Consider the following 134,530-nt stretch of genomic DNA (forward strand, 5'->3'; position numbering starts at 1 on the left):
GAACAGCCACTTACAATAGTGCATCTAAATCTTTTAGGGGGGGTGAGAAGGATTACTTACCCTATCCTAGGTATTCCTTGAAGAGGTGGGAATAGCAGATTTTGTTTATAGGCAGCTAAATGTTGATGTGCTTTCATAAAGTTAGTCTTGGCCAACAGCCTGTTGACCTAAGTGACTTGGCACTTAGTGACTTGGCACAATGAAATATGCATCATCTGCAAAATATGCATCAAAGCCAAAGAAAGGGTGGCATTTGCTTTCCGGTGGTTTTAACATGGCTGGTATTCAAAGGAGTGAAAGGACACCTGAGATCTTGGAAATGTGCTGTTTCCTGCTGAAACCTAATTACAGCCTATCTGGTGAAACTACACAGAGACAGGAACAATCACCCACGAAATACAAAGCGAAACCAGGCTACCTAAATACGGTTCCCAATCAGAGACAACGAGAATCACCTGACTCTGATTGAGAACCGCCTCAGGCAGCCAAGCCCATACAACACACCTACTCAGCCGCAATCCCAATAATACAAAAACCCCAATAAATACAACAACATAAACCCATGTCACACCTGGCCTAACCAAATATATAACGAAAACACAACATACAATGACCAAGGCGTGACAGGACCCCCCCCCCTAAGGTGCGGACTCCCGGACGCACCTCAAAACCATAGAGGGTCCAGGTGGGCGTCTGTCCATGGTGGCGGTTCCGGTTCCGGCTCGGGACGTGGACCCCACTCCCATTAATGTTCTAGTTCCTCCCCTTCGTGTCCTGGGATAATCCACCCTCGCCGCCGACCATGGCCTAATAGTCCTCACCCAGAACCCCACAGAACTGAGGAGCAGCTTGTGACTGAGGGCATCTCGGGACTGAGGGACAGCTCGGGACTGAGGGCAGCTCGGACCTGAGGCAGCTCGGGACTGAGGGGCAGCTCGGGACTGAGGGGCAGCTCGGGACTGATGGGGCAGCTCGGGAACTGAGGGGCAGCCGGAACTGAGGGGTAGCCCGGAACTGAGAGAAAGCCCAGTACTGAGAGAAAGCCCAGTACTGAGAGGAAGCCCAGTACTGAGATGAAGCTCAGGCAGGTAGTAGGCTCCGGTAGATCCTGGCTGGCTGGCGGAACTGGAAGATTCTGGTTGACTGGCAGATCTGGAAGAGACTGGTTGACTGGCAGATCTGGAAGAATCTGGTTGACTGGCAGATCTAGAAGATCATTGGTGACTGGCGGATCTAGCTGCTCTATGCAGACTGACAGCTCCTTGCAGACTGACAGCTCTGGCTGCGTCATGCAGATTGACAGATCCTGGCCGACTGGCAGATCCTGGCCGACTGGCAGATCCTGGCCGACTGGCAGATCCTGGCCAACTGGCACTTCTGGCGGATCCTGGCTGACTGGCACTTCTGGCGGATCCTGGCTGACTGGCACTTCTGGCGGATCCTGGCAGACTGGTGGATCCAGGCTGACTGGTGGATCTAACTGATCCTGACAGACTGGCGGCGCTGGGCAGACTGGCGGCGCTGGGCAGACTGGCGACGCTGGGCAGACTGGCGACGCTGGGCAGACTGGCGGCACTGGGCAGACTGGCGGCGCTGGGCAGACTGGCTGCGCTGGGCAGACTGGCGGCGCTGGGCAGACTGGGAGCACTGGCGGCGCTGGGCAGACGGGAGACTCCGGCAGCGCAGTAGAGGAGAAAGGCGCTGGCTGCGCTGAACAGGCGAGGCGCACTGAAGGCCTGGTGCGTGGTGCTGGAACTGGTGGTACTGGATCGAGGACACGCACAGGCAGCCTGGTGCGTGGAGCTGCTACCGGAGGACTGGAGTGTAGAGGTGGCACAGGATGGGCTAGACCGTGAAGGCGTACTGGAGATCTTGAGAGCAGTGTTGGCACAGGACGTGCAAGGCTAGGGATGTGCACAGGAGGCTTAGTGCGTGAGGCTGGCACATTTTTCACACAACACAACACGCCCCTCAGTCCCGAGCCGGAACCGCCACCATGGACAGACGCCCACCCGGACCGTCCCTATGGTTTTGAGGTGCGTCCGGGAGTCCGCACCTTAGGGGGGGGTTCTGTCACGCCTTGGTCATTGTATTTTGTGTTTTTGTTATATATTTGGTCAGGCCAGGGTGTGACATGGGTTTATGTTATTGTATTTTCGTATTGGGGTTTGTAGTATTTGGGATCGCGGCTGATTAGGGGTGTTGTATAGGCTTGGCTGCCTGAGGCGGTTCTCAATCAGAGTCAGGTGATTCTCGTTGTCTCTGATTGGGAACCGTATTTAGGTAGCCTGGTTTCGCTTTGTATTTTGTGGGTGATTGTTCCTATCTCTGTGTCGTTTCACCAGATAGGCTGTAATAGGTTTCACGTTCCGTTTGTTGTTTTTCGTTTTTGTATCGTTATTTCATGTGTCACTTTTTTCTATTAAAGTCATGAGTAACCACTACGCTGCATTTCAGTCCGACTCTCTTTCTACAAACGAAGAACGCCGTTACAGATACCTGTGTGGTTGTGTCTTCAATATGCAGGTCACCACAACAACATCCACTGTCTGGCTACAGCAGTCAATCAGCTGATTAATTGATTAAATTAATTTGTTGATTGATTGCAAGGCACCCCTGATTGTAAGTCGTTATGGACAATAGTCTCTGCTAAATTACCAAAATGCGGTCTTGTTTGGGATTAGAGCTCATTAGAATAATAACCACCAGTGTGTTTGCAAATGTTCATTTTTAACATTTATATGTTGGTCATTTAGCAGACGCTCTTGTCCAGAGCGACTTACAGTCAGTGGAATCATCTAAGGTTGATAAAAAAATTTAAAAAACATCACAGTCATAGAAAGTAAAAGGTATCTGTAACCGTGACTGGGAATCTTGTTGTAGTTGAGGATACATTGGTCTTGAAAACCTCATCGTTATGTAACAAGATATCTTTTGGTTGAATCTTGGCCCTGCTCTTTGGGGTCCGGGCCACGTAGCTTGTCTCTGTACCTGTAAAAGCACAACGACTGAAGGGTTTGATAAATAACACAAATTGATTGATTTGATTGGTAATTGATTTGGTACTATGCATCGCTAACAGAAGATAGTGGATCTAACTCTGTAACCTTTCAGAAATGACCTGTGCTTTAACGTTGTAACCTTTCAGAAATGACCTGTGCTTTAACGTTGTAACCTTTCAGAAATGACCTGTGCTTTAACGTTGTAACCTTTCAGAAATGACCTGTGCTTTAACGTTGTAACCTTTCAGAAATGACCTGTGCTTTAACGTTGTAACCTTTCAGAAATGACCTGTGCTTTAACGTTGTAACCTTTCAGAAATGACCTGTGCTTTAACGTTGTAACCTTTCAGAAATGACCTGTGCTTTATTTAACCTTCAAAGGGAAACAAAATTAAGACGTTTTTGGAGAGGATTTGACCAAATGTAGACTAATAATTCATACTTCCATTTTCTATAAATAAAGATGACTAACATTTATTAAATGACATGTTTACAGTAAAGGAGAACAACAACATGTAAATGAATGGTAATTTGAGTGTATTTCCAGCCCACCGGAACCTTACTGTCCTATATCAACAGTCCCCTGTCTTCACCATGGGGTCTGTTGTTAGGCTGGGGGGAAGGTGGATGATCACATTCTGCTGTGTGTGTGTTTGTACTGTGTCCCAATGGTCTAGATTAAAAGTTCTAGGTAGGAACTCTCTGTACAGTACTCAGTGGAAGGACACAGTCTACTGGCTGGAGAGTTGGTGGGCCAAATGTAGCCTCAAACCAAGACACCCCACATCCCAGTGGACAGGAACACCCCACAGATTTCAGAACATCACTATTTATAACAAATTTACTCCCCATACTACTAGCATGCTCCCTTTGTCACAATGCATACACAGTGAATGGTTAAGAAACTGTGTAGACATGACTAACCTTGATCAGATAGGGATTGGATCATATTGAAACTCACATGTTAGCGCAACAAGGCTTCTTTGTCTGTGTGTGTATGGGTGGAGAGGGAGGGGAGGGTAGAGGCGGAGGGTGGAGTGGAAGGGGAGGGAGGGACGGGAGGGTGATATTGACAAAATAAGAATAGTTGTGGGTCCTGACAAAGGAAACTACTACAAAGCAGATATCTGGGTTTAGCTCTGATAGTCCATTTATTTTTTTATACCTGGTGCTAACATGCATAATTTGTCCTGATCTTTGCCACATTCTGATTAAGCCCACATTTTTTGACAGGTGTAGATAATTAAAATACACATTGTCATCTGATATTTCTGACCATTAGTCAGGCACACATTGTTTCTGGATATCAAGTGTAAACAGAACTGGATGGTCAAAGCATTTTAATCATCATTAACCCGACCTCTATAATCATTGACAGGTGGCACCATTGACTTATGGCATCGGTAAATAAATGAATCCATATTATTTTGAAAGAATATCTGTCCAAAATATTTGCATACAGAGAGGAACCAACTAATCTACTCACAATGCAGACACAGTGGACAGATAAGAGACATTTTAATACAGTGTTTGGATCATATTGATCATATCACAGAACTCAAATGTTAGCGCAAGGCTTTTGATCAAGTTGGTGAATGACCTTGCTTGAACCCTCTTATCACAGTGTATCCTCCCTGCCGGACCTTGTCCCTAGCTTCCTGTCGGAACTTGTCCCTAGCTTCCTGTGAGGCCTTGTTCCTAGGTCCATGTGAGGCCTTGTCCCTAGTGCCCTGTCGGGCCGTATCCCTAGCTTCCTGTCAGACCTTGTCCCTGGCTTCCTGTCAGACCTTGCCCCTATCTCTCTGTTGGGCCTTGTTCCTAGCACCATGTGAGGCCTAGCTCCATGTGAGGCCTTGTCCCTAGTGCCCTGTCGGGGCGTGTCTCTAGCTTCCTGTCAAACCTTGTCCCTAGCTTCCTGTCGAAACTTGTCGTTTGCTCCCTGTGAGGCCTTGTCCCTAGAGCCCTGTCGGTCCGTGTCCCTATAGCACAATTTGAGGCCTTGTCCCTATCTTCCTGTCGGTCCTTGTCCCTAGCTTCCTGTCGGACCTTGCCCCTATCTCTCTGTCGGGCCTTGTTCCTAGCACCATGTGAGGCCTTGTTCCTAGCTCCATGTGAGGCCTTGTTCCTAGCTCCCTGTGAACCCTAGTTCCTAGCTCCATTGATAGTGAGAACAAACACAGCCTACCTCTCTCCATCCATACTGAGTCCACAAGATGACGCCGACAGAGAGGGCTGCCTCGCTTTTTGTCCTTAGGAAACTTTGCAGTATTTTGTTTTTATATGTATTATATTTGCTAGCCCAGAAAATCTTAAATGTTATTACATACAACCTGGAAGAACAATTAGACATCAGTGCAGCATCAACTTTCCCGAAGCTGATCCTTTGTCAGAACTATCCAGGGCATTTGAACTGATTCCAGAGGCTGACCCAAAATAACGCTGCCAGAGAAGAGGTAGAGAGAGCGGTCTTCTGGTCAAACTTTGGGGGGGGGGGGGCACACACCACCCACAGCTTCCAAGTATATTACTCGCTAATAACAAGTCTCTAAATTAGAGCAAGGGTTCCTTATCAGAGAGACATCAGGGATTGTAACATACTCTGTTTCACAGAAACATGGCTCTCTCGGGATATGCTTTCAGAGTCGGTACAGCCACCTGGGTTCTCTGTTCTCTAAACATCTCTCTGGGAAGAAAGGCAGGGGTGTATGTATCATGATTAATAACTCATGGTGTAATTGTAACATCACACAAGAAATCAAGTCCTTTTGTTCGCCTGACCTAGAATTCCTCACAATCAAATGCCAACAGTGTAGTTATTCCCTCCACAAGGCAATCAAACAAGCGAAATGTCAGTATAGAGACAAAGTGGAGTTGCAATTCAACGGCTCAGACACGAGGCGTATGTGGCAGGGTCTACAGACAATCACGGAATACAAAAGAAAAACCAGCCACGTCACGAACATCGACGTCTTGCTTCCAGACAAACTAAACACCTTCTTTCCCTGCTTTGAGGACAATACAGTTCCACCAATGCGACCCATTAACAAGGACTTGTGCTCTCCTTCTCCGTGGCCGACGTGAGTAAGACATTTGAACGTGTTAACCCTCGCAAGGCTGCTGGCCCAGACGGCATCCCTAGCCGTGTCCTCAGAGCATGCGCAGACCAGTTGGCTGGTGTGTTTTCGGACATGTTCAATCTCTCCCTATTCCAGTCTGCTGTCCCCACATGCTTCAAGATGGCCACCATTGTTCCTGTACCCAAGAAGGAAAAGGAAACTGAACTAAATGACTATCGCCCCGTAGCACTCACTTCTGTCATCATGAAATTCTTTGAGAGGCTAGTCAAGGATCATATTACCTTCACCTTACCTGTCACCCTAGACCCACTTCAATTGCTTACCGCCACAATAGGTCCACAGACGATGCAATTGCCATAACACTGCACACTGCCCTAACCCATCTGGGCAAGAGGAATACCTATGTAAGAATGCTGTTCATGGATTAAAGCTCAGCATTCAACACCATAGTACCCTCCAAGCTCATCATTAAGCTTTAGGCCCTGGGTCTCAACCCACCCTGTGCAATTGGGTCCTGGACTTCCTGAGGGGCTGCCCCCAGGTGGTGAACGTAGGACTTCGCTGATCCTCAACACCCACAAGTGTGCGTTCTGAGCCCCCTCCTGTACTCCCTGTTCACCCATGAGTGTATGGCCATGCACGCCTCCAACTCAATCTTCAAGTTTGCAGATGACACAACAGTAGTAGGTTTGATTACCAACAACGATGAGACAGCCTACAAGGAGGAGGTGAGGTCACTCAGAGTGTGGTGTCAGCAAAACAACCTCTCACTCAACATCAACAAAACAAAGGAGGTGATCGTGGACTTCGGGAAACAACAGGGCGAGCACCCCCCTATCCACATCGACGGGACAGCAGTGGAGAAGGTGGCAAGTTTTACATTCCTCGGTGTACACATCACGGACAAACTGAAATGGTCCATCCACACAAACAGTGTGGTGAAGAAAGCGCTACAGCGCCTCTTCAACCTCAGGAGGCTGAAGAAGTTTGTATTGTCACCTAATATCCTCACAAACATTTACAGATGCACAATTGAGAGCATACTGTTGGGCTGTATCACCACCTGGTATGGCAACTGCACCGCCCACAACCGCAAGGCTATTCAGAGGGTGGGGCAGTCTGCACAACGCATCACAGGGGGCAAACTACCTGCCCTCTAGGACACCAACACCACCCGATGTCACAGGAACGCCAAAAAGATCATCAAGGGCAACAACCACACAAGCCACTGCCTGTTCACCCTGCTATCATCTAGAAGGCAAGGTCAGTACAGGTGCATCAAAGCTGGGACCGAGAGACTGAAAAACAGCTTCTATCTGAAGGCCATCAGATTGTTAAACAGCCATCACTAACACAGAGCGATGTACTAGGTATTTGTTGTGGAATTGTTAGATTACATGTTAGATATTGTTGCACTGTCAGAACTAGAAGCACAAGACATCTGCTAATGCAATAACATCTGCTAACCATGTGTATGTGACTAACATCAGTTGATTTGATTTGATGTGGGGCCTTGTTCCTACCTCCTTGTGAGGCCTTGATCCTAGCTCCTTGTGAGGCCTTGATCCTAGCTCCTTGTGAGGCCTTGATCCTAGCTCCTTGTGAGGCCATGTTCCTACCTCCTTGTGAGGCCATGTTCCTAGCTCCTTGTGAGGCCATGTTCCTAGCTCCTTGTGAGGCCATGTTCCTAGCTCCTTGTGAGGCCATGTTCCTAGCTCCTTGTGAGGCCATGTTCCTAGCTCCTTGTGAGGCCATGTTCCTACCTCCTTGTGAGGCCTTGATCCTAGCTCCTTGTGAGGCCATGTTCCTACCTCCTTGTGAGGCCTTGATCCTAGCTCCTTGTGAGGCCATGTTCCTACCTCCTTGTGAGGCCTTGTTCCTACCTCCTTGTGAGGCCATGTTCCTAGCTCCTTGTGAGGCCATGTTCCTACCTCCTTGTGAGGCCATGTTCCTACCTCCTTGTGAGGCCTTGTTCCTAGCTCCTTGTGAGGCCATGTTCCTAGCTCCTTGTGAGGCCTTGATCCGAGCTCCTTGTGAGGCCATGTTCCTTCCTTGTGAGGCCTTGATCCGAGCTCCTTGTGAGGCCATGTTCCTACCTCCTTGTGAGGCCTTGTTCCTAGCTCCTTGTGAGGCCATGTTCCTACCTCCTTGTGAGGCCATGTTCCTAGCTCCTTGTGAGGCCATGTTCCTAGCTCCTTGTGAGGCCATGTTCCTAGCTCCTTGTGAGGCCATGTTCCTAGCTCCTTGTGAGGCCTTGTTCCTAGCTCCTTGTGAGGCCTTGTTCCTAGCTCCTTGTGAGGCCTTGTTCCTAGCTCCATGTGAGGCCTTGTTCCTAGCTCCTTGTGAGGCCTTGTTCCTAGCTCCATGTGAGGCCTTGATCCTAGCTCCTTGTGAGGCCTTGATCCTAGCTCCTTGTGAGGCCTTGTTCCTAGCTCCATGTGAGGCCTTGTTCCTAGCTCCATGTGAGGCCTTGTTCCTAGCTCCTTGTGAGGCCTTGATCCTAGCTCCATGTGAGGCCTTGATCCTAGCTCCATGTGAGGCCTTGATCCTAGCACCATGTGAGGCCTAGTTGAGGAAACATCCTCCTCCTACTGAACTCCACAGTGGCTGCTCTGCTATGTCCCGAGGCACTGCTGACGGTCACTGATGGAAAAATGGGCTTACATAAAGACTCACAGCTTGTAGTGTTGGTGACACAGTTGGTAGAGATGCTCACCTGCTGAGAGCTGGGGAGCTAGAGATCTCTAAGGCACAGGACCTCTGACACACATACTCACACACGTCACATACACTCTGGCACACACCTTCCAGATATACATTTACCCGCACAATCTCACACACACTACAACCTCTGCAGCACCAACCAACAGCCAGGAATCACGCTATGCAGGCTAGAATATCGAACTCTGACATCCGCCTGGAGACATGGAGGACAAATTTCAAACAGTAAGAACCAAAGCCGTGATAGAACTATGCTATAGTTTCATAATGGTAGACAAAGTGGCAGGTAGTGGTTCCTAAAGGGATAATGTTAGATAAGAGAATGTTAAATTACAAATGTATGATCTGTTGGTGATTCATGTTTAAATATAAGATAAGACAATGTATTGTCTGTTTACAGTTTGCACGTAAAAGTTACTTTGAATCTTCAAACTGCTCCTGATAATGCTGAATCCTCACAATATTTTTAAACGGAGACTAAAGGTTCCCGTGTCTCTGGGATTTATAGAGATACTGTACGAATTCAAGTCTCTGCAATAAAAGTAAATAGACAGTGAATTACATCTGCTCTGAGGTCAGTTCCGAGGCAGAGAGAGACCAGAGGTGGTGGTTGATATAGTTAATGGGAATAGAGAGAGGAGTGGAGAAGGAGAGAGAGATAGAGGGGGAGAGACAGGAGAGAGGGAGAGAGATATTCAGTGGGAGGAGAGGAGTGGACAGGACCAGACTAGCACGTTTAATCTACACAAGATGAAGAGGTTTAATCTAGACTAGATGAAGAGGATGTCCAGCAGTCATAATTAAATCAGATCAATCCTTCTAAATGCAATCAAAAGACACTGAGAATCCTTGGCTAATGAACACTGGAAGACTCCTCCCCCTCTGCAGTTTGATTGGTTCTCGACTTTTGATTCTCCCACTGGGCACAGGTCAGTTCAACTTCTAGTTTTGATTTACATTTGGTTGAAATTTCAACTAATGTGAAATCAACAAAAAATGTAACTATGTCATTGAATTTAGGTTAAACATTGGCTGTAAAAAAATACAACATACCCTTACGTTGATTACTATTTTCAAATCCTGTAATTTTTCCACATTGATTCAGCATCATCATCACATATATTTTTGTTGTTGCTGTTGAAATGATATGGAAACATCTATGATTCAACCAGTGTTTGGCCAGTGGGCTAATCCTTCTACTAAGTCATTATATCCGGTTAAAGATTCATTATCTTTTTTTAGCCTTTTTTTCCCTTGCAAAGGTGAAGATTTTCCCCAACCACCCTGATGCCAAAGTGTAAACACAACACATCAAACATTTAACAACCAACTAATTAAAATTGCCTTTGAATGTAACAAAAACAAATGGAAATTGAAACCTCTGAATTGACTTAATCGTTAAGAGTCTATTGATGCACACGTGCGTCAATCTCAGAGTCATAATAAAATAAAATAAAAAATCCCTATCAAAATCCGTATATAATGGCCTTCCACATCCTCAGTGGAAGGTGGCCGAGCTACAGCGACGTTTGTCAGACCATGAGACATCCCGAAAATGTCTTCTCACCAAAAATGACCATTTGGCGTTTTGCTCACCACAAGTGTCACGAAACTCATCTGAAGGTAACCCATACCAATGAATGGAAGTATGGCGATATATACAGTGCCTTGCGAAAGTATTCGGCCCCCTTGAACTTTGTGACCTTTTGCCACATTTCAGGCTTCAAACATAAAGATATAAAACTGTATTTTTTTGTGAAGAATCAACAACACGTGGGACACAATCATGAAGTGGAACAACATTTATTGGATATTTCAAACTTTTTTAACAAATCAAAAACTGAAAAATTGGGCGTGCAAAATTATTCAGCCCCTTTACTCCAAATCGCTAAATGATCCATGGTATGAGCATCTTAAAACAATTATATTTGTTCTCTTAGTAGAACCCACCCCCATTTTTTACAATTCTCAGAATGAAATGCAGTCATACGCTCTGAATTGAAGAGGCAAGTCAAAGAGCATGGGAGCATGGGAGTGACCCAGTCACCAAAAGCAAGACAAGCAACCAGGGAAAGTCACTCTGCTGCATTTCCCCAGTGACGTCGCCAGAGCCCTCTCCCAGCCTCACAGTTATAAAACGATGCTTAATGAATTGAAACTATACATGATGTGTGTATGCCCCAGCACTGCTCCAAGTTCAAAAATCAATTGAATGTCATCTCTGATCTTGTACTGTAAGTGACTAGAATCGCTTAGATTTATTTTGCATGAAAGCTATGAAAGAGAAGGAGATGAAGTTTCAGCCTCCACATCTGACATGTTATTGTTGTTTTGATAAATGTTTAGGATTCAAACAAACTGCCACACTGTGTTGTAATGTGTTGGAGAAATGCCATTTTTTGAACATAACCCCTGGTTATTGACTCATTTTACGGTTGTGTTTTCATTTGACGTGGCCTGTAAGGTTGTTGTATTTCTGGGTAGCCGAGTACGAGTTAGCCTCCGGAGAATTGTTGTGGGTGACTTTCCAGGACAGTTTTTATTGGTTTATTTTGGTTTGGTCATTCTATCACCCAGGCTCTGTAGTGAACAAGACTTTGGTCTGTGCTTTGCCGGTGCAGTGGAAAATTCTCATTGGGGTTTAGAGTACACACACACATTGCCTTGAAAGCATAGCAGTCAACACCCCACCAGTGAGGTTGCCTCGGCCACCCCCCCCTCTCTCTCTATTTCTATCTCTTTCTTCAGCCCAGCCCTGCTTCCTTTCACAGCATTGACAGAACTGACACACTTTGGCCTGGACCAATCACAGTTCAGCTAGGTCCCCTCAGATGTGGGTGCAGGCTACGCAGGCTGGGGTCTACCAGAAGTCTTTCTCGGGACAGAGAACTGTGGGTGGTTCAGTTGAACAGTAGGCTATCTGAGAGAACTTTGGGTGGTTCAGTTGAACAGTAGGCTATCTGAGATAACTTTTTGCTTTCTAGTATTTTCTGGGGAGTCTCTCTCAGTTCTCTGTGTCACTGTGCCTGAGCTCTGAGCTTAGGGCTGCAAGAGACAGTACCTCTGGGCTGTGCAGGCAGTGTCTAACTGTGGGCTATAAGGGGTTGTAAAGGTTTTGCCTTACTGTGGGCTGAATGGCTGAGCTGGTGAGAGTGAGGAAGAAACATCTCCAGACACCTATCTCCAGGTAAGAGAAGGGGGAGGAAAAGTGATTAGCAATGAATTTCTGAGCCTTATTAACCTTTCCTGTCTGTGATAAGGTAGGAAGTAAGGTGTTATACTGTACATGCTGAGGTAACTGTAACATCCTGAGGTTACTGTACATACAGTAACCTGTACTTGCTCTACTGAGGTTACTGTAAAATCCTGAGGTTACTGTAAAATCCTGAGGTTACTGTAACATCCTGAGGTTACTGTAACATCCTGAGGTTACTGTAACATCCTGAGGTTACTGTACATACTGAGGTTACTGTAACATCCTGAGGTTACTATACATACTGAGGTTACTGTACTTACGGAGTTACTTTAACATCCTGAGGTTACTGTAAATACTCTTCTGAGGTTTCTGTAACATCCTGAGGTTACTGTACATACTGAGGTTACTGTAACATCCTGAGGTTACTGTACATCCTGAGGTTACTATACATACTGAGGTTACTGTACTTATGGAGTTACTTTAACATCCTGAGGTTACTGTAAATACTCTTCTGAGGTTTCTGTAACATCCTGAGGTTACTGTACATACTCAGGTTACTGTAACATCCTGAGGTTACTGTACATACTGAGGTTACTGTACTTCCTCTATTGAGGCTACTGTAACATCCTGAGGTTACTGTAACATCCTGTGGTTACTGTACATACTGAGGTTACTGTATATGCTAACGTTACTGTAACATGATGAGGTTACTGTACATACTCAGGTAACTGTAACATCCTGAGGTTACTGTGACATCCTGAGGTTACTGTAACATACTGAGGTTACTGTAACATCCTGAGGTTACTGTACATACTGAGGTTACTGTATATGCTAACGTTACTGTAACATGATGAGGTTACTGTACATACTCAGGTTACTGTAACATCCTGAGGTTACTGTAACATCCTGAGGTTACTGTCAAATCCTGAGGTTACTGTAACATACTGAGGTTACTGTAACATCCTGAGGTTACTGTACATACTGAGGTTACTGTACTTGCTCTACTGAGGTTACTGTAAAATCCTGAGGTTACTGTACATACTGAGGTTACTGTACTTGCTCTACTGAGGTTACTGTACATACTCAGGTAACTATAACATCCTGAGGTTACTGTACATACTCAGGTTACTGTAACATCCTGAGGTTACTGTGACATCCTGAGGTTACTGTACATACTCAGGTTACTGTAACATCCTGAGGTTACTGTGACATCCTGAGGTTACTGTAACATACTGAGGTTACTGTAACATCCTGAGGTTACTGTACATACTGAGGTTACTGTACTTGCTCTACTGAGGTTACTGTAAAATCCTGAGGTTACTGTACATAAATGGCATATATTACATACTGAGGTTACTGTACTTGCTCTACTGAGGTTACTGTACATACTCAGGTAACTATAACATCCTGAGGTTACTGTACATACTCAGGTTACTGTAACATCCTGAGGTTACTGTACATACTGAGGTTACTGTACTTGCTCTACTGAGGTTACTGTAAAATCCTGAGGCTACTGTAACATCCTGAGGTTACTGTAACATCCTGAGGCTACTGTACATACTGAGGTTACTGTATATACTAACGTTACTGTAACATGATGAGGTTACTGTGCATACAGAGGTTCCTGTACATACTGAGGTTACTCTATATACTGTACTCAGGTTACTGTACATACTGAGCTTACTGTAAAATCCTGAGGTTACTGTACATACTGTACTGAGATTACTGTACATACTCTAACATATGTGCTGCGTCAAGGTCTGAGGACACATCTCTCTCTGTATGGCATGCGGACTGAAACTACTGCTTTTGTTTCATGAATCTGTCTGATTGTTGGTTTCTTTGTCGGTCCGTCCCTCAATAGGCTGTTCTCCGCTTTGTAATGTGGTTTTGAGACCTTTTAACAATTGATATGCATAACCTTGATGTGTTTAGTTTGGAGTTTAGAGTGATAGGACGTGCCACACTTCTTTGTACAACTCCTCACTGCTCCTCATGGCTCTTCGTTGCTCCTTATTGCTCCTCACTGCTCCTCACTACTCCTCACGGCTCCTTATTGCTCCTCACTGCTACTCACTGCTCATTACTGCTCCTCACGGCTCCTCATTGCTCCTTATTGCTCCATACTACTACTCACTGCTCCTCACTGCTCCTCACTGCTCCTCACTGCTCCTCGCTGCTCCTTACTGCTCCTCGCGGCTCCTCACTGCTCCTCACTGCTCCTCATTGCTCCTCACTGCTCCTCGCTGCTCCTTACTGCTCCTCACGGCTCCTCACTGCTCCTCATTGCTCCTCACTGCTCCTTATTGCTCCTCACTGCTCCTTATTGCTCCTCACTGCTCCTTATTGCTCCTCACTGCTCCTCACTGCTCCTTACTACTCCTCACTGCTCCTTACTGCTCCTCACGGCTCCTCATCGCTCCTTATTGCTCCATACTACTACTCACTGCTCCTCACTGCTCCTCGCTGCTCCTTATTGCTCCTCACTGCTCCTTATTGCTCCTCACTGCTTCTTACTGATCCTCACAGCTCCTCACTGCTCCTCGCTGCTCCTCACTGATCCTCACTGCTCCTCACTGATCCTCACTGCCCCTCACTGCTCCTTACTACTCCTCACTGCTCCTTACTGCTCCTCACGGCTCCTCATTGCTCCTTATTGCTCCATACTACTCCTCACTGCTCCTCATTGCTCCTCACTGCTCCTTACTGCTCCTTATTGCTCCTCACTGATCCTCACTGCTCCTCACTGATCCTCACTGCTCCTCACTGCTCCTTACTACTCCTCACTGCTCCTTACTGCTCCTCACGGCTCCTCATTTCTCCTTATTGCTCCGTACTACGACTCACTGCTCCTCACTGCTCCTCGCTGCTCCTCGCTGCTCCTTACTGCTCCTCATGGCTCCTCATTGCTCCTTATTGCTCCATACTACTACTCACTGCTCATCACTGTTCCTCACTGCTCCTCGCTGCTCCTCACGGCTCCTCACTGCTCCTCATTGCTCCTCACTGCTCCTTATTGCTCCTCACTGCTTCTTACTGATCCTCACTGCTCCTCACTGCTCCTCACGGCTCCTCACTGCTCCTCACTGCTCCTCTCTGCTCCTCATTGCTCCTCACTGCTCCTCTCTGCTCCTCATTGCTCCTCACTGCTCCTCGCTGCTCCTCACTGCTCCTCACGGCTCCTCACTGCTCCTCATTGCTCCTCACTGCTCCTTATTGCTCCTCACTGCTCCTTACTGCTCCTTATTGCTCCTCACTGATCCTCACTGCTCCTCACTGATCCTCACTGCTCCTCACTGCTCCTTACTACTCCTCACTGCTCCTTATTGCTCCTCACTGCTCCTTACTGTTCCTCATTGCTCCTAACTGCTCCTAACTGCTCCTCGCTGCTCCTCACTGCTCCTCATTGCTCCTCACAGGTCCTCACTGATCCTCACAGCTCCACACTGCTCCTCACTGCTCCTTACTACTCCTCACTGCTCCTTACTGCTCCTCACGGCTCCTCATTGCTCCTTATTGCTCCATACTACTACTCACTGCTCCTCACTGCTCCTCACTGCTCCTTATTGCTCCTCACTGCTCCTTATTGCTCCTCACTGCTTCTTACTGATCCTCACGGCTCCTCACTGCTCCTCGCTGCTCCTCACTGATCCTCACTCCTCCTCAGTGATCCTCACTGCTCCTCACTGCTCCTTACTGCTCCTCACGGCTCCTCATTGCTCCTTATTGCTCCATACTACTCCTCATTGCTCCTCACAGCTCCTCGCTGCTCCTCACAGCTCCTCACTGCTCCTCACTGCTCCTTACTACTCCTCACTGCTCCTTACTGCTCCTCACGGCTCCTCATTGCTCCTTATTGCTCCATACTACTCCTCACTGGTCCTCATTGCTCCTCACTGCTCCTTACTGCTCCTTATTGCTCCTCACTGCTCCTCACTGCTCCTCACTGCTCCTCACTGCTCCTTACTACTCCTCACTGCTCCTTACTGCTCCTCACGGCTCCTCATTGCTCCTTATTGCTCCATACTACTACTCACTGCTCCTCACTGTTCCTCACTGCTCCTCGCTGCTCCTCACGGCTCCTCACTGCTCCTCATTGCTCCTCACTGCTCCTTATTGCTCCTCACTGCTTCTTACTGATCCTCACTGCTGCTCACTGCTCCTCACGGCTCCTCACTGCTCCTCACTGCTCCTCTCTGCTCCTCATTGCTCCTCACTGCTCCTCTCTGCTCCTCATTGCTCCTCACTGCTCCTCGCTGCTCCTCACTGCTCCTCACGGCTCCTCACTGCTCCTCATTGCTCCTCACTGCTCCTTATTGCTCCTCACTGCTCCTTACTGCTCCTTATTGCTCCTCACTGATCCTCACTGCTCCTCACTGCTCCTTACTACTCCTCACTGCTCCTTATTGCTCCTCACTGCTCCTTACTGCTCCTCATTGCTCCTAACTGCTCCTCGCTGCTCCTCACTGCTCCTCATTGCTCCTCACTGCTCCTCGCTGCTCCTCACAGCTCCTCACTGCTCCTCGCTGCTCCTCGCTGCTCCTCACTGCTCCTCGCTGCTCCTTACAGCTCCTCACTGCTCCTCGCTGCTCCTCGGTGCTCCTCATTGCTCCTCGCTGCTCCTCGCTGCTCCTCACTGCTCCTCATTGCTCCTCACTGCTCAGCGCTGCTCCTCGCTGCTCCTCACTGACCCTTATTCCAAGATGGCATAGCCATAGTAGGTCTGTTTGTCTTGTCCCGTCAAGTCCCATGTATATATTTTTCTTGGTATATATTTCCTATATATATATATATTTTTTTTTAAATCTCAATTTCCATCATCGGACTGAACATACTCTCCTGCAACCGCCTCACCCAATGTGGTATGGATCTGCTATTTATTACACTTTAGAACCGGAACTCCGCATCAGCAGCTAGCCAGCTAACTAGCTACTAGCTAGTAGTCAGTTAGTCACTGCTAGCGGTCATCACCGTTAACTCGGACATCAGCCAGCTTCAGCCGGGTCAATTTCTGCCAGTCTGCACAGCGCGATATCAACCCATAGCATATCGACTGCTTTTTCTCTACCTCATCTCCGGATTCCTTTCACAAGCTCTGAACCTTTACACCGGATCATCATAGCTAGCTAGCTGCTATCCGAGTGGCTACTCCTGGCTAACGTCTCTGTCCCGAAGCAAGCACCAGTTAGCCTGGAGCTAACCTCGAGCTAGGCCTGTCTCCCGGCTAGCTGAAGAGGTCCATCAGCCAATTCTTGGGCTACAATACTATTTTGACAATTGGCCTGGACACTTACACAGTCAACACGGAGCCCCACCCGATCCATCACGCCTGGTCGGCCAACGTAACCGTCCAAGGAGGTTTCAACAGGCTTTTCCGTTGTGACGTCCCCCGAAGGCCCATCTATTAGCCTGCTAACTGTCTGAATCGCCGTGACTCCAGCTCGCCTAGCTATTCACTCGACCCAATGATCACTTGGCTACACATGCCTCTCCCTAATGTCAATATGCCCTGTCTATTGCAGTTTTGGTCTGTGATTATTGTCTTATTTCACTGTAGAGCCTCCAGACCTGCTCAATAAGCCTTAGTTAGCCCTTTTGTTCCACCCCCCATACATGCAGTGACCTCATCTGGCTTAAATGGTGCCTTTAGAAACAAAACCTCTCTCATCGTCACTCAACGGTTAGGTTTACCTCCACTGTATTCACATCCTACCATACCCTTGTCTGTATATTATGCCTTGAATCGATTCTTCCGCACTCAGAAATCTGCTCCTTTAACTCTCTGTTTCCGAACACACTAGGCGACCAGTTCTTTTAGCCTTTATCCGTACCCTTATCCTACTCCTCTTCTGTTCCTCTGGTGATGCAGAGGTTAACCCAGGCCCTGAAGCCCCCAGCTCCACTCCCATTCCCCAGGCGCTCTCATTTGTTCATTTCTATAACCGTTAAATCCTTGGTTTCATGCATGTTAACATCAGAAGCCTCCTCCCTAAGTTTGTTTTACTCACTGCTTTAGCACACTCCAACAACCCTGATGTCCTAGCCATGTCTGAAATTCGGCTTAGGAAGGCCACCAAAAATCCTGAAATTTCCATCCCTAACTAATAACATTTTCCGACAAGATAGAACTGCCAAAGGGGGTGGAGTTGCAATCTACTGCAGAGATAGCCTGCAGAGTTCTGTCATACTATTCAGGTCTGTGCCCAAACAATTCGAGCTTCTAATTTAAAATATCCACCTTTCCAGAACTAGTCTCTCACCATTGCCGCTTGCGAGAGACCCCCTTCAGCCCCCAGCTGTGTCCTGGACACCATATGTAAATTGATTGCCCCCATCTATCTTCAGAGTTCGTACCCTTAGGTGACCTAAAATGGGACATATTAACACCCCGGACGTCCTACAATCTAAGCTAGATGCCCTCAATCTCACACAAATGATCAAGGAACCTACCAGGTACAACCCTCAATCCGTAATCATGGGCACCATCTTAGATATCATCCTGACCAACTTGCCCTTCAAATACACCTCTGCTGTCTTCAACCAGAATCTCAGCGATCATTGCCTCATTGCCTGCGTGTGTAATGGGTCCGCGGTCAAACGACCACCACTCATCACTGTCAAACGCTCCCTAAAACACTTCAGCGAGCAGGCCTTTCTAATCGACCTGCCTCGGGTGTCCTGGGAGGATATTGACTTCATCCCTTCAGTAGAGGATGCCTGGTTGCTCTTTAAAAGTGCTTTCCTCACTGTCTTAACAAAGCATGCCCCATTCCAAAAATGTGGAGCTAAGAACAGATATAGTCCTTGGTTCGCCACAGACTTGACTGCCCTTGACCAGCACAAAAACATCCTGTGGCGTTCAGCATTAGCATCAAATAGCCCCCATAATATGCAACTTTTCAGGGAAGTCAGGAACCAATATATTCAGTCAGTTAGGAAAGTTAGGAAATGTGCATCCTATAGCACTAATTCCAAAAAGTTTTTGGACACTGTAAAGTCCATGGAGAATAAGAGCACCTCCTCCCTGCTGCCCACTGCACTGAGGATAGGAAACATTGTCACCACCGATAAATCTACGATAATCAATCATTTCAATGAGCATTTTCCTACGGCTGGCCATGGTTTCCACCTGGCTACCCCTACCCTGGCCAACATCTCAGCACCCCCTGCAGCAACTTTCATTTTTTTATTTTTTTATTATAGCTTTATTTAAACCAGGTAGGCCATTTGAGAACAGGTTCTCGTTTACAACTGCGACCTGGCCAAGATAAAGCAAAGCAGTGCGACAAAAACAACACAGAGTTACACATAAACAAACGTACAGTCAATAACACAGAGAAATGTATGTACAGTGTGTGCAAATGTAGAAGAGTAGGGAGGTAGGCAATAAATAGGCCCTAGATGCGAAAATAATTACAATTTAGCATTAATACTGGAGTGATAGATGTGCAGATGATGATGTGCAAGTAGAGATACTGGGGTACAAAAGAGCAAGAGGGTAAGTAATAATATAGGGATGAGGCAGTCGGTGTGCTGTTTTCAGATTGGCTGTGCACAGGTACAGTAATCAGTCAGTAAGCTGCTCTGACAGCTGATGCTTAAAGTTAGAGAGGGAAATACTCAGCAAACTGGATGTAGTCTATCACAGTGCCATCCGTTTAGTCACCAAAGCCCAATTTACTACCCACCACCGCGACCTGTATGCTCTCGTTGGCTGGCCCTCACTCCATATTCGTTGCCAAACCCACTGGCTCCAGCAGGTATATTGCACTGGTCATCCCCAAAGCCAACACTTCCTTTGGCTGCCTTTCCTTCCAGTTCTCTGCTGCCAATGACTGGAATGAATTGCAGAAATCTCTGAAGCTGGATTCTTATATCTCCCTCTCTAACTTTAAACATCAGCTGTTTGAGCAGCTTACCAATCACTGTACCTGTACACAGCCAATCTGTAAATAGCACACCCAACTACCTCTTCCCCATTTTGTTATTTATCATCTTGCTCTTTTGCACCCCGGTATCTCTACATCTGCAAATCTATCACGCCAGTGTTATTGCTAAATTGTAATTATTTTGCCTCTCTGGTCTATTTATTGCCTTACCCTCCCTACTCTTCTACATTTACGCACACTGTACAAAGATTTTCTATTGTGTTATTGACTGTAGGTTTGTTTACGTGTAACTCTTTGTTGTTGTTTTTGTCGCACTCCATTGCTTTATCTTGGCCAGGTCGCAGCTGTAAATGAGAACTTGGCCGACCCGGTTAAATAAAGGTGAAATGAAAACAAAAATAAAAAATAGCACCTCACTGCTCCTGACTGCTCCTCACTGATCCTCACTGCTCCTCACTACTACTTACTGCTCCTCACTGACTCCTCACTGCTCCTCACTACTCCTGCTCCTCACTGCTCCTCACTGATCCTTACTGATCCTCACTGCTCCTCACTGATCCTCACTGCTCCTCACTACTCCTCACTGCTCCTCACTGCTCCTGACTGCTCCTCACTGATCCTCACTACTCCTCACTAATCCTCACTACTCCTCACTAATCCTCACTGCTCCTCACTGATCCTTACTGATCCTCACTGCTCCTAACTGCTCCTAACTGCTCCTCACTGATCCTCACTGATCCTCACTGCTCCTCACTGCTCATCCTGAGGTTACTGTGACATCCTGAAGTTACTGGACTGAGGTTACTGTAACATCCTGAGGTTACTGTAACATCCTGAGGTTACTGTGACATCCTGAGGTTACTGTAACATCCTGAGGTTACTGTAACATCCTGAGGTTACTGTAACATCCTGAGGTTACTGTAACATCCTGAGGTTACTGTAACATCCTGAGGTTACTGGACATCCTGAGGTTACTGTAACATCCTGAGGTTACTGTAACATCCTGAGGTTACTGTAACATCCTGAGGTTACTGTAACATCCTGAGGTTACTGTAACATCCTGAGGTTACTGTCAAATCCTGAGGTTACTGTCAAATCCTGAGGTTACTGTCAAATCCTGAGGTTACTGTAACATCCTGAGGTTACTGTAACATCCTGAGGTTACTGTAACATCCTGACGTTACTGGACTGAGGTTACTGTAACATCCTTAGGTTACTGTAACATCCTGAGGTTACTGTAACATCCTGAAGTTACTGGACTGAGGTTACTGTAACATCCTGAGGTTACTGTGACATCCTGAGGTTACTGTGACATCCTGAGGTTACTGTAACATTCTGAGGTTACTGTAACATCCTGAGGTTACTGTAACATCCTGAAGTTACTGTAACATCCTGAGGTTACTGTAACATCCTGAGGTTACTGTGACATCCCGAGGTTACTGTACATACTGAGGTTACTGTACTTGCTCTACTGAGGTTACTGTAAAATCCTGAGGTTACTGTAAAATCCTGAGGTTACTGTAACATCCTGAGGTTACTGTAACATCCTGAGGTTACTGTAACATCCTGAGGTTACTGTAACATCCTGAGGTTACTGTAACATCCTGAGGTTACTGTAACATCCTGAGGTTACTGTAACATCCTGAGGTTACTGTAACATCCTGAAGTTACTGTAACATCCTGAGGTTACTGTAACATCCTGAGGTTACTGTGACATCCCGAGGTTACTGTAACATCCTGAGGTTACTGTAACATCCTGAGGTTACTGTCAAATCCTGAGGTTACTGTAACATCCTGAGGTTACTGGACTGTCAACATCCTTACTGTAACATCCTGAGGTTACTGTAACATCCTGAGGTTACTGTAACATCCTGAGGTTACTGTACTGTAACATCCTGAGGTTACTGTAACATCCTGAGGTTACTGTAACAAACTCCTGAGGTTACTGTAACATCCTGAGGTTACTGTAACATCCTGAGGTTACTGTAACATCCTGAGGTTACTGTCAAGGTTACTGTCAAATCCTGAGGTTACTGTAACATCCTGAGGTTACTGTAACATCCTGAGGTTACTGTAACATCCTGAGGTTACTGTAACATCCTGAGGTTACTGTCACATCCTGAGGTTACTGTAACATCCTGAGGTTACTGTAACATCCTGAGGTTACTGTCAAATCCTGAGGTTACTGTAACATCCTGAGGTTACTGGACTGAGGTTACTGTAACATCCTGAGGTTACTGTAACATCCTGAGGTTACTGTGACATCCTGAGGTTACTGTAACATCCTGAGGTTACTGTAACATCCTGAGGTTACTGTAACATCCTGAGGTTACTGTAACATCCTGAGGTTACTGTAACATCCTGAGGTTACTGTAACATCCTGAGGTTACTGTAACATCCTGAGGTTACTGTAACATCCTGAGGTTACTGTAACATCCTGAGGTTACTGTAACATCCTGAGGTTACTGTAACATCCTGAGGTTACTGTAACATCCTGAGGTTACTGTAACTGAGGTTACTGTAACATCCTGAGGTTACTGTCAAATCCTGAGGTTACTGTAACATCCTGATGTTACTGTAACATCCTGAGGTTACTGTCAAATCCTGAGGTTACTGTAACATCCTGAGGTTACTGTGACATCCTGAAGTTACTGGACTGAGGTTACTGTAACATCCTGAGGTTACTGTAACATCCTGAGGTTACTGTAACATCCTGAGGTTACTGTAACATCCTGAGGTTACTGTACATACTGAGGTTACTATACATACTGAGGTTACTGTACTTATGGAGTTACTTTAACATCCCGAGGTTACTGTAAATACTCTTCTGAGGTTACTGCACATACTCTACTGAGGTTATCGTACATACTCTACTGAGGTTACAGTACATACTCTACTGAGGTTCCTGCACATACTCTACTGAGGTTACAGTACATACTCTACTGAGGTTACAGTACATACTCTACTGAGGTTCCTGCACATACTCTACTGAGGTTACAGTACATACTCTTCTGAGGTTACTGCACATACTCTACTGAGGTTGCCGTACATACTCTACTGAGGTTACAGTACATACTCTACTGAGGTTCCTGCACATACTCTACTGATGTTACAGTACATACTCTACTGAGGTTACCGTACATACTCTACTGAGGTTATCGTACATACTCTACTGAGGTTACAGTACATACTCTACTGAGGTTCCTGCACATACTCTACTGAGGTTACAGTACATACTCTACTGAGGTTACTGTAACATCCCGAGGTTACTGTAACATCCTGAGGCTACTGTACTTATGGAGGTTACTGTAAACTACTGAGGTTACTGTAAAATCCTGAGGTTTCTTTACATACTCTACTGAGGTTACCATACATACTCTATTGGGGTTACTGTACTTGCTCTACTGAGGTTACTGTGACATCCTGAGGTTACTGTGACATCCTGAGGTTACTGTACATACTCAGGTTACTGTACATACTCAGGTTACTGTAACATCCTGAGGTTACTGTACTTATGGAGTTACTTTAACATCCTGAGGTTACTGTAAATACTCTTCTGGAGGTTTCTGTAACATCCTGAGGTTGCTGTAAAATCCTAAAGTTACTGTACATACTCTACTGAGGTTACTGTACATACTCTACTGAGGTTACAGTACATACTCTACTGAGGTTACCGTACATACTCTGCTGAGGTTACAGTACATACTCTACTGAGGTTACTGTAAAATCCTGAGGTCATTGTACATACTCTACTGAGATTACTGTACATACTCTACTGCGGTTACTGTACATACTCTACTGAGGTTACTGTACATACTCTACTGAGGTTACATTACATACTCTACTGAGGTTACTGTAAAATCCTGAGGTTACTGCACATACTCTACTGAGGTTACGGTACATACTCTACTGAGGTTACTGTACATACTCTACTGAGGTTACTGTACATACTCTACTGAGGTTACAGTACATACTCTACTGAGGTTACAATACATACTCTATTGAGGTTACCGTACATACTCTACGGAGATTACAGTACATACTCTACCGAGGTTACATTAAATACTCTACTGAGGTTACATTGTACATACTCTACTGAGGTTACTGTACATACTCTGAGGTTACTGAGGTTACAGTACATACTCTACTGAGGTTACTGAGGTTACATTACATACTCTACTGAGGTTACTGTACATACTCTACTGAGGTTACTGTACATACTCTACTGAGGTTACTGTACATACTCTACTGAGGTTACTGTACATACTCTACTGAGGTTACTGTACATACTCTACTGAGGTTACAGTACATACTCTACTGAGGTTACAGTACATACTATAGGTTACTGTACATACTCTACTGAGGTTACAGTACATACTCTACTGAGGTTACAGTACATACTCTACTGAGGTTACAGTACATACTCTACTGAGGTTACAGTACATACTCTACTGAGGTTACAGTACATACTCTACTGAGGTTACAGTACATACTCTACTGAGGTTACAGTACATACTCTACTGAGGTTACTGTACATACTCTACTGAGGTTACAGTACATACTCTACTGAGGTTACAGTACATACTCTACTGAGGTTACAGTACATACTCTACTGAGGTTACAGTACATACTCTACTGAGGTTACAGTACATACTCTACTGAGGTTACAGTACATACTCTACTGAGGTTACTGTACATACTCTACTGAGGTTACAGTACATACTCTACTGAGGTTACAGTACATACTCTACTGAGGTTACTGTACATACTCTACTGAGGTTACAGTACATACTCTACTGAGGTTACAGTACATACTCTACTGAGGTTACAGTACATACTCTACTGAGGTTACAGTACATACTCTACTGAGGTTACTGTACATACTCTACTGAGGTTACAGTACATACTCTACTGAGGTTACAGTACATACTCTACTGAGGTTACAGTACATACTCTACTGAGGTTACAGTACATACTCTACTGAGGTTACAGTACATACTCTACTGAGGTTACTGTACATACTCTACTGAGGTTACTGTACATACTCTACTGAGGTTACAGTACATACTCTACTGAGGTTACTGTACATACTCTACTGAGGTTACAGTACATACTCTACTGAGGTTACATGTACATACTCTACTGAGGTTACAGTACATACTCTACTGAGGTTACAGTACATACTCTACTGAGGTTACTGTACATACTCTACTGAGGTTACAGTACATACTCTACTGAGGTTACAGTACATACTCTACTGAGGTTACTGTACATACTCTACTGAGGTTACAGTACATACTCTACTGAGGTTACAGTACATACTCTACTGAGGTTACAGTACATACTCTACTGAGGTTACAGTACATACTCTACTGAGGTTACTGTACATACTCTACTGAGGTTACTGTACATACTCTACTGAGGTTACAGTACATACTCTACTGAGGTTACAGTACATACTCTACTGAGGTTACAGAACATACTCTACTGAGGTTACTGTACATACTCTACTGAGGTTACAGTACATACTCTACTGAGGTTACAGTACATACTCTACTGAGGTTACAGTACATACTCTACTGAGGTTACAGTACATACTCTACTGAGGTTACTGTACATACTCTACTGAGGTTACAGTACATACTCTACTGAGGTTACAGTACATACTCTACTGAGGTTACAGTACATACTCTACTGAGGTTACTGTACATACTCTACTGAGGTTACAGTACATACTCTACTGAGGTTACAGTACATACTCTACTGAGGTTACAGTACATACTCTACTGAGGTTACAGTACATACTGAGATATTACAACTGGTAATGTATCTTCTGAAACTGAGACGGTACATTAAACGCATGTTTTCCTTCCTCTTTAATCCACAACAAAGCAGTCACATTATCAAGCAGATTATTCTAAATTCGTCATCAAGCATGAAGCCCTCCCGCTGTGTCGCAGCTCTCCCATGCCTGCTATTTTTATGACTGGGCAGCTTTCAGAACCCCCTCACTGACGTGTGATTAACACACAAGCGGCTCATGTCACTTTCACAGAGTTGACGCCGTCTTCATTTGTTGGCTAACAGTGCAACTGTGATTAGAATTGAAGTGATTGTGGTCCCACCATGACTAACCTCTTCATAATGCATTCTAAGTACATATGCTGTGCATAACGCATTATAATGCAGGATAGATCTTAATAGCTGCTCATAAACATCTATAACAACATTCATAGAGCATTATGAGCAGGCAGCTCAATTGTTAAGCACGAAAACTTGAACGCTCATAAACCCTATTTTATGAGAAATGGATTTTCACCATCCCTTAAATCAATTTTCAAATGCCAGTGGTTGTTTTTGAACCCTTGAAGTGCAGTGTCGTCTACTCGGGGGGTATTTTATGTTCTAAGATTGGCATATGAGGTCAGAGCAATAGTATGTGAGTTAGTGTTACTGATTTCCCTGTCAATTTTATTTCCTGTGAAAGTATTTTGCCTTGGGGGGGGCTGTAGTTTTAGCCTGGGCTGTGTTGTTTTTGATCCAGCATGTACAGGCTACATATTTTTTTTTTTATTCTTGATTTAGTAACTGTAGACCATAATGAATAGCAGCCTTATAACAGAAATGTAGTGAAACACTGGTGGTGTCATGAGTCAGTTTGAAGCACCAACTACTAACGCACCAGAGAATAAGTTCAGATATGCATTATATATGGTGAAAAGCACTTCTGTATGTATCGCTAGGAAGCACTATCAACATTCTATGAGCTTCCCATCTGGATTTTATCAGCATTCTATGAGCTTTCCATCTGGATTCTATCAGTGTTCTATGAGCATCCCACCTGGATTTTATCAGCATTCTATGAGCTTTCCATCTGGATTCTATCAGTGTTCTATGAGCATTCCACCTGGATTTTATCAGCATTCTATGAGCATTCCATCTGGATTCTATCAGCCTTCTATGAGCATTCCATCTGGATTCGATCAGCATTCTATGAGCTTTCCATCTGGATTCTATCAGTGTTCTATGAGCATTCCACCTGGATTTTATCAGCATTCTATGAGCATTCCATCTGGATTCTATCAGCCTTCTATGAGCATTCCATCTGGATTCTATCAGCGTTCTATGAGCATTCTATCTGGATTCTATCAGCACTCAATCAGCCGATTCAACCCTTTGAATTGATATACACTAAATATATAAAAGTATGTGGACACCCCTTCAAATGAATGGATTTGGCTACTTCAGCCACACCCGTTGCTGACAGATGTATAGAATTGAGCACACAGCCATGCACAAACGTTGGCATATTAATTCATTTATTTTACCTTTATTTAACTGCATAGATTACCATTTGCAGCAGAATGGCCTTACTGAAGAGCTCAGTGACTTTCAACGTGACACCGTCACAGTATGCCACCTTTCCTACAAGCCAGTTCGTCAAATTCCAGCCCTGCTAGAGCTGCCCCGGTCAACTGTAAGTGCTGCCTTGGGAAGTGGTAAGCCACACAAGCTCACAGAACGGGATAACCAACTGCTGAATAGCGTAGTGCATCTGTCCTTTGTTGCAACACTCACCACGGAGTTCCAAACTGCCTCTGGAAGCAATGTCAACACAAGAAGTGTTCATTGGGAGCTTCATGAAATGGGTTTCCATGGCCGAACAGCCACACACAAGCCGAAGATCACCATGCTCAAAGCGTTGGCTGAAGTGGTGTAAAGCTTGCTGCCATTGGACTCTGCAGCAGTGGAAGCGTGTTTTCTGAAGTGATTAATCACACTTCACAATCTGGCAGTCCGACGGACGGGTTTTGCTAATGCCAGGAGAACACTACCTGCCCCAATGCATAGTGCCAACTGTAAAGATTGGTGGAGGAGGAATAATGGTCTGGGGCTTTTTTTTTCATGGTTCGGGCCCCTTAGTTCCAGTGAAGAGAAAGCTTAATACTACAGTATACAATGACATTCTAGATGATTCTGTGCCTTCAACTTTGTGGCAACAGTTTGGGGAAGGCCCTTTCCTGTTTCAGGATGACAATACCTCTGTGCACAAAGCGAGGTCCAAACAGAAATGGTTTGTTGAGATCGGTGTGGAAAAACTTGATTGGCCTGCACAGAGCCCTGACCTCAACCAATGTTCCCTCTAATTCTAAATGACCTGCCAATGCATTGTTGTTCTGGACATTTATTTAAATTATTTTAGAAAATTTGAGGTAGGCTATATAGGCTATATGATCACAGGCTATAATAGATCCGTTGTTGTATTGCTTGTGAGGCACAGCCATACAATTAAATCGGCCTACCCTGCGTTCAGGGCAGCTGAATCGGGTGCACCTACTGCCAACAGCCCGAGACGAATACAAATAATAGGAACACAAGGCTTTATAGTTGGGTTTTTACAGAAATGTTCGGTGATCGACTAGGAATGCCTTGGAGATCAACCAGTCGATCGTGATCGACCGGTTGCTGACCACTCCTCTAGAAAGTTAAGTAAAGTTCAAGCTCGTGCTTCTCTCCGTGGGCTGATATTTGACCTCCACCCCATCGAACACCTTTGTGATGAATTGGAAAGCCGACTGCTCATTGCTCAACATCAGTGCCTGACCTCACTAATGCTCTTGTGGCTGAATGGAAGTAAGTCCCCGCAGCAATGTTCCAACATCTAGTGGAAAGCCTTCCCAGAAGAGTGGAGGCTGTTATAGCAGCAAAGGGGGACCAACTCCATATTAATGCCCATGATTTTGTAATGAGATATTCGATGTGCAGGTGTCCACATACTTCTGGTCATGTACTGTATCTAATTCTGTATGCATGCCATTTTAAGACAATGCGGTGGCCGTATAACCAAATGATTGAACGTTTGGGCAGTTTTCCTATTTAATGGAAAATATGGGGCTAATGATAGAAAATATGGGGCTAATGATAGAAAATGTGGGGCTAATGATAGAAAATGTGGGGCTAATGATAGAAAATGTGGGGCTAATGATAGAAAATGTGGGGCTAATGATAGAAAATGTGGGGCTAATGATAGAAAATGTGGGGCTAATGATAGAAAATGTGGGGCTAATGATAAAAATGTGGGGCTAATGATAGAAAATGTGGGGCTAATGATAGAAAATGTGGGGCTAATGATAGAAAATGTGGGGCTAATGATAGAAAATGTGGGGCTAATGATAGAAAATGTGGGGCTAATGATAAAAAATGTGGGGCTAATGATAGAAAATGTGGGGCTAATGATAGAAAATGTGGGGCTAATGATAAAAAATGTGGGGCTAATGATAGAAAATGTGGGGCTAATGATAGAAAATGTGGGGCTAATGATAGAAAATGTGGGGCTAATGATAGAAAATGTGGGGCTAATGATAGAAAATGTGGGGCTAATGATAGAAAATGTGGGGCTAATGATGCCTTCCTGCCACTGGTTCTCTGGTCCGCTCCACACCTCACGGAGTAGTGTTACAACTCTTCCAAATGATTGATATTTATTAATTCTCTCTCTCTCTCCCTCCATCTCTCTTTCTTTCTTTCTTTCTTTCTTTCTTTCTTTCTTTCTTTCTTTCTTTCTTTCTTTCTCTCTTTCTATTTCTCTCTCTCTCTCCTTCCCCTCTTTCTGTCCCTCTCTCTCTCTCTCTCTCTCTCTCTCTCTCTCGCTCTTCTCCCCCCCTCTCTCTTTCCCTTTCTCTCTCTCTCTCCTCCATCTCTCTTTCTCTTTCTTTCTTTCTTTCTTTCTTTCTTTCTTTCTTTCTTTCTTTCTTTCTTTCTTTCTTTCTTTCTTTCTTTCTTTCTATTTCTCTCTCTCTCTCTCTCTCTCTCCCTCCTCTCCTCTCCTCTCTCTCTCTCTCTCTCTCTCTCTCTCTCTCTCTCTCTCTCTCTCTCTCTCTCTCTCTCTCTCTCTCTCTCTCTCTCGCTCTTCTCCCCTCTGTCTTTCTCCCTCCCTCCTCTCTCTCTCTCTCTCTCTCTCTCTCTCTCTCTCTCTCTCTCTCTCTCTCTCTCTCTCTCTCTCTCTCTCTCTCTCTCTCTCTCTCTCTCTCTCTCTCTCTCTCTCTCTCTCGCTCTTCTCCCCCTCTCTCTCTTTCCCTCTCTCCCAGTTTCCCAGACCTTTCATCCTATTGTCAAAGCATTGCCAGCTCATAACATTGAACCATAATATACAAACACAAGGCTTTTGGGGGGGAAATTGCTTAGTAATTGCTCCCATCATATACCTGACTGTGTTTTGAAAACACTGCTGTCTTACTGAATATCTTGTTGTTGATTATAGTGTTTTGCTATGACAGGAACCAAGGTTATTCATCAACAAAATGTCATCCTCCACTCCTACTTTAAATTAAACCCAACTTTAAAGGCATAAAAGCTCTGATGAAGGTCGTGAGGCTGATACTAAGCAAGTGCAGCGTGCAGGATTTTCTTTCCTCTAAAAGTTCATTAGTAACACCATCATAAATCCTTTATATTGCCTATATCATGTGTAAAGTGCTTATGAAGACTTTTGGGACTCTCTTTCCAGGCTGAGGTGTATGGTCAAGCAATTGGAAGAGAAAGATGTGGACTTTGAAGATCTGAAGAAGAACTTGGACCACACCGCATCCTTACTGGAAGCTGTTTACTTTGATGGGCCCAGGTACAGTGTGGCCTTTAGTGTGATTATATTGTATGATACTGTAAGCCCATACTGCCTGCTTAAGGCCTGGAACGCATATACGAACCAACTATATCAGCATATCCTTGTTTCCACTCGGAACACAATGCTCCACATTATGTGTTGTCTATATTTAATATTTGAGCCATAAGGTGTTCCAAGGCAACCATGTCTACTTGTCTATATTTAGTAGACATGGTTGCCTTGGAACACCTTATCCACTTTCCCTTAGCCACCCTGTCTCATTTGATATGACCCCAAAGCACCTTGATGAAGGCTGTGATGAAGGCTGTGATAATCGATATGAAGATGGCTGTAATGAAGGAAATAAAGATGGCTGTAATGAAGGCTGTGATGAAGGATATAAAGATGGCTGTAATGAAGGCTGTGATGAAGGCTGTGGTGAAGGCTGTAATGAAGGCTGTAATGAAGGATATAAAGATGGCTGTAATGAAGGCTGTGATGAAGCCTGTGGTGAAGGCTGTAATGAAGGCTGTAATGAAGGATATAAAGATGGCTGTAATGAAGGCTGTGATGAAGGCTGTGGTGAAGGCTGTAATGAAGGCTGTAATGAAGGATATAAAGATGGCTGTAATGAAGGCTGTGATGAAGGCTGTGGTGAAGGCTGTAATGAAGGCTGTAATGAAGGATATAAAGATGGCTGTAATGAAGGCTGTGATGAAGGCTGTGGTGAAGGCTGTAATGAAAGCTGTAATGAAGGCTATAATGAAGGATATAAAGATGGCTGTGATGAAGGCTGTGATAAAGGGTATAAAGGAGGCTGTGATGAAGGCTGTGATGAAGGCTGTGATGAAGGGTTAAAAAAGAAGGCTGTAATGAAGGATATAAAGAAGGCTGTGATTAAGGATATAAAGAAGGCTGTGATGAAGGCTGTGGTGAAAGGTGTGATGAAGGCTGTGATGAAGGGTAAAAAAAGAAGGCTGTGATGAAGGAAATAAAGAAGGCTGTGATGAAGGCTGTGATGAAGGAAATAAAGAAGGCTGTGATGAAGGCTGTGGTGAAGGCTGTGATGAAGGGTATAAAGAAAGATTGTGATGAAGGCTGTGATGAAGGGTATGAAGAAGGCTGTGATGAAGGCTTGATGAAGGCTGTAATGAAGGAAATAAAGAAGACTGTTATGAAGGCTGTGATCAAGGCTGTAATGAAGGCTGCAATGTTTCCATCTACTTAAATCTGTCATTCAACAGAGTGTGATTGCTGTACCGCTTAGAATAAGGGAAACGAAAAAGAATGTGTCCCTGTCCCCTGTCCCCAGAATGTGTCCCTGTTCCCATCACTGTCTCTCCTCTCCGCAGGCAGGTCTGATTTGCTCTCTCTTTCTCTCCTCTCTCAGGCAGGTCTGATTTGCTATCTCTCAGCAGGCAGGTCTGATTTGCTCTCTCTTTCTCTCCTCTCCTCAGGCAGGTCTAATTTGCTCTCTCTCCTCAGACAGGTCTGATTTGCTCTCTCTTTCTCTCCTCTCTCAGGCAGGTCTGATTTGCTCTCTCTCTCCTCTCTCAGGCAGGTCTGATTTGTCCTCTCTCTCTTCTCTCAGGCAGGTTTGATTTGCTCTCTCCTCTCTCAGGCAGGTCAGATTTTTTTCTCTCTCTCCTCTCTCAGGCAGGTCTGATTTGTCCACTCTCAGGCAAGTCTGATTTGCTCTCTCTCTCCTCTCTCAGGCAGGTCTGATTTTCTCTCTCTCCTCTCTGTTCTGTCTTTGGATATGCCGGATTAAGAAATATGACATGCTATTCTATAAAATAAGGTCTCCGTAATTAATATTACCTGATTGAGCTAATCATGTAACTGTAACTAGAGAGTCGGGCACCACAAAATTATATTTATAGAGCTGTTATCTTCCGAATAAACTCTTAAAGTCCTAGTAATGTCTTACATCAATAGCAGTCAACATTAATCTTCATCTTACTTCTGTCTCATCTGAAAGTTGTAAATTCTTGGTTATCTGCAAGAACCCTGGCTAACAATTTGAATCAGCAATACAAAATTGGGTTTAATTATTTATTTACGAAATACCTAACTAATCACACAGAATTCACATACACACAATTAATCATAACTTGATTACAAATGACGTCATAAAGGAAAACGTCCCGAGTGGGCGGAACAGATATGACAGCTTGTTACACAAAGGAAAAGGGGCTGGGTTGAGTGAAAGAGGGGGAAGACTGAGGAACAAAGGGAAGGGCTATCATAAATACAGTATCTAATGCATTCTAAATTACCGCCCATTTGGAAAAGGAAAATGCAATAAATATTTACTCTGAGCTGCGCTTCAGTAGGTTGGTGGTAGATGGAAGGCCGTGTTGCCAAACCGAGTCCTCTGTCCTTTGAATAATGTCTCTGGTTGTCAATTGATATGTTGTAGTAACGTCGTTGTGTGATAGACGGGATACTCTGTCTGTTCCTTCCTACCCTGCATAATTCAACAGCTAGGAGGTATCACTGCTGTAGTGAAAAAGAGTTCAAAAGTTCATACAATTCGCAACCAAAGCTCATGCTGATGTTGGCTTCGTTCTGTAGTTATTATCTGAACCATTCTGACATAGGACCGTCGTCCTCATATCCTCGGAACAGGAAGTTATGTTGTCATCAAGGCTTTATATAGGAAGGGAGTGTGTGTCATAGTTTACAACCTCTGTCTCTTCACGTGGGCGGGCCACTGAGTGAAAACCCACATCTCACATTTTAGAAGCTAAAATCACATTTCATTCAATCACAAATCATTTCATATTCAAACATTTGATGTGTAGGCTTTCCACTGTAGAGTTTATGTCATCTTTATCATTGATGAGAATGTCTCAGATGACAACCAAACTGACATCATATTCATTAAGTACCACTGCATATGTTCAATTGGTCGGATTACCAGAATATAGTTCATTTCCCCCCACATTCTGACGTTCCCAGAATATCTTTGTTAAACAAGGGTTTTGCAAACTTCAGTAGGGTAGAGAGGAAAAAGGGGGGAAGAGGTATTTATGATTGTTATAAACCTACCCCCAGGCCAACGTCATGACATCTCTCAGGCAGGTCTGATTTGTCCTCTCTCCTCTCTCAGGCAAGTCTGATTTGCTCTCTCTCTGTCCTTTCAGACAGGGTCTGGACACAGAGGATGACCTCCAGAAGCTGCACTCTGATGGCGTGCCCACGGAGGTCACTGATTGGCTGGCTTCAACCTTCACTCAGAGGGCCCGCCACCCCGCCCGCCGCTCTGACGACAAACCAAAGTTCCGCAGCATCGTCCACGCAGTTCAGGCTGGGATCTTTGTCGAGAGGTAGATGGAAAACGTTATTATCTTCAATGAGGACATGAATTTGTAATATAAAGTAAAGGAGGCTCGCCCTGGTCCTCCTCATTAATTTGTTATATACAGTAAAGGAGGCTCGCCCTGGTCCTCCTCATTAATTTGTAATATAAAGTAAAGGAGGTCCTCCTCATTCATTTGTAATATAAAGTAAAGGAGGCTCGCCCTGGTCCTCCTCATTAATTTGTAATATAAAGTAAAGGAGGCTCGCCCTGGTCCTCCTCATTAATTTGTAATATAAAGTAAAGGAGGCTCGCCCTGGTCATCCTCATTAATTTGTAATATAAAGTAAAGGAGGCTCGCCCTGGTCCTCCTCATTAATTTGTAATATAAAGTAAAGGAGGCTCGCCCTGGTCATCCTCATTAATTTGTAATATAAAGTAAAGGAGGCTCGCCCTGGTCCTCCTCATTCATTTGTAATATAAAGTAAAGGAGGCTCGCCCTGGTCATCCTCATTCATTTGTAATATAAAGTAAAGGAGGCTCGCCCTGGTCCTCCTCATTAATTTGTAATATAAAGTAAAGGAGGCTCACCCTGGTCCTCCTCATTAATTTGTAATATAAAGTAAAGGAGGCTCGCCCTGGTCCTCCTCATTAATTTGTAATATAAAGTAAAGGAGGCTCGCCCTGGTCCTCCTCATTAATTTGTAATATAAAGTAAAGGAGGCTCGCCCTGGTCCTCCTCATTAATTTGTAATATAAAGTAAAGGAGGCTCGCCCATTCATTGGTCCACCTCATTAATTTGTAATATAAAGTAAAGGAGGCTCGCCCTGGTCCTCCTCATTAATTTGTAATATAAAGTAAAGGAGGCTCGCCCTGGTCCTCCTCATTAATTTGTAATATAAAGTAAAGGAGGCTCGCCCTGGTCCTCCTCATTAATTTGTAATATAAAGTAAAGGAGGCTCGCCCTGGTCCTCCTCATTAATTTGTAATATAAAGTAAAGGAGGCTCGCCCTGGTCCTCCTCATTAATTTGTAATATAAAGTAAAGGAGGCTCGCCCTGGTCCTCCTCATTAATTTGTAATATAAAGTAAAGGAGGCTCGCCCTGGTCCTCCTCATTAATTTGTAATATAAAGTAAAGGAGGCTCGCCCTGGTCCTCCTCATTAATTTGTAATATAAAGTAAAGGAGGCTCAGCCTGGTCCTCCTCATTAATTTGTAATATAAAGTAAAGGAGGCTCGCCCTGGTCCTCCTCATTAATTTGTAATATAAAGTAAAGGAGGCTCAGCCTGGTCCTCCTCATTAATTTGTAATATAAAGTAAAGGAGGCTCAGCCTGGTCCTCCTCATTAATTTGTAATATAAAGTAAAGGAGGCTCGCCCTGGTCCTCCTCATTAATTTGTAATATAAAGTAAAGGAGGCTCGCCCTGGTCCTCCTCATTAATTTGTAATATAAAGTAAAGGAGGCTCGCCCTGGTCCTCCTCATTAATTTGTAATATAAAGTAAAGGAGGCTCGCCCTGGTCCTCCTCATTAATTTGTAATATAAAGTAAAGGAGGCTCGCCCTGGTCCTCCTCATTAATTTGTAATATAAAGTAAAGGAGGCTCGCCCTGGTCCTCCCCTGGTCCTCCTCATTAATTTGTAATATAAAGTAAAGGAGGCTCGCCCTGGTCCTCCTCATTAATTTGTAATATAAAGTAAAGGAGGCTCGCCCTGGTCCTCCTCATTAATTTGTAATATAAAGTAAAGGAGGCTCGCCCTGGTCCTCCTCATTAATTTGTAATATAAAGTAAAGGAGGCTCAGCCTGGTCCTCCTCATTAATTTGTAATATAAAGTAAAGGAGGCTCGCCCTGGTCCTCCTCATTAATTTGTAATATAAAGTAAAGGAGGCTCGCCCTGGTCCTCCTCATTAATTTGTAATATAAAGTAAAGGAGGCTCGCCCTGGTCCTCCTCATTAATTTGTAATATAAAGTAAAGGAGGCTCGCCCTGGTCCTCCTCATTAATTTGTAATATAAAGTAAAGGAGGCTCAGCCTGGTCCTCCTCATTAATTTGTAATATAAAGTAAAGGAGGCTCGCCCTGGTCCTCCTCATTAATTTGTAATATAAAGTAAAGGAGGCTCGCCCTGGTCCTCCTCATTAATTTGTAATATAAAGTAAAGGAGGCTCGCCCTGGTCCTCCTCATTAATTTGTAATATAAAGTAAAGGAGGCTCGCCCTGGTCCTCCTCATTAATTTGAGAAAAACAATGCAACATTAAAAAACCCTCCTTCTATATAATGTTGTGAATGGGGTTTGTGAAGTGTGTGTCATAGGGTCAGGATAAATTCACTTCTGTACATTTGCAGTGGAATTCTTGATCCACATTCTGTTATAACAAGGACATCACAGATTCACTACTGAGATTGTCCAATGCAAAACATTTAATGTGCTGTTGTTCCAGGATGTTCAGAAGGGCCTACACTGCTGCCATGCCTGACCAACCTGCAGCAGTAGTTAACTGTCTCAGGGTAAGAATATGTGATCTGTTATCATTTCTAAAGGCTTTAATTGGGCTACAACATAAGGAGCAGAGCCAGGAGTTTCCCTGACCATATGACTACAGTATGAGCTATCGACCTTTTCAATTTCAGACTCCAATTCTTGAAAACCTCAATGTGCTTTGGACATAACAGATATCTGTTATCTATTTGTCTCTATCATCTCCATCTTTAGGACATTGACCGGTGGAACTTTGATGTGTTTGCCCTGAACACAGCCAGTGATGACCACGCACTACAGACCCTGGTCTTCGAGCTGGTGACACGATACGAACTCAACAGCAGATTCAAGGTCTCCACATATCACTTTGCACGTCCTTACTATTTTACCATAACTCCTTCTGTTTCTGTACAGCTTTAATTTTACATTAGCCTCTAAAAATTCTAACTTTTCTCACTGACATAAACAGCTGACTCAAACACACATAGTATTGTCTACCTTTTCTAGTGTGTAAAACTGTTTCCATAAGTAGTACCCTAGAGGGCAGACTCAGACACAGGCCAGTTAGCTGATGTAGTGTGCTGGAACACAACAGATGAACTCCGTGTGAACTTTCCATGTCATAATGTGTGGTATTACAGATCCCAATCTCCTGTCTGATGTCCTTCTTGGAGAAGCTGGAGAAAGGCTACAGTAAACACAGCAACCCCTACCACAGCAGTGTCCACGCAGCCGACGTCACACAGACCCTCCACTGTCTGCTCTTACGTACAGGACTAGTGGTACAGTACAGCTCGTCTTCTCTCCGTTTATAACATGTTATCCCTGTCATGTATTTGATTGTCACAGCTCAGGAAAGGACATTTCCCAAATTGTGTCTGCCTGGTCAGGTCACTGGCTTCAGTGTATGCATGGACTTGTATGAAATAGCAGAAGAAAATGTATAGGGTTTGTGGGAAATAATAAAGGAAAATATATATTTTTTAAGATATGTATGTTTGTATGTGTATTTCTATGCATATGTATGTGTATATTTATGTATGTATATTTATATACATATGTGTATGTATATATATACACACTATTAATATATACCCCCAAAATATATGGGGTATTGGAAATGATGAAAACAATTACATTGATGGAATCTACAATCAAAAAAGGGGAAAAAAAAGAATCCAATATAGATGTATTTACTGTAAACCAATGTAAATGTCTGCATTTGAAATACAGGTTTTTATAATAATAGTATCTGTGTTGGTCTAGCCTCCAGCACTGGTTACTCTATAATAACGATACACTAACTCTATATGAAAGGTATATGTAGGTTATGTATGTGAGGTTTATAACAAGGGTATCTGTGTGGGTCTCACATGCAGCACTGGTTGACTGAACTGGAGGTCCTGGCGTCCCTGTTTGCTGCGGCCATCCATGACTACGAACACACTGGAACTACAAACGACTTCCACATTCACACAAAGTAAGAAAAAGTCAAGTAAGATAAAGTAAAGTAAGATAAAGTAAAGTAATAATTACTGAGGTGTTCAAAGATGCATTTGATTTCAGAGTGAGTGGGAGAGAGTGAAATCGAATCCACATTTACACCAACTAAGATAGAAAATGTGTATGTTTTATTCTCTGAATTTATTACAGTTTTTCTCAATTGCTAAAACACTAAAAACCCATTGGCTGAACAAAGTTCTCAGTTGCCTGGACTCATTTAGCTAATTATGTCTGTTGTCAATACCTTAAACCATTTCACATGATAAAACACAATTTGCAGATCTCACTTAGACTTTTCAGCAACTCCAAACACATTCTCATTCTCAAAACACATTCTGCACTCTCATGCACACGTCATCCATACTGGTAAACACAAGTGGCAACAATCAAATACAAATAGAGAACATATGTCATTGATTGAACACAACCACTCAAAATTGATTTAACCTGTTTCAAATGATGCGACACAACCAATATAAGCCAGTTTAGAGAGCAAACAGGTTGTTGAAGGTGGGAAGGAGAAAGTAGAGCAAAGCAGAGTAGTAATTTCTGATCAATTTTGAGCTACTATGATAGAACATGTTTTCGTTCATCAAAAGACAATGACGGAAAAATATTAATATTTTTTTAGATTAAAAATGTACTTCTCCCTGAGAATTGTATGTTTTGAACAATGTGTTTTCTATTTTTCGGTGTATTGTTTACTGACTGCTTGAGGGTGTATATCATTTTGATCACTTTGTTTATGATTTGAGAGCAGTGTTTGATTTTGAACACAGGTAAAACTGTTTTGAGGCGAATGTTTCATTTTGCGAGAGGAGTCAGAGGTTATGTAAATAGTGCTTGAAGGTGACGTTTTGTGTTTAATGTTTTCAGGAAATGGAGCAAGGGTTCAGAAATTGTGTTTTAGCGATTGAGAAAAACTGTAAATGACTGAGGTGCTCAAAAATGCATTACAGTAAAGAGTGGGAAATGGAGAGAGAGAGAGAGAGAAAGAGAGTGAGAGAGTGAGGGAGAGAGCAAGAGAGAGAAAGAGCTAGAGAGTGTGTGTGCGTACTTGCATGTATGAGAGAGAGAGAGAGATGGAGAGAGAGAGAGAGAGAGAGAGAGAGCGAGAGACTGAAAGAGACAGAAAGAGACAGAGACAGAGAGAGAAAAAGAGAGAAAGCGACAGAGAGAGAGAGAGAGAGAGATGCTTTCAGCTCCTATTCCTTCTTAAGCAAACATATCTTATGGAGGGAAGCTGCTAATTTTAGAAGTCGATTTTCCACATAGAGACACAGAGGCACCTAAGAACTCTGTCTCCTGGCACACAGATCAACTCTTTATTTTGGGAACAAAAACACGAGGGCCTATCAACACTACAAAGAACAACGCTGTGATCACACTTCACCAGACCTGGCGCCAGGATACAGTGATTAAGGGGGCAGTTGAAATCAAGCAAGGGGGAAACATTTTTGGGGGTTCTTACATTGGAATTAAATTGAATTCTGCTTTACCACAATACACATAACATTTAAATAGAGAGACTCTGACATCATAGAGTGCTTTTGAAATGTGTGGCATATATCTGCTGCACTGAATCAGTACAATGGACAGCGCCATACAGATAGGACATTTTGGTAATGAATATAGGCTGCAAGATAGACAGGGAAATTCACTAAATACAAACAGCATGCTTTCTATTTGCTGTCCAGTCATATGGTCTATCGCATTAGATGTTCTTTTATTTTTTTATTGAAGGTGGATGTACTTTTTGCCTGAGAAATATGGATTGGTAGAGTTCCATTCAGCTATAGCTCTATATAAAACTAGATTTGAGGCGATTTGTCCTTGGCTCGGGTTGTTTTAGCTGCCCTGAATTTGCATGTTTGATTTGGTGCTTATGTGTGCTAGTATGTACTAACTAGACGGAAAAATACTGTTTAAAAAAAAATATATACAGTATAACATTCCTAAAGAAAATCAGAAGACTAGATAGAAATATGTTTTTAACATGAAGCCATGAGAGATTCTGATAATATTTGGATAATATTAATATGGTCAGATAATCTACCAGCCCTGTTTTGAGCAATGAAGAGCTAATCTGGCAGCCCTGTTTTGAGCTTTTATCTATCTTTCTTTGCTGCAGATGAACATATAACCAGACTACTCTAAGTGTGATAGGACCAGAGAAAATACTCTAAGTGTGATAGGACCAGGGATTGACCATATAACTGGACAGTACTCTAAGTGTGATAGGATCAGGGATTGACCATATAACTGGACAGTAGTCTAAGTGTGATAGGACCAGGCATTGACCATATAACTGGATAGTACTCTAAGTGTGATAGGACCAGGGATTGACCTTAAAACTGGGCAGTACTCTAAGTGTGATAGGACCAGGGGCAGTACTCCAGGTGTGATAGGACCAGGGACAGTACTCTAGGTGTGATAGGACCAGGGACAGTACTCTAGGTGTGATAGGACCAGGGACAGTACTCTAGGTGTGATAGGACCAGGGACAGTACTCTAGGTGTGATAGGACCAGGGGCAGTACTCCAGGTGTGATAGGACCAGGGACAGTACTCTAGGTGTGATAGGACCAGGGACAGTACTCTAGGTGTGATAGGACCAGGGACAGTACTCTAGGTGTGATAGGACCAGGGACAGTACTCTAGGTGTGATAGGACCAGGGACAGTACTCTAGGTGTGATAGGACCAGGGACAGTACTCTAAGTGTGATAGGACCAGGGACAGTACTCATGTGATAGGACCAGGGACAGTACTCTATAGTGTGATAGGACCAGGGACAGTTGGTGTGATCCAGACAGTACTCTAAGTGTGATAGGACCAGGGGCAGTACTCCAGGTGTGATAGGACCAGGGACAGTACTCTAGGTGTGATAGGACCAGGGACAGTACTCTAGGTGTGATAGGACCAGGGACAGTACTCTAAGTGTGATAGGACCAGGGACAGTACTCTACCAGGGACAGTACTCTAGGTGTGATAGGACCAGGGACAGTGTGATAGGACCAGGGACAGTACTCTAGGTGATAGGACCAGGGACAGTACTCTAGGTGTGATAGGACCAGGGACAGTACTCTAGGTGTGATAGGACCAGGGACAGTACTCTAAATAGGACCAGGGACAGTACTTATGTGATTAGGACCAGGGACAGTATTATAAAGGGATTGACCATATAACCAGACAGTACTCTAAGTGTGATAGGACCAGGGATTGACCTTAAAACTGGAGACAGTACCAGGGGCAGTACTATAGTGTGATAGGACCAGGGATTGACCATATAACCAGACAGTACTCTAGGTGTGATAGGACCAGGGATTGACCATATAACCAGACAGTACTCTAAGTGTGATAGGACCAGGGATTGACCATATAACCAGATAGTACTCTAAGTGTGATAGGACCAGGGATTGACCATATAACCAGACAGTACTCTAAGTGTGATAGGACCAGGGATTGACCATATAACCAGACAGTACTCAAGTGTGATAGGACCAGGGATTGACCAGATAACTGGACAGTACTCTACAGGGAGGAGGTTAAGTGCCCTGGCGGAGTGGTGGGAATAACCTCTCCCTGGACAACAGGAGACAGCGGAGAGAGCACGCCCCAATCAACATCGCCAGGGCCACATTGGAGAGGTTCAAAAGCTTCAAGTTCCTTGGCGTGCATATCACTGACGACCTGAAGTGGTACCACCTCACCAAGAAGGCACATCAGCACCTCTTCAACTACAGGAAGCTGAAGAAATTTCGCAGATGCAGATCAACAACTTTCTGTATGGCTTCATCCCCTCCTGGCAGGGAAACTGCACCGCCTGCAACTGCAGCCCCCGCAACCGCATCACCAAAAAACGCAACGCTCACAACCGCACCGCCCGCAACTACAATGCCCACTACTGCAATTCCAGCAACCACAAATGCCAGTAACCGAAAAGCCCACAAACGCCCCGCCTGCAAACACCCCGCCCACACCCGCATTGGTCTCCAGAGGGTGGTGCGGTCAGTCCAACGCATCACTGGGGGCACACTGCCAGCCCTCCAGGACATCTACAGCACCCGGTGTCACAGGAAGGCCAAGAAGATCATCAAGGTCCCCAGCCACCCAAGCCGCGGCCCGTTCACCCCAGGTCATCAGACTGTTGAACAGCCACCACTGACCGTCCACCGCCCAGTGGTCTGCCCTGAAACTTAGACACTGTTACCAGCCGGCTAAAACTCGGAACTCTACCATGCACCTTAGAGACTGCTGCCCCATGTACAGTATATAGACATTGAACACTGGTCACTTTAATAATATTTACAATGTGTTTTACACACTTTATATGTATATACCGTATTCTAGTCAAGGACCATCCTTAATAATTACTGCTGTACACACCTTTGCTATTCACATGCTGTCCATACTGTCTATACCATTTACATATACAGTTGAAGTCTGAAGTTTACATACACCTTAGCCAAATACATTTAAACGTAGTTGTTTTTTTTTACAATTCCTTACATTTAATCCAAGTAAAAAAATCCCTGTTTTAGGACAGTTAGGATCACCACTTTATTTTAACAATGTGAAATGTTTTATTTCTTTCATCACATTCCCAGTGGGTCACTCAATTAGTATCTGGTAGCATTGCGTTTAAATTGTTTTGGTTTGGGTCAAACGTTTCGAGTTGCATTCCACAACCTTCCCACAATAAATTGGGTGAATTTTGGCCCATTCCTCCTGACAGAGCACACGCTTTTTCAGTTCTGCCCACAAATGTTCTATAGGATTGAGGTCAGGTCTTTGTGATGGCCGCTCCAATACCTTGACTTTGTTATCCAATTTTGCCAAAATTTTGGAAGTATGCTTGGGGTCATTGTCCATTTGGAAGACCCATTTAAAACCAAGCTTTAACTTCCTGACTGATGTCTTAAGATGTTGCTTCAATATATCCACATAATTTCCATCCCCATGATGCCATTTATTTTGTGAAGTGCACCAGTCCCTCCTGCAGTAAAGCACCCCCACAACATGATGCTGCCACCCCCGTGCTTCACGTTTGGGATGGTATTCTTCGGCTTGCAAGCCTCCCCATTTTTCCTCCAAACATAACAATGGTAATTTTGGCCAAACAGTTCTATTGTTGTTTCATCATTCCAGTGGACTTTTCTCCAGAAAGTACAATCTTCTTCCCCGTGTGCAGTTGCAAAACCTAGCCTGACTTTTTATGGCGTTTTTTGGAGGAGTGGCTTCTTCCTAGCTGAGTGGCGATATAGGACTTGTTTTGCTGTGGATATAGATACTTTTGTACCTGTTTCCTCCAGCATCTTCACAGGGTCCTTTGCTATTGTTTTGGGATTGATTTGCACTTTTCGCACCAAAGTACATTCAACTCTAGGAGACAGAATGCGCCTCCTTCCTGGGCGGTATGACGGCTGTGTGGTCCCATGGTGTTTATACTTGCGTACTATTGTTTGTAGAAATGAACGTGGTACCTACAGGCATTTGGAAATTGCTCCCAAGGATGACCCAGACTTGTGGAGGTCTACAATTCTATTTCTGAGGTCTTGGCTGATTTCTTTTGATTTACCCATGATGTCAAGCAAAGAGGCACTGAGTTTGAAGGTAGGCCTTGAAATACATCCACAGGTTCACCTCCAATTGACTCAAATTATGTTAATTATCCCATCAGAAGCTTCTAAAGCCATGACATCATTTTCTGGAATTTTCCAAGCTGTTTAAAAGCACAGTAAACTTCTGACCCACTAGAATTGTGATACAGTGAGTTATAAGTGGAATAATCTATCTGTAAACAATTGTTGGAAAAATGACTTGTGCCATGCACAAAGTAGATGTCCTAACCGACTTGCGGAAACTATAGTTTGTTAACAAGAAATTTGTGGAGTGGTTGAAAAACGAGTTTTAATGACTCCAACCTAGTGTATTTAAACTTCTGACTTCAACTGTATATTCCGTTCTGATATTTCAGATTTTTTTTAAACTTGTGGATGATGTGTGTATTGTTATTGAATTGCTAGATATTATATATATATATGTTTTATTTTGATTTCAGTCATTTTTACACCCCCAGTAAAATGTTATTTTTACTCCTGAATCTTGGGCACCTCCACTGGGATTATTCAGTTGCATTGCATCACATTTCCTCATTATACTGTTACGACAGTACTACTTAAATGCTCTTTTTGTTCTGCTTGCAAATGGAAGCAGATTAATCCTAAAAACAAGTACTAAGCTGTTGCTGCAGTCTTGAAAATTTGTTGTACAGCCTAAACATTGACAATTAAATGTCTCCTTTTTTTTGCACTTGCCTAAGTTTTCTACACAGTGTTTATCCCTACGGGGAATCCCATTTACTGTGTAGCGCTGATATCTGTTTATTATCCATTTCTAAGTGCCTAGTAAACATGTATGCAAATGACTTTCGACAGGGGGCTTGATATTGGATGTGACTCAATTAACTTGCTCCTGCTCCTTTCTCCTGAGTCATTTATGTCCATCTGTTCTCTTCTCTCATTACCTCTTTATTACAGCTCCACCACTCAGAATCTCACTATCTGGTGATATTACATTTACATAAGTATTCAGAACTTTTACTCAGTACTTTGTTGAAGCACCTTTGGCAGCGATTACAGCCTCGAGTCTTCTTGGGTATGACGCTACAAGCGTGGCACATCTGTATTTGGGAAGTTTCTCCCATTATTCTCTGCAGATCCTCTCAAGCTCTGTCAGGTTGGATGGGGAGCGTCGTTGCACAACTATTTTCAGGTCTCTCCAGAGATGTTCGATCGGGTTCCATGCTCTGGCTGGGCCAATCAAGGACATTCAGAGTCCTGAAACCACTCCTGTGTTGTCTTGGCTGTGTGCTTAGGGTCATTGTCCTGTTCGAAATTGATATTTCGCCCCAGTCTGAAGTCCTGAGCGCTCTGGAGCAAGTTTTCATCAAGAATCTCTCTGTACTTTGCTCCGTTCATCTTTCCCTTAATCCTGACTAGTCTCCCAGTCCCTGCAGATGAAAAACATCCTCACAGCATGATGCTGCCACCATCATGCTACATCGTAGGGATGGTACCAGGTTTCCTCCAGACGTGACGCTTAGCATTCAGGCCAAAAAGTTCAATCTGAGAGTCTTTAGGTCTGAGAGTCTTTAGGTGCCTTTTGGTAAACTCCAAGCAATGAGGAGTGGCTTCCGTCTGGCCACTTGCCTGATTGGTGGAGTTCTTCAGAGATGAGTTCTTCTGAAAGGTTCTCCCTTCTCCACAGTGGAACTCTCGAGCTCTGTCAGAGTGACCATCGGGTTCTTGGTTACCTTCCTGACCAAGGCCCTTCTACTTCAATTGCTCAGATTGGCCAGGTGGCAGCTCTAGGAAGAGTCTTGGTGGTCCCAAACTTCTTCCATTTATGAATGGTCAATTCCTTTGACGTCATGGCTTGGTTTTTGCTCTGACATGCACTGTCAACTGTGCTACCTTATATAGACAGGTGTGTGCCTTTCCAAATCAATTGAATTTCCCACAGGTGGACTCCAGTCAAGTTGCAAAAACATCTCAAGGATGATCAATGGAAACGGGATTCATCTGAGCTCAATTTCGAGTCTCATAGCAAAGGTTCTGAATACTTATGTAAATAAGGTATTTCCTTTTTAAAATCTTTAATACATTTGCAAGAATGTATAAAAACCTGCTTTTGCTTTGTCATTTTGGGATATTGTGTGTAGATTGCTGAGGATTTTTTAGTATTGAATCTATTTTAGAATAAGGTTGTAACGTAACAAAATATGAAAAAAGTCAAGGGGTCTGAATACTTTCTGAATGCACTGTATGTGCTTTATCCAACCCCTCTGACTGTCATTGTCATGCCATACGTGTTTCTGTAAAACAAAGGACATATAATATCCTGGTCCCAGATCTGTAGGATTAGGGTTAAAGCTAAGGCATGACAACAGTAGTCAGATAATTTAGCTAAAGCCCGATCATTGAAGTAGAACCAATCTAGCTATTACTTCATGATTGTTTTTCATCTGTGTGTGTTTTGTGTAGGTCAGACTTTGCTATGATCTACAACGACCGGTCAGTCCAGGAAAGCCACCACATCAGTGCTGCGTTCCATCTTCTACAGGATGACCAATCCAACATCTTCATTAACCTCAACAGAGAACAGTGGATGTAGGAGAGATGTACTGTATCAATATGCTGTGAGACAGACAGACAGACAGACAGACAGACAGACAGACAGACAGACAGACAGACAGACAGACAGACAGACAGACAGACAGACAGACAGACAGACAGACAGAAGCAAACCCAACCACAACTCCCCTTTGAGCAGCACAAATCTATGTTACCATGGGAACAGAGAAACCCATCAGGACAGTCTGGAAAGGTTAGATGGGTGTGTTTATGCGTTTGTGTGTGAAAGGGCAGTCTGGAAAGGTTACATGGGTGTGTTTCTGTGTGTGTGACAGGGAGCTGCGAGCGCTGGTGATAGAGATGGTGTTGGCTACAGACATGTCGTCTCACCTTGTCCAGGTCAAAGCCATGAAGGGGTGTCTGCAGCAGCACGAAGGGTACGTGCTGCTCCACGCTTTACCCAGGTCACATCATCTGAGATGTAGATTATGGTGGTACAGATGTAGGATCTTAATTTGAGACAATTTGCTATAGCAGGAAAATAATCCTTGAGCAACAGGAAATGTGAAGTATTATGTGGATTATAATGAATGTATGGGTTGATATAATTTTCGTTAGAGCAAGTCAAGTCTGACTTTTTAAAGTAGAAATGACAAACGTTAGAAGACTTTTTAATCCTCAAAAATACTACAAGTTTGCATTTCCTGCCATGCAGGGAAATTCTCAACAACAAAATAGGGATCAAATGATCTGTAGGCCTACTTGATAGCACATTGTGAGAAAGGTACTATATTAAATTACATATTTTTTCAGACATATTGATGGATTTCATTCCTGTTAATACTTGAAGAGCAAGTATTATCAGAATTTAAAATGAATGTGCTGTGTAACTCTCCCATTGACTCCAATGATCAACATGACAGCCAAAGAAGCTCAAGTTCTGTTCTGGTCCATATCTAGCAGTCACTCGTGGTCATTTGTTTCCTGTGGTCAACAGCATAGACAAACCAAAAGCGCTGTCCCTACTACTGCACACTGCAGACATCAGCCACCCCTCTAAGCCCTGGAGTCTACACTCTCGCTGGACCAAAGCCCTCATGGACGAGTTCTTCAGACAGGTAGGACCCATGGAGGAACTTACAACTGGGTACAGGGTTTTCTTGACTGTTTCAGTTTTAGATAGTCTTTGGTACTGTGTTGGTCCTGGGTCGTCTTCTGTACTGTGTCGGTTCTGGATCGTCTTCTGTACTGTGTCGGTCTTGGATCGTCTTGTGTATTGTGTCGGTCCTGGATTATCTTGCTCATTGTTGTTGATTGTCTTTGAAACATTTTTTTCTCTCTTTCTGTTTCTCTGAGGGTGACAGAGAGGCAGAGCTTGGTCTTCCCTTCTCTCCACTGTGTGATCGGAACAGCACCCTGGTCGCAGAGTCACAAATAGGCAAATTATAAGACATTACTGCACATGGTCATCACTGAGTCATCCATTTGAGTCATCACTGAGTCATCCATTTGAGTCATTACTGAGTCATCCATTTGAGTCATCACTGAGTCATCCCTGAGTCATCATCAACCATCAATATATATGCTCTCATTTTATATACTTTGGACAATGTGTATGCAAAACCATACTGTCTAAAGCACATATGCAGGTTGTGTATGAAGCTGTGATCTTTAACATGTAAAAACAGGGTTGTTACATAATGTATAATATTAGTATTATTAGACATACATGTTAGTCATTTAGCAGACACCCTTATCCAGAGCCACTTGTAGTAGTAAGTGCATACATTTTCAAACTACGTAGCAATTTTTTTTGTAGTATATAGCTAACAATACTGTTTTTGTAGTATATAGCTAACAATACTGTTTTTGTAGTATATAGCTAACAATACTGTTTTTGTAGTATATAGCTAACAATACTGTTTTTGTAGTATATAGCTAACAATACTGTTTTTGTAGCATATAGCTAACAATACTGTTTTTGTAGCATATAGCTAACAATACTGTTTTTGTAGTATATAGCTAACAATACTGTTTTTGTAGTATATAGCTAACAATACTGTTTTTGTGCGCAGGTTTCATAGACTTCATAGTCGACCCTACGTTCTCCCTACTGACTGACATGGCTGAGAAGATAGTCATTCCCCTGGTGGAAGACAACCCAGGCCCACCAGACCCCTGCAATCGACATAGGTGGCATTCAAAGCATGTTTATTAGACTAGAACCCCAGCTTAGACGTTAGTTAGCTAGTTGGTTTCTTAACTTGTACCTACGCACGACAAATACTTTCAAACACTTGATATGTGTTTGACTCAGGGCTGATGCCTTTTTTGTCTTTTTTTTTCAGTAATCTGTGGAAGGAGAGTTCCAGAGGACTACAGTGGAGCTTGTCTCACATCACCTCAGAACTGGTCAGCTTCAGATCCACCTGGACACGACACACAGAAGACAACAAGTTCAAATGGAAGGAGAGCGGCTCCAATGGTAATGTGACAGACTTCTATTAACACCCTGTTGTAGCTCAGAGGTGGGCAATCTTACCTTGCCAGGTATGGCTGGTTGGGGTGGTGTATTGACGCTTGGCTGGAATCCCAACACCAGCTGTCGCAGTGTATGATTGATTGCTCACCCCTTGGATTGGCTCTATGAATACTCAGTGGCTGCATCCCAAATGACACTGTATTCTGGCGCAGCCAGTGTCTCTCTTTGATTTCCAAAAAGATTGAGGAGATATCAAGGAGACATACAGTAAGCCATGTTTATACCTGGTACTAACATCCATCCATCTTGTGTCTGGATCATGTCCACATTCTGATTATGCCCACATTTTCAGCCAGGTTTAGATGATTAAAAGAAGCATTATGAACTGATTTCGATCAGATCTTGTAAGTGTAAATGGACAAGATCAGGATGAATATTCTTTCCAACCTATTGTATTTCAATCAAACTATCATACTATCATGCTATCACACCATCATATGATCATCCTATCATATAATCATGCTATTATGCTATCATATCATACTGTCATACCATCATGCTATCGCGCAATCATGCTATCATTATTTATTTATTTATTTTATTTACTGTTATTTTACCAGGTAAGTTGACTGAGAACACATTCTCATTTACAGCAACGACCTGGGGAATAGTTACCATCACCATCATGCTATCATGCTATCATGCCATCATACCATCATGCTATCATACCATCCTGCTATCGTACCATCATGCTATCATACTATCATACCATCATGCTATCATACCATCCTGCTATCATGCTATCGTACCATCATGCTATCATACTATCATACCATAATGCTATCATACCATCCTGCTATCATGCTATCGTACCATCATGCTATCATACTATCATACAAAAATGATGACTTTAATCCTCTTCCCCTCTCAGGGCTCTTGGATCAGATCGTGTCGAAGGAGCCGTTGGCTGGTGAAGACGATGAGCTCTCTGAACAACTGCCGCAGACCCCTTCTTATGATGCTAAACAGTAGATAGGCCTCTCATGTAGTATGATGCCTATGTAAACGATATGTAAACGGAGGGTTGGGGAGAACTGTTTACATGTAATCTTTTACATGTAATCTTGATAATAATACAAAAATGTAACTGTAATCAGCTACTTTACCAGCTAAAATATTGTAAATGGATTCCAAATACTTTTGAAAAACTAGATGATTACTTCTTCAATTACTTAAAAATTCAGAAATGATGTTTTGGGAAAGAATACATTATGCCACCTTTCTGTTTCTCAATGACATTCAATTCAGCACTGAAAAAAGGTGCCAGTTTATGTTTGTTCCACCTGGTTTGATGGATCCTTTCCATCTTCTTCTGATGTCTCTTAAGGGGAAAGTAATCAGTTGACATTACAGAGTGGAGGGGAAAGTAATCCAAAAGTAACTGAAAGTAATCAGATTATGTTACTGAGTTAAGGGGATAGTAAGCCAAAAGTAACTGAAACTGAGTTTGGGTATCCAAAAGTTAAGTTACTGATTACAATTTTGGACAGGTAACTAGTAGCTGTACCTGAATACACTTAGAAAGTCATCTATCCAACCCTGTGTAAATTATAGTAATTTAATGAAGATTACCAAAACATGCTGGTCATGTTATATGCTAATTACCATACATGATTTTACAGTGGTTTACTTGCAATTTGTTAACCAGTTAGGAAAACTTTAATGGAGAAACTTAGCAAAGATCATGTATCATGGGTAACATGGGTAGCATGTATGTTACATGGAATAGAGGGGTAATGTCAAAGGTACCAGCAGTGAAAGGCTGGCCTTATCATGTGGAAGATGTACGATGTAAACATGTGACTGTTGTTGTTGATGTAAAGTACAACAAGACAAAGAGTTTTCTACTTCTTTATATTCTACCCGTACCACTGAGGAGATGTTGATGTGCTTTATATTCTACCCATACCACTGAGGAGATGTTGATGTGCTTTATATTCTACCCATACCACTGAGGAGATGTTGATGTGCTTTATATTCTACCCGTACCACTGAGGAGATGTTGATGTGCTTTATATTCTACCCATACCACTGAGGAGATGTTGAAGAGTGATTCTTTATCTAATTCTTCATATGTTTTCTTTGAATCCAAAGAATTGGAATCGTGAACTATACTGAACATACAGGATATCAGTAGCCATTGTCCCAGATCATTAGCCAACTCTTCTGACTATCAGCCAGGAACATAGCCTGGAGACCCATCTATAGCCAAACTAGCATTTCTTCTCCACGATGAGTCTTGATTTGCTTGCCTCCCTGAAGTTTTGTAGAGTGCGGACACATTCTGATCATTCTGATCGGTTCCAGAAACCGGTGGGCTGGGCCAGAGCCGGCCTACACGATGACCGTATCAACTTTGATACTCTGATTGGTTAGATTGATTAGAGACAATCCAATCACTGATTTAATTGTTTTGTACAACGCCCCTCATTTTCACAGCAGCACAAATTACTTCTGGGATGGCAGTTTCAGATTTCAGGATGGCACAGTCATCCACAGAACAGAATAATTAACTTCAGTATGACGCGTCAGGCAACCCAGAACTGCCATATTTTACAAGTCTTATATCTCTAACGTTGTGATTCTGAGGCCGTCCTACTATGGACACAGCACATCAAAGGCATGACAGACAGTAATAGTCAGAAGAGTTGAATGAAGCACTGCAGATCTGGGACCAGGCTGAGATATCAGTCCAATCCTTCAGCAGAGTCCCGTTCACTGGTCCTCCAGTAGGAGGAGCCAAAACTGTGGGGAGGAAGATTGAACCAGTCTACAGTGGTATTATGAAATGCATTGGGTGAAAACTGGTCACGTTGTGAAATATTTATGTGTTTTATGCTCGCAGCACCACGTCTATTGAATAATTGATAATAGGGTTTTGTTATAAGTCAACCTTACTTACTCAACATTATAGGTCAGTGATGCAACACTAAAGTCAGAGCTGTATTGTTGGCCTACTATGGGTAGTTCTTGGCATGAATTAAAATGGATTATAAATTGGGTGGTTCGAGCCCTGAATGCTGATTGGCTGACAGCCGTGGTATATCAGACCGTATACCACGGTTATGACAAAACATGTATTTTTACTGCTGTACTTACGTTGGTAACCTGTTTATAATAGGAATAAGGCACCTCTGGGGTTTGTGATATATGACCAATATACCATGGCTAAGGGCTGTATCAAGGCACTCCACTTTGCGTCTTGCCTAAGAACAACCCTTAGCCGTGGTATATTGGCCATATACCACACCCCCTTGGGCCTTATTGCTTAATTATAGCATGGATTATGATTGGAATAATATGTTTTGTTTAAAGAAGTAAACACAAAGCTTGTCCAATTTCAACACTTTATTGTATCAAACCCTTTTTTTTAAATGACATATGTAATCATTACCAAGTCAAACAAAGTTGAACTAAAATGCAGATATAGATGGATTTCATGTATCGTAATTTATCATGAATAAAAATGAAATAAATACACAATCATTTATGGTGTTCATACATTGAAAATGAATGACAAGATAATGTTTTTAACAGATGTAGAGTGTTCAATGCTAAATAACTGTAAAGCTTTCTAAAAGCAGAATATAATTGTGGGTCAGATTCCCGGGACCACCCATACGTAAAACATAGGAACACATGACTGTACGTATATTACTTTTATGTTGAAATCCTTTCACCTGTCTCATTCAGTAGACCTCTCTAAATGGACATAATGTCGTTCATTTGCTGTGCACCCAATACATACAGTACATCGAAGTAATACGCCTAATCTGTCATCGAAATTATATGATGACGCTGACGAATATTAGGTCTAAAATGTCACCCAATCAGGACCCTAATGTCACATCAGTGAAGCAGAGTATGGGATCGAACTAGTGGAAAACAAATATATTTACCAAAGATAAAATAAGTTACATATGCTTCTGGATGTTGTTACGGTACAAAAAACAATACGATATCCTGGTAGTGAAATAAAAACTCTGAATGATGTACTGGGGGGAGTACAGAACAAAGGGGTGTGTAGTACTAAATCTGTACTATGCATGACTGGGATGTCAATAGACACGTAAATACATGTTTTTTTTTTTTTTTTCGTTTTTAAAAGGTCAAAGTTCACCCAGAGTCTTGTCCAATGAATTGGTCCCTTAATCAGATATGTTTTGGAGACTTCAGAGACTCAAATAGACGGAGACCGAAAACACTCTGATCACAGCTCCAGATTGGGTCATTGATGATTCCCAGGATGCCTCCCAAATAAGCACTGTGTCCCCAATAATACAGTAGTACACTACTCCATTTGGCTCTGGTCAAAGCCAGTGCACTATATGAGGAATGATGTTCCCTAAGTGATGCAGTGATACTGCCCTGTGACTCTTAAAAATAGACAATGTTATTGTCGTGGCACAAATATGTGTCGTGGCACAAATATGAATAAGGACTAAATGCTGTTCTTGTTGTTGTTGTTTATGCAAGTCTCTTTTGGCCCACCCATGTCTAAAACATCAAATCAATCTTAGAATAATCATGAGACAATATTTGGATTTATGAGTATTATACAGCGGCCATATTAGACATGTGAGTGCTAGGCCGTTACAGTTTGTGTATACAACAAACCAAAAACTGTCGTGAAAAATACCCAAATATTTCCTGTCCTGGTTTGGAACATTAGACAATTAGTTACAGATTAGTAGGGGCAATCAAATGAGTAAATCAATAGAAACAAAAAATGCCTAGTCATAAATAAACGCCTAGTCATCTCTCCACCTGCACGGTATAGTACCTGACCGGACATATATCCTGATGTCTCCGCATCTACAGTGTGTCTGTTTATCAAAAGGATGATCTTGTCTGTCTGTTGTCTGTAGTTATTGACTGAACATCAGGTCCCAAATGGCAACCTATTCCCTACATAGTGCACTATTTTTGACCAGAGCCCTGTGGGAATAGGGATCCATTTGGGACACACACAGGTTGGTGTGGAGGCTGTTCCATGGTTCTATTTGTCTTCTTATTCCTGGATGGGTTTCTTTGTTTTCTTCTCCTCTGGACTCGCTACGGATGCAGATTTTGTGTCTGTGGTTGAAATATTGGACACATATACACACACACAGGGAGAGAGGGGTAGAAAGATGGAGAGAAATAAATCAGTGAGATCAGGCTCGATATTTGAGAGCTTGTTAGCTTATTCCTACAGTATTTCTTAGACATTTCTGAATTAAACATTTCTTCAAAATGTTGATCCACATAAGATTTTAGAGTCAGTATGCAGTAGGTTCTAAAAAGGCTCCATTGTTGGCACACATTCAAACTATTGCAGGCATATTGCAAAAAGTTGCTTTGTTCTGAAGCTACATGATCAAAGCACTATTACAGATGTTAGCTTCATTATTATGCTTAATTAAGCCAAATCGTTAAATAGTTTAACAGATGAAAATAAACACTGTCTGTCTTAATTCTAAAGATTCCCAGTGATGATATCAAAGGGATTAGGATAGTGTAACACTACTGTCTGCAATAGGTGCAGGGGCTCCTCCTACCTGCTTGTGTGTGTTGTTTTTGTTGTGATGGTGATGTTGCTGCCATGGGGACGGTGGAACATCCCACTTCTTCCTTGGAGAAGGAGCACTCATGTCCCCCTGCAGCGTCTGATAGACTGTCCCGTGAAAACTCTGCTGGACACACAGAAAGTGTCCTTTACAGAATAGATGTGGTTAGCAGGTCAATGGAAAGCAGACTGTGAAGAATGGCGCTGGATTGATTCAACAAATCTGATCTGACAAAGATAATATTCTTTAAATCCGTCATGATTGATGTATTGTAGTAACAGGTCCACAATGTGGTGACTAACATATTAGATATGTGTGTCTGCGAGCAGGGGTTGTTGGAGAGATTTCAATTCTGTACATGTAACAAGGTTATATTGGTGATTCCCCTTGCCACTTTATTGTTAAGCCAATGGGTTTTTGGTTTGAGTTTGTCTTGCCTTCACCTACTCAACATGGCATCTTATTGGCTGGTTTGCGTAGCTTGCTTACGAGGGGGGATGTTCCAGTTAGAATCGTCCCAGTGAACAAGCACCAAACCAGCGGTAAGTTGTTGGTTGCAAAGCACCGTAAGTCAAAAGTGATTTTATGCTCTCAAGTGATGATTTAAATGTACAATTTATATCAAATAGTTCGTAAATGTTATTCAAACATCACACATAAGATTTTCTTGAGTTGGGCTCGGGGATGGAATAACTGTTGAACATCTGAGCTTGTGGTTGTTTGTGGGGGAATGGGATCGAGTTTGCATGAGTATGTGTACATATCCCACATCTGATGCTATGGGGCAATGATGTTAGGGACAACATAGGATGAATCACAATAATTGTTTGCTAAAATAATAATTGCTTGTCAGAAAAATAAATGTTGGAATGTCAATCCTGGTTCTAGGTAACTGCCTACAATATTAAGCATAGCTGTGCTTTGGCAAAGTGGGTGGGGTTATATCCTTCCTGTTTGGCCCTGTCCGGGGGTGTCCTCGGATGGGGCCACAGTGTCTCCTGACCCCTCCTGTCTCAGCCTCCAGTATTTATGCTGCAGTAGTTTATGTGTCGGGGGGCTAGGGTCAGTTTGTTATATCTGGAGTACTTCTCCTGTCCTATTCGGTGTCCTGTGTGAATCTAAGTGTGCGTTCTCTAATTCTCTCCTTCTCTCTTTCTTTCTCTCTCTCAGAGGACCTGAGCCCTAGGACCATGCCCCAGGACTACCTGACATGATGACTCCTTGCTGTCCCCAGTCCACCTGGCCATGCTGCTGCTCCAGTTTCAACTGTTCTGCCTTACTATTATTCAACCATGCTGGTCATTTATGAACATTTGAACATCTTGGCCACGTTCTGTTATAATCTCCACCCGGCACAGCCAGAAGAGGACTGGCCACCCCACATATGCTCTCTCTAATTCTCTCTTTCTTTCTCTCTCTCGGAGGACCTGAGCCCTCGGACCGTGCCCCAGGACTACCTGACATGATGGCTCCTTGCTGTCCCCAGTCCACCTGACTGTGCTGCTGCTCCAGTTTCAACTGTTCTGCCTTATTATTATTCGACCATGCTGGTCATTTATGAACATTTGAACATCTTGGTCATGTTCTGTAATAATCTCTACCCGGCACAGCCAGAAGAGGACTGGCCACCCCACATAGCCCGGTTCCTCTCTAGGTTTCTTCCTAGGTTTTGGCCTTTCTAGGGAGTTTTTCCTAGCCACCGTGCTTTTACACCTGCATTGTTTGCTGTTTGGGGTTTTAGGCTGGGTTTCTGTACAGCACTTTGAGATATCAGCTGATGTACGAAGGGCTATATAAATAAATTTGATTTGATATTATTCATTAATTGTGTAAATTAAGATGTTTTTATATATACATATTTTGTTTTACATCTATATATAATACAAATCGAGGTGAATGCATTTGACGGTTGATCTGCTTCTGTTCTGTGGGTGGCACTGTGTGCTCTTTTCGAAGGATGGGTCCCGGTCTCTCGGGGGCCCTAGGATCTGGGGGGCTGGGGGTGGTCTACCGGTCACTGGGAGGACAATCCAACATTTGGGAATGGGGAGGGGGGGTTAGCGGGTTGATTAGAGGAGTACAGTTGGAGGTTTACTTAGGACCCTTTTTTCCTAGCCACCGTGCTTCTACACCTGCATTGCTTGCTGTTTGGGGTTTTAGGCTGGGTTTCTGTACAGCACTTTGAGATATCAGCTGATGTACGAAGGGCTATATAAATACAATTTGATTGATTGATTGATTGATTGATAGCAATGCAAATATCATGGTACAGCTATATGGACACTCAATCACTATGGTGCTTTTTAATGGCAAGTTTACAAACATATAAACTCAGCAAAAAAATAAACGTCCTCTCACTGTCAACTGCGTTCATTTTCAGCAAACTTAACATGTTTGCATGAACATAAGATTCAACAACTGAGAGATAAACTGAACAAGACCCACAGACATGTGACTAACAGAAATGGAATAATTTGTCCCTGAACAAAGGGGGAGTCAAAATCAAAAGTAACAGTCAGTATCTGGTGTGGCCACCAGCTGCATTAAGTACTGCAGTGCATCTTCTCCTCATGGACCGCACCAGATTTGCCAGTTCTTGCTGTGAGATGTTACCCCACGCTTCCACCAAGGCACCTGCAAGTTCTTTGACATTTCTGGGGGGAATGGCCCTAGCCCTCACCCTCCAATCCAACAGGTCCCAGGTTACATTGTTTTGTTTGAGTTCCATTACCCTCTTTATCATTTTTATTAATGGGTTGCATGGTTCTTCACAATATTGTTTTGAATGTTTGTTTTAGGACTGATGCTCAACTAAGCATTCTACTCAATGCAGTCTCAATTGGTGCAGATAAAGATTTTGTCTAAAGTGCATTACTGTGAATTGCAACTCCCCTCCAAGTCTCCGACCACTACCTTGTATCCTTTTCCCTCTCGCTCTCATCTAACACCTCCCACACTGCCCCTACTCGGATGGTATCGCGCCGTCCCAACCTTCGCTCTCTCTCCCCCGCTACTCTCTCCTCTTCCATCCTATCATCTCTTCCCTCTGCTCATACCTTCTCCAACCTATCTCCTGATTCTGCCTCCTCAACCCTCCTCTCCTCCCTTTCTGCATCCTTTGACTCTCTATGTCTCCTATCCTCCAGGCCGGCGCGGTCCTCCCCTCCCGCCCCGTGGCTCGACGACTCATTGCGAGCTCACAGAACAGGGCGGAAATGGAGGAAAACTCGCCTCCCTGCGGACCTGGCATCCTTTCACTCCCTCCTCTCTACATTTTCCTCCTCTGTCTCTGCTGCTAAAGCCATTTTCTACCACTCTAAATTCCAAGCATCTGCCTCTAACCCTAGGAAGCTCTTTGCCACCTTCTCCTCACTCCTGAATCCTCCTCCCCCTCCCCCTCCTCCCTCTCTGCAGATGACTTCGTCAACCATTTTGAAAAGAAGGTCGACGACATTCGATCCTCGTTTGCTAAGTCAAACGGCACCGCTGGTTCTGCTCACACTGCCCTACCCTGTGCTCTGACCTCTTTCTCCCTCTCTCTCCAGATGAAATCTCGCGTCTTGTGACGGCCGGCCGCCCAACAACCTGCCCGCTTGACCCTATCCCCTCCTCTCTTCTCCAGACCATTTCCGGAGACCTTCTCCCCTACCTCACCTCGCTCATCAACTCATCCCTGACCGCTGGCTACGTCCCTTCCGTCCTCAAGAGAGCGAGAGTTGCACCCCTTCTGAAAAAACCTACACTCAATCCCTCTGATGTCAACAACTACAGACCAGTATCCCTTCTTTCTTTTCTCTCCAAAACTCTTGAACGTGCCGTCCTTGGCCAGCTCTCCCGCTATCTCTCTCTGAATGACCTTCTTGATCCAAATCAGTCAGGTTTCAAGACTAGTCATTCAACTGAGACTGCTCTTCTCTGTATCACGGAGGCGCTCCGCACCGCTAAAGCTAACTCTCTCTCCTCTGCTCTCATCCTTCTAGACCTATCGGCTGCCTTCGATACTGTGAACCATCAGATCCTCCTCTCCACCCTCTCCGAGTTGGGCATCTCCGGCGCGGCCCACGCTTGGATTGCGTCCTACCTGACAGGTCGCTCCTACCAGGTGGTGTGGCCAGAATCTGTCTCCTCACCACGCGCTCTCACCACTGGTGTCCCCAGGGCTCTGTTCTAGGCCCTCTCCTATTCTCGCTATACACCAAGTCACTTGGCTCTGTCATAACCTCACATGGTCTCTCCTATCATTGCTATGAAGACGACACACAATTAATCTTCTCCTTTCCCCCTTCTGATGACCAGGTGGCGAATCGCATCTCTGCATGTCTGGCAGACATATCAGTGTGGATGACGGATCACCACCTCAAGCTGAACCTCGGCAAGACGGAGCTGCTCTTCCTCCCGGGGAAGGACTGCCCGTTCCATGATCTCGCCATCACAGTTGACAACTCCATTGTGTCCACCTCCCAGAGCGCTAAGAACCTTGGCGTGATCCTGGACAACACCCTGTCGTTCTCAACTAACATCAAGGCGGTGGCCCGTTCCTGTAGGTTCATGCTCTACAACATCCGTAGAGTACGACCCTGCCTCACACAGGAAGCGGCGCAGGTCCTAATCCAGGCACTTGTCATCTCCCGTCTGGACTACTGCAACTCGCTGTTGGCTGGGCTCCCTGCCTGTGTCATTAAACCCCTACAACTCATCCAGAACGCCGCAGCCCGTCTGGTGTTCAACCTTCCCAAGTTCTCTCACGTCACCCCGCTCCTCCGCTCTCTCCACTGGCTTCCAGTTGAAGCTCGCATCTGCTACAAGACCATGGTGCTTGCCTACGGAGCTGTGAGGGGAACGGCACCTCAGTACCTCCAGGCTCTGATCAGGCCCTACACCCAAACAAGGGCACTGCGTTCATCCACCTCTGGCCTGCTCGCCTCCCTACCACTGAGGAAGTACAGTTCCCGCTCAGCCCAGTCAAAACTGTTCGCTGCTCTGGCCCCCCAATGGTGGAACAAGCTCCCTCACGACGCCAGGACAGCGGAGTAAATCACCACCTTCCGGAGACACCTGAAACCCCACCTCATTAAGGAATACCTAGGATAGGATAAGTAATCCTTCTCACCCCCCCCCTTTAAGATTGAGATGCACTATTGTAAAGTGACTATTCTACTGGATGTCATAAGGTGAATGCACCAATTTGTAAGTCGCTCTGGATAAGAGCGTCTGCTAAATGACTTAAATGTAAATGTAAATGTAAACTGTGGAAACACAATGACTTTTCAAAAGGAGGCAAAACATTTGTAGGACTTTTTTTGTTGTCATCATTGCGATGTCACCAGATTGACTTTAGATGCAGGTTAACTTTAGCTAGCTAGCTAATATTGATGGGAGAGCACATACATTTTAGCTAGCCAACGTTAGCATTGCTAACTTTTTCTAACAAACGTTACTAGCTCATGGCAACATTGCCATCTCTCTAAAGTAAACTTGACGACATCACAATAATGGCAACGTTATTTTCTACAAATGATATGTCTATGCTAGCAATGTCAACGTAATTCCAGATGAAACAGCCATTAGCCCATTTCAGAAAGACTTGGCATTAACCATCAGTCAGAATTCAATATGCTGCGACATCAGTAGAATGCTGATAACCATGGCAACAACACAACCGAGTGCGGAGATGCAACCCATGAATAGTATAGCAATGACTTTTAAAATTTTCCAATTTCTATATTCCAAATGTTATTTGGAATGTTCTAATTCCAATTCCATTGTTCCAGTTCCATTGTTCCAGTTCCAAACCTGTTTTTATTGTTTTGAGGGGAGAATCACCTCCTCGTCTCATCAGTCATCAGTCAATGTTATTACTGATGCTGAGTGAGTTTTAAAAGTTGATATTTTTACAAGTCCAAAGTTGACTATTGATGGTAATGATTCAGGGGGGTTGGGTTAAATACAGAAGAAACATTTCGGTTGAATGGATTCAGTTGTGCAACTGACTAAATATCCTCTTTTCCCTTTCCCATTGATTATTTTCATCTATTGAATTTCTCTATTCTTTCTAGACGTTGCCGTTTAATCCATTTTTCCGTTCTGATTTTCAATACTCTATACTAAAGGACGATGGGACAAAAACATAGTGTCTTTGCGAGAGGAAAATGTCACCCAGCATATTATCAAAGGCACCAATATTGAGAAAATATTGCAAATTACATACAGTTGAAGTCGGAAGTTTACATACACATAGGTTGGAGTCATTAAAACAATTTTTTTCAACCACTCCACACATTGTTTCAACCACTCCACACTTGTTAACAAACTATAGTTTTGGCAAGTCAGTTAGGACATCTACTTTGTGCATGACACAAGTCATTTTTCCAGCAATGGTTTACAGACAGATTATTTCACTTATAATTCGCTGTATCACAATTCTAGTGGGTCAGAAGTTTACTGTGCTTTTAAACAGCTTGGAAAATTACAGATAATTATGTCATGGCTTTAGAAGCTTCTGATGGGCTAATTTGAGTCAATTGGAGATGTATCTGTGGATGTATTTCAAGGCCTACCTTCAAGGCCTACCTTCAAACTCAGTGCCTCTTTGCTTGACATCATGGGAAAATCAAAAGAAATCAGCCAAGACCTCAGTAAAACAATTGTAGACCTCCACATGTCTGGTTCATCCTTGGGAGCAATTTCCAAATACCTGTAGGTACCACGTTCACCAAGGGACCACGCAGCCGTCCTACCGCTCAGGTAGTAGACGCGTTCTGTCTCCTAGAGATTAACGTACTTTGGTGCAAAAAGTGCAAATCAATCCCAGAACAACAGCAAAGGACCTTGTGAAGATGCTGGAGGAAACAGGTACAAAAGTATCTATATCCACAGCAAAACGAGTCCTATATCGACATAATCTGAAAGGACGCTCAGCAAGGAAGAAGCCACTGCTCCAAAACCGCCATAAAAAGCCAGACTACGTTTCGCAACTGCACATGGGGACCACTTTTTGGAGAAATGTCCTCTGGTCTGATGAAACAAGAATAGAACTGTTCGGCCATAATGACCATTGTTATGTTTGGAGGAAAAAGGGGGAGGCTTGCAAGCCGAAGAACACCATCCCAACCATGATGCACAGGGGTGGCAGCATCATGTTGTGGGGGTGCTTTGCTGCAGGAGGGACTGGTGCACTTAAAAAAATAGATGGCATCATGAGGTAGGAAAATTATGTGGATATATTGAAGCAACATCTCAAGACATCAGTCAGGAAGTTAAAGCTTGGTCGCAAATGGGTCTTCCAAATGGACAATGACCCCAAGCATAAATTGTGGAAAAATGGCTTAAGGACAACAAAGTCAAGGTATTGGAGTGGCCATCACAAAGCTCTGACCTCAATCCTATAGAACATTTGTGGGCAGAACTGAAAAAGCGTGTGCGAGCAAGGAGGCATACAAACCTGACTCAGTTACACCAGCTCTGTCAGGAGGAATGGGCCAAAATTCACCAAACTTATTGTGGGAAGGTTGTGGAATGCTACACGAAACGTTTGACCCAAGTCAAACAATTCAATGCTACCAGATACTAATTGATTGTATGTAAACTTCTGACCCACTTGGAATGTGATGAAAGAAATAAAAGTTGAAATAGATCATTCTCTCTATTATTCTGACATTTCACATTCTTACTGTAAAATAAAGTGGTGATCCTAACTGACCTAAGACAGGGAATGTTTATCTGATTAAACGTCAGGAATTGTTAAAAACTGAGTTTAAATGTAGTTGGCTAAGGTGTATGTAAACTTCCGACTTCAACTGTATATATGGTTTACCTGGATCCATCCGGCCACAGAATCAGCCACAGCAGGGAATCTGAGCACAGCTCTCGGGTTCATTTTACTACTGAATTTAAAGCAGTTGGCACGATAAGAGGTAAGCACAGCTTTTACTCTCCCTCTTCTTTTCCCACCGCACCCCCCCCCCCAGACCCGACTGCCTGCTCCCTCTACCCATGTCTCTATCTTCCACCCATCTATCGCCCACCCTCTCTCTCTCCCAACCCCTTTCTCTCCCACCCCTCTCTCTCCCAACCCCTCTCTCTTCCACCCATCTATCGCCCACCCCTCTCTGTCCCAACCCCTCTCTCTTCCACCCATCTATTACTTACCCCTCTCTCTCCCAACCCCTCTCTCTCCCAACCCCTCTCCCTTTTTTCCTCCCTCCACTCTTACCCTCCATCTGACAGCGCAGCTTCTCGAAGGCCTCCGCAGTGACATTGTCGCCAGTTCCCCAGGCCTCCTCGTCCTCCGGTAGCTCCAGCTCCTCCTCTTCTCCGGTTGGCAGAGTGTCCGGGCTGGGTCTGTCTGACAGACAGCTCTCTGAGGAACATTCATCATCTCCACCTATATATTGTGTTGAAAAAAAAATATGCAGAAGACGAATGTATGGTGTTCGCTGTAGTTTATGGAGAATAAAGTTGCAGTGTATTCTATTCTGTTGTCACGGTGTCCTGTGCAAGCAAACAATAAGGTATAAACTCTTCTCATACCGTGCTGCTGCTTGTACAGGTGGTGTTCTACCATGAACTGCAATTCTGCAGGGAGGGAGGGAGAATGTGAGAGAGGTTGTGAGAGAGGTAGAGAGGGAGGGGGAAAATACACAATAAAAGGTGTAGGAGTCAATGTTAATATACTGTACAGTACGCCTTTATGAACTGATGAAATCTTCCCCGTCTTGCTGTAACACAGCCTTCTTCAGCGTGTTCATTCGAGTTGAAGCTGCTTGTAATGTAATGGAAGTGACTTAGCCCATATTATTGTGTGGGCGATGAATGTGTTGATTGTACCTTTAGAGGTTCACCTAGGTCTCATGATAGGGGCTGTACCAAATGTTTGATATATTATAGCAATTGATTATGCTCATGTTTTATTAATAGAAGGGGAGGCCCCTCCCTCCTTATAAGACCCCTCCCTCCTTACATTTATAGGGTCCTAGACTACAGATTAACAATATATATACACTATGAGGTTTAATATTGTTTCACAGTACTTTTCTAGGCTCTCTGCCTCTTATGAAGAAACTGTCTGAGAAATGTGTGACTGTGAAGACAGAACTCTGCAGGGGAGTGTAAGAGATAAGAGATTAGTTAGACATTCCACTATAAATCAACTTGGACATTTACTGCTAAGCTTTTAGATAGCTATATAAACAAAAGTTTTAGTGTTGAGTTGGCATGGTTTTGACGTAGGCAGTGACATCACTAGAGCTGGACTTTGGGTTTAATAAAATAACTTGGGACCTTTTCTTTGATGCAGAACTTACTCAGAAACATGCGTTTATGTTCCTGTTGTCCACTTCTGTCTGCAATTGCATTAATAGTTTTTTAATCGATTTAATTAAAGATATTGTCATAATGCTAATTTCACAGATGAGCCAATGATTGGAATAAGCCAAGGAATAAGGAAACAAACCGCAACAATACGCACCCTTAATTAGCACACACACACATTTGTGGGAAGGTTGTGGCTAGAGCCATAGGGCTCCTCAAGCCTGCATCCCAAATGGCGCCCTATTCCCCATAAGGGCTCTAGTCAAAAGTAGTGCACTACGTTGGGAATAGGGTACTGTTTGGGACACCTAAAGTGTCTTCAGAATGTTTTTACACCCCTTGACTTATTCCACACTTTGTTGTATTACAGCCTGAATTCAAAATTGATTAAATCGTTTTTCTTCTCAACCATCTACACAAAATACCCCATAATGACAAAGTGAAAACATGTTTTATTTTTTATTCCACATTTATTGAAAATTAAATACAAAAACATCCCATTCACATAAATATTTAATCAATAGTTTGTAGAATCACCTTTGGCAGCGATTACAGCAGTTTTTCTGGGTAAATTTATAAAAGAATTCCACATCTGGATTGTGCATAATTTGCCCATTATTATTTTCAAAATTCTTCAAGCTCTGTCAAATTGGTTGTTGATCATTGCTACACAACCATTTTCAGGTCTTGCCATAGATTGTCTAGTAGATTTAAGTCCCAACTGTAACTTGGCCACTCAGGACATTCACTGTCTTCTTGGTAAGCAACTCCAGTGTATATTTGTTCTTGTGTTTTAGGTTATTGTCCTGCTGAAAGGTGAATTCATCTCCCAGTGTCTGGTGGAAAGCAGATAGAACAAGGTTTTACTCTAGGATTTTGCCTGTGTTCAGCTCCATTTCATTTATTTTTATTCTGAAAACCTTCCCAGTCCTTAACATTTTCAAGTATACCCTTAACATGATGCAGCCACAACCATGCTTGGAAATATGAAGAGTGGTTCTCAGTGATGTGTTGTGTTGGATTTTCCCCAAACATAACACTTTGTATTCAGGACATAAAGTGAATTTCTTTGCAACATTTTTTCAGTTTTATTTCAGTGCCTTATTGCAAACAGGATGCATGTTTTGGAATATCTTTATTCTGTACAGGCTTCCTTGTTTTCATTAATTTAGGTTAGTATTGCTCAGTTTTGTCCTATCCTAACCATTAAAAGTGTTACAAAAGTGTTTGTTATGTGTTAAACCTCTGTTAAAATATGCTTAAAATTATTAAAAGACAAGAAAGCGATTGTGATTGTGTTGAATTTTGTTTGGGAAATAAAGATGGACGTGTTTTGAAAAATATTTTTCATTCAGTAAAGACATTTGTAGACGGCTTAATTTATCGAGTCCCGAGGCTCGACTTACCCCATATCTGTAGTGCTTACCTGGATTCTGATTATTTTCAGGGATACACAACATCCTGAAATATATGTAGATGCTGTCTTTTTGTTAAAAAATACTACAATATTTCCCTTGATGGAGTAACACTGAATGTACAAAAATGGCTCAACTTACCCTACTCTTCCCTACTGTTAGTTTCTCTGATGATAACGTGACCAAGATCTATGCGCTGTATATTCAGATTCAGTTCCCACTCTATCCCGAAACAGAACATAGACTCCTAAGATAAAGATACAACTGGAACCAAAATACCTCCTTCTGCAGAAGAACCTTTTCTGAACCCTTTGTTTGGACTGTTGTGTTCGTTTCTTTGATCATTTGTCCAGGAGAGACCTACAGAGACTCCAGGAGAGACCTACAGAGCCTCCAGGAGAGACCTACAGAGCCTCCAGGAGAGACCTACAGAGCCTCCAGGAGAGACCTACAGAGCCTACAGGAGAGACCTACAGAGCCTCCAGGAGAGACCTACAGAGCCTCCAGGAGAGACCTACAGAAGCCTTCAGAAAGTCTTCACACCGCTTGACTTATCCCACATTTTGTTATGTTACAATCTGAATTTACAATGGATTAAATTGGGGTCATTGGCTTACACACAGTACCCCATCATTCTAAAGTGGAATGATGTTTTTCGAAATTCTTACAAATTAATTAAAAATGAAAAGCTGAAATATCTTGGATCATTAAGTATTAAATCCCTTTCTTATGGCAAGCCTAAATAAGTTCAGGAGTTTAAAAAATGTGCTTACAAGTCACATAATAAGTTGCATGGACTCAAACATGTCGTTTGAATGACTACTTCATCTCAGTACCCCACACATACAATTATCTGTAAGGTCCTTCAGTCGAGCAAGTCATTTCAAACACAGATTCAACCACAAAGGCAATGCCTTTGCCTCTCAAAGAAGGGCACCTATTGGTAAATGGGTAAAAAAACAAAACAGACATTGAATATCTCTTTGAGCATGATGAAGTTATTAATTACACTAAGGATGGTGCATCAATACACCCAGTCACTACAAAGATACAGGCGTTCTTCCTAACTCAGTTGCCGGTGAGGAATGAAACCGCTCAGGAATTTCACCATGGGGCCAATGGTGACTTTAAAACAAGTACAGAGTTTAATTAGAGATAGGCGTCTCGCTTGCGGGACAAATTCCGGTGACACTGGAGGGTGTGCAATTCAAATAAATAATCATAACAATTATGGATATTAAACCTTTAGTGTGTTATATTCACAAATAACGATTAAATATTAACTTTTTGAAACTCTTCCTCTGATTTGTCATCCAAAGGGTCCCAGCTATACCATGTAGTGTCGTTTTGTTTAGTTGGCGCCATTGATTTGAGTAATCCACTCGTTCAAAATGCAGAGAAAGGAATCTGAAAATCTACCCCTAAACTTTGTCAAAATACGTTTTTATTCACTCCTCAGGTACCCTAAAATGTAATCAAACTATAATATGTCTTATGGAAAGAAGTATGTTCAATAGCACACTGTCATCATGGCGCACCCAAACATGAAATTCCAAGACTCTGTCCCTGTACTAAAACTGATATTTCTTATTCGTTTTTTGAAGCTACAAGCCTGAAACCTTGAACATAGACTGCTGACACCCTGTGGAAGCCATGGGAATTGCATCCAGGAAGCTAATTTTCAATATGACCTTTTACTTGCCTTTCTAAGAGGATGGTCGCTCAAAAACAAAAATTTGTTTGGTTTTTCTTTAGATTCTTTTCCTACCATATTTATTGTGTTATATTCTCATACATTAGCTTAACATTTCTACAAATTTCAAAGTGTTTTCTGTCCAATTGTACCAATTATATGCATTTCCTGGCTTCAGGGCCTGATCAACAGGCAGTTTACTTTGGGCACGTCATACAGGCAGAAATTGAGATTTTTAACATAGAGCAGGCCCTGTCGTTACCTCATTTCCAAGAGATAATGCCTTACATTATGCCTGGGAAGAAAACACTTCCCAGGCGTAATGCAAAAAATGTACAATTTTCTCAAATTCCCATTGGCTCAACCATCAGCTCAACTTACCCAAAGGTCATTGGCTAAACTTACCCCAAGGCAAACATTTAGACTATATTAGCCCACACAGCTACAAGGATGCACTTTAATATTGAAGCTTAGAGAGACCGCAGCTGATGTATAGACCAATCTTAAAATGATCTTCTTTGGTTTAGATACATGAAACCTCTAACACAATAAAAGACACCCTGGTTCGAATCCAGGCTGTATCACAACCAGCCGTGATTCGGAGTCCCATAGGGCGGCGCACAATTGACCAAGCGTCTTTCGGGTTTGGCCGGTGTATAAATGGGAATAATTTGTCATTATAAATGGGAATTTGTTCTTAACTGACTTGGCTAAATAAAGGTTACATTTAAATGTTAAAACATTTTATATGACTTGGTGAAAATCTGTTTTTTGGACCTAACTTGTTTTTTTTACAGATTACACGAAATGATGACGTCTTACTAAATATTTGGTCAAATTATTAATTTTGTGCATGGTTTCCTAGAAACAAGGGTGGCTCAACGCTCCACTCTCTTATTTGTTCTGTTTAGGAAGTGAAGAGAGTGCAAACCGAGGACACATTCAGAACTTTGGGCTGACTAACATATTATTAAACTGAAGAAAGTCACACTGCAATAACCCCATGTTTAAATAAGAGCCCATCTTAAATGACTATGTTGATGCTTATGTGTTACCTTCCCTACAATTCGTAAGCTACATGACCTCACCTTTCATGGTGGGCGTGCCTCTTGCTCCCTTCCTCCTCTGCCTGGGAGAGTTCAACAGGGCTGCCTGCAACAACATGTCAACATTAATAAGGTAAGCCGGGCCAGAAGATCTTCATTTGTCCATGGGTTGTCGTTACTAATGATTTCTCTATAGATGCATTCCATATGAAGTACACAGTTAATTACCTTGTATAACTGGTTAGGAAGACGGTCTTCGTCTATTTCTGTAGGAGGGAAAATAAAAGATGGGTTGTGAATTAAACTGTAACATAAACAAATCCAATGAACTGTGTAGGTTGGCAGGAAGCCTAGTTGTTAAGAGCTTTGGGCCAGTAACCGAAAAGATGCTGACTCGAATCCTGAGACAACTAGGTGCAAAAGTTATTTCATGTGCACTTAACCCTAATTCCTTCTGTTAATCACTCTGTAACAGTGTCTCTGCCAAATGCCTAAAATAAAATGTAAAATGATGAACCCGCACATAGACTTGGCAGGACAGTATAGTCCTATAGTTCTGCCAGTCTACAGCTGTGTTCCAGTATACAGCTGTGTTCCAGTATATAGTCATATAGCTCTGCCAGTCTACAGCTGTGTTCCAGTATGTAGTCATATAGTTCTGCCAGTCTACAGCTGTGTTCCAGTATATAGTCATATAGTTCTGCCAGTCTAAAGCTGTGTTCCAGTATATAGTCATATAGTTCTGCCAGTCTAAAGCTGTGTTCCAGTATATAGTCATATAGCTCTGCCAGTCTACAGCTGTGTTCCAGTATATAGTCCTATAGTTCTGCCAGTCTACAGCTGTGTTCCAGTATATAGTCATATAGTTCTGCCAGTCTAAAGCTGTGTTCCAGTATATAGTCATATAGTTCTGCCAGTCTAAAGCTGTGTTCCAGTATATTGTCATAAAGCTCTGCCAGTCTACAGCTGTGTTCCAGTATATAGTCCTATAGTTCTGCCAGTCTAAAGCTGTGTTCCAGTATATAGTCATATAGTTCTGCCAGTCTAAAGCTGTGTTCCAGTATATAGTCATAAAGCTCTGCCAGTCTACAGCTGTGTTCCAGTATATAGTCCTATAGTTCTGCCAGTCTAAAGCTGTGTTCCAGTATATAGTCATATAGTTCTGCCAGTCTAAAGCTGTGTTCCAGTATATAGTCATAAAGCTCTGCCAGTCTACAGCTGTGTTCCAGTATATAGTCCTATAGTTCTGCCAGTCTACAGCTGTGTTCCAGTATATAGTCCTATAGTTCTGCCAGTCTACAGCTGTGTTCCAGTATATAGTCCTATAGTTCTGCCAGTCTACAGCTGTGTTCCAGTATATAGTCCTATAGTTCTGCCAGTCTACAGCTGTGTTCCAGTATATAGTCCTATAGCTCTGCCAGTCTACAGCTGTGTTCCAGTATATAGTCCTATAGCTCTGCCAGTCTACAGCTGTGTTCCAGTATATAGTCCTATAGCTCTGCCAGTCTACAGCTGTGTTCCAGTATATAGTCCTATAGTTCTGCCAGTCTACAGCTGTGTTCCAGTATATAGTCCTATAGTTCTGCCAGTCTACAGCTGTGTTCCAGTATATAGTCCTATAGTTCTGCTAGACTCCAGAGGGACTCGAAAATGTATGGTCACGAAGGTGACTTTGTGCCAGTCTATGTGTGTGCGTGTGTGTGTGTGTGTGTGTGTGTGTGTGTGTGTGTGTGTGTGTGTGTGTGTGTGTGTGTGTGTAAACATGTATGTTGTGTGTGTGTGTGTCTGTGTGTGACCTTGTGCCAGTCAGTCCAGATGGTCTAATGACCCCCTCAGACCTCTACCTGACGTCAGCAGGACAAGTGGCACTGGATAGTCACAATGCTGACATTACTACAACCACAACCACAGGACTGATCCTAGATTTACAACAACAACCACACACACACACAACATACATGTTTATACACACGCACACACACACACATGCACACAACATACATTTTTACACACACACATACACAACATACATGATTACACACACACGCACGCACACACACATAGTATTTTTCTAGGACACCACCACCTTGTTGCCTAGCAACCTAAACATCCCCAGACACCAGTACAGTTCAGTGTGTCTGTGTGTGTCTATGGGTGTGTCCATGCGACCTCCATGCATGTGTGTGTACACTTGAGCATGTTTGTGTGTGTTTGTCTGAGTGTGTGTCTGCATATGAAATGTGAACAGCTCTTCCACACGCCTGTGAAGTGTCTGCATCTGTTTCAACACTCCTCTTGGCACCACATAACAATTCAGCACGTTTTAATATCTACATCAACTGAATAAAAAAATACGAAATGAACGACTTCTCATAAAAACACACTAAGAAAGCCCCTTTTAATTTGTAACAACGTGTGTTTGTGATGATGCATCAAACATCCATATTTTTAGCAAGTCCCAAGTGTCTGGCCATCAAGATTTTTGTTTCAAAACCATACAAATAAGTAGGGCAGTGTTCTCTCTCTCTCTCTTCTCTCTCTCTCTCTTCTCTCTCTCTCTCTCTCTCTCTCTCTCTCTTGTCTCTCTCACTCTCTCTCTCTGAGGGTAAGGGGTATAGCTCAGTGTGTGAATTTGAATAAGCTGAGGGGTCTTCTCCAAACTGACAAGGAGTGAATCTCAAATGGAATCCTACTATAAAGAGCCTATGTGGTCTCTGCTCAAAAGTAATGCAGGATATAGGGCTACAGGTATAACGGGATTCTTCTGTTGAAGGAGAGGCGGACCAAAACGCAGCGTGGTTATTGTGATACATCTTTAATAAAGATGAAAATAGAACAATATACAAAAAAAAAAAAAAAAAACCGTGAAAACCCAAAAACAGCCCTATCTGGTGTAACAAACACAAAGACAGGAACAAGCACCCACGAACCCCAACACCAAACAGGCTACCTGAATATGGTTCCCAATCAGAGACAATGACTAACACCTGCCTCTGATTGAGAACCATATCAGGCCAAACACAGAAACAGACAAACTAGACATCCAACATAGAATGCCCACTCAGATCACACCCTGACCAAACAAAACATAGAAACATACAAAGCAAACTATGGTCAGGGTGTGACAATAGGTCAAAAGTAGTAGACTACATTGTAGATCATTTGGTGTTATCTTTTTTATTATAGATTATAGTGTGTTATCTTTACTACTATAGCCTACAGGGTGTTATCTTTATTATTATAGCCTATAGGGTGTTATCTTTATTACCATAGCCTATAGGGTGTTATCTTTATTATTATAGCCTATAGGGTGTTATCTTTATTATTATAGCCTAAAGGGTGTTATCTTTATTATTATAGCCTATAGGGTGTTATCTTTATTACCATAGCCTATAGGGTGTTATCTTTATTATTATAGCCTATAGGGTGTTATCTTTATTATTATAGCCTAAAGGGTGTTATCTTTACTACTATAGCCTATAGGGTGTTATCTTTATTACCATAGCCTATAGGGTGTTATCTTTATTATCAAAGCCTATAGGGTGTTATCTTTATTATTATAGCCTAAAGGGTGTTATCTTTACTACTATAGCCTATAGGGTGTTATCTTTATTACCATAGCCTATAGGGTGTTATCTTTATTACCATAGCCTATAGGGTGTTATCTTTATTACTATAGCCTATAGGGTGTTATCTTTATTACCATAGCCTATAGGGTGTTATCTTTATTATTATAGCCTATAGGGTGTTATCTTTATTACTACAGCCTATAGGGTGTTATCTTTATTACTATAGCCTATAGGGTGTTATCTTTATTATTATAGCCTATAGGGTGTTATCTTTATTATTATAGCCTATAGGGTGTTATCTTTATTACTATAGCCTATAGGGTGTTATCTTTACATTTACATTACATCTTTACTACTATAGCCTATAGGGTGTTATCTTTACTACTATAGCCTATAGGGTGTTATCTTTATTATTATAGCCTATAGGGTGTTATCTTTATTATTATAGCCTATAGGGTGTTATCTTTATTATTATAGCCTATAGTGCTTTTACACCTGCATTGTTTGCTGTTTGGGGTTTTAGGCTGGGTTTCTGTATAGCACTTTGAGATATCAGCTGATGTTATATATAAATAAATTTGATTTGATTTGATTTGATTTAGTGTGTTATCTTTATTATTATAGCCTATATGGTGTTATCTTTATTATTATAGCCTATAGGGTGTTATCTTTATTATTATAGCCTATATGGTGTTATCTTTATTATTATAGCCTATAGGGTGTTATCTTTATTATTATAGCCTATAGGGTGTTATCTTTATTATTATAGCCTATAGGGTGTTATCTTTATTATTATAGCCTATAGGGTGTTATCTTTATTATTATAGCCTATATGGTGTTATCTTTATTATTATAGCCTATAGGGTGTTATCTTTACTACTATAGCCTATAGGGTGTTATCTTTATTATTATAGCCTATAGGGTGTTATCTTTATTATTATAGCCTATAGGGTGTTATCTTTATTATTATAGCCTATAGGGTGTTATCTTTTTTATTATAGATTATACGGTGTTATCTTTATTACCTTAGCCTATAGTGTGTTATCTTTATTATTATAGCCTATAGCCTATAGGGTGTTATCTTTATTATTATAGCCTATAGGGTGTTATCTTTATTACCATAGCCTATAGGGTGTTATCTTTATTACTACAGCCTATAGGATGTCATCTTTATTATTGTATAGGGTGCTATCTCTCTCTCTCTCTCTCTCTCTCTCTCTCTCTCTCTCTCTCTCTCTCTCTCTCTCTCTCTCGACAGGCATCCAGCTACAGCTCACTGTGATACAGATATCAGAGGAGAGTGGCGTGTGTGTGTGTGTGTGTGTGTGTGTGTGTGTGTGTGTGTGTGTGTGTGTGTGTGTGTGTGTGTGTGTGTGTGTGTGTGTGTGTGTGTGTGTGTGTGTGTGTGTGTGTGTGTGTGTGTGTGTGTGTGTGTGTGTGTGTGTGTGTGTGTGGTACGGAACTGTTCTTTGTCTTCAGGGAGAAAATCAGAGACTCAGTTAATCTCCTGTGAATCTCTTTGTTGAGAGAAAGATCCCTAAGATCAAAGACAGAAAATAGAGTTTATATATAGCCTATAAATACCTATCACAATGACTTAGCAACATAATATAAAGGAAGGAGGGTAGGGGAGGTATAATATAAAGGTAGGAGGGTAGGGGAGGTATAATATAAAGGTAGGAGGGGAGGGGAGGTATAATATAAAGGTAGGAGGGTAGGGGAGGTATAATATAAAGGTAGGAGGGTAGGGGAGGTATAATATAAAGGTAGGAGGGTAGGGGAGGTATAATATAAAGGTAGGAGGGTAGGGTAGGGGAGGTATAATATAAAGGTAGGAGGGTATGGGAGGTATAATATAAAGGTAGGAGGGTAGGGGAGGTATAATATAAAGGTAGGAGGGTAGGGTAGGGGAGGGTAGGGGAGGTATAATATAAAGGTAGGAGGGTAGGGGAGGTATAATATAAAGGTAGGAGGGTAGGGTAGGGGAGGGTAGGGGAGGTATAATATAAAGGTAGGAGGGTAGGGGAGGTATAATATAAAGGTAGGAGGGTAGGGTAGGGGAGGTATAATATAAAGGTAGGAGGGTAGGGGAGGTATAATATAAAGGTAGGAGGGTAGGGGAGGGGAGGGGAGGTATAATATAAAGGTAGGAGGGAGGGGAGGTATAATATAAAGGTAGGAGGGTAGGGGAGGTATAATATAAAGGTAGGAGGGTAGGGGAGGGGAGGTATAATATAAAGGTAGGAGGGTAGGGGAGGGGAGGTATAATATAAAGGTAGGAGGGTAGGGGAGGTATAATATAAAGGTAGGAGGGTAGGGGAGGTATAATATAAAGGTAGGAGGGTAGGGTAGGGGAGGTATAATATAAAGGTAGGAGGGTAGGGGAGGGGAGGTATAATATAAAGGTAGGAGGGTAGGGGAGGTATAATATAAAGGTAGGAGGGTAGGGGAGGTATAATATAAAGGTAGGAGGGTAGGGGAGGGGAGGGGAGGTATAATATAAAGGTAGGAGGGTAGGGGAGGTATAATATAAAGGAAGGAGGGGAGGGGAGGTATAATATAAGGGTAGGAGGGTAGGGGAGGTATAATATAACTAGATTATAATACATAATAAATTGCTTCACTGTGTGTCCGCCTCTGCATTGCTGCTCTATGGAGTTTTACGCTGAGTCCTTTTTACTTTGTGATGACTGCTCATGTTAAAGGTCTTTATAAAATACGTTTGATTGATTGATCTGCTGCCAGCGGACCAGTAGACTGAAGACGGGCAGAAGACACATTTCAGTTCTACACAATAATGGACACTAGAGTTGGCCCATGTATTAAAGTGAATAAGATGCTATTTAGTTACCTGGAGAAGACTGGTCACTGGAAGCTACCAGAGTAGCAGGGGTGGGCCGACGTCTTCTGATCTGGAGAGAAACACACAGAACTGACATCAGTATTCAAGAAATCGAGAAAAAGTAAATTAAGAAACCAAGAAAAACACAAGATTTTGTGGTGATGGTGTTTGCTTAGAGATAGAATTAAGATGTGTTGTGGGGTTAAAAAAAAGACTCCAACAACAGTATTGCACCCACACAAACAGCTGACCTCATCCTCAACTCCCTCAGTTGCACAGACACACACACGTACACACACACCAGCGGTTCTGAGCTGTAGCTGCCAGCCTTGCTGAGTAAGGACGAACGACATGTGAGGTCCAATCCTACTGTTGTTTCTAAATGCTGAAATCTGCAATTACAAAACAGTCTAGTTGGCTTTCTGTTCACTGCTCTGACGACGAGCTCATGTCTGAAGGAGATGACACCTGCGTGGGTAAAAAAAAAAACACGCCCTGTTAAGAACTCTTTTTTTAAAAATATTTTTTATATATTTATTGACTTTCAATGTCACACACTGTTATTTATGTGTATCTTGTACTGGAGTGACAAAAACAGTCAGCACCATGATGATAGTTTTAGAGGCAGAGTTAGGAGAGCTTCTTCACCTGCTGTTTATCACAATTTTTCTCTGATTTAAGTATAGCCTACATGTAAGGAAGACAAGATGGAATTCATAGAACAACACAGTAGCAAAACTCCTAACCCAACCTCGGTTGGGATGCGAAACACTCTACACGCAGAAACAAGAAACGGAGGCTGAGTTCACACAGGCAGCCCAATTCTGATGTTTTTATTGGCGAAAGAGTGGATCCGATTGGGTCAAAAGACCAATTAGTGGGAAAAGATCATAATTGGGGCAGCCTGTGTAAACACAGCCTCTGAAAATCTTTGAAATGCATATGTTACTACTGAAGAAAATGCTTACCTAATGAGAGTCTTGCTCTGCTTTCTTAGTTAACGATAAGGGTTTATTTAATAGAGTCTCATTATGGGATTTGATGTCATCTCCTTGATGAAGTACTGCTCACTAGTCAATGTTATCTCCTTGATGACACACTGTTGCTCACTAGCCAATGTTATCTCCTTACATTTACATGTACATTTAAGTCATTTAGCAGACGCTCTTATCCAGAGCGACTTACAAATTGGTGCATTCACCTTATGACATCCTTAATAATACACTCCTCTTCAGTGAATGTTTTCTCCTTGATGACAGACTACACATTAGTCAATGTTTTCTCCTTGATGACAGACTGCACATTAATCAATGGTATCTCCTTGATGACACACTGCTCATTAGTCAATGTTATCTCCTTGAATGACACACTGCTCATTAGTCAATGTTATCTCCTTGAATGACACACTGCTCATTAGTCAATGTTATCTCCTTGAATGACACACTGCTCATTAGTCAATGTTATCTCCTTGAATGACACACTGCTCATTAGTCAATGTTATCTCCTTGAATGACACACTGCTCATTAGTCAATGTTATCTCTTTGATGATGCACTGCTCATTAGTCAACGTTATCTCCTTGAATGACACACTGCTCATTAGTCAATGTTATCTCTTTGATGATGCACTGCTCATTAGTCAATGTTATCTCTTTGATGATGCACTGCTCATTAGTCAATGTTATCTCCTTGAATGACACACTGCTCATTAGTCAATGTTATCTCCTTGAATGACACACTGCTCATTAGTCAATGTTATCTCTTTGATGATGCACTGCTCATTAGTCAATGTTATCTCCTTGAATGACACACTGCTCATTAGTCAATGTTATCTCCTTGAATGACACACTGCTCATTAGTCAATGTTATCTCTTTGACATGAATGTTTTTTTGAATGACACACTGCACACAAATGCTTTAAACATTAGTCAATGTTATCTCCAAACAAGGTGATGACACACTGCTATAAATTTGAGTGTTTTGTTTAAATGTTAAGCAGTGTGCACCAAGGAACTGAGTAGTTTGGTTCATTTCCTTTTTCACTGGACGTTATTGAGGGAGATTGAGGTTTTGCAAATAATTCCATAGAAAGACTGTGATGATGCTAAGAATATGCAGACAAAATAGGATTCATTTCCTTTCACACACAACCAGAGAAAGACTGTGTATAAGAAATTCATCATCTGACCTCTAATTTTCTCTGGACGTTATTGAGGGAGATTGAGGTTTGGCATAATAATTCCATCTTTCTTTTGGTCTTTCACACCAGATGGACTATGAAAGCATATTTGGGTCCTTGAAAAGCGCAGTATTAAATACGATGTCTTATTATTGCTGTTAGAAGTGTCCCACTGGGGCCCACTGGGGCCCACACTGGTTGATTGTGTGGTCAGTGTTGTTTTCACTTTTACAGGAACATTGCTCACCTCATATCCTGTCTGTCGAGGATATTAAAAAGGTTTCTTTCTTTTGTTTGCTTGTGTCAATACCTTTTCATGTTCACCCACCTCGCAGCTGAAGAGCCCCTCCAGTACCACTCTCCTCAGGATCCCCTTCAGCCCTCCAGCCCTCCAACCCGCCAGCCCTCCAGCCCTCCAACCCTCCAACCCTCCAGCCCTCCAGCCCTCCAGCCCTCCAGCCCTCCAGCCCTCCAGCCCTCCAACCCTCCAGCCCTCCAACCCTCCAGCCCTCCAGCCCTCCAGCCCTCCAACCCTCCAGCCCTCCAGCCCTCCAGCCCTCCAACCCTCCAGCCCTCCAGCCCTCCAGCCCTCCAACCCTCCAGCCCTACAGCCCTCCAACCCTCCAGCCCTCCAGCCCTCCAGCCCTCCAGCCCTCCAGCCCTCCAACCCTCCAACACTTCCCCTATTCCTACTAATTTTATTGATATTTATCCAGCATGTGTGTGTGTGTGTGTGTGTGTGTGTGTGTGTGTGTGTGTGTGTGTGTGTGTGTGTGTGTGTGTGTGTGTGTGTGTGTGTGTGTGTGTGTGTGTGTGTATGTTTATAGCGTGTGTGTGTGATTATATTAACCTGTGGTTGCGTGTTCCCTTGCATTTGTGTGTGTGTGTGTCAGTGTGTGTGTGTGTGTGTGTGTGTGTGTGTGTGTGTGTGTGTGTGTGTGTGTGTGTGTGTGTGTGTGTGTGTGTGTGTGTGTGTGTGTATGTTTATAGCGTGTGCACTGTGTGATTATATTAACCTGTGGTTGCGTGTTCCCTTGCATTTGCGTGTGTGTGTGTGTGTGTGTGTGTGTGTGTGTGTGTGTGTGTGTGTGTGTGTGTGTGTGTGTGTGTGTGTGTGTGTGTGTGTGTGTGTGTGTGTGTGTGTGTGTGTGTGTGTGTGTGTGTGTGTGTATGTTTATAGCGTGTGCACTGTGTGATTATATTAACCTGTGGTTGCGTGTTCCCTTGCATTTGCGTGTGTGTGTGTGTGTGTGTGTGTGTGTGTGTGTGTGTGTGTGTGTGTGTGTGTGTGTGTGTGTGTGTGTGTGTGTGTGTGTGTGTGTGTGTGTGTGTGTGTGTGTGTGTGTGTGTGTGTACCATATCTTATGCTACACACACATTATTCCATACTTACTATACCATACCGCAATACCATACCATATCTTACCATACATACCCTACCATACCTCAATACCACACCATACCTTAATACGATACCATATCTTACAATACCATACCATACCTCAATACCACACCATACCTTAATACGATACCATATCTTACAATACCACACCATACCTCAATACCATACTATATCTTACCATACCATACCATACCATACCTTAATACCAATACCATATCTTACCATGCTATACCTCAACACCATACCATATCTTATCATACTATACCTCAACACCATACCATACCTCAGTCACCAGTATACTTTTATTTACAAAGCCATTTGGGGTTAACTACCATTTTATTTGAGATTTGAAATCTCTTTTTCAAAAGCGTCCTGGCCAAGATAGGCAGCACCAAGTCATTACACAATTACAGACAAACAACATGAAAAACTACAAGTAATACAGTAAAAACCATAGAATTCACAAGAGTATAACAAAATTATAAAACAGCAAATTAAAAACATTGACAGGTCAGGGAATCAGTCCCAAGATCATTCATCAGTGATTTATAAATACCAATCGGGACAAGTCCTTCCAGTTTAAAAATATTTTGTTGATGAGTACATAAAAACCCATTTACAAATTCAGTTCGGACATTTGGAACAGTTAGCAGGATAAAGTCCAGCGAATGAAGAGACGACCCACCACATCTCTGAACAATAAAAATGCCCAAATAAAAAGGTAGTAAACCCAAAATTGCTTTGTAAATAAAAGTATACCAGTGCCTGAGCCTACGAGTGACTAGAGAAGGCCAGCCAACCCTGGTATACAAAGTGCAGTGGTGCGTAAGGATTTTGCAGTTTAAAATAAATCTCAAAGTGCCATGGTAAAGGGTGTCAATTGATCTCAAACACTGAGCGGAATAATTAATATATAAAATATCCCCATAGTCTAGAAAAGGCATAAATGTAGCTGACACTAGCCTCCTTCTGGCTTCAAAAGAAAAACAGGTCTTATTCCTAAAATAAAATCCCAATTTCAGCTTCAATTTTTGTGTAAATTGTTGAATATGCGATTTAAAAGAGAGGCCGTCATCAATTAAAATTCTAAGATATTTATATGAGGTTACAACCTCAATCTCCTTGCCCTGACAGGTAATAACAGGTGAAAAGTTCAGAGGTCTATTTCTTGCTTTAGAAAACACCATTAGTTTAGTTTTGTCAGTATTGAGGATAAGCTTCGATTGACACAAGGTTATGTTGAACAGTATAAAAAGCATTTTGTAAGTTCTGGAAAGCTTTTGTAAGAGACGAGGCACAACAGTAAATAACAGTACCATCCGCATAAAAATGAAGTTGAGCATTTTGGAAATTTTTGTCTAAATTGTTAATATAAATAGTGAATAAGAGAGGACCAAGTACAGAGCCTTGGGGCACACCATTAAAGACAGACAATTTAACAGACATAAGCCCACTGAGTTCTATCAGACAGATAGTTAGCAAACCATGTAACTGCATGCTCTGAAAGACCTACACTCGACAACCTCTGCCTTAGTATAGCATGATCAACTGTATCAAAAGCCTTCGAGAGATCAATAAAAAGTGAGACACAGTGCTGTTTTTTTTCAAGTGCTTCGGTGATATCATTTAAAACCTTCATGGCTGCTGTAATTGTGCTATGCTTCTTCCTGAAGCCCGATTGGTAAATTGATAAAATAGAGTTAGTATATAAAAACTCTTTTAGCTGTTCACTCACAAGGGTTTCAAGTATTTTCACCAGGGGTGACAGCTTTGAGATTGGCCTATATTTATTTAAAAGAGCTGGATCTCCCCCTTTTAAAAGTGGTAGGACAAATGCTGATTTCCAGATCTTTGGAATCTCATTACATTCCAGGGTTAGATTGAACAGAGATGTAAGTGGTTCAGCTATGAAATCAGCTGCCAAATTTAAAAAGCAGGGATCCAAAAGATCAGGACCTGCAGGCTTTCTCTGATCTAAGGATTTCAGGGCTTTATGTACCACCTGCACTGAGAATGGCAGAAAGCTACAAGTTTGACCAACTCTCACTGGTTCATCCACACAGGGTTGTACAGAGACAGAGGAGACTGAATCAAACAGCCTACCAGATGATGCAAAGTCCTCAGTGAAACAATTCAGCAATTCAGTTTTGTCAAATACAGCAACAAAGTCCTTCAATACACATGACAGTAATTCATTAACATGACTGTTTCCAGACATAGACTTAATAGCCTTCCAAAACTTTCTAGAGTCATTCAGGTTATCAGTGGTAACAGACATAAAATATTCAGACTTGGTCTTCCTGAGAAGAAAAGAACACTTGTTTCGTAACTGCCTAAAAAATAAGCCAATCAGCATCAGAACATGATTTCCTTGCTTTAGCCAAGGCTAGATTATGGTCATGAATAATATTAGACAGCTCAGAAGAAAACCATGGATTGTCCCGCCCTTTAACCCTGAACCTGCGGAATGCTATTACTATTTGGGAAAAACCATCATGAAAGAATTTCCAGACAGTTTCCACATCAGGGATAAACTCAATCTGCTCCAGTCAAGATAAAACAAATCATGAAAGAAAGTCTGCTCATTAAAACTCTTCAAATGTCTCTTACGAATAAAACGTGGGTTTGTCGATGGAACCTTAGTATTTCTAACAGCAACAACAGCACAATGGTCACTTAAATCATTAGAAAAAACACCAACCGCAGAATATTTATGTGAAACATTTGTCAATATCAAATCAATCAGGGGTTCTTTTTTGGGGCATTTAAGTTTTGGGCGAGTGGGTGAGTTAATCAACTAGGTAAGACTCATAGAATTAGAAACATTTTTAAATCATCAGACACTGGCTTTAACCAACACCAGTTGAGATCAACAATCAAGATCATTTCACTGTAAAGATGTTTAGACAGAAGGTTCATCAGAGAAGAAAATACATCACCGAGAGCAGAGGAGGGTCTATAACAGCCAATCACAGTTATAGAGAGGCCCTTTGAAACCTCAATATTCAGGTTTCTCAATATTGCAAGAAATTCAAACTGTTTACAAATAGTTTCAGACTTTGCCACACTTACAGGGAATTTCGTTTTTACATATTTAGCCACACCCCCACCTTTCTGAACTCGATCAGTACGATAAACATTGTAACTACTTATACAAATATCCTTATCAAAAACAGACTTGCTGAGCCAGGTTTCAGAAAACACAATTACATCAGCATCAGTTGATTTACCCCAAATCCTAACCCCATCCATTTTTGACAAGATGCTGCGTGCATTTAAATGAAAAATACATCTAGATTTCAAATCAGAGAGGGTTTGAAGACATTGCATATCAGGGCCAGGGTTAGGTTGCACGTAACCTGATATCAACAAAAGACCTCTGTTTAATAACCTTGCACGGCTTCTCTTTTTAAGAGACCTACTGCAAGCGAATTTTACAAGTGAGTTTCTAGACAATACAAAACAGTCATTTAACCCCATCAGACTTTGGTAGAGACACAAATTCGTACTGTTCACATCATGCCACAAGTGCATCGGCACTTGGACGAGTGGACCGAGTGAAAAAGAGCGAGTTCCTGCAGACAAAATTTCTAATGGACGGGAGAGCACATTGTCAGATGTACTCACCCAGCGACAATGTTCGTTTTCAGTGCACAAAGCAATACCACGAAAATTGTAATTTTCTCTGAGAAATGTAAAAAATAGAGACCAAGGAAGGTAAGGGGAGAGAGGGGCAGCGTGTATGTATGAGTCTGAATGTGAGTGTTTGTGCGTGTGAGTAGATTGGGTGTTGAGGTCGATTGAGAGAACGGGTTGGGGATTGTTGAGCTGCCACTGACAGTCAGGCGAAGAGTAAAAAGGAGCAGCTTGGACGAGACACTCAGCAGACGAAGGAGGAACTCAGGCCAGCCAGAGATAGAGTTACTTTGGTCAACTTCAAGTAATGAAGTGCAGAGTTTATCTTTACACCAGCAAAAGCAAATGAGTTTGCACTACACAATAAGGAAGTTACTCAACCATAAATAAATAGGTTATTAGTAGGTTAAAATGTACTAGTCACAGACAAACGACATGACATGCTGCCATCTTGAACACTCGTGGACCACTAAGTAGTCTACTGGAGCAAGGCTCTGGAGCAATGAACCGCCCTTGCTGTCTCTGCCTGGCCGGTTCCCCTCTCTCCACTGGGATTCTCTGCCTCTAAACCCTATTACAGGGGCTGAGTCACTGGCTTACTGGTGCTCTTTCATGCCGTCCCTAGGAGGGGTGCGTCACTTGAGTGGGTTGAGTCACTGATGTGATCTTCCTGTCTGGGTTGGCGCCCCCCCTTGGGTTGTGTCGTGGCGGAGATCTTTGTGGGCTATACTCGGCCTTGCCTCAGGATGGTAAGTTGGTGGTTGAAGATATCCCTCTAGTGGTGTGGGGGCTGTGCTTTGGCAAAGTGGGTGGGGTTATATTCTTCCTGTTTGGCCCTGTCCGGGGGTACCTGTCTCATTCTCCAGTATTTATATTTCAGTACTTTATGTGTCGGGGGGCTAGGGTCAGTTCGTTATATCTGGAGTACTTCTCCTGTCTTATCCGGTGTCCTGTGTGAATTTAAGTATCCTCTCTCTAATTCTCTCTTCTCTCTTTCTTTCTTTCTCTCTCTCGGAGGACCTGAGCAGTAGGACCATGCCTCAGGACTACCTGGCATGAATGACTCCTTGCTGTCTCCAGTCCAACTGGCCGTGCTGCTGCTCCAGTTTCAAATGTTCTGCCTGCGGCTATGGAATCCTGACCTGTTCACCGGACGTGCTACCTTGTCCCTGACCTATTATTTGACCATGCTGGTCATTTATGAACATTTCAACATCTTGGCCATGTTCTGTTATAATCTCCACCCGGCACAGCCAGAAGAGGAGGCCACCCCTCATAGCCTGGTTCCTCTCTAGGTTTCTTCCTAGGTTTTGGCCTTTCTAGGGAGTTTTTCCTAGCCAACGTGCTTCAACACCTGCATTGCTTGCTGTTTGGAGTTTTAGGCTGGGTTTCTGTACAGCACTTTGAGATATCAGCTGATGTACGAAGGGCTATATAAATAATTTGATTTGATTTGATCTTTCCATACCGTACCTCAATTCCATACCATATCTTACCATACCATACTTCAATATCATACCATATCTTACCATACCCTACCATACCATACCTCAACACCATACCATATCTTACCATACCATACCTCAATTCCATACCATACCATATCTTACCATACCATAACTCAATACCATACCATACCTTAATACCATATCTCAATATCATACCATATCTTACCATACCATCCTTCAATATCATACCATATCTTACCATACCATCCTTCAATATCATACCATATCTTACCATACCCTACCATACCATACCTCAATACCATACCATATCTTACCATACCATACCTCAATTCCATACCATACTATATCTTACCATACCATACCTCAATACCATACCATACCTTAATAGCATACCATATCTCAATATCATACCATACCCTACCATACCATACCGCAATACCATACCATACCATATCTTACCATACTATACCTCAACACCACACCATATCTTACCATACAATTCCTCAAAACCATACCTTAATACCATACCATATCTTACCATACTATACGTTAATATCATACTATATCATACCATACCATAATACCATAACATATCTTGCCATACTTGACCATACCATAATACCTTACCATATCTTACCCTACCATACCTTAAAGGATACCATACCATACCATAACTTAATTCCACACCATAGTCCTGGTAACCCCAGGGGCTGCACATTTTAGTGTTTGTCCTAGCACTACCCACCTGATTCAAATAACAATTCAAATCATTATTTGAGTCCGCTGTGAAGTGCAAAAATCAAAACGTGCCCCTAGGGGGGCCTCAGGACCGAGTTTGGGAAACGCTGTATTAATACCATACCAAGCCCTCGTAGCGGCTCTCATCAACACACACACACACACACACACACACACACACACACACACACACACACACACACACACACACACACACACACACACACACACACACACACACACACACACCACTGCCCCCAGAGCCTTAATCCATCCCGTTTTCCTTTCAGCTCTTTCTCCTTCACATTCAACACTGCATAACTCACAAATTGAGAAGAAAAGAGAGACAGCCATAGATTCTGTTATTGTTGCTTCTGTAAAGGAAGTGTAAAATATGAAGAGATTCCAGCTCTTCTGATGGATCGACCTGAGTAACAATAGAATTAATTGAACTGGCTGATTCACATGGAGCACCATACTCCTCTCTCGGATTCATATGCAATATTGCTCCCAGTATAACAAAAGACGATCCATCTATGTCCTGACGTTTTTAATCTAATGTTCCCATGTTGTATCAAATAAAATAAAATGTTATTTGTCACAAGCACTGAATACAACAGGTGTAGACTTTACAGTGAAATGCTTACTTACAAGCCCTTAACCAGTTTTCAGAAGAATTGGCGTTAAGAAAGTACTTACAAAAATAAACTGAAGTAAAAAAAACAAAAAAAAGGAAGAAAAAATGTGAAAAAATAACTAATAATTAAAGAGCAACAATATTATAACAGTAGCCAGGCAATATACAGGGGGTACCGGTGCAGAGTCAACATGTTGGGGTTAGGCGAGGTAATTGAGGTAGTATGTACATGTAGGTAAAGGTAAAGTGGCTATGCATAGGTAATAAACAGAGAGAAGCAGCAGCGTAAAGATTGGGGGGGGGGGTCTTATGGCTTGAGGGTAGAAGCTGTTAAGAAGCCTTTTTGACCTAGACATGGCACTCCGGTACCACTTGCCACCCAGTAGCAGAGAGAACAGTCTATGACTAGGGTGGCTGGAGTCTTTGGCAATTTTTAGGGCCTTGCTCTGACACCACCTGGTATAGAGGTCCTAAATGGCAGGAAGCTTGGCCCCAGTGATGTACTGGGCCTGTATGCACTACCCTCTGTAGTGCCTTGCGGACAGAGTCCGATCAGTTGACATACCAGGCGATGATGCAACCAGTGCTCTTGATGGTGCACCTGTACAACTTTTGAGGATTTGAGGACCCATGCCAAATCTTTTCAGTCTCCTGAGGGGGTATAGGTGTTATCGTGCCCTCTTCACGACTGTCTTGGTGTGTTTGGACCATGATCATTTGTTGATGTGGACATCAAGGAACTTGAAGCTCTCAACCTGGTCCACTACAGCCTTGTCGATGAGAATGGGGGTGTGCCCGACCCTCCTTTTCCTGTAGTCCACGATTATCTCCTTTGTCTTGATCACATTGAGGGAGAGGTTGTTACCTTGGCACCATACTTCCAGGTCTCTGACCTCCTCCCTATTGGATGTCTCATCGTTGACGGTGATCAGGCCTACCACTGTTGTGTCATCAGCTAACTTAATGATGGTGTTGGAGTCGTGCTTGGACATGCAGTCATGGGTGAACAGAGAGTACGGGGGGGGGACTGAGGGAGTCCAGGATCCAGCTGCAGAGGGAGGTGTTCAGTCAGAGGGTCCTTAGCTTAGTGATGAGCTTTGAGGGCACTAAGGTGTTGAACACTGTGCTGTAGTCAATGAATAGCATTCTCACATAGGTGTTCTTTTTGTCGGTGGGAAAGGGCATTATGGAGTGCAATAGAGATGGCATTATCTGTGGATCTGTTGGGGCGGTATGAAAATTGGGGTAGGTATAGGGTTTCTGGGATAATGGTGTTTATGTGAGACATGACCAGCCTTTCAAGGCACTTCATGCCTATAGACATGAGTGCTACAGGTCGGTAGTCATTTAGGCAAGTTACCATGTTGTTCTTGGGCACAGGGACTACGGTGGTCTGCTTGAAACATGTTGGTATTACAGGCTCGGTCAGGGACAGGTTTAAAATGTCAGTGAAGACATTTGCCAGTTGGTCAGCTTGGAGTACATGTCCTGGTAATCTGTCTGGAGCGGCGGCCTTGTGAATGTTAACCTGTTTTAAGGTCTTACTCACATCGGCTACAAAGTGTGTGATAACACAGTTGTCCGGAGAAGTTGGTGCTCTCATTCATGCTTCGGTGTTGTTTGCCTCGAAGCGACCTTAGAAGTAATTTAGCTTGTCTGGTGGGTATGTGTCACTGGGCAGCTCGCTGCTTCCCTTTGTAGTCCGTAATAGTTTGCAAAGCCCTGCCACATCCGACGAGCATCAGAGCTGGTATAGTACGATTCAATCTTAATCCTGTATTGACGCTTTGCCTGTTTGATGGTTCGTTGGAGGGCATAGCGGGATTTCTTATAAGCTTCCGGGTTAGAGTCCCGCTCCTTGAAAGCGGCAACTCTACCCTTTAGCTCAGTGCAGATGTTGCCTGTAAACCATAGTTTCTGTTTGGGGTATGTACGTACGGTCACTGTGGGGACGACGTCATCGATGCATTGATGAAGCCAGTGACTGACGTGGTGTACTCCTGAATGGCACCGGAAGAATCCCGGAACTTATTCCAGTCTGTGCTTGCAAAACAGTCCTGTTGCTTAGCATCTGCGTCATCTGACCACTTCCGTATTGAGCGAGTCACTGGTACTTCCTGCTTTAGTTTGTGCTTGTAAGCCGGAATCAGGAGAATAGAGTTAGAGTCAAATTTGCCAAATGGAGGTAGAGGGAGAGCTTTGTACGCGCCTCTGTGTGTGGAGTAAAGGTGGTCTAGAGTTTTTTTTCTCCTCTGGTTGCACATGTAACATGCTGGTAGAATGAGGTAACACGGATTTAAGTTTCCCCGCATTAAAGTCCCCGGCCACTAGGAGCGCTGCCTCTGAATGAGCATTTTCTTGATTGCTTATGGCCTTATACAGCTTCTTGAATGTGGTCTTAGTGCCGGCATTGGTTTGTTGTGGTAAATGGAAAGCTATGAAAATATAGATGAAATCTCTTTGGAAAACTTTGGTAAATCATGTGGTTTACAGCTTATCATGAGATACTCTATCTCAGATGAGCAAAAACCTCATGATTTCATTAATATTAGATTTCGTGCACCAGCTGTTATTGACAAATAGACATAGACCGCCACCCCTTGTCTTACTGGAGGCAACTGTTCTATCTTGCTGATGCATTGAAAACCCCGCCAGATGTATGTTATCCATGTCGTCGTTCAGCCACGACTCTGTGAAACATAAGATATTACATCTGAGCTCATCCATTTTATTATCCAATGATTACAAGTTGGCTTATAGGACTGATTGTATAGGCGGATTACCGACATGCCGTCGGATCCTTACAAGGCACCCTGACCTACATCCCCAATATCTCTGTCTCTTCTTCATGCAAATGGGCCTCGTCCAGTGTCTGAAGTGTAAATCCTTCACGTCCGACTCATTAAAGAAAAATCTTTGTCCAATACGAGGTGAGTAATCGCTGTCCTGATATCCAGAAGCTCTTTTCGGTCATAAGAGACGGTGGCAGAAACATTGTGTACAAATAAATTACAAATAACACAAAAAAACACACACAATAGCAGAATTGGTTAGGAGCCCGTAAAACGGCAGCCATCTCCTCCGGGGCCATTAGTGACATACAAGACTTCTTACAGACAGGAGTCTTTCCACATCCATCACATAATCTATATATAGACCTGTCCTTATAACAGCAATCCTGTTCAACTTTGAACTATCAGAATTATTCATGGTCTTTTGAGCAGTGAGACATCCAATTCCCTATATAGGGCACTTCCTTTGGCCAGAGCACTATAGGCCTGTATAAGGAATATGGTTCGGTTTAGGATGCCAGCCTTAGTCTTTTTCCTGGCTCCATCTGCTTTTCTACCATGACTTATGTCTTAATTCTTCTTCTATATGATGCTTAGTGGTTTGTACAACAGAAGAGTAGCAGAGACCTGGTTTAGTAGCAGGTACAGTATAATAAACGTACATTAGCCTATAATTAAATGTCATGATGTTATGGATACTGTTCAAACTCATAAAAAATAATTGAAGCTGAATCAGGAAGGAAGTAATTCAGAGGACAAGGGATACACCACTATAAATACTCTCCTTCCTTCTGGTGTCTGTGTAGGTCAGTGGTGGCTGGTAACCTAAAACATTGAGGAGGACAATGGATGAAATAACCTAATGGGAGAACAATGCTATTAACTTCCTTTTTTCTCAATTTCCGCTTGACTGACGTGCCCAAAGTAAACTGCCTGATGCTCAGGCCCTGTAGAAATGTTAAAATAATGTATGAGACTATAGTCTCAATAGTCTCATACAATTTATTTCTTTGAGAGAGACCATGCTCTTACAATGGAAAGTATAGGAGCATTCTGAATTCTAGCTCCCAGGATGCCATTCCTTACACAGGGCGTCAGTCTATGTTCAAGGTTTCAGGCTTGTAACTTCCAAAATGAATGAGAAATATGAATTTAAGCGCAGGGACAGAGTCTTGGAAATTCGTGTTTGGGTGCGAAATGAAGACATGACGCACCTGCTAAAATCGGTTTCCTTTTGAACATACTTCTTTCGTAAGAAATACTATAGTTTGATTACATTTTAGGGTATCTGAGGAGTAAATAGAAATGTATTTTGACTTGTTGAAAACAAAGTTAAGCGCTAGATTTTCGGATTTACATTCTCTGCCCGTTGAACGAGTGGATTACTCAAATCGATGGCGCCAACAAAACAGACTTTTGGGATATAAAGAAGGATTTTATAAAAAATAACATGTTTTGTCGTTTTGTTAGATAAAAATATAAAACAACAAAACATGTTATAGCTGGAACACTATGGATGACAAATCAGGGGAAGATTTTCAAAAGGTAAGTTAATATTTAATCGCTATTTGTGCATTTTTGAGACATGTGCCGGTGGAAAAATATTTTGATGTGGGGCGCCGTCCTCAAACAATCACATGGCATGCTTTGGCTGTAATGGCTACTGTAAATTGGACAGTGCAGTTAGATTAACAAGAATTTGAGCTTTCAACCGATATAAGATACTTGTATGAACCTAAATGGTCCTTCTGTAGCACAGTTGGTAGAGCATGGCGCTTGTAACGCCAGGGTAGTGGGTTCGATTCCCGGGACCACCCATACGTAGAATGTATGCACACATGACTGTAAGTCGCTTTGGATAAAAGCGTCTGCTAAATGGCATATATTATTATATTATTATTAATATCCATAATTTTTATGACTGATGTGGTGCGCCCTTCAGTTTCACGGAAAGTTGTCCCACTAGCAGGACGCCTAGCCCAAACTTAAGGAGAGGACAAGGCTATACAGCTACTGGCAGATACTCCACTATCACTACTGTTACCATTATTCCTATCTGTACAGATAGGGAAAAAACATTAAACTACTATATTTTCTGTATCCTGGAATGAACAAGAATCATAATGTGCTGGGCACCAGGAAGTGCAGTTCTAATGCAATTTCAGTCATAGGAGATGTAGATATATCCATTTTAGTCTAAAAGTAATAAGGTGATTATGAAATACAGTGCTGACTTCTCTCAGTATTACAGTAGCTAAGAATAGAACTGGCCTAGAGCTTGGGCTTATTTCTGTTACAGTCATCTCAGGCATGTATTCAAACAGATGTGCTTTGAGAACCTTTTTTAAATCTAGGACAGATGAGGGGTGTGATAGCCAAAACATTATCTCTGTACTGCCTCTCAGAAATGTCATCTCAGAAGCACTAGGAATTAACAGTGTTGACCCAGTGAAGGACAAATATATGTCTAGACATCAGCTTATACAAGATGTTACATCAAACCTACCCAAGTACATCATGGAGTTACATGACCTTGAAATGCCATGATTCCTCATGTTAACTAACTAGGGACAGAAGGGTTTTATTATGCACAAAGAAGCTCTTATCGAAAGGATTGAGGTTGCTCAAATTCAAGAGAAAGGGAATGTCTCAGAAATTGATACACTGTCATTCTTACACTGTGGGGAAAGAGATTAGGGAAGTAGAAATTAGAACCACATTATGATGTCATACAAGGAACTCAGCGTTTGTTTTGAAACATGTAGAAGTACGTTCCAAACCAAATGCTTAGTTCCTTGAAACTGATTACAGTTGTTAGTCAGCATCATATTTGAGTTGTATCTACAAAATGAAGTACAGAATGCAACTGCCTTGGCACACTGTGGTACCTAACACAAGCGTAAAGCATTAATATCTGTACATGGATGAGTGTACTTCCTGAGTGGGGGGTCCACTGCATCCCCCAGGACCGGATCCTCCAGGACTCTACCGCCCAGGACTCCAACCCCAGGAATCCAACCCCCAGGACCATCCTCCAGGACTCCAACCCCAGGACTACAGCCCCAGGACTCCAGTCCCAGGAATCCAACCCCCAAGACCATCCTCCAGGACTCCAACCCCAGGACTCCAGCCCCAAAAATCCAACCCCCAGGACCATCCTCCAGTACTCTACCACCCAGGACTCCAGCCCCAGGACTCCATTACCCAGGACTCCAGCCCCCAGGACTCCATCCCCCAGGACCATCCTCCAGGACTCCATCCCCCAGGACTCCATCACCCAGTACTCCAGCCCCAGGACTCCATCCCCCAGGACCATCCTCCAGGACTCCATCCCCCAGGACCATCCTCCAGGACTCCATCACCCAGGACTCCAGCCCCAGGACTCCAACCCCCAGGACCATCCGCCAGGACCATCCACCAGGACTCCAACCCCCAGGATTCTAACCGCGAGGACCATCCCCTAGGACTCCAATAGCCAGGACTCCATCCCCCAGTCCTCCTTCCCCCAGAGAGATAGTTTGATGGACAGTGAATGCTGCTTCTCTCCAGAGCCTGATCTACACACTATGAGGTGTCCAGGCACAACAAGGAGTACTGAGGCATGGAGGAAGGCCTGTGATACCAACACAGGCACACTGAGACACTGTGATGCCTTTGCTGTTCTATGACAAATCCCTGAAAATACTGAAACACCAGTGTTGAAGAAGATACTGAAAATATAGTTTATCAAGCTACCAATTACTTGACAGTGGAATCATTTAAGCTACACTACAGCTACCCTTAAGAAAAATAGAGTTTACCTAACTCAAATTACTTTGAAAAAGAACATGCAAACTACTTTGTGAAAAATAATACAAATCGCAAGAACAGAACTTTGGGGTCAGATGTTAACAGAATGTGTAATTTAGACTATTAAACCCCAAAACTATGTTTCACGTCAGAATTAGGCTGGTCTGATGACAATAAAGAAAATACACTCTTACCTATTTCAACCGTATTTTATTTTTGCAAATAAAACCCACTGGGCACAGACGTCAATTCAATGTCTCATCCACATTGGTTCAACGTTGGAAACAATGTTGATTCAACCGGTGTGTGTCCAGTGGGTCGTTCGAGTAGTTGGCTACACTGCTACACAACAACAAACAGCATTTAACTAACATTTAGCATTTAACTAACACTGTGAAACACTGAAACATTACAACACAGAAATGTTGAAACACAAACCACTTAAATCACCTAAGCAATGAAACACCGAAGCACTGAAACACCGAAGCACTGAAACACCGAAGCATTGAAACACCGAAGCACTGAAACACCTAAGCATTGAAACACCGAAGCACTGAAACACCGAAGCATTGAAACACCGAAGCACTGAAACACCGAAGCACTGAAACACCGAAGCACTGAAACACCGAAGCATTGAAACACCGAAGCATTGAAACACCGAAGCATTGAAACACCGAAGCATTGAAACACCGAAGCATTGAAACACCGAAGCATTGAAACACCGAAGCACTGAAACACCGAAGCATTGAAACACCGAAGCACTGAAACACCTAAGCACTGAAACACCGAAGCATTGAAACACCTAAGCATTGAAACACCGAAGCACTGAAACACCGAAGCACTGAAACACCGAAGCACTGAAACACCGAAGCATTGAAACACCGAAGCACTGAAACACCGAAGCATTGAAACACCGAAGCACTGAAACACCGAAGCACTGAAACACCTAAGCATTGAAACACCGAAGCATTGAAACACCGAAGCATTGAAACACCGAAGCATTGAAACACCGAAGCACTGAAACACCGAAGCATTGAAACACCGAAGCACTGAAACACCGAAGCATTGAAACACCGAAACATTGAAACACCGAAACTGACACTGAAACAAAGTAGTTCCATTGCTACCTCACACTGGAATAGTGAGACACTGAAAAACTTGAAACACTAGAAAATACTTAAACACCCAAACAAGGAAGCGCTGAAGCATATGGGGCGGCAGCGTAGCCTAGTGGTTAGAGCGTTGGACTAGTAACCGGAAGGTTGTGAGTTCAAGCTGACGAGCTGACAAGGTACAAATCTGTCGTTCTGCCCCTGAACAGGCAGTTAACCCACTGTTTACCAGGCCGTCATTGAAAATAAGAATATGTTCTTAACTGACTTGCCTGGTTAAATAAAGGTACAATTTTTAAAAAATAATATCAGCTGGCCTCTTGTTATCAGCCCCACACTGAAATACTTTGATGCCCACACCACATCAGTCAGCTCTGATAGGATCTATCACACCCACACCACATCAGTCAGCTCTGATAGGATCTATCACACCACATCAGTCAGCTCTGATAGGATCTATCACACCCACACCACATCAGTCAGCTCTGATAGGATCTGTGATGCCCACAATCTGCTCTGATAGGCTCCGTGATGACCACACCACGTCAGTCAGCTCTGATAGGATCTGTGATGACCACACCACGTCAGTCAGCTCTGATAGGATCTGTGATGACCACACCACGTCAGTCAGCTCTGATAGGATCTGTGATGCCCACATCACATCAGTCAGCTCTGATAGGATCTGTGATGCCCATACTCTGCGCTGATAGGCTCTGTGATGCACACACTCTGCGCTGATAGGCTCTGTGATGCACACACTCTGCGCTGATAGGCTCTGTGATGCACACACCACATCAGTCAGCCAGCTCTGATAGGCTCCGTGATGACCACTCCATGTCAGTCAGTCAGCTCTGATAGGCTCCGTGATGACCACACTCTGCTCTGATAGGCTCTGTGATGCCAGTCAGCCAGCTCTTCTCTGATAGGCTCTGTGGTTGACTACCCCATGTCAGCCAAGCCATGCAGGTCTCAGCATCTCAGGATTCATAAGAGTGTCATCTCTGAGTGGCACCCAGCCAAGTCTCTCTCTGCAGGGTGGCTGTGAGCTACATGATCAGCGCTCAAGGCTGTCTGACTCTAACAGAGATTTCCACAACGTATATCATTTCAGTAGAGGTAACTGTAGGACAGTAAAGCAGCCTACCAACGTATGCACGGGTAAAATAACACACACACACACACACACGTGAATGTGAGTACACACACACACACACAAACACACAACCTCACACATACAGCACCAAAGAGTGTTCGAACAGATGTTTCACTTCCTCCTCAGTAATTAGTGCCTATTGATATCGTAACAAGAGGACAGTGTGGTTCATGGTTCACTTCCTCCTCAGTAATTAGTGCCTATTGATATCGTAACAAGAGGACAGTGTGATTCATGGTTCACTTCCTCCTCAGTAATTAGTGCCTATTGATATCGTAACAAGAGGACAGTGTGATTCATGGTTCACTTCCTCCTCAGTAATTAGTGCCTATTGATATCGTAACAAGAGGACAGTGTGATTCATGGTTCACTTCCTCCTCAGTAATTAGTGCCTATTGATATCGTAACAAGAGGACAGTGTGATTCATGGTTCACTTCCTCCTCAGTAATTAGTGCCTATTGATATCGTAACAAGAGGACAGTGTGATTCATGGTTCACTTCCTCCTCAGTAATTAGTGCCTATTGATATCGTAACAAGAGGACAGTGTGATTCATGGTTCACTTCCTCCTCAGTAATTAGTGTCTATTGATATCATAACAAGAGGACAGTGCGATTCATGTTTCACTTCCTCCTGACTCTCAGTACATCAGGCTGAGATATAGCCAGAGGCTGACTCCACTGTGATCCCTGAGCAACACCTCTCTCTCATCAAGCACCCTTACACACACACGCACACACACACACACACACACACACACACACACACACACACACACACACACACACACACACACACACACACACACACACACACACACACACACACACACACACACACACACACTAACCTAAAGTTACATAAAAATAAATCACGGGTAGAAGGGCAGTGAACCAGAATTGTCAAAAAGTCAAATGTCAAATGACGATTAGACAAATGAAGAATCCCCTCCCATGACCATAACCTTAATGATTTATAACAGTATTATTAATCTATCCCAACACTCCTAATTAATCTACTAAAAACAAAAAACATTCCTTCCTACAGGAACTCACTCAATTTGTGTACTGTTCAAACTTGTCATTACAAACTCATTTAAATATGGGTTATGGGACCTAGAAAGACCATTTAGTTTTATTTACATTTAGTACTGACTTTAGAGTCAATAGTGACCTCTACAGTGCTAGAAAATCTGTCTTCCAATTTGAAAAGGCTTGGTCAACTGATGGAGCAATGGAATACAACACTGAATCTGTGGAATACAACACTGAATCTGTGGAATACAACACTGTATCTGTGGAATACAACACTGTATCTGTGGAATACAACACTGTATCTGTGGAATACAACACTGTATTTGTGGAATACAACACTGTATCTGTGGAATACAACACTGAATCTGTGGAATACAACACTGTATCTGTGGAATACAACACTGAATCTGTGGAATACAACACTGTATCTGTGGAATACAACACTGTATCTGTGGAATTACAACACTGTATCTGCGGAATACAACACTGTATCTGTGGAATACAACACTGTATCTGTGGAATACAACACTGTATCTGTGGAATACAACACTGTATTTGTGGAATACAACACTGTATCTGTGGAATACAACACTGTATCTGTGGAATACAACACTGTATCTGTGGAATACAACACTGTATCTGTGGAATACAACACTGAATCTGTGGAATACAACACTGTATCTGTGGAATACAACACTGTATCTGTGGAATACAACACTGTATCTGTGGAATACAACACTGTATTTGTGGAATACAACACTGTATCTGTGGAATACAACACTGTATCTGTGGAATACAACACTGAATCTGTGGAATACAACACTGTATCTGTGGAATACAACACTGTATCTGTGGAATACAACACTGTATCTGTGGAATGCAACACTGTATCTGTGGAATACAACACTGAATCTGTGGAATACAACACTGTATCTGTGGAATACAACACTGTATCTGTGGAATGCAACACTGTATCTGTGGAATACAACACTGTATCTGTGGAATACAACACTGAATCTGTGGAATACAACACTGTATCTGTGGAATACAACACTGTATCTGTGGAATACAACACTGTATCTGTGGAATACAACACTGTATCTGTGGAATACAACACTGTATCTGTGGAATGCAACACTGTATCTGTGGAATACAACACTGTATCTGTGGAATACAACACTGTATCTGTGGAATACAACACTGTATCTGTGGAATACAACACTGTATCTGTGGAATACAACACTGTATCTGTGGAATACAACACTGTATCTGTGGAATACAACACTGAATCTGTGGAATACAACACTGTGTCTGTGGAATACAACACTGAATCTGTGGAATACAACACTGTATCTGTGGAATACAACACTGAATCTGTGGAATACAACACTGAATCTGTGGAATACAACACTGTATCTGTGGAATACAACACTGTATCTGTGGAATACAACACTGTATCTGTGGAATACAACACTGTATCTGTGGAATACAACACTGAATCTGTGGAATACAACACTGTATCTGTGGAATACAACACTGTATCTGTGGAATACAACACTGAATCTGTGGAATACAACACTGTATCTGTGGAATACAACACTGTATCTGTGGAATACAACACTGTATCTGTGGAATACAACACTGTATCTGTGGAATGCAACACTGTATCTGTGGAATGCAACACTGAATCTGTGGAATACAACACTGAATCTGTGGAATACAACACTGTATCTGTGGAATACAACACTGTATCTGTGGAATACAACACTGTATCTGTGGAATGCAACACTGAATCTGTGGAATACAACACTGAATCTGTGGAATACAACACTGTATCTGTGGAATACAACACTGTATCTGTGGAATACAACACTGTATCTGTGGAATACAACACTGAATCTGTGGAATACAACACTGTATCTGTGGAATACAACACTGTATCTGTGGAATACAACACTGTATCTGTGGAATACAACACTGAATCTGTGGAATACAACACTGTATCTGTGGAATACAACACTGTATCTGTGGAATACAACACTGTATCTGTGGAATACAACACTGTATCTGTGGAATACAACACTGTATCTGTGGAATGCAACACTGTATCTGTGGAATACAACACTGTATCTGTGGAATACAACACTGTATCTGTGGAATACAACACTGTATCTGTGGAATACAACACTGAATCTGTGGAATACAACACTGTATCTGTGGAATACAACACTGTATCTGTGGAATACAACACTGTATCTGTGGAATACAACACTGTATCTGTGGAATACAACACTGTGTCTGTGGAATACAACACTGTATCTGTGGAATACAACACTGTATCTGTGGAATACAACACTGAATCTGTGGAATACAACACTGTATCTGTGGAATACAACACTGTATCTGTGGAATACAACACTGTATTTGTGGAATACAACACTGTATCTGTGGAATACAACACTGAATCTGTGGAATACAACACTGTATCTGTGGAATGCAACACTGTATCTGTGGAATACAACACTGTATCTGTGGAATACAACACTGAATCTGTGAAATACAACACTGTATCTGTGGAATACAACACTGTATCTGTGGAATGCAACACTGTATCTGTGGAATACAACACTGTATCTGTGGAATACAACACTGAATCTGTGGAATACAACACTGTATCTGTGGAATACAACACTGTATCTGTGGAATACAACACTGTATCTGTGGAATACAACACTGTATCTGTGGAATACAACACTGAATCTGTGGAATACAACACTGAATCTGTGGAATACAACACTGAATCTGTGGAATACAACACTGTATCTGTGGAATACAACACTGTATCTGTGGAATACAACACTGTATCTGTGGAATACAACACTGTATCTGTGGAATGCAACACTGTATCACATGCATATGTGTATATATTTTTTGACATCATCTACCTTGATGGCCTGAGTTCTGTCATTGAGATAGTTATGAAACAAGTCTACAAACATGGAAGTCTACAAACATGGAAGTCTACAAACATGGAAGTCTACAAACATGGAAGCACAATTAATTCTATCATCTAAGGCATTTGCAATATTATTTACAACATGCACGGTAGCCATAGTGGTACCATGTTTAGGTCTGAATCCGGATTGGTTAATATTAAGAACACCGTTTACTGATAGATCATAATGTAGCTGTTTGTTGACAAATTATTATATGATTTTTGCAAGACAAGGGAGCCTGGAAAGGGGTGGAAAAACAACACTTGGGCTTCTACTTCCAGCGTTTACATACTATATACATTTTACGGACAACGTATATTTTACATTGGTTAACTTGTTGTTTTTAGTCCCTCCCTTTAGCTAGTTTTGATGTCTATTTGCCATATATTTTTCAACTGTTCTGTGATGCTTCACAAAAGATCTGAACTTTTCTATTCTTATAGTTTCTACAGATTGTAAATCAAAGATCAAGTGTTTTGCTATTATATTATAATGCATTATATTATTGATCCATTGACTTTTCAAATCACCCAGAGGACACTAAATGTTACAATTCTTCAGCCAAACCTGAACCTGCTACTAAAAACATGCTACTGTACATGTGGACAGTACCAAAACAAATGATCTAATGATTCTGTCTCTTTGCATCAAGATTTGCAGAGCTGGGATGGTTGTATCCCCATATATACATAATATTCTATTGGTTGCAAGAATTTTGTATAATAATTTAAAAAGAAAAACTCTATGTTTGGAATCAACCGTCATTTTGTGTATCAGTTCATAAATCATGTGCCATGAAATTGGCACATCAAAAATCTCTTCCCAACTATTTTACGACTTATAAGGCACACTTGTTTTTTTGGTCCCTAAGTGAAAAGGGTATAGTTTTTTATTTATCACAATTTTCTTGAATCAGTTCTGGTCTTTAATGCAGGGCCGACAGACGAGTTCCCTACCTTCACCCCTTTCCACTTTCCTCCTCCATTTTTACAGTAATGCTGCAATTACTTGGTTGTAATTTTGGTTAGAGCAGATATTTTCATATATTTCTGTTAGTTCCATGTGTGACATAACTCCACTAGTCCTATTTATGATATAATTTACAAGGATTATACAATTTTTAAAACATTATTTCAAAAATAATGTTATTTTTTTAATCAGTTATTGCATTTGAGTTTAAGCATAATATTTTGTTGATTTCTTATGAAGACGATGCCTGAGAGTACAGGAGAGTACCATGGATTAGTCTAGTTTTTTGACTCGGAGTTGCTCAGTCAGAGAGATAACAAATGGATGAGAAAAATGTGAGTGTCAAAACAGGGTCTAGTAGAAAAAAATAATAATAATAATAACAATCATGAAGGAACGCCTGGGGCAAGAATTAGTTTTATCTTCACAATTATACGATGGTCAGAGTTTTTCAATTTGGTATCTCTAAGACAATCAATACGCCAGTGGTTGCTGATATAATTTGCAAAATCACCAGTAGCCAAATACTTATGGGGACGGTTAGTCAGGAATGCAACACAAGATTTACATCTCCTAACACAACCAGTTTAGATACCAGAAAGGGTTTTAAATCATCAGAAATAGTACCAACAGCCTCCGCGAAGCGCCTGGGAGGCGGTAGACCTCACTAATAAATATATGCACATTCTAGCTTATGGCCACTTTTACAGCCAACAGCTCACACATTTCTGGGGACAGAGATGCTAAGAGAGCAACATGCCATAACAGAAGTCTATCACATCTAAAACGGCAACGTCCTTATCCATAATCAAATTATTCAGCCAGGTCTCTGAGATGACCGTAACGTCTGGGCTAGTAAACATACACCCATACATCCAGAAATGTTAAACCCTATGCCCTATGCAAGATGTGACAACAGCAGGAGTGTCCATGGTGGATAAATGGTGACATAATTGTTAATAGAATTGGATGAGCTAGCCACAATGGGCTTCCTGATTGCACACAAAATGGCAGAAATAATAATAGAATTCAGGTAAATGTGCACAAGATTACTATTATAAGTACCCCTATGCTTAGGAGCACATGCAGCAATACCATATCTTGATATGACAATTAGTAGCTTAGGTGGAGCTAACAACAGTGTGTTCCGTAAGGTAACTAACAGAGCTTTCAATGGAAATTCAAGATTAAACCGGCACAGAATGACTAATTACAATATCCCCTATCAACATGGGAAGCTGTGACAGAATGATATCAGCTCAACTGTGTAATATTGACATAAGCTCTGAACCACTTGTTTTTTCAAACACGGTCCTGTTTTATAAATTGCTGTGCTGAACAACGGACAGTTCATTACCTCTGTTATGTGTTGTGTGTATTTGTATTTAGTTTTGCTATAAAGGTGATGACGATACAATAATACACATGCACAATAAATAGGCCAACATCTAAAAATACATACAGCCTCATTGTATATATTTATATATATACAGTACCAGTCAAATATTTGGACACACCTACTCATTCAAGGGTTTTTCTTTATTTTTACTATTTTCTACATTGTAAAAACAATGAAATAACACATACGGAATCATGTACACATAGTAACAAAAAAGTGTTAAACAAATCAAAATGTATTTTATGTTTGAGATTCATCAAAGTAGCCACCCTTTGCCGTGATGACAGCTTTGAACACACTAGGCATTGTCTCAACCAGCTTCACCTGGAATGCTTTTCCAACAGTCTTGAAGGAGATCCCACATATGCTGAGCAATTGGTGGCTGCTTTTCCTTCACTCTGCTGTCCAACTCATCCCAAACTATCTCAACTGGGTTGAGGTCGGGTGATTCTGGAGGCCAGGTCATCTGATGCAGCACTCCATCACTATCCTTCTTGGTCAAATAGCCCTGACACAGCCTGGAGGTGTGTTGGGTCATTGTCCTGTTGAAAAACAAATGATAGTCCCACTAAGCCCAAGCCAGATGGGTTGGCGTATCGCTGCAGAATGCTGTGGTAGCCATGCTGGTTAAGTGTGCCTTGAATTCTAAATAAATCACTGACATTGTCACCAGCAAAGCACCTCCTCCGCTCCATGGTGGGAACTACACATGCGGAGATCATCCGTTCACCTACTCTGCATCTCACAAAGACATCGAGGTTGGAACCAAAAAATGTAAACTTGGACTCATCAGACCAAAGAACAGATTTCCACCGGTCTAATGTTCATTGCTCATGTTTCTTGGCCCAAGCAAGTATCTTCTTATTATTGGTGTCCTTTAGAAGTGGTTTCTTTGCAGCAATTCGACCATGAAGGCCTGATTCACACAGTCTCCTCTGAACAGTTGATGTTGAGATGTGTCTGTTATTAGAACTCTGCCATTTCTGAGGCTGGTAACTCTAATGAACTTATCCTCTGCAGCAGAAGTAACTCTGGGTCTTCCTTTCCTGTGGCGGTCCTCATGAGAACCAGTTTCATCATAGCGCTTGATTGTTTTTACTACTGCACTTGAAGAAAGTTCTTGAAATGTTCTGCATTTACTGACCTTCATGTCTTAAAGTAATGCTTCTAGTTGTTTATTTGAGCTGTTCTCGCCATAATATGGACTTGGCCTTTTACCAAATAGGGCTATCTTCTGTGTACCCCCTGCCTTGTCACAACACAACTGACTGGCATTAAGACGGAAAGAAATTTCACAAATTAATTTTGAACAAGGCACACTTGCTAAATGAAATGCATTTCTAGGTGAATATCTCATGAAACTGGTTGAGTGAATGCCAAGAGTGTTCAAAGCTGTCATCAAGGCAAAGGGTGGCTACTTAGAAGAATCTCAAATATCAAATATATTTTGATTTGCTTAACACTTTTTTGGTTACTACATGATTCCATATGTGTTATTTCATAGTTTTGATGTCCTCACTATTATTCTACAATGCAGAAAATAGTACAAAAATAAAGAAAGAAAAGCCCTTGAATGAGTAGGTGTGTCCAAACTTTTGACTGGTTCTGTAAGTCTAATGTTCACCTTTTGGACGCTGTATCCTTGTTTTTATGCGATGACTAGATTTTGAGTTACGTAAGTTTGGGTAAAAAAAATTGTCTGATGACCCCTTATACTGACAGCCCTGTAAACAATCCAGTGCATTGGTTCTTGGTAACGGCTGGACGGATCAGGACGAACGGCGGGGAGAGTGTTGTGTACATCGACATTGGTGTCTTGTTGGTTTACATATGATGGTAAGGAGATTTTAATTTAACATTGAGCTTTAAATATGTTATTTGTCACCTGTGCCGAATACAACAGTTGTAGACCTTACAGCGGAATGCTTACTTACAAGCCGTTTACCAGAGTAAAAATAATATTTACTAACTGAAGTTAAAAAATTAATAAAATAAGACAATAAAATTACAATAACAGCTCTATATACAGGGGTACCGGTACAAAGACAATGTGCGGGGGTACAGGTACAGGTAATTGAGGTAATATGTACATGTAGGTAGGGTTAAAGTGACTATGCATAGATTGTAAACAGTGAGTAGCAGCAGCGTGAAAAAATTATAATAATTTAATAAAACGTAAGGAGGAGTCGATGCAAATAACCAATTTAATAGTCACGCCAACTATTGAGATTCACACTCTGCTCTGTAAGGGCTACAACCTCCCCGTGTCATAACTAATTGATCCCGACCCACCGAAATGCTCTCAGAACGGACACTATTGAGAGACTATGTCGTCCTGTGCCATAACCGCATGCGACCCACTAGCCTAGCCCCATTTCCAGCCTGCCCCTATGTCTGTTCAGATTGAAGACTGGCTGCGATAGCACCGGTAAAACTGTACCTCATTGATCCTGTAAGTAACACCTAGGAAAGCTAACTGTAAGGTCCTGTATGATCACCTCCACTGCCTCCTCACCTGTTCAGCAGCCTCCGGGTCCAGGTGTGAGTCAAGAAGAGGCATGGTGAACTGGATCTTCCTGGGGCTGCCTGTCTCCATGGTCCTGCTGGTGGTAGAGTAGTAGTAGTAGAGTAGAAGCTGCACAGATCACTATCGAGCACTTTCTCTCTCTATCTCGGTCTCTGAGTCTGGCTGTCTCTCTGTCTCTCTGAGTCTGTCTGTCTCTCTGTCTCTCTATCTCTTCACACCTGTCCCCTTCTATAACCCCCTTTCTCTCTCTCTCCCTGTCCTTTCTATGCCGTACTCTTTCAGTCTCTTTCTTTCTTTTCCAGCTCTACTATTACTGTGTTCCTCTGTTCCCCTGTTCCTCTGCCTGGTCTCCTTTCAGTTCTGTACTAGAGAAGGAAGCAAGGGCATACTGCGTTCTGAAGACCTCTCTCTCTCTCTCTCTCTCTCTCTCTCTCTCTCTCTCTCTCTCTCTCTCTCTCTCTCTCTCTCTCTCTCTCTCTCTCTCTCTCTCTCTCTCTCTCTCTCTCTCTCTCTCTCTCTCTCTCTCTCTCTCTCTCTCTCTCTCTCTCTCTCTCTCTCATTCGCTGAGTCTGCCTCCCTCTCGCACTTGACCCCGCCCCCTCTCCCCTCTCTCTCGTTCTATTGGCTGGTCTTGCACTGGGACTTAACTGCAGAGCCAAACCAAGCCGGAGGCTGAGGCTCTCCTAACTCCTACAAGCAGCCAAATACATCACACCATCATGCTCAGTAAAAATATTTTAGTGATGATGGATTTTTAAAAAAAAGTCAAACACCTACACACACACACACACACACACAGCACAGCACACCTGCACACACACCTACACACATACAGATGTACGCAACACATACACTACATAACATATTGATGGGTGCTGAACATAACACAGCGGACATCCCTTTCATCTTCAGACATGTAATATTGACCTGTATTTATTAACATTTACAGCCAAGCCACGAGACAGAGACATGTTCAGTAGTCATATGTCATGTCAGAAAATATATGATATAATAATAATATATGCCATTTAGCAGAGCTTTTATCCAAAGCCACTTACAGTCATGTGTGCATACATTCTACGTATGGGTGGTCCCGGGGATCAAACCCACTACCCTGGCGTTACAAGCGCCATGCTCTACCAACTGAGCTACAGAAGGACCACATGATATCAAGACATCATGGTCATTTATGATAAGATCATGATTGAATCAGGTCCGATCAGATATGTCATTGTCAGTCATGATAAGATAAAGCTGTGACAGATAGATGCTCTGCTGTATTCATTATGATTCGACATGTCCTGTAAAATAGCCTCCCTCCACTCTGATCAGGTATGTCCTGTAAACATAGCCTCCCAACACTCTGATCAGGTATGTCCTGTAAACATAGCCTCCCAACACTCTGATCAGGTATGTCCTGTAAACATAGCCTCCCAACACTCTGATCTGGTATGTCCTGTAAACATAGCCTCCCAACACTCTGATCAGGTATGTCCTGTAAACATAGCCTCCCAACACTCTGATCTGGTATGTCCTGTAAACATAGCCTCCCTCCACTCTGATCAGGTATGTCCTGTAAACATAGCCTCCCAACACTCTGATCAGGTATGTCCTGTAAACATAGCCTCCCAACACTCTGATCTGGTATGTCCTGTAATAATAATAATATATGCCATTTAGCAGACGCTTTTATCCTGTAAACATAGCCTCCCAACACTCTGATCAGGTATGTCCTGTAAACATAGCCTCCCAACACTCTGATCAGGTATGTCCTGTAAACATAGCCTCCCAACACTCTGATCAGGTATGTCCTGTAAACATAGCCTCCCAACACTCTGATCAGGTATGTCCTGTAAACATAGCCTCCCAACACTCTGATCTGGTATGTCCTGTAAACATAGCCTCCCTCCACTCTGATCAGGTATGTCCTGTAAACATAGCCTCCCAACACTCTGATCTGGTATGTCCTGTAAACATAGCCTCCCTCCACTCTGATCAGGTATGTCCTGTAAACATAGCCTCCCTCCACTCTGATCAGGTATGTCCTGTAAACATAGCCTCCCTCCACTCTGATCAGGTATGTCCTGTAAACATAGCCTCCCTCCACTCTGATCTGGTATGTCCTGTAAACATAGCCTCCCTCCACTCTGATCAGGTATGTCCTGTAAACATAGCCTCCCTCCACTCTGATCAGGTATGTCCTGTAAACATAGCCTCCCTCCACTCTGATCAGGTACGTCCTGTAAACATAGCCTCCCTCCACTCTGATCAGGTATGTCCTGTAAACATAGCCTCCCTCCACTCTGATCTGGTATGTCCTGTAAACATAGCCTCCCTCCACTCTGATCAGGTATGTCCTGTAAACATAGCCTCCCTCCACTCTGATCTGGTATGTCCTGTAAACATAGCCTCCCAACACTCTGATCAGGTATGTCCTGTAAATATAGCCTCCCTCCACTCTGATCAGGTATGTCCTGTAAACATAGCCTCCCAACACTCTGATCAGGTATGTCCTGTAAACATAGCCTCCCAACACTCTGATCTGGTATGTCCTGTAAACATAGCCTCCCTCCACTCTGATCAGGTATGTCCTGTAAACATAGCCTCCCTCCACTCTGATCAGGTGTGTCCTGTAAACATAGCCTCCCTCCACTCTGATCAGGTATGTCCTGTAAACATAGCCTCCCTCCACTCTGATCTGGTATGTCCTGTAAACATAGCCTCCCAACACTCTGATCAGGTATGTCCTGTAAACATAGCCTCCCAACACTCTGATCTGGTATGTCCTGTAAACATAGCCTCCCTCCACTCTGATCAGGTATGTCCTGTAAACATAGCCTCCCTCCACTCTGATCAGGTGTGTCCTGTAAACATAGCCTCCCTCCACTCTGATCAGGTATGTCCTGTAAACATAGCCTCCCTCCACTCTGATCTGGTATGTCCTGTAAACATAGCCTCCCTCCACTCTGATCAGGTATGTCCTGTAAACATAGCCTCCCTCCACTCTGATCGGGTATGTCCTGTATACATAGCCTCCCTCCACTCTGATCAGGTATGTCCTGTAAACATAGCCTCCCTCCACTCTGATCTGGTATGTCCTGTAAACATAGCCTCCCTCCACTCTGATCTGGTATGTCCTGTAAACATAGCCTCCCTCCACTCTGATCAGGTATGTCCTGTAAACATAGCCTCCCTCCACTCTGATCAGGTGTGTCCTGTAAACATAGCCTCCCTCCACTCTGATCAGGTATGTCCTGTAAACATAGCCTCCCTCCACTCTGATCTGGTATGTCCTGTAAACATAGCCTCCCTCCACTCTGATCAGGTATGTCCTGTAAACATAGCCTCCCTCCACTCTGATCGGGTATGTCCTGTAAACATAGCCTCCCTCCACTCTGATCAGGTATGTCCTGTAAACATAGCCTCCCTCCACTCTGATCTGGTATGTCCTGTAAACATAGCCTCCCTCCACTCTGATCAGGTATGTCCTGTAAACATAGCCTCCCTCCACTCTGATCAGGTATGTCCTGTAAACATAGCCTCCCAACACTCTGATCTGGTATGTCCTGTAAACATAGCCTCCCAACACTCTGATCTGGTATGTCCTGTAAACATAGCCTCCCAACACTCTGATCAGGTATGTCCTGTAAACATAGCCTCCCAACACTCTGATCTGGTATGTCCTGTAAACATAGCCTCCCAACACTCTGATCAGGTATGTCCTGTAACATAGCCTCTCACCACTCTGATCTGGTATGTCCTGTAACATGCCTCCCTTCACTCTGATCAGGTATGTCCTGTAACATAGCCTTCCAACACTCTGATCAGGTATGTCCTGTAACATAGCCTCCCAACACTCTGATCAGGTATGTCCTGTAACATGCCTCCCAACACTCTGATCAGGTATGTCCTGTAACATAGCCTCCCTTCACTCTGATCAGGTATGTCCTGTAACATAGCCTTCCAACACTCTGATCAGGTATGTCCTGTAACATAGCCTTCCAACACTCTGATCAGTCATGTCCTGTAACATAGCCTCCCATCACTCTGATCAGGTATGTCCTGTAACATAGCCTTCCAACACTCTGATCAGTCATGTCCTGTAAAATAGCCTTCCAACACTCTGATCAGTCATGTCCTGTAACATAGCCTCCCATCACTCTGATCAGGTATGTCCTGTAACATAGCCTCCCATCACTCTGATCAGGTATGTCCTGTAACATAGCCTTCCAACACTCTGATCAGTCATGTCCTGTAACATAGCCTCCCATCACTCTGATCAGGTATGTCCTGTAACATAGCCTTCCAACACTCTGATCAGTCATGTCCTGTAAAATAGCCTTCCAACACTCTGATCAGTCATGTCCTGTAACATAGCCTCCCATCACTCTGATCAGGTATGTCCTGTAACATAGCCTTCCAACACTCTGATCAGGTATGTCCTGTAACATAGCCTTCCAACACTCTGATCAGTCATGTCCTGTAAAATAGCCTCCCATCACTCTGATCAGGTATGTCCTGTAACATAGCCTCCCTTCAGGTATGTCCTGTAACATGACTCAGGTATGTCCTGTAACATAGCCTCCCAACACTCTGATCAGTCATGTCCTGTAAATCATAGCCTTCCAACACTCTGATCAGTCATGTCCTGTAAAATAGCCTCCCATCACTCTGATCAGGTATGTCCTGTAACATAGCCTCCCTTCACTCTGATCAGGTATGTCCTGTAACATAGCCTCCCAACACTCTGATCAGTCATGTCCTGTAAAATAGCCTCCCATCACTCTGATCAGTCATGTCCTGTAAAATAGCCTCCCATCACTCTGATCAGTCATGTCCTGTAAAATAGCCTCCCAACACTCTGATCAGTCATGTCCTGTAAAATAGCCTCCCATCACTCTGATCAGTCATGTCCTGTAAAATAGCCTTCCAACACTCTGATCAGTCATGTCCTGTAAAATAGCCTCCCAACACTCTGATCAGTCATGTCCTGTAAAATAGCCTCCCTCCCTCAAAGCACAACATACTATTATTCATCTGTCAGCAGCCAGGTATTCCCTACGCCACACTGGCACGAGGTCTGGCACCTGATAACACAGACACATGTTTCTTTTAGAAACATTAACAAACAAAACAACGATATCTTCCTTCTGTTTTTCAATGTAATATTTATAAATATATTTGTGCTTTAAAATTAGTTTTTTTGTAGAGTGTTTCTGTAGGTAGGTGATATATGCACATCCCACGTCTACATTCTGCTTGGTCAAAAATTACCTAGAATAAAAAAAGATGTCAATGTTGGTTCTGGAATAAAACATAAAAGGGGGCAGTTTAAACCAGTGCCAGTCGGTGCAATTTAATATGAGGGTGGATGATCATGGCCTTGTTTCTATTACAACATATTGGATGACTGTCATTCACCCAGCTCAATGTAATCATTAATCCAGCAGCTGCAAACAAGAGTTTATATTGGACACATTCAGGTACGTTTATCCCTGTTTCGTTCCGATCCCTTCTGTTTAAGAAAGGTTTTTCAACAGAATCGGCGAATTAAAAACACCCTTGATCACACGCAACCACAGATCACCTTCATAGCAGCCAGATAATTGTATAATTCCTTTTCACACCTCCTCTCACTGTTTCCTTTGCTTGTGAACTTCAGTGCACAAAACATCAGCTGTCTGTGACCAGGGGAAAAATTATTTTCAAGCCATACCGTTCATATCATAACCGCTAACCGCTAAACACAGCCTATGTCAGTGTCACCATGTTTGCCTCTATGGGATCGGTGGTCCCTATACCAGGATGGTTGTTGCTAATGTACCTAGAATGACGTTGTAAGTAACAGCCAACTTTCCAGGACATAGACATGCCTTTTATGGGCAGAAAGCTTAAATTATTTTTAATCTAACTGAAGTGTCCAATTTACAGTAGCTACTACAGTAAAATACCATGCTGATGTTTGAGGAGAGTGCACAAAAACAACAAAAAGTGTATCATGGCAACTGGTTTGGTACATTCACCTCTGAAAGTAAATAATGTACTTGTAAGGATCGACTCTGGGAAAGACGAGAAGTAGGTACAGGTACATTTAATGGGAACAGTCATGGAACAGGATAGGACAGCGCCTGGACATGAACACATAACATGTGCGTAACGAAGGGCAGCCTGGCACCAGAGAGGGTGAGCGGGAGCGTGCGTGACAGTACCACCCTCTAAGGGCACCACCCGTCGCCCCACTTGGGCCCGACAGGCCGGCAGAGGGGCAGCCCTCGAGCGCCAGAGAGGGTGAGCGGGAGCGTGCGTGACAGTACCCCCCTCTAAGGGCACCACCCGTCGCCCCACTTGGGCCCGACAGGCCGGCCGAGGCATGGGCACTGGACAAGCCGGCTGGGGGCGTAGAAGCCTGATGAACCGGCAGAGGTGTGGGATCCTGGAGAACTGGCTCAGGCATGGGATCCTGACGATCCGGCTGTGGCGTGAAAGCCAGACAATCCCGCTAAGGCGCGGGAGTCTGACGAACCAGCTGAGGCGTGGGAGCCTGATGGGCTGGATGAAGAATGATGTGGGTTGGGTGCCTGCCCACCCACCGAGGCAAGATGACCTCTCGAGCCAGATAAGGCGTGGAAGCCCTCGAGCGCCAGAGGGGGAGAGCAGGAGCAAGCGTGACAGTACTTACATTCAGTAGTCTTGCTCTGATTTATCATCCTGAGGGTCCCAGAGATCAAATGTAGCTTAGTTTTTTTGGATAAAATCAATTTTTATATTCAAATGTAGAAATTGAGTTCTACAGTTTGAACCCCTGCTCTGTCTGGCCTTTGCCTTGCATTTCAAAGATGAAATGGATGGAACAACAAACAAATAGAAAACATCTGTTTTTTTTCTTGTATTATCTTTTACCAGATCTAATGTGTTATATTCTCCTACATTCATTTCACATTTCCACAAACTTCAAAGCGTTTCCTTTCATATGATATAAATAATATGCAAATCCTTGCTTCAGGTCCTGACCTACAGGCCGTTAGATGTGGGTATGTCATTTTAAGGGAGAATTTATAAAAAAGGGTCCGATCAAAGCAACATCAACATAGCTACTTGTCATGCATAGGTGTAATAGGTGGCAGGGAAGTCAGGCGCAGGAGAGTCAAATGGAGTGTAAAATGGAGTCTTTTAATAAAGTCCAACGAGTATGCTCCATAACACTAACTGTACATAAACAAACAAACATGGGTACGAGGACCTGACGCGCACCTACACAACAATCACACTACACTGACAATAAAACAATCTCTGACAAAGACATGAGGGGAAACAGAGGGTTAAATACACAACAGGTAATGAATGGGATTGAAAACAGGTGTGTGGGAAGACAAGACAAAACCAATGGAAAATGAAAAAAGGATCAATGATGGCTAGAAGACCGGTGACGTCGAACGCCGAGCACCGCCCGAACAAGGAGAGGCAACGACTTCGGCAGAAGTCGTGACACTAATAGAACTAATGAGTTAGTAATCCCACTGGTGTACAATCATGGAGTACAGTGTACAGTTAGCAAGCAGTTTAGCAGTTACACCGGCAGGCCTCGGTGGCAATAAATGAACAAAAACCAAAAGTGTATCTTGACTTGAAAGAGTTCAAGGGTTGGATGGCCGTAGCCAGCTAGATTATATAGCATCCTTCCTGTTTGAGCCGGGTGTTTAAGTAAGCTATCTCTCTCTCTCTCTCTCTCTCTCTCTCTCTCTCTCTCTCTCTCTCTCTCTCTCTCTTCTCCTTCAATGTTCAACTTTAGTCTTTCTCTCTCTTTGAGTCAACTACTAATTGTATGTACTGCTGTGCAAGCTGGCTGTAGCTTATGCTTTCAGTGCTAGATTAATCAAGTAAAAAATACAAGTGTAGACCTTAATACTGACTTACAAGCCCTCAACCAAGACCCTCAAAACCCTCAACCAAGAGTGCAGTTTAAGAAAGGTTAAGTGTAGACCTTACTGTGAAATGCTGACTACAAGCCCTTAAACAAGAGTGCAGTTTAAGAAAGGTTAAGAAAATATTTACCAAATATTATTTTAAAATAATAAAATGTAACATTAACAACAACGAGGCTATATATAAGGGGTACCGGTACCGAGTCAGGTTAGTTGAGGTCATTTGTAGATGTAGGTAGGGGTGAAGTGACTATGCAGAATTCTCTGATCCTTTGATTGGGTGGACAACATGTCAGTTCATGCTGCAAGAGCTCTGATCGGTTGGAGGATGTCCTCCAGATGTTATCATAATTATTGTGTTAATCTACAGAAGTGTGAGAACCATGAGCCTTCTAGGTTTTGTATTGAAGTCAAAGTACCCCGAAGGGGTATAAATTGTCCTCCGGCTACACCATGGTGCTACCCTACAGAGTGCTGTTGAGGCTACTGTAGACCTTCATAGCAAAACAGTGTGTTTTAATAATACATTATTTGGTGACATGTGAATATATTTAGTATAGTTTTATCTAAAAAATATATATTTTTAATGTTTCACTATTTTTATGAAATTCACTGAGGAGGATGGTCCTCCCCCTCCTCTGAGGAGGAGTCTCCACTGGTTTATACTGTGTGCAGCTTGTCCTTTGTGTCTCTTATGTACACAGACAACAGTTTGTGTTGAACACTGTCGTCCTTTTCAACCTTGCAGTTGTTAGAAAACAGCAATTAAGAGATATCACTGTGACAACACGTCAGGATTCTCAGGAATGGGTCTTTGTCATCAAAGCAGTGACAGCTGCTCAGAGTGGGACTGCATCCCAAATGGCACCCTAATCCTTATATAGTGTACTACATAGTTGACAGGGTCCCAATTGTACTATACACTGGGTCTAACACAACAACATGTTGAGCTTGTACAGCCACAGCCCACCTGCTCTTGCTCTGTCTCGCTCTGTCTGTCTGTCTGTCTGTCTGTCTGTCTGTCTGTCTGTCTGTCTGTCTGTCTGTCTGTCTGTCTGTCACTCAATTTTCCTCTCACTGTCTCTCTCTCTCTCTCTCTCTCTCCTCCTCTTGCATCACATATAGAAAACCCCCATTGAATGGGTCTGCATTGATGAGCAGGACAATGTCTGACTCAGGTTTTCTAAGGATCAGTCTTCATACAGCATTAGTAAGGTACTCTAAGCTGCCTCAAGCTTTTGTAAGTGTATGGTAAACCAGCCTTAACTAAGAGATTACGATATTTAAAAACATTAATGATACACTACATGACCAAAAGTATGTGGTCATTTCAAAATCATGGGCATTAACATGGAGTTGGTCCCCCCTTTGCTGCTATAAAAGCCTCCACTCTTCTGTGATTCATCATTCATTCAGAGAACACGTTTCCACTGCTCCAGAGTCCAATGGTGGAGAGCTTTATATCACTCCAGCCGATACTTGGCATTGCACATGGTGATCTTAGGCTTATGTGTGGCTGCTCGGCCATGGAAACCAATTTCATGAATCTTCAGACAAACAGTTATTGTGCTGATGTTGCTTCCAGAGGCAATTTGGAACTTGGTAGTGAGAGTTGCAACCGGGGACAGGAGATTTTTATGCATTACGTGCTTCAGGACTCGGCGGTCCCATTCTAAGAGCTTGTGTGGCCTACCAGTTCTCAGCTGAGCCGTTGTTGCTCCTAGACATTTCCACTTCACAATACCAGCTGCTCCAATACAGAGCAGCTCTAGCAGGGCAGAAATTTGACAAACTGACTTATTTGAAAGGTAGCATCGTATGACGGTGCCACGTTGAAGTCACTGAGAATCTTCTGTTAAGCCATTCTACTGCCAATGTTTGTCTATGGAGATTAAATGGCTGTGTGCTCCATTTTATACACCTGTCAGCAACGGGTGTGGCTGAAATAGCCGAATCCACTCATTGGAAGGGGTGTGTATATATAATGTATGTACAGTACATGTGGTGGAGGCAATATGAAAGAGGGTATTATGTTATATTACATATTAGTCACTTTCAGGGACTGAAGATATGTCGTTTTTGAATTCATGAAGCAAATGACCTAATCTCTCATTCTTTTGTGTTGTTTTACGAGTTTTCTAATTACATTAGACCTCATGCTTTTTTTATATTATATTATATTAGCTTAATGCTAATTCAACGTAACTCCATTAAAATACATGGATGAACGACTGTAGCATTCATTTATCACACTGAGTGATGTTGGATTAAATGAAGGGGGAAATATATGATGTTGTGTCCCAAAGACTGTTTTAATATGCAAACTGCGCTCCCAGCCTGTGATGGGAATGTTAATCATATTGGTGAGAGAGAGATTCAACAACACCTGCAGAATAATTCCAATGTGTTTTATAATGCTAGTTTACTACAGCCTGATGGTATTGGATTTCCAAGTGTCAAAACTCGTTTCAGAATTAAGATTTGTAGATTTTTGATTTCTAGGTTCGTTTGAAGATATGTGAATTTCATTTCCCTGCATCTATCCAGATTGTTATTGTCTTCCATAAGATGAACTACAACCTTCTTTAATCTTGTCAGTGACATTGCAATATTTTTGCCATTACACGTCCCCTTGCCAGCAAACCTTCACGTCTCCAGTGATGTCGAGGGGAATCAATGTGATGATACCAAGATGCAGGACGATAATGATGTTAAGGAAAGGAAGACAAAGAAGAGGAAGAGCAGAACATCTGAGAAATATTGGATTTAAAAAGAATACAACCCCATAAACACTTACTGTTATAATTTAAAAAATGATGATACATTATATTTGATACATGCCTTTCTGGAATGTCGAGGACAGTTTATATTACACTATACTCTTGTTCTCACCTCTCTCTCTCTTGCTTCGTCTCTCTCATTTCGCCTGCTGTGTTGACTCATGGAAATCCAGATGAGTTGTGCATGGCTTTGTTGTTGACTACAGGATGCCTCTCCCCTAATTGACCTAGATTGTTTGTGTATTGATATGAAGGCTATGTGTGCCGTTTTCTTAAATTGATGTAGTTCTATCCTTGAGCTGTTCTTGTCTTAAAAATAATAAAATACCAAATATGAAAAATGAGGCCTCTTTCTCTATTTCTCTCTCACACTCCATCTCTCTCTCTCTCTCTCTCTCTCTCTCTCTCTCTCTCTCTCTCTCTCTCTCTCTCTGTCTCTCTCTCTTTCTCTCCCCTCCATCCTTTGTCTCTTCCATGGTCACACTTGTCATTTCACTGTGGTACATTTATAGCAGAAAAGATAACAGAAGGTGTCACTGACCTACAGATGAGCCAGTTTGTTACAGCAGGAAAATAATCCTGCAGCAACAGGAAATGAGGATTATAATGTGGATTAGAATTCATGGAAATATTTTTGTAGGGGTTAAAACATTTTTTGTTAGGGTAAATCAAGTCTGACATTTTAAATTTGAAATGACAAACTTTAAAACCTTGAATAACCTACATGTTTGCATACAGTATATTCTCCATCATATAGACATTATGTGCCAGTAAAACCTTCTACAACAACCATCGAAAATGACTCGATTGACTAGGTTAAATAATCCATGAGTAATCTGACATTCAGGGAGGCCTACAAACTAAAGGAAAGACAAGCCATTTAACCCAATGGCCATTTAAAATCAATAAACCTCCATCAATACATGCTTAAATGCTTCGTTTAGCAAAATATATCCAACGTCATTCAATACTGAACTGAAACATTTGGCCATCTAAACAAACACAAGACTGCCATAAAGTTAACAAAGGAAAAGGGTTATGTTCAACTTTGCAATAACAATAGCAATGTCATGGAAAAGAAAGCATTTCTATTTGGGGATGAAAAACCGTTCAACTGATACCAATCATTTCCAGCTACATAAAACCTGCTTTCTCCCCTCCCTCCCTCCCTCCCTCCCTCTCTCTGTCTCTCTGTCTCTCTCGCTTTCCCAGGTTCCACAGTGCCTTGCAAAATAATTCATCTCCTTGGCGTTTTTCCTATTTTGTTGCATTACAACCTGTAATTTCAATGTAATTTGATTTGGATTTCATGTAATGGACATATACAAAATAGTCCAAATTTGTGAAGTGAAATGAAAACAATTATAAACAAAAATTATAAACTGAAAAGTGGTGTGTGCACATGTATTCACCCCTTTTGCTATGAAGCCCCTAAATAAGATCTGGTGCAACCAATTACCTTCAGAAGTCACATAATTACTTAAATAAATCCCACCTGTGTGCAATCTAAGTGTCACATGATCTGTCACATATATACACCTGTTCTGAAAGGCCCCAGAGTCTGCAACACCACTAAGCAAGCGGCACCATGAAGACCAAGGAGCTCTTCAAACAGGTCAGGGACAAAGTTGTGGAGAAGTACAGATCAGGGTTGGGATATGAAACAATATCAGAAACTATAAAAATCCCACGGAGCACCAGTAAAAACATGGAAACAATATGGCACCACAACTAACCTGCCAAACCTGCCAAACCTGCCAAGAGAGGGCACCACCAAAACCCACGGACCAGGCAAGGAGGGCATTAATCAGAGAGGCAACAAAGAGACCAAAGATAACCCTGAAGGAGCTGCAAAGCTCCACAGAGGAGATTGGAGTATCTGTCCATAGGACCACTTTAAGCCGTACACTCCACAGAGGAGATTGGAGTATCTGTCCATAGAACCACTTTAAGCCCTACACTCCACAGAGGAGATAGGAGTATCTGTCCATAGAACCACTTTAAGCCCTACACTCCACAGAGGAGATTGGAGTATCTGTCCATAGAACCACTTTAAGCCCTACACTCCACAGAGGAGATAGGAGTATCTGTCCATAGGACCACTTTAAGCCCTACACTCCACAGAGGAGATTGGAGTATCTGTCCATAGGACCACTTTAAGCCATATACACTCCACAGAGGAGATTGGAGTATCTGTCCATAGGACCACTTTAAGCCGTACACTCCACAGAGGAGATTGGAGTATCTGTCCATAGGACCACTTTAAGCCATATACACTCCACAGAGGAGATAGGAGTATCTGTCCATAGGACCACTTTAAGCCCTACACTCCACAGAGGAGATTGGAGTATCTGTCCATAGGACCACTTTAAGCCGTACACTCCACAGAGGAGATAGGAGTATCTGTTCATAGGACCACTTTAAGCCCTACACTCCACAGAGGAGATAGGAGTATCTGTTCATAGGACCACTTTAAGCCGTACACTCCACAGAGGAGATTGGAGTATCTGTTCATAGGACCACTTTAAGCCGTACACTCCACAGAGGAGATAGGAGTATCTGTTCATAGGACCACTTTAAGCCATATACACTCCACAGAGGAGATAGGAGTATCTGTCCATAGAACCACTTTAAGCCGTACACTCCACAGACCTGGGCTTTACGGAAGAAAAAAAAAACATTGCTTCAAGAACAAAATAAGCAAACATGTTGGTGTTCGCCAAAAGGCATGTGGGAGACTCCCCAAACATATGGAAGAATGTACTTTTGGCCATCAAGGAAAACGCTATGTCTGGCACAAACCCAACACCTCTCATCATCCCGAGAACACCATTTAGCGCCATCCGTCATTCCTTCAATTCTGACCAGTTTCCCAGTCCCTGCCGATGAAAAACATCCCCACAGCATGATGCTGCCAACACCATGCTTCACTGTGGGGATGTCTTTCATCGGCAGGGACTGTGAAACTGGTCAAAATTGAAGGAATGATGGATGGCGCTAAATAAAGGGAAATTCTTGAGGGAAACCTGTTTCAGTCTTCCAGAGATTTGAGACTGGGACGGAGGTTCAAATTCCAGCAGGACAATGGCCCTAAGCATACTGCTACAGCAACACTCAGATGGTTTATTAAGGGGAAACATTTAAATGTCTTGGAATTGCCTTATCAAAGCCCAGAACTCAATCCAATTGAGAATCTGTGGTATGACTTAAAATTTCTGTACATCAGTGGAACCCATCCAACTTAAAGGAGCTGGAGCAGTTTTGCCTTGAAGAATGGGCAAAAATCCCAGTGGCTAAATGTGCCAAGCTTATAGAGACATACCCCAAGCGACTGGTAACTGTAATTGCTGCAAAACGTGGCTCTACAAAGTATTGACTTTGGGGGGTGGATAGTTATGCTGTCAAGCCCTGACCTTAGAGATCCTTTTTATGTCTATTTTGGTTTGGTCAGGGCGTGAGTTGGGGTGGGCATTCTATGTTTTGTGTTCTATGTTTTCTATTTCTTTGTGTTTGGCCGGGTGTGGTCCTCAATCAGAGGTAGCTGTCTATCATTGTCTCTGATTGAAAACCATACTTACGTAGCCTTTTCCTACCTGTGTTTTGTGGGTAGTTGTTTTCTGTTTTGTGTGTCTGCACCAGACAGAACTGTTTCGTTTGTTCCGCTTTGTTCATTTTTGTTCTAGTGTTCAGTTTTATTAAAAATTATGAACTTGTACTACGCTGCACATTGGTCCACTTCTTCAAACAACCTGTACATATGCATGTTCAAGTTTTTTTTTTTGTCTTATTTCTTGTTTGTTTCACAATAAATAAATAAAAATGTATCTTCAAAGTGGAGGGCATGTTGTGTAAATCAAATGAAACAAACCCCAAAAAATACGTTTTAATTCCAGGTTGTAGCTGGTTCACCCCACTTGGCATTTCACCCCACTTGGCAAATTAGGAAAAATGGCAAGTGGGGTGAATACTTTCGCAAGCCACTGTATAACCCCACCACCAACCCAGTACACACATCCAGTCAGAACACTACAGACTGGGTTCCCAGGTTCCAGTATAACCCCACCACCAACCCAGTACACACAGCCAGTCAGAATACTATAGACTGGGTTCCCAGGTTCCTCTATAACCCCACCACCAACCCAGTACACACAGCCAGTCAGAACACTACAGATTTGGTTCCCAGGTTCCTCTATAACCCCACCACCAACCCAGTACACACAGCCAGTCAGAACACTATAGACTGGGTTCCCAGGTTCCTCTATAACCCCACCACCAACCCAGTACACACAGCCAGTCAGAATACTATAGACTGGGTTCCCAGGTTCCTCTATAACCCCACCACCAACCCAGTACACACAGCCAGTCAGAACACTACAGATTTGGTTCCCAGGTTCCTCTATAACCCCACCACCAACCCAGTACACACAGCCAGTCAGAACACTACAGACTGGGTTCCCAGGTTCCTCTATAACCCCACCACCAACCCAGTACACACAGCCAATCAGAACACTACAGACTGGGTTCCCAGGTTCCTGTATAACCCCACCACCAACCCAGTACACACAGCCAGTCAGAACACTATAGACTGGGTTCCCAGGTTCCTCTATAACCCCACCACCAACCCAGTACACACAGCCAGTCAGACCACTATAGCCTGGGTTCCCAGGTTCCTCTATAACCCCACCACCAACCCAGTACACACAGCCAGTCAGAACACTATAGACTGGGTTCCTAGGTTCCTCTATAACCCCACCACCAACCCAGTACACACATCCAGTCAGAACACTACAGACTGGGTTCCCAGGTTCCAGTATAACCCCACCACCAACCCAGTACACACAGCCAGTCAGAGCACTATAGCCTGGGTTCCCAGGTTCCTCTATAACCCCACCACCAACCCAGTACACACAGCCAGTCAGAGCACTATAGCCTGGGTTCCCAGGTTCCTCTATAACCCCACCACCAACCCAGTACACACAGCCAGTCAGAACACTACAGACTGGGTTCCCAGGTTCCTGTATAACGCCACCATCAACCCAGTACACACAGCCAGTCAGAACACTATAGACTGGGTTCCCAGGTTCCTCTATAACCCCACCACCAACCCAGTACACACAGCCAGTCAGAACACTATAGACTGGGTTCCCAGGTTCCTCTATAACCCCACCACCAACCCAGTACACACAGCCAGTCAGAACACTATAGACTGGGTTCCCAGGTTCCTCTATAACCCCACCACCAACACAGTACACACAGCCAATCAGAACACTACAGACTGGGTTCCCAGGTTCCTGTATAACCCCAACACCAACCCAGTACACACAGCCAGTCAGAGCACTATAGACTGGGTTCCCAGGTTCCTCTATAACCCCACCACCAACCCAGTACACACAGCCAGTCAGACCACTATAGCCTGGGTTCCCAGGTTCCTCTATAACCCCACCACCAACCCAGTACACACAGCCAGTCAGAGCACTATAGCCTGGGTTCCCAGGTTCCTCTATAACCCCACCACCAACCCAGTACACACAGCCAGTCAGAACACTACAGACTGGGTTCCCAGGTTCCTGTATAACGCCACCATCAACCCAGTACACACAGCCAGTCAGAACACTATAGACTGGGTTCCCAGGTTCCTCTATAACCCCACCACCAACCCAGTACACACAGCCAGTCAGAACACTACAGACTGGGTTCCCAGGTTCCTGTATAACCCCACCACCAACACAGTACACACAGCCAATCAGAACACTACAGACTGGGTTCCCAGGTTCCTGTATAACCCCACCACCAACCCAGTACACACAGCCAGTCAGAACACTATAGACTGGGTTCCCAGGTTCCTCTATAACCCCACCACCAACACAGTACACACAGCCAATCAGAACACTACAGACTGGGTTCCCAGGTTCCTGTATAACCCCACCACCAACCCAGTACACACAGCCAGTCAGAGCACTATAGACTGGGTTCCCAGGTTCCTCTATAACCCCACCACCAACCCAGTACACACAGCCAGTCAGAGCACTATAGCCTGGGTTCCCAGGTTCCTCTATAACCCCACCACCAACCCAGTACACACAGCCAGTCAGAGCACTATAGCCTGGGTTCCCAGGTTCCTCTATAACCCCACCACCAACCCAGTACACACAGCCAGTCAGAACACTACAGACTGGGTTCCCAGGTTCCTGTATAACGCCACCATCAACCCAGTACACACAGCCAGTCAGAACACTATAGACTGGGTTCCCAGGTTCCTCTATAACCCCACCACCAACCCAGTACACACAGCCAGCCAGAACACTACAGACTGGGTTCCCAGGTTCCTCTATAACCCCACCACCAACCCAGTACACACAGCCAGTCAGAACACTACAGATTGGGTTCCCAGGTTCCTCTATAACCCCACCACCAACCCAGTACACACAGCCAGTCAGAACACTACAGATTGGGTTCCCAGGTTCCTCTATAACCCCACCACCAACCCAGTACACACAGCCAGTCAGAACACTATAGACTGGGTTCCCAGGTTCCTCTATAACCCCACCACCAACCCAGTACACACAGCCAGTCAGACCACTATAGCCTGGGTTCCCAGGTTCCTGTATAACGCCACCATCAACCCAAAGTCTTGGTTTTATGCATGTCAACATCAGAAGCCTCCTCCCTAAGTTTGTTTTACTCACTGCTTTAGCACACTCTGCTAACCCTGATGTCCTTGCCGTGTCTGAATCCTGGCTCAGGAAGGCCACCAAAAATTCAGAGATTTCCATACCCAACTATAACATCTTCCGTCAAGATAGAACTGCCAAAGGGGGCGGAGTCGCAGTCTACTGCAGAGATAGCCTGCAAAGTAATGTCATACTTTCCAGGTCCATACCCAAACAGTTTGAACTACTAATTTTGAAAATTACTCTCTCCAGAAACAAGTCTATCACTGTTGCCGCCTGCTACCGACCCCCGTCAGCTCCCAGCTGCGCCTGGACACCATTTGTGAATTGATCGCCCCCATCTAGCTTCAGAGTTTGTTCTGTTAGGTGACCTAAACTGGGATATGCTTAACACCCCGGCAGTCCTACAATCTAAGCTAGATGCCCTCAATCTCACTCAAATCATCAAGGAACCCACCAGGTACAACCCTAACTCTGTAAACAAGGGCACCCTCATAGACGTCATCCTGACCAACTGGCCCTCCAAATATACCTCCGCTGTCTTCAACCAGGATCTCAGCGATCACTGCCTCATCGCCTGTATCCGCCACGGAGCCGCAGTCAAACGACCACCCTCATCACTGTCAAACGCTCCCTAAAACACTTCTGTGAGCAGGCCTTTCTAATCGACCTGGCCCGTGTATCCTGGAAGGACATTGACCTCATCCCGTCAGTTGAGGATGCCTGGTCATTCTTTAAAAGTAACTTCCTCACCATTTTAGATAAGCATGCTCCGTTCAAAAAATGCAGAACCAAGAACAGATACAGCCCTTGGTTCACTCCAGACCTGACTGCCCTCGACCAGCACAAAAACATCCTGTGGCGGACTGCAATAGCATCGAATAGCCCCCGTGATATGCAACTGTTCAGGGAAGTCAGGAACCAATACACGCAGTCAGTCAGGAAAGCTAAGGCCAGCTTCTTCAGGCAGAAGTTTGCATCCTGTAGCTCCAACTCCAAAAAAGTTCTGGGACACTGTGAAGTCCATGGAGAACAAGAGCACCTCCTCCCAGCTGCCCACTGCACTGAGGCTAGGAAACACGGTCTCCACCGATAAATCCATGATTATCGAAAACTTCAATAAGCACTTCTCAACGGCTGGCCATGCCTTCCGCCTGGCTACTCCAACCTCGGCCAACAGCTCCGCCCCCCCGTAGTTCCTCACCCAAGCCTCTCCAGGTTCTCCTTTACCCAAATCCAGATAGCAGATGTTCTGAAAGAGCTGCAAAACCTGGACCCGTACAAATCAGCTGGGCTTGACAATCTGGACCCGCTATTTCTGAAACTATCTGCCGCCATTGTCGCAACCCCTATTACCAGCCTGTTCAACCTCTCTTTCATATCGTCTGAGATCCCCAAGGATTGGAAAGCTGCCGCAGTCATCCCCTCTTCAAAGGGGAGACACCCTGGACCCAAACTGCTATAGACCTATATCCATCCTGCCCTGCCTATCTAAGGTCTTCGAAAGCCAAGTCAACAAACAGGTCACTGACCATCTCGAATCCCACCGTACCTTCTCCGCTGTGCAATCTGGTTTCCGAGCCGGTCACGGGTGCACCTCAGCCACACTCAAGGTACTAAATGATATCATAACCGCCATCGATAAAAGACAGTACTGCGCAGCCGTCTTCATCGACCTCGCCAAGGCTTTCGACTCTGTCAATCACCAAATTCTTATCGGCAGACTCAACAGCCTCGGTTTTTCGGATGACTGCCTTGCCTGGTTCACCAATTACTTTGCAGACAGAGTTCAGTGTGTCAAATCAGAGGGCATGCTGTCCGGTCCTCTGGCAGTCTCTATGGGGGTGCCACAGGGTTCAATTGGGGCGGCAGCGTAGCCTAGTGGTTAGAGCGTTGGACTAGTAACCGTAAGGTTGTGAGTTCAAACCCCGAGCTGACAAGGTACAAATCTGTCGTTCTGCCCCTGAACAGGCAGTTAACCCACTGTTCCCAGGCCGTCATTGAAAATAAGAATATGTTCTTAACTGACTTGCCTGGTTAAATAAAGGTAAAATAAAAAATAAAAATAAAATTCTCGGGCCGACTCTTTTCTCTGTATATATCAATGATGTTGCTCTTGCTGCGGGCGATTCCCTGATCCACCTCTACGCAGACGACACCATTCTATATACTTTCGGCCCGTCATTGGACACTGTGCTATCCAACCTCCAAACGAGCTTCAATGCCATACAGCACTCCTTCCGTGGCCTCCAACTGCTCTTAAACGCGAGTAAAACCAAATGCATGCTTTTCAACCGATCGCTGCCCGCACCCGCATGCCCGACTAGCATCACCACCCTGGATGGTTCCAACCTTGAATATGTGGACATCTATAAGTACCTAGGTGTCTGGCTAGACTGCAAACTCTCCTTCCAGACTCACATCAAACATCTCCAATCAAAATCAAATCCAGAGTCGGCTTTCTATTCCGCAACAAAGCCTCCTTCACTCACGCTGCCAAGCTTACCCTAGTAAAACTGACTATCCTACCGATCCTCGACTTCGGCGATGTCATCTACAAAATGGCTTCCAACACTCTACTGGGCAAACTGGATGCAGTCTATCACAGTGCCATCCGTTTTGTCACTAAAGCACCTTATACCACCCACCACTGCGACTTGTATGCTCTAGTCGGCTGGCCCTCACTACATATTCGTCGCCAGACCCACTGGCTCCAGGTCATCTACAAGTCCATGCTAGGTAAAGCTCCGCCTTATCTCAGTTCACTGGTCACGATGGCAACACCCATCCGTAGCACGCGCTCCAGCAGGTGTATCTCACTGATCATCCCTAAAGCCAACACCTCATTTGGCCGCCTTCGTTCCAGTACTCTGCTGCCTGTGACTGGAACGACTTGCAAAAATCGCTGAAGTTGGAGACTTTTATCTCCCTCTCCAACTTCAAACATCAGCTATCCGAGCAGCTAACCGATCGCTGCAGCTGTACATAGTCTATAGGTAAATAGCTCACCCTTTTTCACCTACCTCATTCCCATACTGTTTTTATACTGTTTTTATTTATTTACTTTTCTGCTCTTTTGCACACCAATATCTCTACCTGTACATGCCCATCTGATCATTTATCACTCCAGTGTTAATCTGCAAAATTGTATTATTCGCCTACCTCCTCATGCCTTTTGCACACATTGTATATAGACTGCCCATTTTTTTCTACTGTGTTATTGACTTGCTAATTGTTTACTCCATGTGTAACTCTGTGTTGTCTGTTCACACTGCTATGCTTTATCTTGGCCAGGTCGCAGTTGCAAATGAGAACTTGTTCTCAACTAGCCTACCTGGTTAAATAAAGGTGAAATAAAAAATAAAAAAAAATAAAAAGTACACACAGCCAGTCAGAACACTACAGATTAGGTTCCCAGGTTCCTCTATAACCCCACCACCAACCCAGTACACACAGCCAGTCAGAACACTATAGACTGGGTTCCTAGGTTCCTCTATAACTCCACCACCAACCCAGTACACACAGCCAGTCAGAACACTATAGATTGGGTTCCCAGGTTCCTCTATAACCCCACCACCAACCCAGTACACACAGCCAGTCAGAGCACTATAGATTGGGTTCCCAGGTTCCTCTATAACCCAACACACACATACAACAGAGCTAAACACTGCTAGTTACTTGAAGATATTCTACATCAGGGTTGTTATGACATCATATATTGGCCAGGGCTCATAAAAAGATAGGACTTCCCTAAATACATCTAGAATTATGGCTATACTTCTGTATTTGATGTCTGTGGAGATATCCCCCAAGGGTCAGGACTCAATAGAATACACAGGAACATGTCGCTCTTGCTTTAGATTCTAAAAGCATGTGCATCATTAGTTCTTTTGAAAGCTTGTATGCCTCAGGGAAGGAATATAGAACATGGAATCAAAGACTGTTCCTCACAGAGTGTTGCTCAGAATGAATATCCTCAAAATGCCTATATGATGAATCTGAATACCCTCGTTAGGGATACAAAAAACATTAATTGTGCATCTGTGGAGACAGACACACACACATTCACCGGACACACACGGAGACACGCACACATTCACCGGTGTGTCTGTCTCTATGTATTTAAATCTCTTTAATCTCACAGGGAGGCTATTAAGAATGTCAGAATTAATCCTTTTAAAAAGTGACAGACAATTATGACTTTCTCTCTCTCGCACCCTCTCTCCATCTCTTTCCCTCCCTCTCACCCCTTCCCTCTTTCTCTCTCTCTCTCTCTCTCTCTCTCTCTCTCTCTCTCTCTCTCTCTCTCTCTCTCTCTCTCTCTCTCTCTCTCTCTCTCTCTCTCAGTCACCCTGCCTCTCTAACCTCTCCACCCTCTCTCTTTCTTTCTCTTTCTCACTCTGCTGAGACTATGGCAATATTGGTGTGCAGAATAATACCAGGCAAGAGAGTGACGGACTCCCCAGCAACTTATTTCTGTCTACTGCTCATCTAAAGTGTCTAAACATATCGAATCAATTTTTACCCTCTCCAATCACTTATAACACTCATTACAGACTCTTTCAAGTCAGAAGTCTTTATTGGATAAACAGAAATCGTCAGATCAACAATCAAACATATAGTTTTTTAACAGCGCTCGGGTTAGGTGCGCTTGATTCATCTCGACCAGCACGCCGGAAGAGTGTAGTTTACCTCATGTCTCTCTGAGTGAGATGAATCAAACGCACATACAGAACCAGTCAAAAGTTTGGACACAACTACTCATTCAAGGGTTTTTCTTTATTTGTAATATGTTCTCCATTGTAGAATAATAGTGAAGACATCAAAACCATGACATACCACATATGGAATCATATAGTAACCAAAAAAGTGTTAAATAAATGAACATGTATTTTTGATTTTAGATTCTTCAAAGTAGCCACCCTTTGCCTTGATACCAGCTTTGCACACTCTTGGGATTCTCTCAACCAACTTACCCTGGAATGCTTTTCCAGCAGTTCCAACATATGCTGTTCACTTGTTGCCGTATTTTCCTTCACTCTGCGGACCAACTCATCTCAAACCATTTCAATTGGGTTGAGGTCATCTGATACAGCACTCCATCACTCTCCTTCTTGGTCAAATAGCTCTTACACAGCCTGGAGGTGTGTTGGGTCATTGTCCTGTTGAAAAACAAACGATAGTCAGACTAAGCGCAAACCAGATGGGATTCGCTTCAGAATTATTGTGAATTAAAACGTGTAGTGTATTCAAGCTTTAAAAAGGCTTTAAAAGTTTATAATTTCCACTTTAAAATGTCAGACTTGATTTGGCCTAACGACAAATGTATCAACCCCTTCAAAAATCGTTCATTAATTGTAATCCACATAATAATTCTAATTATGTTTTATTCTTTAGCAAACTGGCTCAAGACAAGATCCTATACCTGTACTCTGTGTTCAATGTTTTCCCAGTTACCCCTGGTATGCACCAATCAGCATGCTGGAAGTCTCTCAGAACTGCTAAGAGAACGGGAGATGCTTGTTTAATCATTAGGGCTAGGAGGTTTTCCTGACCACAGGACTAGAGCAAGAAAAACTCCTGGCCCTTTACAACTTAATGGAATTTCAGGAGTTCGGTGAAAGAGAACATTTATGTACCGAATTATTTATTTATTCATCTGTTACAGTCGGCCTATATTTCCTAGGTCATTGCTGAGTGCTGAACCAAATTATTTATTTCCAGCAGCGATGTGTGTGAGAGTTGGAGGTTATTTCTTGCCAAATCTTTGCAGCACAGCCATGTCCCAGATATGTCCTGGAGCCTGTTCTCAGTCCCTGGACTGTATCCTATCCCCAGTCAACAAGTCTCCTCTGGTGTTAAGGCCAAACCTTCAGAGGATACAGTCACATTACAGTACCAGTTTGCATCCCAAATGGCACCCTGTTCCCTATGTAGACCACAAAAGTAGTGCACTACATAAGGATTAAGTGCCATTTGCCCTAGTCAAAAGTACTGCATTACATAAGGAATTAGGTGCCATTTGCCCTGTACACAGGGAATAGGGTGGCATTTGGGACACATATTTTGTAATGTAAGGTGGTTTTCAGAGAAGCTGAACTTCTAATGAACAGATGGGGGAAGTGAGCGTGAATTACTATTCCCACGTTACTATTAAAACTTGACTATTTCCACTTTAATATTAACACTTTATTTATTTTATTTTTTTAGGGGGTAGATCAGCTTTAATAATGTGGATAGATTGTAGCTTCCATCAATGTAATTGTCTGCATCATTTCCAATACCCCATATTTATTTTTTGTAATGATATATACATACGGTATGTAAAACTAAGCTACACTGCATTCCACAGTGCAGCGGATAGGCTGATAGGCTGATAGGCTGATAGGCTATCCCAATCACAAGCCCTGGCCTGCGCTGCTCTTGCTGACGTAGACCTTTTTGTGCTGCCTAACCAAGGCTTCCTCCGAAGAAAAAAAATATATATATATTTTTTAAATGCTATATCTGTGTGTGCGGACTACTGTAGGCCTACTGATGTCCTGTTCAGTTGGAGAGGGAGAACACAAAGATGATTGTATGTATCGTGTGTCGAATGATGAGGAATATTTTTCTATTTAATCCATTTTAGAATAAGGTTGTAACGTAACACAATGTGGAAAAAGTGAAGGGGTCTGAATACTTTCCGAATGCACTGTGTATAGATATTTTCCATTATTATTTTCCCCTAACCTTATCACCCCTCCCCTAATTTGAGTAAACTAATAGACAACAACATTTAGGCTTCTACTTCCAGCTTATACATACTAAAAACATTTTACAGACACAGTGTATTTTACAATAATTAACATTTGTTTGTTTTTAATCCCACCCGTCAGCTCCACTCAACCCCTCCCATCTCTATCTGAACACCATCCAGTTTTTTCAACTGTGTTGTGATGTTTCACAAAAGTTCTGAATCTTTCTATTCTCACACAGTAGTTTCTACAGATTGTAAATTAAAGATTAACATTTTTGCTAAAAGTATTATTATATTATTGATCGATTGACTACGACTTTTCAAATCACCCAGCAGTACTAGAGTTAGCTCAAGGTAAATGTTGCAATTCTTCAGCCATTCCTGAACCTGCGACCAAAAACAAGCTCCATACAGTATGGACAGTAGCAAAACAAATGATCGAATGATTCTATCTCTTCGCACGCAAAATCTACAGAGCTGGGTTGGTTGTATCCCCCATGTATATAACATTCTATTGGTTGCAAGAATTTTGTATAAAAAATTTGAACTTTTGAATCCGCCTTCATTTTGTGTATCAGTTCATAAACCATGTGCCATGGAATCGGTACATCAAAAATCTCTTTCCAACTATCTTGCAATCTATGTGTCAAAGCTTTTTTTTTTTATTGTCCTTTAAGGAAATTGCGATAAATAAAAAAGTATACCGGTTTCATTTAACCAATTGTGGTCTTTAATTCAGGGCCAACAGACAAGTTTCTTACTTTTTCTCCCACGTTCCACTCCTCCGTGTTTGCGCTAATGCTGCAATTTCCATATATTTGTGTAAGCTGCATGCGTGACATATCTCCACCAGTCTTTTTTATAACAGAATTTACAAAGATCATACCTTCTATTTTATTTTTATTTTTATCGATTAGTATATTGGAGTTTAACCATAATATTTGTTGTATTATTTATTCAGTCTTTTCTGGTGGACTAAACTGAAATTGCAACCAACTTTCTGTGGCTTGTTTTAAAGATAGTAACATTTTGGAGATGGCTTCATTTTCAAATAACCGAAAGTGAGAGGTTGTAATCTGAATAAAGGGAAAAAGGCCATTCTTGAACATGGTGTGAGACAGTCTTACTAATCTGCTAGAGAACCAGTTCGGATTTAAGCATATCTTTTGTATGACTGAAGCCTTTAATGAGAGGTCTAATGCTTTAATATTTCATTTCTGCCCTCTGAATTCATATTCATTATATAAATAGGCCCATTTAATTTTGTCTGGCTTGCCGTTCCAAATAAATGGAATATTGTTTGCTCATATATTTATTATTTTAAGTCGCTAGGTATAGGCAAGGTCATTAGCAAATAAGTAAACTGTGATATGACTAAAGAGTTATCAGGGTGAGTTGTACACAAATAGACAAGTATTTTCCTTTCCATGGTAGCAAGAACTTATCTATAAAAATGCACTGAGATCATTTATTACTTATGTGATTTGTATGCTGAGTATGTCCACGTCACCATCAGACCATTTTATTGTTAAACTAAGCAGTAATGTAAAAAACAATGGGGGGGGGGGGTACAATATGTAACATAGTACACTTATCATAATTTTCTTGTAATCAAGAGAGGTTAGAAACAGTATCTAGATCCTCTATGATGCTGTGGAGGGATACAAATTGTGGATTTAAAAGAAAACGTGAAACATCAGTGTACAATGAATCTTTTGTTTTTAAGCCCTGGATTTCTTGCCCCGTGATACTATTGTTGGTTCTGATTTAAATAGCTAACATTTTTATGGACATAATACATTGATATGCCGACACTGGACAACCTTGTTTTATTGCTCTTGACAGTTTTATACTTTCTGAGAAGTAGCCATTATTTACTATTTTACACCTGTAGTTACTTTACATACCTTTAACCCATTGTATAATTGAAATATTCCTGGCATTTTTAAATGAATTCCAGTCGTACTTTATCTAAAGCCTTTTCAAAGTCAGCTACTGTATGAATACCAGGACTGGTTTAACCAGATTTTTCACAGTGTTCTATTGTTTCCAGTACTTACTTGTCTTATATTATCTTTAAAAAACTGTCTGATTAGGATGAATAATATCCAACAATACCTTTTTAATTTCATGTGGTATGCGGTTTGTTAGAATCTTTTGCATAACAACAATGAAATGTAAGGGGCCTCCTTTAAATGAACTGAATCTTTGTTTATCACTTCGGTCCTGTTTCAGTAATAATGAAATCAGACCTTCTTGTTGAGTATCTGATAATCTACCATTTTTATAGGAGTGGTTAAAACATGCTAATAACGGTCCTCTGAGTATATCACAAAAGGTTTGGTATACCTCCACTGGTATGCCATCCAGCCCTGGAGTTTGAAGGTTTTAATAGCATTATGAAATTCATCCTCTATAATTTGGCCTTCACATGAGTCTTTCTGTACAGCTGTTAATTTTACATTATTCATGGAAAAAAAATCCATACAATTAACTTTGGTTAGTGGAGATGGAGGAGACTGAAATGAAAACATATGCTTAATTAAAGTACTTTGCTTCCTCTTTCAAAATATTGTTTGGGTAATCATGGGTGACTCCGTCATTTGTAACAAGTTTCAGTAAATTATTTGTGATACAATTTCTATGTTGAAGATGAAAAAACGATTTGTTGCATTTTTCCCCATATTCCATCCAGTTTGTTTTATCTTTATAATATATTACACTTGTTATTGCTATCTATCTGTACTGTTAGTCTCTCTATTTCCTTTCTGAATATGAATTATTTTAACTAAAATTGCTTTTGTTTTAAAGAAGAGTATTGTATTGCATGGCCTCTAATGGCACATTTAATAGTGTTCCATACAATAAGGGGTTCTGCTGTATATATACAGTTGAAGTTGGAAGTTTACATACACCTTAGCCAAATACATTTAAACTCAGTTTTTCACAATTCCTTACATTTAATCCTAGTAAAAATTGACTGTCTTAGGTCAGTTAGGATCACCACTTTATTTTAAGAATGTGAAATGTCAGAATAATAGTAGAAAGAATTATTTAATTAAGCTTTTATTTCTTTCATCACATTCCCAGTGGGTCAGAAGTTTACATACACTCAATTAGTATGTGGTAGCATTGCCTTTACATTGTTTAACTTGGGTCAAATGTTTTGGGTTTCAACAAGCTTCCCACAATAAGTTGGGTGAATTTTGGCCCATTCCTCCTGACAGAGCTGGTGTAACTGAGTAAGGTATGTAGCCTCCTTGCTCGCACACACATTTTCAGTTCTGTCCACAAATTTTCTATAGGATTGTGAGGTCAGGGCTTTGTGACTTTGTGACCTTGACTTTGTTGTCCTTAAGCCATTTTTGCCACAACTTTGGAAGTATGCTCGAGGTCATTGTTAATTTGGAAGACCCAAGCTTTAAAACCTCTTAAGGATTAGCCCCTTTTTTAAAATATTTCACCTAAAATGACATACCCAAATCTACCTGCCTGTAGCTCAGGACCTGAAGCAAGGATATACCTATTCTTGGTACCATTTGAAAGGAAAGACTTTGAACCTCATGGACATGTGAAAAAATGTAAATTGTCTGTCAAGACTGCCCAAATAAGCCTCATTTGTTTATTAAGGTCAGTCAATGTGCAAAATTTCAAGAACTTCGAAAACATCTTTCTTGTGCAGTTGCAAAAACCATCAAGCTCTATAAAGAAACTGGCTCTCATGAAGACCTGCCACAGGAAAGGAATAGGATAAGTTCACTAGAGTTAACTTCAACTCAGATTGCAGCCCAAATAAATGCTACACTGAGTTCAAGTAACAGACACATCTCAACAACAACAGTTCAGAGGAGACTGTGTGAATCAGGCCTTCATAGTCCAATTGCTGCAAATATCCCACTACTAAAGGACACCAATAAGAAGGAGAGACTTGCTTGGGCCAAGAAACACGAGCAATGGACATTAGACCAGTGGAAATCTGTCCTTTGGTCTAGTGAGTCTAAATTTAAGATCTTTGGTTCCAACCGCCCTGTCTTTGTGAGGCGCAGAGTAGGTGAATGGATGATCTCTGCATGTGTGGTTCCCACCATGAAGCATGAAGGAGGAGGTGTGATGGTGTGGGGGTGCTTTGCTGGTGACACTGTCTGTAATTTATCTAGAATTCAAGGCACACTTAACCAGCATGGCTACCACAGCCATCTGCAGTGATATGCCATCCCATCTGGTTTGGGCTAAGTGGGACTATTATTTGTTTTTCAACAGGACCATGACCCAACACACCTCCAGGTGACAGTTACTATCTATGTTACTATTTTACCAAGAAGGAGAGGGATGGAGTGCTGCATCAGATGACCTGGCATCCACAATCCCCCAACCTCAAAAAAATTGAGATGGTTTGGAATTGAGTCGGAACACAGCGTGAAGGAAAAGCAGCCAACAAGTGCTCAGCATATATGGGAACTCCTTCAAGACTGTTGGAAAAGCATTCCAGGTGAATCTGGTTGAGACTGGTAAGTGTATATTTACTGACTAGTTGAAAAACGCCCAGTTTGTTATTTATCGACTTCAGCAAGTCAGTTTCTACACGCATAAATCGTCTGTATCCATCGAGAAGTCACATGTTCTTTTGGGGATTGGTTCTCCATGCTTACTGTCCGACATGTTTGGGTATTGATTGTATTGGTGATATTGGTCGATACATTTCTCTAGCCTTACAATTTGTTTTGTGTTGTGTTGTTTTCCAGATTGAAGGTTATTGCCCATGAGTATGTGGAGTGAAGTTTTCATATTTTCTTCAGATTTACAGGTAATGAATAATGCGTTTTTATCTTGAGGCATTCTGCACCGCTGTCTTCAGGTCGCCATATCATGTCTCCTACTATTAACACGTTACTATTCACACTTTACTATGCACGTGTTACTATTCACACTTTACTATTCACGTGTTACTATTCACACTTTACTATTCACACTTTACTATTCACACTTTACTATTCACACTTTACTATTCACACTTTAATATTCACACGTTACTATTCACACTTTACTATTCACACTTTACTATTCACACTTTACTATTCACACTTTACTATTCACACTTTACTATTCACACTTTACTATTCACACGTTACTATTCACACTTTACTATTCACACTTTACTATTCACACTTTACTATTTACACTTTACTATTCACACTTTACTATTCACACTTTACTATTCACACTTTACTATTCACACTTTACTATTCACACTTTACTATTCACACTTTACTATTCACACTGTTACTATTCACACTTTACTATTCACACTTTACTATTCACACTTTACTATTTACACTTTACTATTCACACTTTACTATTCACACTTTACTATTCACACTTTAATATTCATACGTTACTATTCACACTTTACTATTCACACTTTACTATTCACACTTTACTATTCACACTTTACTATTCACACATTATTATTATTAGTATTATGTGGTCCTTCTGTAGCTCAGTTGGTAGAGCATGGCGCTTGTAACGCCAGGGTAGTGGGTTCGATTCCCGGGACCACCCATACGTAGAATGTATGCACACATGACTGTAAGTATTCAGCTAAATGGCATTTACTATTCATATTATTCACACTTTACTTATTTATTATTCACACTTCACTATTCACTTTACTATTCACACTTTACTATTCATTTACTATTCGTTTACTATTCACACTTTACTATTCACACTTTATTCACTTATTATTCACACTTTACTATTCACACTTTACTATTCACACTTCACTATTCACACTTTACTATTCACACTTTTCACACCCCGTTACTGGCTTCCATTCATCACTTTACTATTCACACTTTAGGGGATTCACACTTTACTATTCACACGTTATTACCCAAACAAGGGCGCTTTCATCCACCTCTGGCCTGCTCGCTTTACCACTATTCACCCACAAAACTTTACTATTCACACTTTACTATTCACACTTACTATTTTAGATGCACTATTGTAAAGTGGCTGTTCCACTATTCACACTTTACTATTCACTTAAATGTAAATGTAAACTTTACTATTCACTCTTTACTATTCACACTTCACTATTCACACGTTACTATTCACACTTTACTATTCACACTTTACTATTCACACTTTACTATTCACACTTTACTATTCACACTTTACTATTCACACTTTACTATTCACACTTTACTATTCACACTTTACTATTTACACTTTACTATTCACACTTTACCATTCACACTTTACTATTCACACTTTACTATTCACACTTTACTATTCACACTTTACTATTCACACTTTTTTATTCACACTTTACTATTCACACTTTACTATTCACACTTTACTATTCACACTTTCTTACAATGTGATCAATACACTGGTGTTTGTTATCATTGCTTGCATAAATTAGGACAACCCTGCACTCAAGGCTGTTGAAGGGACCATTATTAAATGCATATTATTTACTCAATTCTGTAATTATGTGATTTTGCTGTGACAGTTATTATCTATGTTACAAAGTACACACTCACACACTCACACACAGTCCCCTCTGAGCCTGGTGGAGAACAGAAAGGTTCCTGGTGTTTCTCTGAGATAACTGGAGAGAGTGAATCAGAAGAGATTGAATCAGAAGAGAGTGAATCAGAAGAGAGTGAATCAGAAGAGAGTGAATAACAAGAGAGTGAATCAGAAGAGAATGAATCAGAAGAGAGTGAATCAGAAGAGAGTGAATCAGAAGAGAGTGAATCAGAAGAGAGTGAATCAGAAGAGAGTGAATAACAAGAGAGTGAATCAGAAGAGAATGAATCAGAAGAGAGTGAATCAGAAGAGAGTGAATCAGAAGAGATTGAATAACAAGAGAGTGAATCAGAAGAGAGTGAATCAGAAGAGAGTGAATCAGAAGAGAGTGAATCAGAAGAGAGTGAATCAGAAGAGAATGAATCAGAAGAGAGTGAATCAGAAGAGAGTGAATAACAAGAGAGTGAATCAGAAGAGAATGAATCAGAAGAGAGTGAATCAGAAGAGAGTGTATCAGAAGAGAGTGAATAACAAGAGAGTGAATCAGAAGAGAGTGAATCAGAAGAGAGTGAATCAGAAGAGAGTGAATCAGAAGAGAGTGAATCACGGCTGCCAGGAGACAGTTGTCCAGCTAGTTAACCCTTCCCACGTCCTCACCATCCTATCAAACATGCACAACAGGACTTAAAGATGGAATCCGTCGTAGGGGAAACAGCGCCACTGTCCGCCCCACAGCCGTTGTTATTGTTTTGATGACGAAGAGGAAGGTGAGGAGCGTTGCCCAACGTGGTTAAAAATGGCAGTACATTTTCTGCTGTTCTATCACACGGGCAATGATGTCATAGAGGAAACTGTGTTGATTGTTTCCAGTAACTTCGTTGTTGCTGTAAAATCCCAAACGGCTGTGGCAGTTTCAACAGCATTCCAGCTTTAACCCCCACATACATGTACTCAATCTCCTACCATTGGTGAGCAGGAGACCAATGTTGGATTTCTGGGGGGCACTGTCTTTGTTTGTAACCCCTTGCTTATTGGGCAAGACATGTATATTCTAATATATTAGCTCTATAAGATATTGTTTTAATTCAAACGATGAGCTTTACAAGATGCATTTCCTCAATTACAATAAAATAGTGATCAACATGAAATACATTAACCTCTAATTTAGATCTACATCTAATTTTACATCTACATGATCATTTACATCAACATTTACATACATTTGACATTTGAGTAATTGAGCAGACGATCTCATCCAGAGCGAAGCACAGTTAGTGCATTCACCTTTAGATAGCTTGGGTGAGTCACCACATATCACAGTCGTAGTAAGTACATTTGTATGAATATAATATATTTAGATAAAAGGCACGTTCACTGAAAAGCATAGGCTTGCTGCACTCAAGCACTACATTTTCAGAGCAACCCAGATTCCCTGCCTCAGCCTGAGGCTCTCAACTAGGCTATAGCTAGTCTGTCACAATGAGCACTCAGAACAGGACCTTGAAATATAGATTACTACAGAGCAGATCCTTATTACACATACAGTATCTGAACCCACTACCACTCACATTACCATTGGTCCTTGATCTGAGCCCAGACCGAAGCACAGATCAGTGGGGTGACAGGGCTCTTTGATTGGTTCTATCGTACACTTCTATAAACTATTATCTCTAGCAGTGGTTTAAAGGACTTAAGTAAAAATACTTTGAAGAACTACTTAAAAGTAGTTTTTTGGGGGTATCTGTACTTTACTATTTATATTTTGGGCAACTTTTACATTTAATTCACGACATTCCTAAAGAAAAAAACATACTTTTTACTCCCTACATTTTCCATTACATCCAAAAAGTACTCGTTACATTTTGAATGCTTAGCAGGACAGGAAAATTGTTAAATTCACACACTTATCAAGAGAACATCCCTGGTCATTCCTACTGCCTCTGATCGGGCGGACTCACTAAACACAAATGCATCTTTTGTAAATGATGTCTGAGTGTTGGGGTGTGGCCCTGGCTGTCCATTTGAAAAACAAAAAAAGGATATGTATAAGGGTAAAGTGACAAGGCATCAGGATATAAGATAAACAGAGTAGCAGCAGGTTGTATGTGAGTGGGTGGGTGTAGAGTCAGTATAAATGTATGTGAGTGGGTGTGTGTAGAGTCAGTATAAATGTA

General features: G+C 42.5%; 2 protein-coding genes across 3 annotated transcripts; one reads left to right on the forward strand and one right to left on the reverse strand.

Annotated features, from left to right (window-relative positions):
• Nucleotides 1-11,671: 11,671 nt before the first annotated feature.
• LOC118400623 (dual specificity calcium/calmodulin-dependent 3',5'-cyclic nucleotide phosphodiesterase 1B-like) lies at nucleotides 11,672-51,937 on the forward strand. Its single transcript, XM_052474056.1, has 14 exons — nucleotides 11,672-11,987; nucleotides 30,393-30,506; nucleotides 33,638-33,820; nucleotides 36,237-36,303; nucleotides 36,509-36,625; nucleotides 36,916-37,056; nucleotides 37,654-37,754; nucleotides 45,823-45,948; nucleotides 46,248-46,349; nucleotides 46,910-47,030; nucleotides 47,269-47,350; nucleotides 47,988-48,105; nucleotides 48,261-48,397; nucleotides 49,326-51,937. The coding sequence occupies exons 1-14, from the start codon at nucleotides 11,935-11,937 to the stop codon at nucleotides 49,424-49,426; spliced, it is 1,563 nt and encodes a 520-aa protein (XP_052330016.1). The 5' UTR covers nucleotides 11,672-11,934; the 3' UTR covers nucleotides 49,427-51,937.
• A 497-nt stretch (nucleotides 51,938-52,434) lies between these two features.
• Nucleotides 52,435-102,122, reverse strand: LOC118400624 (protein phosphatase 1 regulatory subunit 1A-like). Of its 2 annotated transcripts, none has more exons than XM_035797645.2 (8): nucleotides 101,696-102,122; nucleotides 73,887-73,947; nucleotides 67,695-67,732; nucleotides 67,509-67,572; nucleotides 62,533-62,577; nucleotides 62,216-62,386; nucleotides 53,995-54,129; nucleotides 52,435-53,530 (listed from the first exon to the last, which is right to left on the reverse strand). In XM_035797645.2, exons 1-8 carry the CDS (start codon nucleotides 101,774-101,776, stop codon nucleotides 53,466-53,468), a joined length of 660 nt encoding a protein of 219 aa, XP_035653538.1. In that variant the 5' UTR covers nucleotides 101,777-102,122; the 3' UTR covers nucleotides 52,435-53,465. The 2 variants fall into 2 exon arrangements, with proteins under 2 accessions (XP_035653538.1, XP_035653539.1); XM_035797646.2 differs by having other exon boundaries at nucleotides 53,995-54,126; nucleotides 101,696-102,118.
• Nucleotides 102,123-134,530: the final 32,408 nt, after the last annotated feature.

This window comes from Oncorhynchus keta, chromosome 21 (genome assembly GCF_023373465.1).
Source record: "Oncorhynchus keta strain PuntledgeMale-10-30-2019 chromosome 21, Oket_V2, whole genome shotgun sequence".
In the NCBI taxonomy this organism is placed as follows: domain Eukaryota; kingdom Metazoa; phylum Chordata; class Actinopteri; order Salmoniformes; family Salmonidae; genus Oncorhynchus; species Oncorhynchus keta.

Coding starts and splice junctions, on each gene's coding strand:
- LOC118400624 (XM_035797645.2), bottom strand. CDS start 101,776: ATGGAGACAGGCAGCCCCAGGAAGATCCAGTTCACCATGCCTCTTCTT. Junction 73,948..101,695: donor ACCCGGAGGCTGCTGAACAG/GTGAGGAGGCAG, acceptor GTTTCTCTCCAG/ATCAGAAGACGTCGGCCCAC. Junction 67,573..67,694: donor TTCCTAACCAGTTATACAAG/GTAATTAACTGT, acceptor ATGTTGTTGCAG/GCAGCCCTGTTGAACTCTCC.
- LOC118400623 (XM_052474056.1), top strand. CDS start 11,935: ATGGCTGAGCTGGTGAGAGTGAGGAAGAAACATCTCCAGACACCTATC. Junction 33,821..36,236: donor GCTGGGATCTTTGTCGAGAG/GTAGATGGAAAA, acceptor CTGTTGTTCCAG/GATGTTCAGAAGGGCCTACA. Junction 45,949..46,247: donor CTCAACAGAGAACAGTGGAT/GTAGGAGAGATG, acceptor TGTGTGTGACAG/GGAGCTGCGAGCGCTGGTGA.